The sequence below is a fragment of the Argiope bruennichi genome, chromosome X1, assembly GCF_947563725.1.
Source record: "Argiope bruennichi chromosome X1, qqArgBrue1.1, whole genome shotgun sequence".
Lineage (NCBI taxonomy): Eukaryota > Metazoa > Arthropoda > Arachnida > Araneae > Araneidae > Argiope > Argiope bruennichi.
The window spans coordinates 127,256,491-127,400,669 of record NC_079162.1 but is presented as its reverse complement, the minus strand read 5'-3'; the positions used below and the strand labels follow the sequence as shown (position 1 = coordinate 127,400,669).

Below are 144,179 nucleotides of genomic sequence, written 5' to 3'. Positions count from 1 at the left end.
GAGGATTTCTCCAAAGCCCCTTAACCTAAAGTTAAGAATTTAAATTTATTGCGAGACATATTCTAAGCTCACTACCCTTTAATCCACCCGTTTAACTCGGTGGATTTAAAAATAATTTCTGTAATCCTAAAATCTTCTATAATAAGCTTCATACTTGACTCAAAACTTATTTAATAAGGAAAATCGTTTACCAAATCTTTTAGATGAAATTCTCATTTTTACTTTAAAAAAAAATATTCTAGATGGATTAGTACGGAGAAGGCGATACAGTCTTTTCGGTTTCAATTCCATTTTGAATTTAGCTTTCTGGAAGTAATACGTGCATTAAATAATGTGCATATAACCTTCCGTTTTGCACAATACACGTTAAATTTTGCAATTTTTTGGAACTACCTTTTTATAATAGTAATGATTTTCAGTAAATATACAACTATAAAAAAAGAACATGGAAATATTAAACGTGCATTTATGAGTAAAAATACTTGTGTTTCACTAGGCAGTTTACTGTACAACGAACTTGCACTTGGGTCAATTGTTTCTTAGTTCCTGACAAACCCGTTTCGCCGCATGCATTTCTGATTTTTTTCCCCCCTCCACTTCTATGCTATGAAAGTATGGGGTTAACTTCCGTAAAACTTGACTTGTTTTCATGAATCTTAGTATCTTATTTTAAGGAGAAATTCCTTATCTTTTTAAACCGCAAGTTGAAGCTTTTGTGGGAAAGAAGTTTCGTCCACGTGGTGTAATGGTTTATGACGAGAAAGAGAGAACTTTTTAAAGGCGGGCTAATATACTTAATTAAATGTAAAAAGAACTCGATAAGATATTTTTAAAATTCTTCAATCCCATTGCGATGAATGACGCTTGATTTCATTTCTAAAAGCTATAATTTAATTTTAAAAATATAATATTCCTAATGGACGTAAAATTCCTAATACGAATTTGAAATCTGTAATGGGCTTGATAGAACATTTTAGTAGATTTTTTTTTTTTTTTTTAATCTAATGTGTAAAAATGAATTTTTGTTTTTCCATATTTTATGCGCTGCCATACCCATTCATCCGATGTCGATAAACCTTAGCCAACTTATTGTTTGAACCTAGAAATTCCATGTTTTTTACATGGTCAGTTGATGCTGACGAGTCAATAAAATATATGAAAAAAAAAAAAAAATCGAATTAATATTATTTATACTTCTCCTTTATCATTTAATTTTAATGAATGTATTCATTGTCGACAAGAAAATAAATATTCTTTCTATCATTCCTAATTCCTTCTCCTAATTAAATTCCAAAAAGAAAATAACTATTTCAATTTTCAACCGATACTTCTAAAATTATTTCTTCTGCAGCAGCAGCAACGCGCCGGGCACCTGCTAGTGGTTTATAAAAATTCAACCACTGAAAACCGAACATTCAATAACTGAAATCGGCACTGTTAAATATAATTGCAGAATTTCCGCCTTTGCGCACATCTTTCTTTTCAATCAAAATTATCCTAAAAAACGTAATTCTATTATCCAAGAGGTTAAAGAATATATATCTAATTTTTTTTTTTTTTTTTTTTTTTTTTGAACAAGTGCTCTTTAAATCCTTAAATGGTCAATATTAACTAAAAAGCTAATAACAATGGCTAGTTCAAGAAAAACATCAAACTATTAATTGAATGTAATTTATAGTGACTTATCTATGTAGCAGAGGCAATAATCGTCGTAATATGCCCGACTCGATATTGCAGTTTTGCTTTATTACTCAAACTTCAACAAAAGCCTTAATAAGTTCTACAATGCAAGGTTTTATTGATACTCCGCTTTAAAATCGGAATTTTTAAAAACATGGTTTCAATAAATTTTTTTTAACCATGGCTAAAGAGATTTTTAAAATCAAAATACCAGCATCGAAACAAAAGTGCAAGAGCGCGAGGTTCACACAAAATTAATACATGTAACATTTTTAATGAATATTAATTTATTTAATCAACTCGGGACAATTCATAAATTATTTTCGTCGTCTGAAGTCTTTACGATGTGTGTTAAATATATAATCTAACCTCTGTATTTTTTATTTCGGTATATTATAATTCTTTATTAAACGTTTATTTTCTGCTATAGTCATAATGCAATATTATAAATATTATGGTACAGTCCCATTTTTTTTTCCAAATTCACTATCAAATGGTGCCACGAGCTTAGTTAATATTTAACCCTTTGCACTCGGATGGTGACTGTCACTCATCATTCAGGATGGTGCATCATTTTGACGTTTTATGTTTTTTTTATAATTTAAATTGTTAAAAATGCCTACAAAATGGTAAGTTGTGGGAAAATAATTCGGGAAAATATAAATTAAAACAATTTATATTTATTTTTCGGATCATGAACAAGTCCTTGTCTTAAGTGAATAAACATGCATCGAATTACTTTTCCGAGTGCAAAGGGTGAGTTAAAGATCAACTCGTAAGTTCCGAAAATATTTTATCATCCGCATCACTTAACTATGCAACATTTCAAAACTCTAGTCTATCAAGAATTATGTTAAAAAATGGAGGCAAAACTTTCCTTGAAGAAATATGGAACAAGTTGAATGAGCGTGTGTCTAAAAAAAAATTTAAACCGTCATTGCCTTCTGTAATAAAATACGAGTGATATCTTGGAAAAGTCCGAGTCTATCAAGGAAAAAATCCAGCTCATGAAATACGAGAAAAGCACCATCTGTAATTCATTCATAAAATATAAGCACCATTTATTCGAATTATTCTAAGTTTCTTATTCATTAAATTTTAAGCGCTTTCAAAACGTATCTAAATTACTTTAACTCGATTCTGCTTTTGAAATGTCCCGCTAAATACATCTCGGAAAGTAGAAGATGAAAAATAAAGTGGTTTTTTTTTCCCCCTAGTCTCCTATCATTGAAAAAGACTCAAACAAAAGGCACTTTCTTTGATATATTTCTTGTTTTCGTTGTAAAAGCCGTTACGCATCAGGCACTGAATACAATCAAACTGTGTTGCCAGCATCGCCGATGCGTTTTATCTCAAACTGTTCGAGTAATCACCATAGTAGATAGAATCAAAATTGTCGTAACTTGTCATGTCACTCGGATTTTGTTATGCGGAAAAGTTGTAGGTTCTAGAAAACGTTCATTTTCTGGAATTCAAATCAATGAATGGCTTTTTTTTTTCTTGTGCTATAAAGCGCCGAAAATATATTTGAAGCTTTTATTTTAATTCATTTTGATTGTTAAATTATTTACTGATATCTATGCTTTCATTCAACCGATTTAGCTTAATATTTCAGTAAGGAATGCATTATGTAATTTAAATCTATAAACTTGGTTTGCCATCTTATTGTCGGAGAATCGTCATTTGTTCCAAGACGCAAACCGACATCATCGGTAATAACCCTGCCTTTTCTATATGCAATCTTTTGTGTATCGGATATAAATTTCTAATCGTTAGAGTTCCAGTGGAATTGGATTTCTCCATTTTAGAAATGTAAAAATTCTTATTTCATTTTCTCAAAGTGACATTTACCGACTGCTTTTGTGTAATGTAAAATAAGAAAATTGACTCTTTTAGTATGCTTTATATTCTTTACAATAGCTGTCCATGAGTCATTGCTTCCCGTGTCAATTTCTCTGTAAGAGTTCTACAGTTGGGAGAAAGATCTTGCTACTGGAACGTTGTGAAACGATTGTTTCTTAAAATATTATTCACGCTTCTTTAATACATCGGGAAGATCTCATTAACTCTAATTATCTAACTTGCATCGTAATTTTAGTTCCTTGTCTATTTTAAACATCATTATTAAATGTAAAAGCATTCTGCACTGAAATCAATATAAAGGTTTTTTTTTTTTTTTTTTTTTTTTTTTTTTTTTATGAAGAGGAAGTAGCATTTAATAAGTTAAGAATGCAGTTTGTCATATCATTGTCTATTTCTCGCGATGTGTGTACACTCTGCTAGTTTCGACACTCCTGTATCGCGTACATGATTCTTTAGAAAAAGGTTTCGTTGTATTTATAAAATTATTATTAGTTGAATAAATACAGAATATTTAGTTGAGAAGCAAAATATTTTTTGCTCTCATAAGATTGACTTGAGAGTTTAATTGATATTTTAAATAAACTCGGAACAAAATTTTCTGAGTTTTGTCTTTTTCCATAAGTAATTCATTAAATTTTTTGTAACAATCTTTTTTTTTTCTTTATAATTCATCTACGACTTTCAAATTGAATTATTTTATTTCTAGCGCATAGTATGTGTGTGTATACATATATACGCATCGCACGACGTATTGTTTTATCCACTAATCATCCTGAGTCATTTTGTGGAATTAATTTCAAAGTGGAATTTTGATTATAAAAAAAAAAAAAACAATCGAAATGAATCGCTGGGTAGTATTCTATGGGGCTAGTTGTTGAAGGATTAAACATTTTTGTCAGGAAAGACCTTCTTTAGAGGCTACAACAGGCCGTTTTCTAAAAAACATTCGAAATGTATTTTTCTTCGAACTATCCGACCCCTTCATTTAAAAGGATTGAAGTAAGGGCTGCAAAGAATCCCGTTTCGACATCCTTTTTTAAGGCTAAATTTAAAGTTTGCTGTACCTAAATTGTTATTTATGAATGTAAATGTATATAATCAATTTCGAAAATATTTTCAAATGAATTTAAAATTATGTTTCGAGTTCCATTTGCCTAGTTTGGTAGTTTCATGTAATAACTGTTCTGAATTCTTCCTCTCTTAACTTTAAAATCTTATAATCTTCGTTGAATCGCATCCTAGTAATCAAAACTTTCATAATTGACCTCTAAAACAAAATATTGACAAAACCCCAGAACGTCATCGGAATCGATCAACATGACTCGATGCAACTTTCAAGGCAACTTTGCTAAAATCTGTATTTTTATGGTGTTGATACTCTTGTGACTTGCATTGAACGTTTTCATTTCCTTATTTATGATCACGAGTTGTAATTTGAATCTATCTTGTTAAACGATGACCTTTCTGTATTAAGCGAAATTTCTTGGCGCCTAAAAGGCTCAAGGATTATTTACCGCCTTGAATATTTTCATTTGTTATTCAGAAGTCAAAGGCTGCAGCTAATTTGTATTTCAAAATTATGTAATTAGCATTGCAGTAGCATTTTCGAAGGCACGTGGAAACCTTTTTCAGAATGAGTAATCGATTACAGTGACTGAAAGTTTGACTTAAGTTTGTAAAAAGAAAAATTGGACAAACATGGAACTTGTTTTTAAAGCTCATCTATTGTCCTTCAATGGAAAAGACGTTAAACGCTATGTATTTCAAGGACGCATTCTCTCACCGATAATTCATCATTGTTCCGCACAAATAAAAGATGAATATTTTCTGGTAATTTAAATGAGTGCTTGACTATTAAATTTCTTATTAATATTGCCAATCAATTTTTCTGATTCAAGATCACATTTCTTTCCAACCGAATAAGCTTGACACGCAGACTTGCAATGTGGTAAATAATATCTATAGTGATTTAGTTTACAACAGCATTTGCAACGCAGTTGGATATTTTGTATTGACACGATTATTTTTGCGACTTAATGATCCCATAATGTAACTTTCCTCTCTGTTTTTGATAGTGAATGTGTGTACAGTGATGCATACTCGCAGATACACAGAATAAAAATTGTTTTTTGAGTTATGTTTCTTTCATGAAACATATTTCATGAAAATAATGAAAAGGGATCATGTGAATGTCTTCCCTGCAAACCGTTTTCCGAGTTTTATATCCATAACTGTGTTAGATTGAGCTACACACTTTTATTTTTTAAATTTTAAGCTATTTTCATCATGATATCCATTCTTTTGAGCTAGCATATTCTGTTAGCCATTTACCTGCTATTCCATTTGACTAAGTTGACACATATGTATTACGAACTGACATTCAGATGTGACTGTTCCACTGCCCTTGCAATGCTAGCATTTTGACAAAATTTTCGCCAAAGAAATCACTTTTTGTATAAAAAAAATTTCGGTACAAATGAATCAAAATTCAATTTTTTTTCCCCCTAATTGAAATAATTTCAAAGTACAACATAAAATTTGCTTAATAGAAAAGTCATTTATATCATATCACTTGATACCTTAATATCAAGTCATTTATATAAAAAAAAAAAAACAGTTTAGTTAAGTTATATTAACGTCCCGTTTGAAGCAAAACTAGGGCTATTTTGGGACGGACCTCGTAATTTTGAACCGCGGTCAGATGACGAGGACGACACCTGAGCTGGCACCCCCTCTCCACACCACACCAGCGGGAGGACGCTTGGTCAGGACGGATTTAATGTGCAACAGACCCCCTTACACGGCGGTTCTTCGGTGGAATCTGGCCTCGAACCTGAAACCTTCCAGTTCTGAAGCCGAGACCTTACCACTAGGCCACCGCGGCCTCGTATCAAAAAATAATCGAAAGTGCTATAATTTCTAGTCTAAAAAAAAAAAAAAACTATGCAGTCGAGGCTAACTATCTACAAGTGTAATGATACTTATAGCACTCAACCTTGCCTTGGATTGATGGATGAGATTCATGTTTTATATTCAAATGTACATACTTGAATAGTCGCGTATGTATATTCAGATTAAAAAAATATAGAAAAAAAGTATATTTACAAAATGGGTTCGTGATAAGGTCTTTTGCGGTCACACTGTTCTCACCCCCCCCCCTTCCTATGGGGGCGGCCCTTGTCGACCATCGTGTTTTACATGTGAAATCACTTGTTTGCTTACGCGTCAATAGTCGGCCTAACGTATCTCCGCTGATATCTCAATGTTGTATGTTTAACAAAAAAAAAAAGCTATATTTTGATGCAATAATTGGAGCTACTAGCGTAATGGTATTTTGTGACAACATACAATTTGAGAGCAGATACTGTTAACTTATAGAACAAAGTTTTGGCTAAATTAACTAATATTTTGATATAATAGTAACGATATAAATTCTCCAGGGTCTTTGTAATTCTTATGTGACAATATTGCTTTTGTCTGGTGCCTTGTATTTATATGAATTTTCTTTCTCAGCTGAACCCAAGGAATGCTGCAAAGATGAAAGTTGCTGTCAGGAAGGCAAAGGTCCTTGCCATACCGAAAAGGAAGGTTGCGCTGACAGCTGCCAAAAGAAGCCATGCGGTTGCAAAGCTGGCGAAGACTGCAAGTGTAAAGATGGGAAATGTGCTTGCTAGCTGATCGCCTTCACTTGTCCGCATCCTTCACTGCTCTGCTAGCATCATGTTTGTCTCCATCAGATGCGAAGCATCAAAAAATTCCACTATTCAAATATTAAATCTCGCAATTAAAGTCCAAGACGAAATATTATTGTATATCAGTATTTAAAGTCACTAGCAATGTTTTGTCTTTTGTGTGCAACACACTGAAATTTGTAGTTGGTAGTCATCGCAAGAACAAATATGTTCACAAAATAAAAATTCGGTGTTTATTCGCATGTTTTATTATTTGTATTTTTTTCTTTTTTATTTATTTTCTTTCAGCTTCCTGTTCATGTTTCTTGAAGATGGAAGTAGTTGAGCAAATCTGTTTCTTCTTTATTCTGTTAGAATTTTTCGTAACCAAAAAAAGACCTAGTAGAAGAAAGCTTCCTTGATTGTATTTCTTTAAAAAAAAAAATCGATTCCAATAAGAGTTTCCATCCTTAAATATAAAGACGTTTTTGAACAGTTGACTGTGCATTCTAGCTCCCGTTTAGCTTCGTTTTTTCCCATAGGGTAAAATCATGCTCTTCAAAATGAGCTCTTTGCACTCGGATGGTGCCTCTCACTCGCATTTAAAAAGGTGCATCATTTTGACGTTTTATTTATTTTTCAATTTCGATTGTTAAAAACACCTGCACAATGATAAAGATGTGGATTAATTTTCAAAGAAATTGCACTTCAAACAATTACGTATATTTTTCAGAGCAATAAATAAATCTTTGTATTAGGTGAATAATTATGCATCGGATTACTTTTCCGAGTGTGAAAGTTTAATTCTGAAAATGTTGAAACAAACTTAAAAAAATTCTTAGAATTACGACATTTATTGCATTTTTCCTGAATTATTAAAGCAAAGAGTATATATTGTGAATGGCATTGCGATATTTTATATTTCCGGTTTTCTTTCAGTTTTCAATAAATGTATTTATTTTAAAAGTATAAAGTAGAAGCAAAATAAATCTTTTCCTATTCTCCACTATTTTTTAAATTGTAATGTAGCTACAACACATTCTTTGTTTTACAAAAAATTCTATTGCACTAATATTTTTTTTCTTTCTACATATCTTTAAATAGGTTTCGCGGTGTCAATGGCAAACATTGATATTATTTCGCATGTAATTATGCCATGTACATTTATCTCGCAAATGAAGTTAGTTGAAATATGGAATTAATGATATTAGCAATCTAGGAGATAAGTGTGTTTCGCATGCCAGATTAGAAATTAATGTCTGAAGAAATGCATAATGATGGAAACAACTAAATTATATGATTTGATTAGTCTGTATATTTTTTTTTATGTATTTAAAGATTAGAACTGTATTGTAAAATCCGATCTAGTACAAATTCTAGCTCAAAATTGATTTGGTTACCAAGCAGATTAGACACTTGCTGTATCAAAAAATGATAAAATAAATAGATTTTTAATAAATTGAAACAAATGGTTATGGCTAAAAAAAAAAAAATTTTAATCCATAAACATTGGTACTTACGGGATGGGTTTGGTCACAGATGTAACAACGTATCCTTAGACATTACTTGGATTCCTAATTATATATACCAGAAGTATCTTCATGTCCATAGACATTCGACAGATTGAGTTATTAATTTACATACGTACATTTGAATGCATGTGCATCTTTTCTCAATTTCCAAAAATGTGAGGTGAGCTTAATATATTTATCGAGTCACACATTAGGAAGATTGTTGTTGAATTATTTAATAACAAATGTGTTTTTTTCCTTCAACTTCCAGTTTTTAGGCCATAAAGAGAAGAATTAGAATCCTTCCTTCAAAAACAAAACAAAAAAAGTGTGCTATTCATCTTCAATGTGCCGAGGATGAAGTATGTCGCAATAGATTCGGTCTCTAAGTGGGTTACAAGGTTTAAAACTTTGAGAACCCCCGATTTATACGGTATAAGACCCTTACATTTAAAAAAAAATCAAAAGTTTATTTTGCATCATTGACAATCTTTAAATTCAAAATAATTTTCACTAAAAATTTTTTTTGCGTTTAATAGTGCTGTTATAAATCAAACCTATTCTAAAATTAAAAAAAAAAAAAGATAATTCCAAAAAGAGAAGCATATGCGAAAATCTTCACTGGCCATATTCAGTTTTGCTGTCAAATAAGAACATTCATTGTATTAATAATAAAATGTGGGTATAGATGAATCTAAAATACACTGTAAATCATAAAACCTATTTTGAAACTTGTACATCTTGAACGGTACGTTTAAATTTTACTTTATTTCAGTCAAAAAAAAGCTTTTTATATTATTTTCTGTCGGTTTAAAGGAAAACAAAAAGTATAATACATTTTATTATTTAATCATAAAACATGAATATATATATATATATATATATATATATAAATATAAATATATAAATGAATGCAAGATTTAGTTTTATGTATACATGTTATAAATTCAATTCTTTCAAGGTCTAATTACTGTAACTTTCACCTTCTAAGTTAGATCTTTAGTACCGATAAGCATAGAGAGTACTTAAAAAGTATCGAATGAGCACTGTTTACAAGTCGTCGTCTTGAATGTATAAAAGCCAAAACGCTTTTTTTTTTCCTGTGAATTGATATTTTCATATATAATAGTATGTTCCATCTTCGCACATAATTTCTGTTGGTCATGGCTCGATATCATCTGAAATATCTTCCTAAAGATTTTAAAATAATCCTGAATCGATTTAAGAAATACATCAAGATCAAAATAAACAGGTTTTATCGATACTTAAAATAAAGTTCAGTCAATGAAGGCTACAGTAATTAGATTTTAAAAGACGCGGATAAAACGAATTCCTTCATGAATGTAACCAGCTGCATAATTGCAAATAACCAGCAATATACACTTTTTTCCTTACATGGAATATAATATAACTATGTAATGATGGAATTAAAAATAAAATATTCATGAACTGATTTAATGAAAAATCGAGTTACAGCTAACGTGAATTCCTATCCAACTAATGTGCTAACTGAAGTCGTCAAACATGGTCACATTTCTTTCAAAAACCATTATGGTTACTTAGATAATAAACTAAAGCAATCTCTTTTCATCAAAACATTGTCTACTAATTTATTGATTGTTCAGTTTTAAAATAGCTTTATCAGTACTGAGGTAGATTTAGGCATTTTGCAGCCCTAGGCAGTGTACATTATGAGCCCTTTTTTTTAATAAATTGGTAAATTAAACCTCAACTATCAGCACGTTTTCAGGTTAGTTTAATTACATATTAACATACCGTTTCGAAGCAACACTAGTGCTATTTTAGGCGAACCCTGCAATTTTATGACGAGGGCAACATCTGATCTGGTATCCCCTACTCAAAAGATTAAAAAGAGCACGGATAAGAGGTTGTGTCATTGAGTTAATCTGGTTTCCTCCTCTCTAAACTTCTGCGCCGTTGGCCAATTGGTCCCTACAGAGTTAACGTGCAAGACATATTTATACAGCGGATCCTAGGAAAACCAAGTTTCGATCTTAGAATACATTGATCTCGAACCCGAAACCTTACTGCCAATTCATCGCAGCCTCTAACCGAATTTTTAACTAACCAACATGCTTGATTTATCTTAGATTAATTTTTTATTTTAATATTTTAGTGTTCATGTATATGTTTTGTTTTATATTTAGTATGACTGCTGACTGCACAAAGTCCATGTTAGTGCACAATATTATTTAAGTACACGTTCGGTGTTAATAAATTCTGTAATAATTAAGTGAATGCTATGAAAAAGATAGTTATTTGCTCATTTAAACTTCACAAAATTTTAGTGTAATCCTAGTAATGTTTTATAATTCATAAAATTTGTATTTTTTTTATAATTTTTTTTATTTGGTAACCAAACTAATATAACTTTTTTAATCCACCTATTTAGCCGCTCCTCTTAACTCCAGTGGTCCTCGGCATGCCTAATCGGAAATCCACCATTATATTAACTTAATTTCCAAACAGAACTGACTTAAGCAGTATTATTTTCTTGAAAATGGGGAGATATGAGACAAGACTGCAGCTAAAATTTTCCACACAGTTCTTTTTTAAAAAAAAAAACGTGTATAAAATTTTAATATGCTGAAAAAAAATTCTGGGATTAACATATTTTGAATTATAAAAAAGAATGAAATAACACGCATCCCATTCTGATTGGCGTATATTTACCATAGAAAATTTGCTATACAAGAATGAATAATATTTATAATAATAGAAAAAGTGTTGGGACGTACTCGTAAGTAACTGGAACTTAACTCACTTACGTAAGAGAGAACAAAATAGGAAATTCCATTTACCGCAACCAAGTCATTCGCACTGTTTATGGCTGCTGAATTTAATAACACATTTATTCATCTTTTTTTCATAAAATTAATTTTTCTTTCGACATTAATATTTGCAAAAAATGCATTATAGAGTGCAAAAGCTGTTCAGCTGTATATTCATTGAAAAAACTTTGGAGAATTAAAATACCAAGCACTGCATCAAAAGAAATTTGGAGCCGATTTCTATACATGACTTACTTGTATTACATACAAAACGAAGTTAGAAAAACTGTTGTTCTGCAAAACATATTATTTGCAACAATTTACTTATTAGATTAATGAAATTCAGTACTTTCTACTAAATAACTACTGAACACAAAGACTTAAATTGTCTAGTATAATTTAATAAAACCGAAGCCTCGTCTCTTATTAAATTCTCAATTTCCTGATTTTTGTAAATGCTTGACGTCGTCTCCTAATGGAATCTCATAGGCTGCCCTAGGGCCACTCGATAGCTTCTTAATCTTTGATTATGTTTTAAAAGTATTACACTCATCAGAAAGCAGATACAAAAAAAATCGGCTTTGACATATCATTAACAAATAAATTGAGAAAGTGGCTACCACACTGAAGACCAAAAAATTTGATTCATTAAGCTCTCTAATTATAATTTCAGACATGGCGTTTTCCGGTACAACTTTCAACTGGTAGGAATCCCAAAAAGTTTTTATAATTTTTTGTTTCAAACTCATTGATATCAAGTTTAATGATTAAAACAGATTTGATTACAAGAGTTAGTTGTTCTGCCTTACTAATGTCAGGAGTGCGATTTAGAATTATAGAAAAACTTTGGATTTGTTTAAAAATCTTACCATTAATATGAGATTTCACACTTCGATGCAGCCTATCTATTATCTTGTTTTATATATTTGTCTCGAAATAGCGAAATTGAGTTTTTCTTTTTTGAGCCCTTTACGGACGTTTCCTTCCCTGATGGAATCAAATTCAGAAAACAACTCAAACTATTTTTAGGAAATTATCATTATTATATTCGAGCAAATTGCAACTTGTATCTTGAAAAGTCGGACAACTTTTACCAACAACCAACATTTTAGTGTTTGTGACAATTCATAGAAACACTTAGTATTAATGGTTTATTTTGGAAATAATAATCCCTTTAGCAGCCATACTAGAGTTTTTTTTTATTAATAATATTTTTACTTACACTTTAAAACACTTTCATTGATTTGATTCTGTTATCACTTTACAATTAAATAGTATCTATCAAACTAAACAGCTTAATTACAGATGCACTTAGGCCGCGGTGGCCTGGAGGTAAGGTCTCGGCTTCGGAACGTTTTAGGCTCGAGACCCGATTCTACCGAAAAACCGTCATGTAAGCGATCTGCTGCATGCTAAATAAGTCGGGGCTAAATGTTCTCCCGCTGTTGTAGTGTGGAAGTTTGGACAGGGGGGATGCCAGCTCTGGTGTCGTCCTCGTCATCTGACTGCGGTTCAAAATTACGAGGTCTACCTCAATATCGCCTAGTGCTTTAAAAAATGGGACGCTAATATAACTAAACAAAATTAAACTACAGATATACTTGCCTTAAAAATTAATAAAACGCACTAAACTAAAATGTTAAGAAATATACGTAATATAAACTTATACTTTCCATTACCATCGATTTATTAACAAGAATAATGTTATTTTGTAACGAGATCGCTCTTTTATAATAAGAGATATATTCGTTCTTATTCCTTTTTAATTAAGCTCAAGTAGCATCCTGCCCATATGCTATTCTATGCAGTACGTGCTTTACAGATTCTCGGTTATGTAAGAATAAATTAACTATAACATCGTAAAGAAATAGTTTACATTAAAGTAAATAAAACAGATTGATTTAATTTTGTTTATTAAAAAATCGCTTAAAGTTAAAAATTCTTCAGTTTCTAGTAATACACATATTTATCCTCAACGGTTCCCGTTTGTATACGACTCCCATAAAAGTAGCTCATTAATAGGTCACTGTAGAATATATAGAATGTCTTTTAATTAAAAAAAAAAGAATCACTCTCCAATCCTCTAAACCCTTTAGTATAGAGGATTGGAGGGTGATTCTTTTTTTTTTTTTTTAAATCATAAGATAGTCTATATATCTTTAAATATTGCGAATCACTATCACTCGAAATCGATGCTATTTTCCGTTCCCCAGTGAAATGTATATAATAAAAAGATATAGCATTTTTGGTTATATAATTAAACATCAATATTTTTCTCACAATCAAAATGCCGCCTCTGAATGTTGGCGCTCCGGGCAAATGTCCGCTCCTAGAATGAGCCCTGATCTGATAAATCCGGATGAGTTGAATTACATCACACGCTACCGTTTTTTACATTCAGTACTCAGAAATTTCCACTCAGTAAACAGGTTTGTCATAATTGCCAAGCATTCATTCAGGACGGTTAACTACTAGATAAATAAAACATAAAAAAGTAGGTAGATAATGGCTTATTTTATACTGATAAAAATCAATAAAATTTAATCAGTTTAATAAAATGAACACGTAGAATAATCAAAAAATATACAAAGCTAATACTTTTTAGCTTAGTCATACTTTGAAGCTGATTTTACTTCCTTAATTATATCATTTTCTTCTTTCACATAATTATAAAACTAGATGCAAATCATTTAAAAATTATAATAACAAATCAAAATAGCTTCGCTTGTGTTTAACAAATAACCTGCTTCCTCCATCCAATCATTGAAGTGATATTAGAGAAAATAGTTTTTTCACATTTACATTTTAGACTAGTCTGACAAATATGTACTTGTATAGTTTTATTAACCTTTTTAACTGCCGTGTTTGTGCATCATACGGCCATTGAAAAATTGTTTCTCAACATTATAAACTGGGATTAAATCATGCTAAAATGCTATAACTCGTTACAAAAATTTTGCATAACCTCTCAACACTTCAAGTGTTCTGTGAATTCTTAATCAAATCAGTAAAATAATTCATTCGGGAAACGGAAAGTGACACCTAATTAGATAATAAAAGTGCATAATAATTAAGTGATTAAACATTTCTGATCAATATATTTTCTATCTGCAAAAACGTTTTGATATTGCTCTTCTATACTCAGTTTCATAGTTCCTTCACAATTTAGATTGATACTATTTTTCTCTAAATATACAGGGTGGCCATAAAATAACTTTCCAAGTTTGCGGCATCTGCAGCTAAAATGAATGAACGAAATGAAACCACATTTCATATACAGACTGTAGAAGGCATGGGGAAATGAATTCCTCAGAAAAAAATTTGTACAAAATGTTGCTGATAGAGGAAATACTGTCGCTGTGGGAATACAGTTATGAATGAATTCATGAAAATCACAGAAAATAATCTTTTATTCATCAACATTAGGGTACCTTGGACGCCTTGTAAAACTTTCAGTATTCTGACCTTCCCTGTGTACAACCAATTGCATACGATGTATGACATTCTCCACTGCTACGCGTAAACTGTCAGTTTCGATGTTCATAACAGCCCGTCTTCTGTTCATGCAGGTTTGCTTAAAAGCAGCCACGGCATTACACTGCGTAGTGTAAAACAAATTTACCAGTAAAGTATGCCGAGGTAAAGTAGAGCCCATATTAAGTACACATCAACAGTCAATTAAGAACAACAGTCAAGAACACATCAATAGTTAAGAACGAGCTTCTAACATGTCATTTGCTCTTCCCTTTTCACAAGGAATGCATTGCGTTGCTGTCATGCACGCTCTAGGAATTTTACATAATCCATCTCGATATGCAAATTTCCTCGTTCATACGTGACAGCAGTGCCAATATTTCCTCTATCGGCAACTTTTAGTACTATTTTTTTTCTTCGGGATTCATCTTCCCATGCTACAGTTTGTATATGAAATTTGGTTTCATTTCGTTCATTTGTTTTAGCTGTAGAAGCCTCCAAACAGGGAAAGTTATTTTATGGCCACCTTGTACTTTTAGATATATTATGTTGATTGCGAAGTAATTTTGTTTTTTCCCAACAGAGGACTTAATTGCATTTTTTGCAACCAACTTTATACTTTAGTCACATAGTCCATATATACAGGCAAGGCAAATCATACGTCAAGGTTGTTCGTAAAAAAGTTTGTTTGATTCAGTGACATAGCTTTTGTTTGTAAATTTATTAAGTATGTCAAATGGAAAGCAATATTCTTGACATATTTTACATTTTTACTATCGAAAAATTAAAAATGCTGATCAAGCAAAGAAAAAAATAATTATTCGATGCGTATAGCGAAGTACTAACGAAACATCAATGCCAAAATTGGTTTCTAAGATTCTGCTCCAGCAATTTTGATGTTAAAGATACACCACATTCTGAAAGGCCAGTTGAAACTGATCAAAATAAAGGCGTTATTTGTTGTAAGCCGCCGAATGAGAACTCGTGAGATCGCTGAGAGACTAAATTTATCGAATACGGCCATGATGGTCACGTGAAACCTCTTGGTTAAATTTCAAAACTCGACACATGGGTCCCACATGTTCTTACAGAAAGAAATTTGGTTCATCGCATTGACGTCTATAATTCGCTTCTCAAATATCAAAAAAAAAAAAAAAAAAAAAAAAAAAATCACTTTTGAAGCGAATCATCACTGGAGACAAGAAATGACAAAAAGCCATGGTACTGACTTAAAACACTTTGCAAACCGATTTTTAAATATAAAAAAATAAAAAATAAACGTGATGCTATCTCTGTGGGATTTCAAAGGAATCATTTTTTTTTTCACTTTCGACCGGGCAATACCATGATAAATTCTAAAAGACACTATCATCAATTAGATAAACTGAATGCTTCATTCAAACAGAAAAGACCAGAATTAATTAATAAAAAAAGTATTGTGTCCACTAAGATAATGCGAGAACTCATACGAGTTTGATAAACCGCCAAAAGCTTTTATAGTTTGAATGGGATGTACTAATACCTCCAACATATTCTTCAGAATTGGCATCTTCGAATTATTATTTGTTCCGGTCTCTACAAATTTTTTTAGACGACAAAACCTTTACTTTAAATCAGGATGTCAAAAATGATTTGGATCATTTTTTTGCCAGGAAATATCAGAAGTTTTATGAGCGTGGAATCATGTTACTACTACTAAGGTGGCAAAAGATATTGAACCAAAATGGAAAATATATAATTCATTAAAATATTTATGCTATAAGAAAACCATCTTTCATTTTCTCCAAATAAAGCAAACGAAATTACTTTCCGAGTAACCCGATGCAAATTGGTTGATTAGAATCTCCGTCTTTCTAATATCGATTATTCTTACTTATAAGTATGCAGTAGTATGTCTATTCCTTCCCATTCAGAAATTTGACAGAGAGTCATTAAGTAGAATGCTTTTAATTTTTGGAATGATTGTGATCGTTTCTCTGTATAGTCCATAATAGTATTAAAAATATCAACAACTGTTTTTCAAAACTTTCCACTAAAGTGCTGCTTTCGGAATCAAAAAGGTCAAAGATTTTTTTGTTTATTTGTTTGTTTCTATTTCAATAATCCAACGAATTAAATGATAGATGGTATCATATTACTTTGACGCACATCAGCTTTTGAATAGTTAACTCAGCAGCCGCAAATAAATGCCAAATAAAATGCTATAGACATTTTAAATTTGTTTAAAATGCCCCTAAATGCATTATTTTAGAGGTAATACAGGAAACTTGATGTAACGAAAAAATTACTCTTAGAAATGAGCTGAAATGTTGCATGCCCCCATAAAATGATCTTGCCCTTCGATTTATGCCTAAATATAAATGTGTTGCCATTAAACAATTTTGAAATTTTAATTTTGTTATCTTTTCACATATTAAAAATTGTTTTTAACAATAAATAGGGGTTCCAAATATATATGAATATCTTATATTTTCATAGCAAGAGTTTAAATTTGTTTAAAACAATAAATATGGGTTCCAAATATGTAGCATATTTTGTATTTTCATAACAAGAGTTTAAATCAATAAATATACAATCTTTTAAGATATGAATAAATGCCAAAAATTTTCTTTTAACATTAGAAGCTCAGAATTTTGTTTGCTCTCAATTTCGAAACGAATAGATCTAGATTATTGACATTTGGTTTCCGAGAAGAATTTTTAATGTACCCGTAGTTTTGAAATGTGATGACAAAAATGAGCGTTGCCATTGGAAATTTTGAAATTTGTTTTTATTTCAATTTATATAGGCCCTTATAAAATTTTTAATTAAAAAAATCTGTAAGAGTACGCTAATTTTTTTTCAAATGATATCTTTTTATGTAATTTTACGATGAATGATGCGAAAATAAAACTGGACGGCTACATATTTTTTCGCGACTGTATAATATTAAGCTTCTCTTTTAATATATTTTGTATATTAGCTTTAATACACTAAATATATAGCTCCAAATTTCATTTTTAAATGGATCGACTTGGTAAGGATTTGTTTTCGATGAACTATTTATTCTAGTAACTTTGTGAAAAGATATACGTTTTCTATTCTATTTATTATGATTCATCAGTCTATGACATATCCATTTTTATACAATATGTTAATCAAATACTTGTAATACCGTAATAACTAAGTCGATGTAATGAGCCAATTAAGAACCCAACCTATTAAACTTGAAAAGGTGTTAATACTATCCTAATGTTTTATAATTGAAAGAGTTAAAAAATTTATTTGTTTCACAATTAGACCAATAACATTTTTTAATGAAGTAAAGATTCATTTTAGTGCTTAGAAAGCTGAAAAATACAGTTACCGATTTGTTTCATTTCTTAAAAATTAATCTGAGAATTTTTGTTACTCTATGGCTTTTATAATACTCCTCATCTAACGAAAATATGATGAATAAAAAGAAACATTCATTCATGACGAAAAGGAAAACACAGTAATTTAGCCAATAAATAAATATTTTGAACCATGACTTTACTGATAATTTTTGTGGGAGATACTAAAAAATCTAACAAAAAAAACCAGTTTTTTTTTTTTTTTTTTTTTTTAAGTTTACACTATTGCTGAATCCAAAATAATATATTTAAAAAAAAACATAGTATAGATGGCAGCACCAGTCGATTTGATATGGTTTAAAATCCTATCAATTAAGTTCCTAAACCAATGTTAGTTCAGCTATTTCACTCTGAAATGGAACTTTTGAAAAGTAGCCCAGTAGCTCCTGCCTTCAGTTCTTGAAGCTCCCAGTCAATAACTAGAAGGAACTGTCTCCTCAATACTTTCTCGCATACTCTCTTATGAAAGTAAATGTGTGCTATAGACGCGTTGTTTCCAACCGATTGAACCAAAATTTAACTAACTATGATTGCTCTCATAAAATCACATACCAAATTTAATAAATTTAAGTTATTACGTTTTTGAGGTATTGTGTTTACACACTTATGAAGATGCAGACCAACAGGTGTTCAACCCTTTGTTGTATTTGGCTCCAAATTCGATAGGTGTCCAAAATATAGATGTTAAATCTGTGTGCAAAATTGTATTCATCTAGCTCTCTTTGTTTTATAGTTATCGTTTTAATTTATATTCGAACAGTCGGACAGACAGACTTCTTCTTAATAGATTTTGCTCAAAATTTATAGAAATCTACAAATTTGGTATAAAGATTATATACAAAATTTCATCCATCGAGATCAATGTGGTTTTGAGTTATCTTTGCTACAGATAGACAAATAGACATTTTCGAAAAATGTGTTTTTCAAACTCAGGGAGGTCTAAAACGTGGAGATTCTTCAAAATCTTCAGTTCGAATATTTTGATGATCATACTTTCTCTATACTTCGTATATGAGAAAATAAAAATGCATCAGTATACTTAATTTTAAAAATAAGTATACTGATGCATATAAACATGTATATAAAACTTTTCATTTCATTTAACATTTTTTAATTAATAAAAAAATTCGTTTTTTTATTTTTTGTATAAAAAGATATTATTCGAGCAACCAAATTTTATGTGTTTATATAGTATCGTATATAAACTAATCTGACAATAATATGTCTAATATTTATATAAACATTCTATAACCTATTTAACACTTCTGCTGTTATTTATTTGGCTTATTTAAACGTGTTCATGTTAATTTAAAACTTTTATGTCATTTATTTTCGACAAATTCTCCAATATTTTTGGTTTGATTTGTATTATCTAATATGCAGTATTTTACGGATAAACTCTCGATTTGCGTAACGGATTTTTTCATGTGCCGGTAAAAGAAAAAAGTCGTTGTTACACCAGTTTCGTCACAAATACATTTTTTTTTTAAACGTAAAACTGCGTTTTTACGTTTAAAACAGTTACTTTCTGATAAACCCGTTTTAACTATTTTTAATCAAGGCAGTCCCATTGAAATTCATACAGACGCGTCAATTGATGGCTTGGGGGCAGTCCTACTACAAAAATCCAAAGATGATAACAAATTCCATCCAGTGTATTATATGTCCAAGAAAACGCCTGACAGCAAAAGAAAATACACCAGCTATAAACTGGAGGTACTCGCCATTGTAGAAGCTCTTAAAAAATTCCGAATTTACATCCTCGGATCACACTTTAAAATTATCACTGACTGTAATGCATTCGTCAAAACGTTAAATAAAAAAGAAATGAATTCCCGCATTTCGCGATGGACATTATACCTTCAGGATTTTGACTACGAAATAGAGCATCGAACCGGTTCAAAGATGACTCATGTCGACGCTCTTAGCCGAAGCCCATGATCATTCAAGACTGTGTCAATCTTCAAATTTTCAAAGCTCAACAGACAGATGAGCATATTACAGCTATAAAAGCATTACTTCAAAATGTACCTTACGAGAACTACATAGTCAAGAACAACATTTTATATAAGAACTTAGACGGAATCGATTTATTTGTCGTACCTGATGATATGCAGGCCAACATTATTAAATCCTGTCATGAACGAGGCCATTTTGCAGTAAAACGCACGCAGGAAATGTTAAACAAAGAATTCTTTATTCCGAACTTGAAAGAGAAAATTGAACGATGCATACACAACTGTGTAACATGCATTCTAAATAACAGAAAACGTGGCAAATTAGATGGCAGTTTGCATCCACTTGACAAAGACGATACTCCCTTTCATACATACCATATTGATCATTTGGGTCCTCTTCCCAGCACTTCTAAGAAATATAAGCATATTCTGGCAATCATCGATACCTTTACGAAGTTTGTGTGGCTTTACCCGACCAAGTCCACCGACACCGCTGAAGTTCTCAATAAGCTCGAATGCCAAAGATCAGTTTTCGGTAATCCTTCAAGGATTATTACGGACAGAGGTACCGCTTTCACATCTACGTCATTCAAAGAATATTGTGAACATCAGCATATCACCCATATTGCTATTACAGCTGGACTTCCTAGATCAAACGGTCAGGTAGAAAGACTTAATTCTACTATCATATCTGTACTCTCCAAGCTATCCATAGAAAACCCTGAGAAATGGTATAGCCATGTTGCTTCCGTTCAGCAAATTATTAATTCTACATTTCAACGAAGTATCAATTCTACTCCATTCGAAATTCTGTTTGGAACTAAAATGAAATCTGAGAATTATATAAAAATCCTCGAAATTGTCAACGAAGAGATCCAGTCTACATTTCTCCAACAGCGTGATGAACTCCGCAAAGATGCAAAACAACAAATCCTCAAAATCCAAGAAGAAAATCGCCGTACCTACAATCTGCGTAGGAAACATGCTCAAAAATTTCAATTGAATGATCTCGTCGCAATCAAGCGCACTCAATTTGGCTCTGGTCTGAAATTGAAACAAAAATTTCTGGGACCATATAAAGTGATCAAAATTAAAGCAAACGACACATACGATGTTGAAAAGTGTGATTTCTTCGATGGACTATCAAAAACTTCAACTTGTGCAGAATATATGAAACCATGGTCCAGCAATATAGAACATATCACTTGAATTGTGTTTCAAAAGAAAACACTGAACACTACTTAAAGAGAAAGAGAACTATTTTCCTTCTTTTTGTGTGTGTATATTTGGACGATATAGACTTTGATTTTTATTCTATTTATTTTGTGTTATTGTATTTCTATATGCTGAACACTAATATTATTTTTATTTTTAGTTAGTTATTCGATATTTCCAGTGCACACTATTGTATTGCTATATACTTATGCTGTCACGGATGGTATGACTATTTTATTTGTTTTATCTTGTGAATATTTCAATTTTACATATTATTATTTTCCGGTATTTGCTGTTTGTTTTATATATTTACTTCATTGTACTGTATACCATAAGGCGAGGTCGCCTATCCTGTCATGATGGCCGATGTGGAAAGTGCTGGCAGATTCCGTATCCTGTATGGCGCCATGTTGGCCATGTTGCGTCACGTCATTAATCGCGTAATGCTTTCCCGCCATTATTGGCAGACGAGAGTTGGGCAGTGAGACTGCAAGACGTGCAGCTCACGCTCATGTATCTTTTATGTTCTATGTAGTAATGTTTTATCTTTTCTCCTTTAATCTTAATAAATATATTTCACATATTAATGCTGGTCGTTGCCTTTTCCCACAATTAACTCTGTATTTATCACGAAAATTTTCACATAAATTTTCCGTATTTAAGAAAAATTTTAAGAACTTATAATAAGACAAAAACTACAGTTATCGCATTAGATCGTTATAGTTCTGTTCTACATATTAGTTCCGATACAATTAGTTGACAAGACAAGATCACTAATATCTATCATTGTCAGGAGATTCGGAGCCCCACGGAAAACCACAATAAAAACTCTAAAAAACAGGGTTTCCGGAAGTAGACGAAGAGAAATAAAGTAAACTGCAGCTTTGCGCACTTCGTTATATGAGGAATTCCTTCAGCCTTTTATGATACTGATATTTTATGGATATTTTGATTGCTTTATTAAATTCAAATAAAAAAAATGCACGGCTCCGGCGTTGTCATTGTGGAGACTTCTGGTAAAATACAAAGCTTGACTCCAGTTTTTGCTGCATTATTTGAATGTTGTCTTTCATTCACTAATTTAAACTCGTTACTTTTGAAAGACACCTAATTTCTTTTTTAAATCCTGTTGTCAAATATGTGATTTAAAAAAAAGCTTTATATACTCTTTTGATGTAAAAGATTATTCTTAAAAATTCAGAGCATCTTTTATTTTAATCGACCTCAAATTTAAAAACAAATTAAAAATACAGTATTTAAATTGCTAAATTCAATTTCGACACCGGAAGTCAATAGTTCTCTTTTTCAAATAAATTCACCATCCAAATGTAAAATTCGGAAATTTGCCTTTTCTAAAATATTTTTTAAACCAAATATACTGACCTCAGTTGATTTACTTACTATGACAGCAATAAATGAAAGTAAATGAAATGTAATGTTTTTTTCAAATTAATATATTTTGAATTGAAGACACGAAAACATGATTAAAAATAAAATGCCTTCAACACTTCATATTTTAAGAGCTGCACATTGCACAATATTCGTCCCTAATTAAAAATGCTAAGGATCTTCAAACATGTACAATCTTTTGAAAATATTATTATAATTATTTTATTTAGAAGAAAAAAAAGAAATTCAAAATAACAGTCAGATTCTGTAAGTAAATTCTAAACAAATTTTTTTAAAAGATTAAATTTTTGTTTTAAGATACTTTCTTTATAATTCTAATTTCAATAAAACGACAGAGTCAACCTTAAAAGAAATGAATCTACATGAGTTAAAATACACTGGCGGGAAAAAAAGAATCCTAACACCAAGAAAGATTTGTGCTAGATAAGCAAAATTTGGTAGGCATGTTTATACATTTGAAAGATGACATCGATTCAAATTTCGCACTTCCCGCATAAGTGTGGCGATAGTAGCGCCACCCAGAATTTACATATCAGGTCTGCTTTAAATGCGTGCTGTAAAGTTCGTGAGCGTTATTTATCTTTGAAATCTGACGTATTGAGTTGATGTTAGCCAAGAATGCCTTTAAGAAGACGAAGAAGCTATTATCAATAGCTTTCGATTTTGAACGAGGTCGTGTAATAGGGTTACGAGAAGGTGGATTTTCTTCCCGCGATATTGCATAAAGACTTGGCCGGAATATATCCATTGTGAATGATTGTTGGGAGCAGTGGTCAAGGGATGGTCCAGAAGACTGGGTTCCATGCGGCCACGTGGCACTACTGAGAGGGAAGACCGCCATATTCGGCGTACGGCTGTGGCGTATCGTAGTGCGTCTGCGGCAGAAGTTCGAGCTGCAGTTGGTACCACAGAGACACAACGAACTGTTAGAAATCGGTTACTTTAAGGACAGTTCCGAGCCAGTAGCTCTGTAGTGTCCCTGTAAATAGCCCTGTAGCGTGTATTCCACTAACTCCAAGCCGTTTGCGAAGTCAGTGGTGCCAAGCCAGAGCTCATTGGAGGACGGAGTGGAAATCAGAGGCGGCGGTAGCAGGGGGGCAAAGAGGGCAATTTCTCCCCTGTCGGCAGCCTCTTGCCCCCCCCCCCCCCGTCGGGAAGAAATTCAGAGTTTCGTCGGCAAAAGTGTTCACCATTTCATAATGGTTGTAGAGAGTTGAGCATTATCGAATATGATTATTTAAAATCCACCTTAAAGTTAACGATCGAAATATCCAAGCAATGGTTGAAGTGTTTCGGCTACATTTGGCAAAATCAAGGGGGGGGGGTCAATAATATGCCGTATTTTGCGGACAATTTTTGATAGACCAAACTAAGAACTGAATGCGATGGATATCGAAGACATTAAGTTCGCAGATTTTCAGACATCTGATTCAAATGTCTTTCATTAAGCTTATAATTTGTACTTTTGGCAATATAACCGACAAGGTAACAAGTGAATAAGATATTGACAAGGTGATTTTCTCATTTTGCTAGCAATTTTTGATCGGTCGATTAAATTCAATGTGGTGAGTGCCGAAGATGTTAAATCCGCAGATTTTCAGACATTTGATTGAAATGTCGTTCACTTAGCTTGTAATTTGCATTAGATTTGCCAATATATCCGACAAGCGAATAAGATACCGCATTCTGCCGATAACTTTTGGGCGGCCCACTATGAACTAAATATGATGAATGTAGAAGAATATATCCACAGATTTTCAGACATTTGATTCAAATGTCGTTTATCAAGCTTTTAATTTGCACTATTTTTTGGCAATATAACCGACAAGATGACAGGTGTATAAAACAAAGACATGTCGCATTTTGTCAAAAAGTTTGATCGGTTGACTAAGAATTCAATACGAAGGGATGTCGACGAGTCCAAATTCTCAATCATTTTATTTAAATGTCATAATGTTCATTCAGCATATAATTTTTACTATGTTTAGCTGAATAGTCAATAATCTGGCAAATGAATACGACATCACATTTTTTCCGACTAATCATTATCCTTCGGCTAAGATTTTATAATAGATTATGAAAAAAAAAATTGTTTTTATCGGGCACTTCGATTACCTGCCAGTGGAATTATTAGAGAAATTGAAGCTTTTATATTATTCATGAATAGAACGATAGAGTTGATTTCCATAATTCATAATTCAAATCCAAGTTCTAAAATTAATCATCATCTTATTCATATAATTGTTACTTCCTCGGTAACGAATTCATAAATTTATTTTATTCATTTCACTATGAGAATTGCCTGACTAAAATCTAGTTAATAATTAAACTAAATTTAAAAAAAGCAAAAACACTGTTTTCTTTTGACACTCTTGTGAGTATGCATGATAAGAAGAGTTATTTTGCTGTAACCAAATTATGTGAATTCATTATAAATCACTGGAGTAAGTAAATTGTATAATTGTAAATTAAATCCATTTAACAATAAAATATCTGTTTTCTTTTGCAATCTAATTTATCATGCTACAATTATTACACTAAAGAAATATTACCGACTGCAGTTGACGACTAAAAAAATATTTTTGGTATGGTAGCTTTTTAGCTACACTGAAAAAGGTATCCAAGTATGTACTGATTTTTTTAAAATAAATTACTACCTAAATGCTTAAGACTCTGCATTCAATATTATGACTATGTAATCGGAGAATGTATCATTTATATATACTTTCCTTTCAATTACTATTATCGGCAAAAAAAGTATATAATTTCAGATGCTTCTAAATTTTTAATAGACTTTGAATAAAGATGTCTTGATAAAGAGAGGATTAAAATAGTTATTCTTAGAATATTCATAAATAACACATTAACTCCTTGATATACGAATTTACTTAATTTCCTAATTAGATGACAGATCTTATTTGGGACAATTGTCGTTATATTAATGCCCAGAAAAATATAAGGGCATTTGTGGTAATGATGCGTTTTCAAGTGATTTTAGCTTTTTAAATTACTTAATACTTTCACTTAATTACAGATTTAAAATTAAAAATTAAATAATTCCATACGCGAGTTAGACTCGCCATTGTATATGAAGGGTTTAAAAAAAGCCCATGCATGCAACTGAGAGGATAAAACTTACGTTTTGGTAGGAATATTAGCGTGTAATAACTTCAAATTAAGAAAGTACTTAATAGTACATAGAATAGTCAGAAAGTGCATAAATAAAAATGAAGATAGGTGAATTCATGTTCAAGATCTAATTTTTTTTTCAAATAAAATGTATTGGTTTTTTTAAGCTTAAATGTATATAGAAAAATAAATACAAGGGGGATCTAGAGTTTAAGCAGTCCATTATTCATAAGAATATTTTTCATATCTTACATAAAATAGTAATTTTGTACATACATTTACAAAATATTTTCTCCTGCCCTCTTAAAAACAACATATTGTATCTTTTCTGCATTCTATGCTCGTGTCCGAACTATAGTAAATTTTTGTTGAATACGTGCACTTATTTTCCTCGGATTCGAAACACATCTTAATTCTTGCTGGTTGTTGTAATCCTCACTTAAGAAATATTTTAGGTAGGGGACTAAGCAGAAAATTCGGTTTTTGAAGAAAACAACGAATATTTTTTATTTATTATTCTGTATTTCTAAAACAGTTACTTTTATAAAACTTTTTGTTTCAACATTCATTTTATATAGCTTCTGATATAAAATAGTAAGAGTATGCATTTGTCCATTTAGCATGACACGTCATTCTAGTACAATCCGTGTTTCTATATATATACTACAATCTAGAATGGAATATGACTATATTTTTCCTAAAATTAGATGGCAGAGAAATTAAATCTCAAGAGTCTGAGAAGAAACTGAGATCTCAAGAAACTGAGAACCTGTTTTTTTACAAATACTTTTATAAAGTTTTAACAAAAAAAAAAGGAGCAGCATTTGAATAAAAAAGAATTAAATAATACTTGATTTTCTTTAATTAAATGTAAACTTAATTATTATGGGTTATTTTGAAGCCAAATTAAAGATATTGGGCTTGCCCCCCCCCGTCGGCAAATCTCTACTGCCACCTCTGGTGGAAATCTGTTGTGTTTTCTGATGAAAGCATGTTCTGTCTTGCCGACAGTGATGGCCATGTGTTGGTCAGGAGGAGGCCAGGGAAAAACTGCAATTAAACTGTCTGCAGCCTAAACACGTTGGACCTACACATGAAGTTATGGTCTGAGGATCAATTTCCTATGACAGCAGAAGCACTCCTTGAAAGGTTATCCTAAACACACTGACTGCAAATTTGTACGTCAGTCTTGTATTTCACCCTGTTGAGCTGCCATTCATGAACAGCATTCAAGGGGGAGTTTTCCAACATGATAACGCTCACCCTCATACCGATGTAATGAAACGTGCTCTGCCTGTTACCTTGGCTTCCAAGATCACCAGATCTGTCTTCAATTGAGCACGTATGGGATATCATTGGACGACAACTCCAACATCATCCATAGCCACCACTGACCGTCCCAGTATTGACAGTACACGTACAACAAGCATAGAATTCCATACCACAAAGTGACATTCAGCACCTGTATGACACAATGGCTGAACTTTCGCAGGCTTGCATTCAAAATTCTGGAGAATACACCGGTTATTAATGTAACAACATTTCACATTTGAAATGCATTTTCTTGAGCTTAAATTAACCTGTGATCTTGAAAATTTAATCACTTAAACATGTTAACTAGACAAATACATTGTCCAAATTCATTACTTTACAATAATTTTTTCTTGGTGTTGGGATTTTTTTCCCCGTCAGTGTAATTATTTTGCGAAATCTGAAAAATCTAAAAAATTTTATTCTCATGTTTTAATATTCCATCCAATTATCAAGTAGAAAAATTAATATTTGCTTTTATATTTATCTATAAAGTTACATATATTAAAAAAAATTGCATGGTCAATATTTACACACTGGCATTTATTAACTTATTTTTAAAACTTTGGAATAAAAAAGAATGAATATCTTAGGTGAAAGTTTTTTGATATCACCTTGAACCTCATGATAAAACATAAGCAATGCGTTATTATCATAAACTCTAGAAATGAGATAGAATTATCAAAAACTGCTTGCTAAGAAATTCATACTGAAATGACTGAAATTTCAAAGAAACGGATTTTAGTACCGCTGACATTTTTAGGCCGTTTATTGTGAATTTTTTTAAAAAAAATTTATAGTGTTTAAAATTTTGTATAAAATTGATTATTCTCAGGTTAATGCACCAATAAAGTTTATCGAAGAAATCAACCGATTTTCTTTTATATACATGATATCTATGTTCAATCTAAAAACCGCTATAAGTAAAATTGTTTTAGATGGAAAAATAAATTAAGTGGAAAAAAAACTATAGATTTCTATCAACACAACAGCCACTTCAAGAAGTCATGAGGTTCACCGCAGGATAAAAGGAAAACCAGGATAAAGGAAATGCTTTGCATGGATCCCCAAGGGTTCTAGGGACCCATGCTGAAGTCATAAAGAAGAAAGAAAAAAATCCGTGAATGAGTTGAAAAGAGAAGGAAGTAATTATTCTTCGAATTACAGACTCTAGTGTGATCTTTTGATACTGCAAATCACTATAATTATGTTATTCATTGGGAAGGGTGAAGTGATGTTGCAACAGATATTAGTGACGAATTTTATTTGTGGTTTTTTAAACTGTGATTTGCTATATTCATTCATAATCCAGGCTCCATCTATTGACAATCTATAGGGTTAAAAACACAAACTTGAATAAAGTATAATATAATGAAATAACCATTTTTTTTATTTCATTTTTTTTTTTTTTGGAAAATGCTTCATTTATCCTTAATAAAACTTCTTAAAAAGTGAAATTGGGATTGAAGTAATAATTATTTGAAACAAATATTTAAAAATAACAATAGCAAAAATATTTGTTGTTCAAAAAATCGTGGATCTCTATTTTGAGGAGGGGAGGCTGAAATTCTGAATCCTAATGAACTATTTGGAATCCTTGATGAAAATTTTAGACGTATAGTCTTTTAGAAAACACTGCTTCTTTTAAATAGTATCATTTTTTAAAAATAGAGTGAGTAATGCCTGAATAGCTCATGCATTTTTTTTTTCTCGTTTGATGAATAAAAACCTCTCTCTATTCCCAATATCATTCCATATTTCCTTGCTTTGAAGTGAACCACTACAGGTGATGAAATTAACCCTTGACCAATAAGAAAGCTGAATTACGTTTGAGAAAATTAATCTTTAGTACACTCATGATTGGTTTTGTTTCTTCTTCGTGCTGGCTTTTTCAGCCAATCGAAGGCATTTTTTCGACAGATAAGGGCGGAAATCTTCGATTTCCTATTACGAAACGTATAAAAAGTGTTGCTGATAATGCAATAAAACTATGAATTTTAATCATCATTTTTGTTTTAAATTAAAAACAGTCAGCATTTTTTAAAATTTTATAAGCAGCAAATAAGTTTAAGCCACGTATACTGTAATGGTTATTAGGGATTTTGAAATTGTAAATGCCTTCAAATATTTGTATTTCAGATATCATTACTTCATATTTGGCCTTTTGAACATTTGCCTGATAATATGTTAGTTTTATCTGTTCGGTGAAATCGTGAAGGAGTTGTTTTAGTAGCTTCATATCTATATCTCAGGGAATCAATGTTGTCATCTTCTAAATATTAACTAAAATGTCTGATTTTATGTATTATTTGTTACTGATATTTTGGACGGCAATATTTGGTTTGCTAATCCTTGCTTCTTTTAATTGGACGCTAGGGATAAGACGAAAATATGTGGAAATACTTTTAAAAATTTTTGAGGTATGTTTGTATCGGACTGAAAATATTGAATTTCCCAGAATACTTTCTTTTTTAAAAAAATCAGTTGCATTTTCTGCTGCTATTACCGTAATGAAATTATTGTACCAGATTTTCTTTTTGTTTTATCAGCATTGTTAGCAATTTATATTATTGAATTTAAATACTTTAATTTAAAAGTTGTAATTTTTTGTAAAATCATCATCTTACACATGGTTAAAATGAAATTATTTGTGCTTAGGTAAAAAAAATGTTTTTAAATTCTGTATACTGACTTAAATTCTGATTGAGCGAAACGTATAGTGAATGGAATTTTTAAGGAACTGGAAAAGTATCATTATATGATTTTAGAATTTATTACACCTATGCATGCTTAATAAAGTATTTTTTCTATCAAAATTTAATATTCCATAGAATTTTCTATAAAATATCATTGTAAGTTAAATTACTACATAAAAATTTGCTATATGTTGAAAGAAGGCATAAGTAATTAGAAAATATTTTTAAGTTTCTGCTGAAAATTTTCAAGTATTAATTGTTATTGTTTTTGATGAAATCATGCAGTCTCATGAAAAAGCGTACTTTATGATTATTATTAAGATATAATTAAAGTGTAGAGGAATAGGAGATTTGTCTAAAAATATATGGAATTAATAAAACTTATTCTTTATATCTCTGTCATTTCTTATTGTTCCTAAGCAGTGATTTATATATAGCTTATTTATTTTTATACATATCTTTTCAAGCTCAGTGGGGAAAAAATGGATTAGGCTGACTTAACCAATTAAAAAATTGAATTGTAGCTGATTTGATCATTTAAATTTAGTTGGACTTGCTTTTTAATGTGAAGTTTGGTGATCATCATTTAGTATCGTGTCAATTTTTATAGCTATTATTTATTTGTTAGTATAATAAAAAGGAATGTTGGGGCTAAAGCTGGAATTCAGTGGGCAGTTTGCTTGTGATTGCATTATTAAGGAATTAGAACAATAAGGGATGTTTGTAAAATAAATTACAATTGGGTACTGCATATTTTAAAAGTTTTGATTTATTGTCTAAAATAATAAAAATAATTATTTCTATGTGTAAGTATTGAAAAATAAGCTAGATCAATTTAGATTCATGTTTTCATATTAATGTATAGACCAGCATTATTTTCGCAGATTCAGTTTCATGCAATTATCATTAAAATAATTTAGAGATTGAATATGATCAATTGTATTATCTGCATTTGTTTGTAGACAGTGGTGTAACTAGGATATTGGCAAGTGTTAAAATTATCAGGAGGTATAAAATTGTAGAATAACTTAATTTATAAAAAGTATTTTTATTTTTACTTTTATTTCTCGTATCTAAAATAAAACTTCTTAAAAAACAATTTTTTTTCTTCTTTTTAATCGTATTTTCTATTAACCTGTTTGATTCCCAGATTCAAACAACTATTTAAGTTCTGTATGCAAACATTGTTTCTGATGTAGACAAGCAAATCGTGAGTAATCAAGCCAAATATATTTCCGTAATAAAAGAGAATCATGTAAATAGTATTAGTTAAAATATTGACAAGAACATGAAGTCAGATTTCACATAAATAAGTTCAGAAGGTCATATTTGCATTCATCAAACATTCTTATCAACCAGCAAAAAGTTCTGGTTTGTGTTTTGAAATGTATACTAGATTGTTTAAAAATATAAGAAACTATACTAAGTGAGAACTAGGAATAAATTTCATTTATTATAAAAGTGACTAGTATAGAAATGATTAGTAATATATATATATATATATATATATATATATATATTATATATATATATATATATATATATATATATATATATATATATATATATATATATATATATATATATATATATATATATATATATATATATATATATATATTATATATATATATATATATATATATATATCAGGAAAAGGCTCAGATAGATTAAGCAATTGGATATTTTTGCTACTTGAGACTAAGATGAATTTAATTTATTATAAATTTGAATCAGAACAACTATTACTATTTTACAAACTGATTTAATTTGAGAAGTTCTTACAGCCAATGATCATTTAATTGTTGCATAATATTAGATATTGAAAGTTAATCAAATAATTTCTCTATAGTTACATAATCAGATTAATCCCATGAAAATTAAAAATTCAAAATATTTTCATCTATTAAAGCTTAGGTGCTGAATTTTTAGTTTTATTTCTTTAAAAAGGCAATATATTAACTTATTGTCTTCATTTAATTTCAAAGTGATAGTTTTGATATTTAAGGTCAGTTAATTTTTTATAAAAAAATAATTTAATAAGTATTCTATTCTTATTTTATATATATATTTTCAGTATTTATAGCATAATTTGCTAAGTTATTTTTTAAAACTTAATTTGATGAAAAAATTCTGAATATTTGAAACTTTCTTAAAAAGACACTTCAGAAGCTCTTTTGAAAATGTAACATAGATTTTGAATTAATAATAAATTTTATATTGCTAACTGCAAGTTCCAATTTGATTTTAAAAAAAAACACTAATATTTTTAAAACTTCTCTTTTGAAATGGATTCCTATGTTCTTAAATCAATTTCGTATAAAATTATTTTTAAAATTAAAATAAATTTTAGCTTTCGACAAATATCTCTTTAAAATTTAATTTCTAACATTAAATTCATACATTTCTATTTGTAAAACTTCTAAAAAATGTGCCATGACATTAGAATTTTTTAAAGAATGTTCATTGAATAGATGAGTTGTTTATAAATTATATAATTAATCTACTTATATTGAATAAATTAATAACTATAGATAACTAAGTCACAAAATAAGGAGAATCAACATTTGCTTATGAAATACATAATTAAAAATATTTATAGCTTTAGAAGCAGTGAAAGTCACCTAAATAATTTGTTTACACATAATATGACATGAAAAATCTAAATTTGAAATAAAAGTTGCTTAATGCTTAAGATCATAGAGGGAGAGAGCAAGATAAGAGATTATTTGTAAGCTATAAATCAATTTACTAACTTCTTCATTGCTTAAAAATAAAATAGAATTCTTGAATTAAAAATTATCTAAGTTATAATAATCTTTTTCACCTGCAGAAAAAACAAACAATTTTAATGGTTCAATGAAGCAAGAGAATAGGTCCATCTTAAATTTAGCAAATGAAATTACTGTAACAAGTCATACTTGGAAATTTTTTTTGAAATTTGGTAAAACTGGAGGAAAATTACTCAGTTAATATTTCATTGAAGAGTATTTGAATTTTAAGTTGGTTTGGAAGTTTTTTAAAGTGATGTAGTGGCATTTTACATAGAAAGTGGCATTTTACATAGAAGGGTTGTTCACTGCTAGTAGAAAGAGAGAAGAATGTGTGAGATTTAAAAAATAGATGAATTTTATAAAGGAATTATTATTCCTTTATAAAATTATTACTTCTAAATATGAAGAGAAAGTCACGTCTTAGAAAAATTCACATGTAGCACTTTTTGTGTGAATATTTTGAATAAATTCATTAATTAAGGACTTTATCCAAAGAGGAAACATCACATGTATTATGAATCAATAATTTCTTCTGAAATATTTACATTAAATTAACAAAGATGAAACTGTTTTAAAAGTGGTGTTATAAAATTGTATATCTTACCTTGATGTGGACTGAAACATTAAATGAAAGTGTACTTCCTAATAAGCAAATTATTATTAATTCTTGCATTACACTTTATTTCATTTTAATCAATTTTCATAATTTGGATTAAAGTTATAATTAGATAAAATTGCCTGGTAAAGATAGCATTATATATTGCTTTATTATAGTAAATTAATATCTACTCCCTGTATGTATCATTATAATTGAAATAATCAGTATAGAATGTAATAATTATCTTATACTGAATATAATGACAACAAGATTTACAAAATTTGATCAAAATCCTGTAACAAAACCTAAAAGTGATAACTCCTTCATCAGACAAAGAAGCAACTAGAGTTTTTACTATTTATTCTGTATTAATTTTTACCTCATTCTTTGCAAATTGGATTTATTTTTCATTTGTTATCTCCTCTTTGAATTTATAGTAAATTAATATTAGTTAGTGTTGAAAAGTATTATTTGAGATATAATGATCTTTTTCAACAGATGAAAAACAAACAATTGATGGCACTATGAAATAGGTCTGGGTTAAATTTCAACAATGGAAACTGTCATAAATCATATTTAAATATTTATTAAAATTATTGAAAAATTTCACAGCAGCTGAATTTATGTAATTGAAAAGGTAATTTTAAGAATTTTAAAATAGTGCAGAAATTACTTTTGTGTTATATTTTCAGAAGTCATCATCCAAAATCATTAATATTTTGCTTAATTTTTTAATTAATTAAAATTAAATAAAATTTTTTTAAAGTTTAAAAATTTTTTGAAAAAAAAGTGCTTCAAGTGTACATTCCGACCTCCTAAGTAAATTTCTGCCAGATTTGGTAACTTTAAGTCAAACTAAAATAGATTTAAGTAATACACTAATAAATAGATAGCAGTAGATAATATTTTATTTTAATATTTGTAGAAATAATTGCACAAAGGGTATTGAATATGGATGACTCTTTGATCTGAAAGGCATCATAAAAATGCTTAAAAAAGAAGTTTTAAAAAATGGTTTTGAAAGTCTTTGATGGAATTTTTCAAAGCTTGATCTGAAAATTTGATACATTATAATTTTAACTACTTAAAATAGGCTTTTAAAAAAACTGTGTGAAAGTTCTTGTACATTAGAAAAATCTAAAACAAATATGTATTTCATTGATCTTTTACTTAAGAAATGGGAAAAATTACAACATTCTTCAATAACACAAATAAAAGAAACCTGCAAGTATAAATAATAATGGAAACCATTATATACACAACTTTTTATCCTTTGAAATTTTAAGCATTGATAACTTGGAATTAATAATCTCTCCATTTTACAAAACAAATAAAAATATTTATTTACGTGCATTTTGAAAGTATTAATAAAACTTTATTCTTGTCACAAATTTCAGATGAATTAAATATGTAATTGGTATTAATATGGAGGCTATAATATTTTATTGCCATATATGTTAACTCTGTGGAGTTAATCAATATATTATTTTCTTTTCTCCTAAATGATCTGAGGGTGTCAAGTATATGCCCTTCACTGTTGAGGCTTACAAACATTTATAGGAAAGGATCTCCATATACCACTTATCTGGAAAAGACCTTAACTAATCAGAAATGAGGAAAATGACCTTAGCTAATCAGAAATGTGGTTTTGGATTTCAGACCTGTATTAAAGATCTCTATTTATAATTTTGTTTTGAGAAACCATGCTTGCAAATTGTGAAAAGGACTGTTTGCTATTTGTTTTCCCCACTTGATTGGAATCATTTAAAATTTTAAGAATCTGAGAAATAAGAGGAGGAGAAAAATCTGTTTTTCTCTTAAATGATATTAATTGATACCACAATGTTCTATTCACAGTATTGGTAACCTGAGCCCTTCTTGCCTCACTCTAGTTATGCCACTATTCATGTTGAAAGTTATAATTTTTTTTTTTTTTTTTTTACCTGTGCAAGATGCAATTTTTAAATCACGGTGAACAAAATATGTGTATTGAAATCTCCAATCCATTCTAAATTTGATTTGAAAATACTCTAAAAAAGCTATTGTGGCTTCCTTTAGAAACTGAAACTAATGCATTATGTTAAATAGAATTAAAGCCATCAATAAATAGAGATGATACAATAAACATTAGCTGTTCATTAATATTTTTTAAGTTCTATATATTTTATGAAAAAAATTTCTGAATGAAACCAAGGGTGTCAACTTGATTTTAAAACTATTTAAAAAGTAAATTAGTTGTTTATTTTTTCCTTTAGAAATTTGATGTGGTTTAATATGTGCAAGAAAGTGAAACTGAATGAGTAAAAACTATTTTCTTATAATGAATTTTATTGCAACAATACTTTTCTTGTATTAATATTCTGTTTGGATAGGAAATATTTTAATTTTTCATAAAAACTGAGTAAGTACTTGTATGTCATGGTTTTTAATTTCCTGATTTATAACCTAAACAAATAGGATTTTCTTAATTTCTGTCTGACTTTTCATATTGCATTTGTTCATTATTTCCTTTTCTTCATGGAAGGATTTCAAGACTTGGTGCACATTGGCAGACTTTCTTATTATATCTGCATAAGAATGTCTTTTAATATTTCTGTGTTAAGTAATACTCTGTTGCTTATTGCCCTTTAAGCTTTTAAGAAACTTTGTGGTTATGTTTGAGTGAGATGATTTCATCTATGTATATAATAGCACATTTTGCCAAAAAAAAAAAAAAAAAAAAACATTTATTACTATAAAATTTTTTTTACTGTTATCCTTTAGTTGCTAATTATGCAATGCTTGCTTTTTAGATTTTTTTTATTTCATAAATTTCTGGTATTATATTAACCATTTCTGTACAAACAATGTGGATGTTGTACGTGTAAACAGTGTGGATTATACTTTCCTTAGTCAGGCTGATTGTTTTAACTCCTCTGTGTTATTCGGTCAATTAATTATTTTGCTCCCGTTTTTGTTTTTAATGAAGACTACAGACCATGCTTTTTAATTACTTGAGAAAGGATGAAAACATTTTCCTGTTTCCCCATTAAAATCCCTGCATTGATGTGTTCCTTGAAAAAAAAATTATTTTGAGTTAATTTATCTTCTCATTACTAATTTTTCTGTTAACTTGGTAACTGAGGAATGAACTTTTATTCAACCCTTTTCGTAGTGGGATATTTTGTCATACCAGGTGAACAAGTTAAGGGCTTAAAATTTTTCTCTTTTTTTGATGCTCTGAATCTTATTTTTCAAACATTTAAAAAAAACATTAATCATAATACTTAATGAAATCTTTTAATAAAATTATTCTATTGGTTGTATTTTTTTATATTGGTGAGAATTTTTACACCATTTTTTGGTATTAGTACATTTTAAGATTTTAATCTTGGCGATAATTATATTGAATTTAATAAATAATAATCAAATGTTATTTTAAAGATGTATAAAAAAATTCCTCTTTAAATATCAATTAAGATGTTTATTGAGTGTATTTCTGTGATGGATGTTTTCAATCATTTTGTTTCATAAATCTGTATTTAATAATTTATTTTTATTTTTTAATTTAGTTTGGAAGAATCAAAATTGAAAAAGCTGAAAGACGTTTAAAACTAAAAGAAGCTGAAGATGCAGTTATTGATAATCTTCATTCAGGTAATTGTTTATTTTTGTTTCAATGGTGCAAAATTTATCTTTATTGAGCTGTATTGTTCTGCAGAACCATAGTCTTTTGACTGCTTATCACATGATTTCTAGAAATAATAGTTTACTCTTACTTAAAGTTAATAATAATTAATAGTAACAGAACTTGTGAGTTCACCAAAACTTAAACTAATTTTTCTAACAAAGTTAATAGTAATGTAATTTTTTATTAATTAGGTCTATTTGAAAAAATTAAGGAATCAGCTATCTTCGATATCTGAATTCAGATATAGTTTTCGATAACCTACTTAATAACATTCTTGCATTTTTTTTATACAGGCATTAGAATTTAGTCACATTGTACCCCATTTTTTAAAATAATTTTTTGTATGTTTTATTTAAAAGCTTTTTTCATTTGCAAAAAGTCAAATGATTTCTGATTTTGAAATCAATAAAAATAATGTAGAATGAAAAAGAATCATTTATGTGATTTTTTTTCATGTATATATATCTTTTAGAACTATAAGTATTTTTTTTAATTATTTCTTTACCTCTTGATGATAACCCACTTAGCATGAAAATTTCTGTTTTATTTTAAAATAGCATTTCAAGTTTTTATCTTGACTTTATATAAATAGACTCTTGGCTGTTTATTTAATTTTTTTTCTGGATTTCATATATATTTAAGTATGTGCATAAAGATTTAGCATCAAATATTAAATTTCATGATTAAACTTTTATCAAGTGAAATATTTTAGCTCATTTTTTACAATAGGAAAGATTGTTTCTTTCCTTTCCTCAATATTTTAGCTGTAATATGATTGGTTCAGAAATCAATGTAAATTAATTACTGCTAATTTTTACTGCTTAAAAACTTTGAATATTGCATTTAAACAACACATCAAGTTGGCATGAACATTATGTACATTCAATCATTTTAATTTTGCAAGCCTCTTCTAATACATTCATATGCTTAAATCTTTAAATATATGTAATTATAAGAGGCTTGCAAAATTAAAAAGATTTGATACACAAATATCTAATTTACATTGAATGCATTTAAATTTTGTTTGTTAGTTTTTTAGAATTAAAAGATCACATTTTTATTGTAATACTGATTGAAAAAAATTGAAAGTTTTGTACTGGATTCCCAGTTACTTTTCAGAAGGCTTTTTTTGTGGTGATATTAATAATTTTGATTGAAACTTTAAATACAATATAGTACAGTATAAAATGTCATTTTTATGAAGCACTAGTCGTTATTTTTTTTCTTCTCTAGCGTATAGAAGGAAAATTCCCTTATTAAATTTTTGGAAAAGGCTAAAATATGCACCAGATTTTTCATTTTGTTTTAAATTTGATTAATCTCTATTAGGTATTTTTACTAACAATTTGATAAGAGTCTAGATTTGCAAATTAAAACCGTAATTGTGAACCATTATATTTTATCTTAGTGTCTTTAATTCATTGTTTTTATAAATGTCTTACTATTACTCAAAATCAATAAGAATCAGAAACAAACTATTTGATTTGATTTTTCTTGAATATCTTAAAATTAAATAGATATTCTGTGCTTAAACTATAATGGAACATTTTTTTCCCCTGTTTAAACTTTCTTACTATATGCTGTTTTCTATCATAAAATTTTGCCACTATTTTTCTTGATCTTGTAATAAATTATTTTAAAGACAATTCCTTTTCAAATCTATCTTTTTAGTGGACTTTCATAGAAAATAAAAACAAAATCTTCCAAAATTAATGCTTACAAATTTAAAACATTACCAAGAAATTTTAAAATGAAATATAAGAAGTTTTTAAAAAATTTGCATGTATGTCTAGTTATAACATTTAACCTATTATTTTTGGCAGTGTTATTTTCTTATTTCAACACAATAAGCTTACACATGCTTACTAAAAGTTATTAGTTATATTTCTCTAAATGAATATATCCATACTCTTTCAGCTTGTTTTATGAAGTATATATTTATTCTTTTTATCAATAAACTGCTGAAATAAATCCATAATCATATAACTTTCACAGCTTTTTATACAACAATTTACAAAATGAGCATTTTTTATTTTATTTGCTTGGTTGATCTAAATATGAAAATCCGACACTAGTTAAGCATGCTATGAGTAATTGTTTTAGCTATTTATTATCATTTCCAATTGTTTCATGTATGCATTCAGAAAAGTGATTTACAAAAGAAACATACTTTCATCTATTCTGGACAGAAGATACAAAAAATTATGATTTGTTTCAAAGATCTTGCAAATTACTTGCCTGGTAATCCAGAATTTTTATAGAATTGAACATGAGCTAGACAATTTCCCGAAATATATAGTGAAATCACTGATTATATATATATATATATATATATATATATATATATATATATATATATATATATATATATATATATATATATATATATATATATATATATATATATATATATATATAATCTTTGCTGATTGAAACAGAAGTCTATATAAGCAATTGAGTAATGAAATATATTAAAATATCTTAGCAACTTAACTCCTGAAATTTGTATTTGATTTTTTTTTAAATGTATCCACTATAAATGATTGCTGTCATTATCACGCAAGCTATTATTATTGTAAAAACTTTTATATTGAGTAAATAAAAAAAAAATGCTGTATCTTTGTAACTCAACTGCTCTCAATGAAATTCTGACCTCGGTTGAGAATCAAGTATTATTTCAAAAAGCTTTTTAAAAAGTATGCAAACTCCAATTACTACAGAAAATTACTTTTTAATATATATATATATATATATATATATATATATATATATATATATATATATATATAATATATATTATTTAACACCCATACTGACCCAGCCTATCCGATTGGGTGTTGGGCCCATAATGGGCCAATGGAGAAATCTAAGGCAAAAACGTAGCTATTCAAGATATGAAATCAAAAGGTAAACAAACTCATATGTATATCTCACTTCTTACATGAGGTTGAAACTACATTTTTTTACTGTGATTTTAAATTGTGTTTTGTATGTAAAAACTTGTAAGGAAATTTCTTTATTTCCTTTTCATAAATAAATTTATAATTAGAGTTTTATAAATATCAATGTTAATTCTGTTGTTGATTCTTCTCATTGCATTTAGATGTGACAGATTGCATTCGTGGCATTTAGATTATTGTAAAAGTAATAATTTGTCAATATTCATTTAGTTATTGATAAGAAGGTTCATGTGGGTCCTTTACCATCCCAACTGGAAGTACCAAGTATTCCTAGAAACAGATCATATAACAGTTTAAAAAGAGAATTTCACTTATGGGATGCTGCAGATTTCATTAAAAATGGAATTGAAGTAAGTAAATTTCAAATTATACTCAAGTAAAGTAAGTAAATTTCAAATTAATTATTCAGCTCAAGGTCAGCCTTAGAAGATGTTTGGCCCCATTTGGAAAAAATATTAGTAAACCGCTCTGGTTTCCAAAAAAAAAAAAAAAAAAAAAAAAAAAAAAAAACTTGCATCTAAGAGTTTTTAACCATTTTCAAAAATAGATCAAGGAGAAAAAAGCGAACTGAGACGAAAAATTTATTTGACGTTTATTATTACTATGAAAAATGAGGGCAAACTTCTTTATAGTTTAATTTCTTGTATAATCTGTTTGTATGGAATTTTAACTTTTTCTGTTAATGCTGCAAAAATAAAAATGAATCTCTGTTGAAAATTCTGTTGAGCAGGTTGTTATTTTATCATTTTGTTATTATCATTTTTTTTTCAAAATTAGTTGGAGTCATTTTTTTTTATTTATTTTCTTTAAAACTTTAACACAATGAAGGATAAAGAAGAATTGTTTTGTTTTGTATTTTAAGTTTTTAACAGTTTCAAGCCTTTTCTAATAATGTTTAATTCACATATCCTATATTCCTTACTCTATACTGAACCAAAAATAAGCAGCACTCTGACATTGGGCCCAAATGGGAACAAGCAGTCAAAAGACGATCCTTATATTATTCGGGTTTATGTAACTTCTCAAGCTATGAAATTAATTCAATAATTCTTTTAAATATATATTTTCGATTATAATTTTTTTGTTACACTAATTGGCCTTTCTCCTTATTGATTTTTTTATTGATTATATTATTATCTTTTTAGGATTTAATATGCATGTTCCATTTGATAGGGTGATATTTAAAACAAATTATGGTAACAAATACAAATGCTAATTCTTCCTGTTGTATATATATTATGTAACTATTATTTTACAAAACATTTTATATTTAATATGCATTTTTTAATTCAAATATTTTCATTTTTCAATTGTTCCTTTATTGTTCCTGTTTCTAACCTTATTCACCATTAAATTCTATTATGTTCATGAAATTACGTTATTCCATTTGAATGTGGTACATTTTTCTGAAGAGCAATTATGCAAAGAATCCCCAGACTCTTAAATCATGATTTTCTGGCAATTATATGCATATTTACCAATTATTTAAAGGAAATTCTTTATGGGATGCTTGTTGTAGGAGAAGATTCATGTATAAAACTGTATTTAATGACTTTCTATTTCATTTACTTTTAAACACTAATAATCACAGCTTTTATAGACAATAAATATTCTTTACTATAGATCTAATAACTTTTTACATTTGACAGACTGTTAAAATAGAATAAATATGATAATTTCTTTTTATATGTTGAAAATCAGTAAAGTGACTGAATTATCCATTAAGCTAATTCCTTAGATTATTGTTTTACTTTGTTTGTAATGAAATAATGTGATGCTTATTTTTAACTGTTAACCTTTGTAGGCCATCATTGAAGATGAAGTTACAAAACGATTTGCTGCTGAAGGTAAGCTTCGACACTATTTTCTATATTAGCCAAAAGTTGCTTTCTCTTGAAATCAAAACACGATGTTTTGCAGCACATGTTATTTGCCCATTTCATTTGCAACGAAATCAGAATATACCTTACTTTATATCATGATTTTTATATAGCTGTATTGAGATTTAGCTATCAAATATGATGTTTGAGGTGATCAAACATTTATATATCTAAATTATTTACGAAAATTGACATCATTCAGAGTAATTTAACTGAAGAATATTCTTGAAATTTATATCTTAGAATATTCCCTTTATTGAAGTTATTAATAGAGAGCGAATGTGAAACAAGGGTTATATATGTTCACTATATGTCAGACTATTTTTGTATTTAAATCGCCAATAATGAAGAGGAAGGTTAAAAAAAATTACTATTCTCCAACTGCTATTTATCCTTGCTATTCCACTGTTTGATAACAGAATTTGATATTAAATTGTAAATGAGGTATATTTATATAAGATGTAAAATATATCTCTGATTATTTAACTCTAAAATTTAAAAACTTACTTTTCCATAATTTATTTACAGGAGATAATTTTTTTTATATTTTCTTCTTATATTTAGAATTATTAGTGTTGATATTTATTGAGTACTAACTGATATAACCAGCATTGCTCTAGATTAAAATACTTCCATATCTAATACTTTCACTCTTTTCATTATTATATTAAGTATTTCATACAAAATGCCGACAAAAATAAAAGTTTTTAACAGTAGTGATTTTTTAATTTAATTGAATAATTTTTGGAATTTTTAAAAACTAACTAACGCTTTGACAAATGTATATTTGTATATATGTATATATGTATATTTCAAGAAGTTCAAAATCTTACTATCAATGGAATATTTATAAATTTCTTTAATTCAAAATCTTCTACATCTATTCAAATGCATGTTAATTTTCTAAAACTGAAGAAAAAATTGTCCAGAAATAAAACTGATGTAAGTGAAAAGTTAAAGTTTTAAATTTTTAATTTTTCTTGTGAGATAATTTGCTCCAAAATTATTGCGGAAAAACGGCAAAATTTCATTTCATTTCTAATTAATCGAATAATTAATTATTTTTTGCACTTTGTAAAGTTGATAGCATTCTTTTTCTTGTCTTAAAGTATAAGTGTAAGAAGTGTGGTTTGAATTTGACCCAGTTGCTTAGGAAGATATACGGAACATACATACAAAACCATTATGACTTCTATTTATCATTTTATTGCGTTTTTAGATGTCTTGGAAGTGTAGAGCTATCTGTTATTTATCTGCTTTGAGCACCCAGTTTCATTTTACAATAGCAAGCACATTGTTTTTTCAGTATCCCGCTTGTATTTTACTTGAATTATTTCTTTAAAAAAATTAAAGTTTATTTTCTTTAATTATGGTAATAATATCTATGTAAATCAAGTGGCCATGGTAACTTAATGATAAGGAGTCGAAAGGCTGCGGGTTCAAAACCCGATTCCACTAAAGATCCGTCGTGTGTGCATGTTAAATCTGATGTTGAGAATCAAACTTCCTCCCATTGGCGTGGTGTGGAAGCTTGGACTGTGAGAATCCTGTTCACGTGTCGTTCTCATAATTTTACTGCGATTCAGAATTATGAGGACCTTCCCAAAATATCCTCAGTGCTGTTTCGAAACGGGATATTAATATAACTAACCTAAGTGTAAATCCTGACAGAATTTAATTTCCGTAATCAGTCACAAATACTAGATTTTCAACTTTTCTTTTTTAGAATTACCCTCTTGGAATTTGCTGACAAGGACTAATAAAAACCACGGCTTTATTAGGTACATTTTTCTGTTTTATTTAATAAAATCAGAAATTCTATGATAATTAAAGCTTTGTATATGTTTGTGAAAAATCCTGTTATTATATAAAATATTTCAAACTTTAAAAGGGTATGCTTGCTTTTCTGAAATTGTTCTGATTGGGAACAGTGTAATGAGTAGGACTTTATCTCGTTTCTCTAAAATGCTAAATTAGCATTTCACTTATATATTATTTGTATGTCTTTCTCAGACTTCTGTTTTTTTCTTTTGCATAGGAAAGATGTTGTGACAAATATGCTGCTTGGTATAAAAAATAAAAATTTTTAAAAAATCCATTTTTTTCCCCCTGACAGTTTATGAAATATCAATTTGTTGTAATCTATAAAAATAAATGTTTGACAAATGGCATAAATATCAGAAAGTCATATATCATAGAAATAATTTACCCTAGATTCTGTATTTAAGAACGTATTATCCATTAATTTATTGATTCAATGAAACTATTTCTCACAATTTTCAATGTACATAAATTATTTTAATTACTTTGAAATCAATATGCAGAATACACTATTTATTATTAATTATCAGGTAATTCTTATAGATCTGCAGTTATTAATTTTTAAATATTCTTGTTATATTACTTCATGATAATTAAATTTCCATATGTTTAGTAGTAAATAAGAATATTTTATGACAAAGTGTTTATCAATATGAAAATTTCAACAATAACGAAAATGTCACTGTATGTAAGTTTTATTACTTTAAATTTTTGAAGTGTTGTATATAATGTCCCTAGCACCTGTTAGTATGTGTAAACCTGGAATTGTGAAGTATTTAAATTTTGATAGAATAGGTAGGCATTACGAATGAAAGTAATGTAGTCCAGCATTACGGTTTCATACAGCATAAGTCACCAGCATTTCATATTTTCCTAGTTACTGATATATATCTTTAAAAAAAGCTTAATATTATGCTGACAAGTGTGGGCAAAGAAATTTATTTCTTTTTCTGGCATTGCACCACTTCTCTAAGACATCTTGAATTATCAATTTCTCAAATTTCTCCTTCTTTTTTTATAAAATCGAAGTTACAACTGTCAACCAATTAAAGTGACCAACAGTATGCATGATAAGCTAATTCATTTCAATTTATGATGTTTAGGTGATGTACTATTAAAAAATTTTTTTAACTGGGAGATGTGCCCGTCTAGATAAGCTATTTTTTTTTTCTTTTCTTGTTAACAATATCTCGGATATAATTGTCGCAGAACGAAATTGTCTAACGAAAGCAGCAGTAGAAAGTCTCATGCATATTACCAGAGTGAGATTACGAGAGTACCAATAAGAAATCTCTAAATCTTAAGAAAATCTTTAAAAAAAAAAAAAAAAAAAAAATTAGTGTACATATTTGTAGTACACTTTAGATATAAATATACATCTGCATTAAAACTTTTGCTTCCTTGAAATAATGTTCATGAATACTTAAATGGAAACCAAACATTTATATCGGTTTAAAACAAATAGCGATTCACTAACATAAGAAAATGCAAAATAAAAGTAATGCTGCAAGAAAATGTTAACAATTAAAACCTAATAAAGGGAGAATGATTTGAATCAGCAGATCTCAGTTCATTAATCTTTCTACATTCCAGTATCAAAACAAATGTAAATAAAATGTGACGTTAGTAAACCTGTAACAAATTTTTATTCCCTTGGCTTTGTCTCGACCTCCATTTAACAATTCTCTCTCATTAACCTTTGTTTGCTTAGCAGTAGGATATTCCCTATACATAATGTTAAGGAATACTCAGATTAAAACTAATCATTAAAATCGGATTGCCTCAAATAGCGATCTATTGACAAAAAAAAAAAAAAAAAAAAAAAAAAAAACATTGCCAAATACAAAATTTGAAAGAAAGAAAAATGCGTTGCCAAATACAAAATTAAAAAAAAAAAAAAATGCTGGAAAAAATAATAGAAAAAACTTCCAACTGTCCCTTAAAATGAGAATGGAATGAATTACGTCATAGAACCGCAACTTAATAACATTCTTACCTATCGGAAATTTCTCCATCTGTCTTCCATCAAGCCTTTTAACGCACTTAATTTAATGTTCATAAACTCCTCCAGGTTTCGTTTGAGATAAAATATAAGCTTACATAATACACATTGCAGATCTCAACTCAATGATCTTTGCTACAATCTAACATAAAAAAGAATCTAAATAAAACATGAAGTTTACGATCCAATAACTAATATTTATCATGCTTAGTTTTATTCGCACACATAAAGAAACAAACTTGTTGGAGTCACTAAACGCTAAAACAGCGTAATATAGGTATTAGTCAAGTAATAATTCAAAAGAAATTTTAATTATCTAATCCTATAAAAATTAAATTTTTTAAGTAAACATGGGTTCTTCACATGCAAGCAAGGATACCGCACACAGACTGAAGAAAAACTCCGGAAATACTCTGTTTCCGGTGTCAAGTTTGCCAGAATGTTCGCTTAAGGCAGAGATCTGTCATCCCATACAGCGACGCATTACAGTTCTGGTGCTACAGTAACCAATTTCACTAGTCAGTTCTATGTACCGATGACAATTTTTCTGCACTGAATAAATTTGTATTTCTAAAATAAATATGTTCTTCTAAACTTCTGATAAGCTCTCTAAATTTGGAAATAAGCATTTCTAAATAATTTTTGTACATAAAAGCTTGAAACTCTGCGTTTACATAGATGAATTTAAGAGTAATATGTTACTAATCGACACGTTTCCACTATAAAGGGGCTTTATATATATATATATATATATTTTCTATTTTTTTTCAGCTTTTAAAAAAAACAAAATATTTTAATACAACTGCCCACTTTATTTAATGAAACTTTGTGATTTAAAGTATATGTCTAAGGGCAATATTTAGAAAAATACTTTTGGGGACTTCTTCTATACTCTAAACTGTATGCTTGTTATCTTGTTAAGATTTGCCATTGTTCAGAATATCAAAATCTTCAGAAATCTGGCATTTTCTTTTCTAAAAATGCATCAGAATTATAATAATTCATTTAGTGCTATTTTATGTCTTTATTAAAGAGAATCTAATATTGTAAAAATAGAAATACATTGAAATTATTATTATTTGTACAAGGAAGCAAATTTTTGAAGGAGAAAATGTACATCAATAAATGTTTTATATATTTCTTTTTTCAGTGGTGGAATAGTTTTTATTTTTTAGCCATAATTGCATTTTTTTATGCATGCATTAAAAGATGAATTATAGATATTTAACTTCTCCCACTGATACTGGAGAAATGATTTCTTTAGAAGATAAGCAGTTTTTGCATCCAGAATTTCTTCCTAATATTGTGTTAGACATATTGGCTGTATTTTGATTATATGTGATTCATATTTTCTTGATGTTAAGTAGTTATACTGAAATGCGTTAAGTTCGCATTGAATTTATCATCTTCTATAATTTGAAATCCTATTCTTTGGTACTTTTTTTTAAATTAAATTTTTTAGCATTAATTTTTTTGTGTTAAAGTTCCATTTTGACTCATTAAAAGGAATTTTTAGAATTTTTTGAATGAAATTAAGCCTTATATAAATTAAATTGTTTGACTTTTTATTTTTATAGTGTTAGACTTTCTATTTTATGGGGCATTGGATGGATTTTGAGATATTGGATCTTCCTTCCTATTAGGTAAATAAGTCTGAAAGTAATTTTTTTAAAAGTTATTCTGATAAATGATTGATTCTCAGTTGGCTGCATGTATGTTAAAGCAAACAAAAATCGTAGTTAAAATCAATTAAAAAAATTTAGATGAGAAGCGAAAGGTTGTACAAATCATACAATAGCATGGATAAAATTTCAGAATGATATATATAAATGTAGGTTTAAGATTTTTTAAAATTCTTTCATTTCTTTTTGTTGCATGCTTTCATTACTGTATACATTTTTTAGTAAATACTTTTTGAATATAGAAGCCATTGTATTTTTAAAAGCTGCAAAAACAGTACAGGTCTACTAGTGGAATAATTTGTTTATGTATTTTTTTTCACAATCTTAAGAGATATAACTTGATTTAAAATAATTTAGGCTATACATATACAAAATAGAGTGATGTGATTATCTATAAACGCCTGCACTAATGTGAAAATAAAGTCTCATACAGTAAGAAAAAGGATAAGCACTGAAGGAAGAGATTTTTTCTGCATTTATTTGTTACTAGTTACTATTATTTTATGGCTATTATCATCAGCACTATTCTGAATTTAAAAAAAAGAAAGTGATTATTAGCAGTTACTGTACCTGGAAAAAAAGTTATCTGCAATCACTGCGCCTAGTGAAAAAAATTATTTAAATTTTAATTAAAAAATTAGATTTCTTATTCTGTCCAGCTTCTTTGCTTTAGGGACCTATTTATTCATCTTCAAGGAATTTTAAATAATTTTCTATAGTTATTGGGAATCCAAATTCATTTATTAAATGATTGAAATTTGCTACTAATTCAAGTGACAAATAGTAAATTTTAATTGAAATATGGAATTTACTGCTATTAAAATTTTAACCTGCCAAATAGCAAAAAAAAAAAAAAAAAAAAAAAAAAAAAAAAAAAACATCTCTGTACGATCTTAGCACTATACTAAATCTATGTACTAAACTATATTTACAAATAATGACATCTTTAAAAAATATCATTAGCTTTCATCATTCAACAATTTTCTCTGAATTTATTATTATTTCTTCTTATCTGCTTCAGAACATAAGCATACTTGAAGAAAATAATACTAGTTTTTATTTTTATTTTATTATATTGATACAATTTTTATAGTCAAATATTGGATAAATTATGAAAAAAAAAAAAAACCCTGATGTATTTGTATAATTAAATTATTTCTGTTTTTAAAGTTTTATGCTTTTATTAGCTCCCCATGTTTTATGATTCAATAATATAATTAAAAAATATATTTTATGTTAATTCTTATTTAAATTTATTAAATCTCTAATTTCTGGATAAATTTTTAATTTCTTTTCATAATTTATTTTAAACTGTTTTTTTTTTTCTTCTGTTTCAAGATTATTTATCACTTGTATTGGAGTCGGCTGGCTTATAATATGTACCAGCATCATAGGTTTACTTCCTGAAGGAAGGTGAGTTTTTTTTTCTCGTTTATATTATATTATAATTTTGTTATAATAACGTTCAGAGGCATACTTGCATAAAATAACACCTAGAACAAATACCAAAATAGCACCCGCTCCCTCTTTTTTCTAAACTGCAATCCTCATATTTAATACCCCCTTCCCCCAAAACTTTATGTAGGGGTTAAAAATTAAACCTAAGTAATTACCTATAAGCCATTATAGAACTTATAGATCTAGATGCCAATCAATGAATCTTAATTATTCAACAAAATGAATCAAATTAAGTATAAAAATATAGCAATTATAAAGACAATCACACTTAATAAAAGTTTATTTAAAAACATTTGAAATTATTCTTTACAACATAATGACTGACAATTCAAATGTACGTTACATGTTATTCATTTAGAAGAGCTCCCAAGGCATCTGCGCCTTGGACCTTTATCAAACTTATTCCATTTTTGACGAGATCAAGGAAATGTGTATTTGTATATTTTTCTAATGTATCAAAACTTCAAGATAAATAACTGGTCAAATATTGACATAGGGAAACATTTCTATGCAAGTTTAGAAAATTTCGTTAAAAGCTTTCGAATTGATTTTATGTAAAACTTGTATTATGCCCTTTTCATGCATTTTAATGAAAGACCCATTTATTTTTAGTATCCATTGTGCAATGATCTCTACTAATGCTAACAGCGAAAACGAATGTTTTTATTGTTTGTCTATCCGTTTGAGCATTACAAACTAAATTGTTAGATTTAATGTTACCAAATGTAGCACAAATATATTTTGGAGGGTGGGAATGCTCGCCACACAGCGAATTTTTCGAAACTTTAATATGAATTTTAATTAATCAAAATTTCGTTCCTTGTAGTGATAATTTATGAAAATTTAATCTATGTGAAAAAGAATTTTCACCCCTTCTAAAAATTCAAAAACTCCTCTTTTCAGTGTTGTATTTCAGAGTAATTCCTCCAATTCTTTAAAATTTTAAAAAATATTTTAATGTGATTTTCAGCAGTAATTTTTATTCCTGAAATTTAAATGAAATCTGTTTCATTGTTTCATCATATATTTAAATCGTTTTTCTAATGTTGGAAAAGATAAATATGTCTCAAATAAATTTTTAAGCAAAAGTTTTACTTTTGGACAGTTAAAAAGTAATTCATGATTTTATAGTTTAAGAATATTAGACGTTTTCTTTCTCTCTCTCTCTCTCTTTCTGTGTCATCTGTATACAAGAATTTTTATTTCATGATTATATTTGGCATGTAATAATTATTAAGTGAATATAAATTATTTATGTGATTTTCATGACTTTTAAAGCTATATATATATATTTACAAGTGAGTGGAAATTCTCCTTTCTATCTGAGTTAATAAATCCATAGTTATTAATTTATGTTACTTAATGATACATTATTATTAAATATTTAATTTCTAATTATTTAATAAATGCAGTTATTCAAATAACTATTAGAATTGAATATGACTGCAACAGCTAAAAGATCATTATATATAGTATTTTTTTCCCACTGAGGAATTAAGATTTTCAAATATCACATAGCTTGTGGTTGCAGCAGTTTTTTTTTTTTTTTCCCGTCTTGTTATGAACACATGATAATTTATATTGCTAAATTATATTTAACATTTGTTAGTTTATGCAGATGAAGGGTTTAGATCACTGCCATGATTTTTTAAAAATTTTAAATACATTTAAGTTTGAATTTTGTTAGATGGTAATTTTATTTAGTTTCAGAATAAAAACACCCCAGTTATTAATGTGTTCTTTTATTCTCTGTTATAGTTTTCCGAAATATATGCTTATAATTATTATATTACATTACTAATGATGTTATTCTCGTATGCAATCATTGTCCAATTTTAATTATCAGAAAATTTACATCGATTTTGCATAGTCTTAAAACCATGCTTTTATCTTTACACAACTTGACTGTTTAGTCTAGCATACTATAGCCAACATAATGATGCTGGCATAAAAACAAACAAACAAACAAAAAAAAACAGCAATAGGAAACAACTATTTTATAATTAGCTCAGTAATGGGCAGCTATTGTAATTTCAATCGCATTCATGCTTGACTAAAATGATGAATAATTTTCATTGAATCTTATATTTTTTAGAAAGTTATTTTACATAGAGCCCTTTCAAAAGTTAAGCTGCTAAATCATTTACTTACTCTTTTGGTTCTGCATCAAAATTCAGTTCAATCAGTAATATATATATATATATATATATATATATATATATATATATATATATATATATATATATATATATATATCTTTTTTTTCAACTTTATCCAATTTATCCAAACAGAAACAGAATAAGAAAGAAGACTGGTAGGCCTAAAAAGTTAACACCTCGTGATGAAGGAAAACTTGCTCATGAGTTTAAAAAATAGTACTGGAATTGTTGCAAAAGCTCGAAATCAAGCAGGACTTATTCATGTGTCCAAGCAAACAGTATACAACTACATCCAAAGGTCCAAAATATTCGTTAAAAAAAAACGGAGGCATCATTCAAAGTGGAAACAAACACATATTAATAATCATTTCTCTTGGGCTAAGGAACACATACCACAAAATGGACTTCTATGAAATTTTCAGATGAAAAATAGTTTAACTTAGATGGTCCAGACGGTTATCAATACTACTGGCATTGTCTGAAGAATGCAGAACAATATTATTCAATTATACAAATGGAAGGTTGAAGTTTGATGGTCTGGTTAGCAGTTGGTTATGGAGGAAGAACAAGTTTCATCTTTCTCAATGGAAGGCACAAGCATACCGACTATATTAATGTTCTGAATTCTGAGCTTCTTCCTTATTTCTCCGAATTAGGAGGAGAACAGGGGATGTTTCAACAAGATGGAGCCTCAATCCACACCGCCAATGGAGTTAAAAATTGGTTCGTTGCAAATAATTTGCAAGTTTTACCATGGCCAGCTAAAAGCGCCGATCTGAATATAGTAGAAAATATCTGGGCGATGCGTGTTCGTCGAGTATACGCTGATGGGAAGCAGTTTGAATCGCACTTTGAGCTCCGAGTGGCATTAAATACTTTTGTAATAATTTTTGTCAAATAGGAATCAAGTCTTTGTATGATTCACTTCCAAACAGAATATTCGAAGTCATAAAAGCTAATGGAGAGAGCATTCTTAATTAAAACCGCTTATATTTTATTCTTCTACTTTTATTACACGGTTTTAAATGAAATAAATAATTTTTTATGCTTTATTTTTGAATATCATGGTAATGATACTAATATTTTTTCGGTGAATGATCTAAAAAATAATTGGAGTAAAATTTAAAAAATCCTTATTTTTTTTAAATCTAGTGTCCTACTTTTTTTACGCAGTGTATAATTAATTTAATTGTATATATAATTGTATGATTATATTTGAATTTATTATAATATATAGTAGCTAACAATGTCAGTGGTTTATTTCGCCTTTACTAATAATAAAGATAAATGTGTGTATGTATGTATATAAGTTGGCGGTCTACAGGCTCTAATCTGTTTGATCTACAACAGTGTTTCCCAAAGTGTGGTACGCGTAACCCCAGGGGTACAATAAGAGTTTGATGGGGGTACAGCTGAGGCAAAAGTCAACCCCCGGAAAATCACGTGACTGTCCAAAATGAAAGAAGGCCAAATTATCTGTGGTCCACTGTCCCTCCCTATAAAACTATTTTCCTGATTTAAACAAAAATATTAAATGGATAAGAGATCCGTTTAACATTAACACAACATCCATGCCAGAAGATCTGACTCATGCAGAAGAAGAGCAATTGTTGGAATTGGCTTCAGACGGATTTTCGAAATTTAAACATAGGGAGAGTACCTTAACATCATTCTGGTTACAAATGCAACATGTGTATCCCGGTCTTAACAGAAAAAGTTCTGAAATACATCTTGCCTTTTCCCTCTTCATATTTATGTGAAGTTGCTTTTTTTATCATTTGTAGAGATTAAGTCGAAAAAAAGGAACAGACTGTTGGACGTGGAACCGCATCTGAGATTAAAATTAACAAATAGGGAACCAAATTATGACGATCTGTCATCTCAGCACAAACAATTTCATCCTTCTCATTGATCCAAATAAATGTTACTTACAATATAACTTTCATTTATATTTTATTATGAATAATTTTATTTCTCTATTCTTATTATTTTGTGTATGTCACAAAAAAAGAAAAAATTAATATGATTTTGATTGTTATTAAAATATATCCTTTTCTTTTTTTGGCCAGGGGTACTCAGCGTTACGAAAATTATAGAAGGGGTACACATATGTCAAAAGTTTGAAAAACATTGATCTACAACTACCAAATTTGTGTACATATATACTTTGAAGGGTAAAAATATGCATCTCGGAACCATTTTATAAAAATTTTAATTAATAAAAAATTAAGCTGAATTTTGGCATTTTGCCTCTATAATTTCCAAAAATATTACTGCGCAAAGAATAAATTTTACACCTTTCCACAGTTTGAAATACTGTCTTTTTAAGGATACAAATTTAATAATCGTGCGAATTTTTCCTAAATTTTGGCAATTTTTAAAATATATTGATTTTTTTAATTTGCCTATTTTCCAACAACATATTACATTGTTGACCCGAGGTGACCTCCTCGAACGCCTGTGCGGAAAATCGTCACCAGAAACAAATATATGAGATGCTTCTTAAATTCAAAGGGAAGGGGGATAATAGGCACCAAGAGTAACAAAAAATGCCATAGGATATTGTACAGCAAATCGCATTTAATAGAATAAGATTTTAGAAATACTCGTACAGGGCGTGATGTCAAGCTAGAACAACAAAAAATACAGTTTCTACTAAAACATTTGAGAACTTGATTACAACATACCTCTTTGATGCCGAGTGTAAAATATACAGTATAAAAATAAGTACAACAATAAATGTAAAAACATTTATTTAACAGCATATCAACATAATCTCTAATGCAGAGTTCAGTGCCATAAAGGTTACGAAATGAAGTACAGGAATTGCGAGCATGAGCGTCATCGCAGTGACAGAGAACCGATTGTAAGATGTACCCAGACATACAGAGTGTGCCGGTTATGTCTATCGCAACGGCGATGATTCGAGTCATAAAATGCTTCAATGTCAACAAAGGCGTCTTAAGATGAGTTATAAGACTTGCAGTAATGCCGCGCAACAATTCAATCTAAATTTAAAATCTGATAAATTAATATTAAATTTGATATTGATTACTTTATCTGTAAATCTGCTTCCTATTATTTTTCACTTTATGTAATATAACTTACTTTAGGTTACGACAACTGGAATAATTTTAATTGGATTTGAATTGACAAAGGATATGTTAAAAGGGGAATGAATTTGTGTGTACTCGTAATTGTGTCATTCTACTCAAAGGATGAAGAAACGATGGGGAAGAAAATTTGCGTTTCTCTGTAGTTCTGTAACTATTGAAGATAGAACGATTTTTCAAATTAGGTGAATAATTACATCATAAGGAACAACTTTTTTACTGAAAGTTTTTTGATAGCTTCCACTCTTGAGAAATTAAAAATCGATAACTGTACTTGTAGGAAAAAAAAAAAAAAAAAAAAAAAAAAAAAACATCGCAGTATACATTAAGTTTTGTTGTTGTAAGTTCGACGAAATTACGATGGTCTCGTGATGGAGTTTCATCTTTGAGACTAGACAAATGCGTGTTTGAGACCCAACTTCATTGAAGATTCGTCTGTTTCGGTACTTCTAGTTTGCCGAAAGAAGCTTTTATTGGTAGTGATGGTGGTAGCGTCAATTTATGATGTGTTTGTATGATTATAACTTACACTAATAAGAAGTTACTCATTTTAAATTTAATAAAGACGTAGCAATTTCACAGAAATTATAAAAGTATCCAGCTCTTAAGCATTGTTGATATACTTTGTAATAAAATTCCAAAATTTTACACTGATCACTAAAATATATCATTTTGATTTCTAGGCTTAAGAAATGGACATATTGGCAAGTGAGTTTAATGTGCTTCAGAATTTTAGCTAGATCGTTTTCTGCCATTGTTACCTACCATAATAAGTAAGCTTTTCAAATTTTAGCATTTTGTCTTGAACTTTTAAAGGAATTGTAATGTAGTTATCATAGTTTTAAGTTTTCTATATTTCATTTCTTTTTATCTGTGATATACATTAAGTTGTGACATTTCTTTATGGCAATTTCATTTTTTGATTGTGAAAACAAGGATCTTTTCTACATCAACATTATTATTCACTTAGGTTTACTATATAATCTTTCAAACGAATTTACATGCCAACAAATGAATAAAATAAATTGTTATGTATTTAAATAGTTTAAATAATTATGTATTTATAGATAATTTTGCATATTATCACAATTATGGCTACTTGTATTTCATGCAATTTTACTTCATGCTCAGAAAATTATGGTTCGATCTGATTTTGATTGAAAGCTTGAATTTTGTCTAGCGTTATTGTGATCGCCAGTATCCGATAAGCTATATCCATCATCAGAAGTGTATTAAACAAATAATTTAATATAATTAATTGCAGCAAATTTTATGTAAAGCATTTTGTGTTTTATTTAATTAATTTAATTCTTTAAAACTTTTCTTCCCAAAATATTCACATATTGATCATTTTAAATTTAATATACTATACAAAATATTTTGAATAAGGTTTTACATTATGCTGTACCCATAACAATGAAATAGTCATTTGTTCACTCTGCAACCTTTCAAAGTATGCTGTTATTATTTTAAGTATTAAAGTAGATAAGCATTTGTTGTGTCATTTCAGCTTATTGATATTTTTATCTGCGGTCCTTTCCTTTCAAAAGTTTTTTTTTCATGCTTTTAAAAGTTCTTGTTGTTCAGATGGAATACTATCTTGAAAAGAAAAGTAGGGAGAAGATGTAACTTCATCTAATTAAAAAAAAATCATTTTAAAAGCTACAGGGCTAAATATTCGCTGTAATGTATGAAATAAAAAATGAAACGATTTATATAAACAAAATATGCAAATTAAAGCAATAGAAGAAATTGGATGTGTTCATGAATTGAAAATTCACTTGCAATTATGGATGTAATAATTTCATTAATACGCTTTTAAAATAAATTTCATAGGCCAGTAATATTCACAAATCTACTTTAATTGTGGAACTCGGGAATCTTTGAAAACCCCCAGTTTTTTGGGGGTAATGTAGGTGTGTTTTGGATTAGTGTAAAAAAAGTGTAAGTAAAGACGCAAACTTAAAAAGTGCAATGCCATAATTTATGGTCAGTCATTATGGTAGATTATTATGTATGGTAAATTAAATTTAAATTATTTGCTTATTAATATTTTTTCTCTAATCTATCTCTCTTTATTTAAATTTGTTTTCTTACAGAATGTGAATTAATGGAATTTATTATTTAACTGCCATACACTTAAATTCGCAGCTGCATCTATAAGACAAAATTTCAGTGAAATAGAATGCTTCTATTAAATGCTAAATTATGGGAGGGGGAGTTGAATGCGAGTGGAATGAAGATTCTGCGCTGTGTAATGGTGATTTCTGCAGAAGGAAATTAAGTCGTTTTTAATAATGCTAATGAGCTATTATTAGATTTTTAATTTGATGAGGATTGTTTTGGTAAAGAAGTTTTACTTAACAAATTAATAATTTGTAATTTATAATAATAAGGAATTTTAAAAATATATTATCACAATAATGTTACCTATTCCCCTTACTTTTGTTTATAAGGATTTAGACAATTGAGACTGAAAATTTAGAAAAAGAAAATCTTTTGAAAGTTGTCACTTGAAATAAATACATATGTATGGATTAAGTTATCGTTCATTAATATCGATAAAAAATCTTAAAATGAAGTTGACTTTTTTGGTTTTATTTCGATCGAAAAAACTAATAAATTTTTTCTTGGTATTTGTGTTATTATCAAATCACACTAAGATGCACACGAACAGACATATAGACAAAATTCCATTTGGTTGTCTTTGTTCGAAAGTTGATATCAATTCATAATTTTATTATAAGACTTGGTACTTAATCTAATTCCTCTAGATAGTTCAGTTGCTGTGTTATCTTATTTTTATACACACGGGCAAATTGTCATGTGATGGGGACTTCTCAAAATTTCGAGGTCAAGTATTGAAAATTACAATACTTTCGCCTTGTTTACTATAAATTCTAGAAAGAAAGAAAAATTATTAATTTAAAGTTTTATTTTTATCAATATAGGGTGTCCTAGCACCAAGGCTATAAACTTCCAAGAGGGCTAGTATACTCCTAGGCGACTCGAATTTACATAGCAATGCTGTGTCGGAAATAACATGAGTGTGCTGTAATATATGCAAAACACAGGAAAGGACACCACGTGCATGAATATACAATTTATTATTCAATGTACATCTTGATCAAATACATACAGGTCAACGGAGGTGCTCAAAACGTCATCCACGAAGTGTGATGCTGACCACCACATCCTTGGCATTTTGAAGCCTGAAAATTCTCTAAGATTCCTGGCTGCCTGGGAATTCTTCAGCTGCGATACGTGTAACCAAGTCCTCGGCACAGTCAATAGGAGTATCATACGTCAGTAACTCGATATGCCCTTGGAAGCAGTATTCAAGGCATACGTTCGATGAGCGAGGAGTCTGATGCCTGCATTCTGGTGGTTCTGTCCAACAATGGACCAACTACCAAGTCTGATCCACTTTTGGCCAAATGGGTTGTTGGCCAAATTGAGTCTCGAACATGAAAACCTCCGGTTCCGTGGCCGATACCTCTCCACCAGGCCACTGAAGACCTAGTATCTCTCAGGCAACAGGCAACAAGTACTTTCCGATGAGATGATCCCTCAAAATGCAAACCCAAACATTTACCCGTAAAAGGTCCTTGTGCTGCATGGCTTCGTATCACATGGGAACACCGAACACAAGAGTATTATTCTGATAGAAGATTCTGTCCCTTCAAGCGGTTCGCTTCATTTGTGAACTACACAAACTTTGGAAAATGAGAATCTGTAGTGCGCTTTTGCAGATATCATTGTGTGAAAACTGTCCAAAATGCATTATCACCTCCTTCAAAGGCCTCACTGCGCTGTATGCATATCGTTTTCACTCAGAATTCTTCAGACGCTGCAGCGGATACCCCGAAAAGTTGCGCTACATCTCGCATTCTTGAACTTCGCTTCACCTGTGCCATATATAGTACAGGCTCCTCAATGTTCGAAGACTCTACTGTTCGTTCTCGACCTTCTGAAAACAATCTCTTTCAGTTAACCACCGAGGGAAATATCCAAGGAATACTCTCAAGGTTGAGAGTATTTTTAATCTGCCATCGTTGAGCATACAATTGCTGTGCGGCTGGCCTATTGCACTCCTCCGTCCTGTACTTCAGATACATATCCACTAGTTCGGCCTTCGTATAATCAGCCATCCTATACTACCTTTACGTGGGCAAAGGAAGTTTGGGAAAGGAAGAATCTGTGCTAAAACATTCAGAAATCCCGTGCACTTGCAGCACCATCTTCCGCACCTGGAAAGCATTTCCAATTCAGAGGTCTTGTATCATTACAAAAATTCCACAAAAACTTTTAGTAAGATTCTTCGAGAAAATAGCTGAAAGTGACAACATCTCCATCAAAGAAATTCAAACTTATAACCCAACGCTTTCGAGAACGCCAAGGGACCTCACCATTTTCTTCATGTCGAAGTTTCAATCATAGCGTTACCACACCGGCTTGGCTTTGAACAGTTTTTGACGAAAAAACACTTATGCAAAATTCTGTTTTCTTTAACTTTTTTTCTAATTTCTGAAATATGTTATTTTTAGTTTTCTGTTCTATGAAAATTTTTTCACTTAACTAAACACAATCACTTACTAAGTAATTTCAACGTCATGTTAATACCCATATCATCTGTTCCGTCCGGAGGTTAATAACTTTGACTTCAAGAACTCCGTGACACATCTCTCAAATAGGCAAACAAAAAGTTTGCAACCTTAGAGCTGATATACCTTGAACGTGTGCTATGGTGTTGTTCAATATAAATGCACTTATCAATTATTTTTTAGAAGCTACATTCCTTTTAACTTCCAACATTTGATTTGGAAGCGAATGAACATTTGATTTGATCGAATAATGCAATACGTGGCTTCCAAATCGCAGTAATTTATATCCTTTAAGAAGACGTGTTTCTTAAATTTGCCCATATTTCTCTCTCTACTCTCAATGTCATGGCATCTTCTTCGAGACAGAAATAGGATCGTACGGAATAATTAGCATTGCAGGAATTTTGCAAGTATCTCTTGTCGGAAAAGCTGTCGGAAAAATCATGTAAACACACACACACGCACAAAGCCACTGAAATTTATCTATTTATCTAGCCACTGAAATTTATCTATTTATCTAGCCACTGAAATTTTTAATTATTTTTTTATCTATCTTATAATTTCTTTATTTTCCGTTATTAATTATTTTAAAATGTAATCAAGTGCAAACATTTTTCGAAATGATAAAACATTTTGAAAATTTTCTTCCTCGAAGTTGTTGTTTGGCTTGCAATGCCTTTTTTAATTAAATACTTTGTAGAGGGGGAAAAAAAAAGGAACGGTAATTGAATTGTTAATGCGCTCGCTTAATATGAAGAAATTGGGATAAAGGAAAATGTCTGTACTTGGAGAGAGATAAAGCTTCTCTGAGACAACGAAAAGGAAAAATTCTTTCGAGTTATCTTTTTCTCCCCTATTTTTCAGCTGAAAATGAATAGATAGTTGACATTTCTGGTGGATTTTTCAAAAATCAAATCCAGGGGGTTAGATAATCTGCTAGAACGCTGGCAGACAGTTGTAACTAACAAAAGATATTATATTTTGGATTAAATTTTAAATAAAAAGTGAAAAAATAATTTTGTTTTTCCTTTAGAAAAAAAAGCAACAAAACTTTTCATTATACCCAATTTTATTTTTAATATCAAACTATTTAAAGAATGTTTAATACTCCAAGACTGAGTGCAAGCGGTATTTAAAAAGTTTGATAGTATTTATATTGCTTTTTATAAAAAAAAGTTGTTTCTTCTTTTTTTTTATTAGTAAATTTGCTTAATTTTTGGTCTTTTTTAAACTTATTTACAATGACTCAGTTCTCTGATAATCAATAATTTTTGATGATCAATAATTTGTGGCATTGACAGTAGCTTTTCAGTGCTTTTTATAAATACAAAATGATCGCAATTAAAAATTGTCAATTATTAGTAGCATATGTTATTCTGAATCTCAAATGGCATTTATTACATGAAAACCATTATAACTTTTATGAAAATTTTATTACTTTTATTATTTATTATATTAACAACTTAATTTTTATGTATTTTTAGAGAGAATAAAGCTAAAGGTGGTGGAATTTGTGTTGCTAACCATACATCGCCAATTGATGTTGTCATTCTTGCCTGTGACAATTGCTATGCGTTGGTATGTTTGAAATGACATTTTTTCTTAGAAATATGCATTAAAATAAATGAATGAATTTCCATGTCTTATAATCCTTAATACCAATTAATTTTGGAATCATATTTATATAATTTCCATTTAAAGTGAACTTGGCAAATAGCATCAATAAATATGCGATGGTATTCTTTTTTTTCTCTCTATTCCTTTTAAAAAAAATCTAGAATACTTCCTTTATTATAATTTATTCATCCATTTTCATATAATAAAAATAATTTTATTTTAGTTACACTTTCATTAAATTACCTTATCTGCTCTTGCTCACAATTCAGTATATTTATGATAAATAAACCCTTTAAAGATAGAATTTTAACAGAGATTAATTAGCAGAAGTGAAGCTTTGAATTATAGCAATGTATGGCAAAGCTACAAAACTCTTAGTAGGGATGAATGAACCTTCTTTTCAAATACTACACAGTGTTATGCAATGTGATACTTTTACGTGGAATCTTGTAATTGAATACTCAGTAAATATTGGTGAAAGATGTTTTCTTTCTTTCTTTTATTTCCTTTCCTTGATTTTACTATTTATTCTAATGGATATAATAATGTCATTTTTAACTTGTTATGGTTGAAAAGTGATAGTATTTATTAGCATGATCCAAGCATTAAAACTTCTACTCAGTACAATCCTTTGCTTCTTGCATGATCATAATTTTATGTTAAATGAATTGGATTTTAGAAATTGTTGTGGATACAATTGAAATAATTTTTTGAAATTTTGTGGTATCTTTCGTGCAATGACAATCAATTCAATTTACATAACAATATACAATTATTTTCGTTAATATTAAATAACTGACTATAATATTTATGACTATATTTATTGCACTTGCTGTATGTTGATTGGTTGTAGGTTAAACTAAAGGCAATACAATTTTCAATCTCAATATTGTTAATTTTGCTTTTGTAATGTAAATGTTGTTCCATACATTTTGTGCTTACATACTTTTAAATAAAGTTTCCGTATTTTCAAATTTAATTTTTAGGTTGGCCAAACACATGGTGGCTTTCTTGGGGTGCTACAAAGAGCATTAGCTCGGGCTACATCCCATGTATGGTTTGAACGATTTGAAATGAAGGATAGGAGTTTAGTTACGAGAAGGTAAGATTTTACAAATTTATTTTCTGAAGATTATTATCCACTTTAAATTGATTATCTTCATTTTGTCTCTTGAAAAACGATACTACACTACCTCAAAGGTCTTATAAGTCGCAAATTTTCAATTTACAGATGCATGTCCATTTAAGATCTATGACTTTTTTCAAATCTAAGAGAAATTGGCCGTTAATTTTTAATACGACTCCAAATTATAATTATTTGAAAAAATAGAACTTTTTATTTGTTAGCATTTGTTAAAGAATCAATGTTTTCATTGTTATGTTTCAGTCCTATTCACATGTGAAATCCATTAACTGTAATCTGAAATTTGTCTCAATTATATTTAAATAATAATATTTTAATTATTCTTTTGAAAGGTACTATATTGAAAATCAGCTCAAATTAATTATGTTCAGAATATTGATTTAAAAATAACTTAAGTAATGTTTAGATTATTCTTTTGCAATATACTGTAAATATATTGCTGGTAGTAATACCATAAAATTTAAATTTTATTTTGTATTTGTACTTTTTAAAAAAAAGTGTGCTCTGTTATATGTGAGGCCCCCTTCATATTATTTAATAATCAGCTGATTTTTTTGCTTAAATTTTAATTTTTCTTATAATTTAGAGACAGATAGATGAAATAAATGTATAGAGCTTGTTAAAGGTTATCTGAGAGCTAAAGTTCAGGATATTAATAGCTAAAATGAATTTCTTGGTAAAATTTAAATTTAAAAATTGAAAAGCTAATTTGAAAATACGCTATTTAAAAAAAAGGTTAAAAATGTAAAAATTTCTTAAAATGATTTTTTTTATTAGAAATCTAAAGGGGGCAAATTTAGATTAGATACAGCTGGAAAATTTGAGGATTATCTAATCATGTTTGGCATTTTATATTTCCATTATTTTTATAGAAGTATTTAAATATTCAAATTTACTATCGTGCATTTATTTTTTCAACACTTTACATGAAAAAAAATTATAACAGTTTCATTTTTTATTCTCAATCTGGTTTTATTTTCTTTATTATTATTTATATCAATTGTGAATAAATCTTTCGTACTATTTGCTTACTTTTGTTGCGTAATTTAGTAAATGGAAATGTTGCTAGTACTTTATGTAGTATTTTTGTTAATAAATGTTTGCATTTGAAAAAAATTTGAATTTAACATTTTTGTAGATTAAAAGAACATTGTCATGATCCTTCAAAATTACCCATTTTAATATTTCCTGAAGGTAAGATTGCCTTAACTGTTTATAATTTTTCTGTTATTTAAATAATTAAGTAATATAGAATTTCATATATATTTGTGATAGTTAGAATTTGCGAAGATTTAAATTCTTATGATTTCATTGCAAAATACAGTTTAACATCACTTTCTCATCACATCATTTTACACAATTTAGCATCACAGTACATTAATCACAATTTAATATTACACCACAATTGGCCCAAACAAAAATAATATTAAAGCTTATATTATAAGAAGAGTGATAAAAAAGAGCAAATGCAAGTTTACTAATAGATAAATTTGGGAATTGTGATTAAATAAGTTCAATCTTATAAATAAACTTTGTGATTCATGTAAGTCCCTGCTTCATTACTGTATTTTCACGCTCATGAAATCGATTCCAAATTAGCCTATGTTAAATTATGTATATATGTTGGTGTTTACAGAATGGTTCATCTATGGTTTTGGTTTTTAAATGTTTAATGAAAACTTTCTTTCCGTTTATTAAGCTTCTTAACATTTATTGGTTTAGTCAGTGCTGGTTCTATGTTTAAGATAAATAAAATATAGCTTAGCCACACTGCACTTTCTTGGGGAAGGAGTCGCAAAAAATTGTCCAAGTAAGCAAATGCCATATATACTAAATGTGATATTGTTTGACAAAGGATTATAAAACCCTCCGCACTTTTGCGCATGCATTAGGATGGGTTTAATTTGTTAAAATAGGGATGAGAGGAAAGATGAAAGGAGGGGGTGTTTTCATTTAACAATAAAATAAACTCGGATTACTCGCAGACTGACAAAACGGACAAAAACGACATGATATTCACATACACGTGGAAAAAAAATTGAACAAAAAAGTATCTAATAGAGCGAAAATGAAGGTCACAGAACGATGAAGAATTCCGGAAATGCGTTCATCCTTACGCGTAATCGTCGAAAAGTGGTCGTCTCAGAATACTGAAACGAACGGTACTTCAGTAGGCTTAAAAAGGGGACAAGTATCTCAAATGAGGGCCTTATCAAATTTTTATCCGGTAATGGGTTTAGTGAGCAATTGGATTAGAACCCTTTATTTTCTGCATCGGGATATTTTCCAATCCAAAGGATAAAAGAAAATTTTAATGATTGATTTTTTTTTCAAAAAATACTTATGGAAAAACATTAGTCGATATATATATATATATATATATATATATATATATATATATATATATATATATATATATATATATATATATATATTGTACGGCAGTCTTTGTAACTCCATAAAAGTATTAAAGCTAAAATTTTATTGAAATATCTGTTTGAAGATATTTGGAAAATTTTGCTTCATAAATAAATGTACTGTTTTTTTTTTTTTTTTTTTTTTTTTTTTGCTAGTAGCATCAGATCCTCTATTCCAAAATTCAGGAAAGTTCTTTCCTTATTTGAGAAGGAATTGTGAATTAGAAAAATCTGAACATCATGTTTTTAAAATGTGCTAACACTTCACAATCAAACGATAAATAACATTATCTGATTTTTTAAAATATGTGTGCAGATGAAATTAAACTAATACATATTTGTGGAGCTGCAGTGATTAACATTAAGGAAACAACCATTGAAAGTTTTTTTCAAACGTATTAAAATGCCAATCATTGCTTTTTTAGGGACATGCATTAACAACACTTCAGTAATGATGTTTAAGAAAGGGAGCTTTGAAGTTGGTGGCACTATATATCCTGCTGCAATTAAGGTAAAAATCAGCATGCTATGTTTAAAGTATCTTTATTAATAGCACTGTAGAGAGAAAAAAAAAACTGTTTGTCCGTTAGTTCTCGGTGGTATGAATTTTAGAAGGTAGGGAACATACATAGAAAAACAAAGTTCTAAAAATGAACAATAAGAAGACGTAGGTAAATCAGTTCTAATATAAACATAATTCAGTCGCAATCTTGATTATTTTTATTATTAATTGTGAGAGTTATAGTAATGCTATAAATACTATCTATTGTCTAGAACATTCAATTGTCAGTTTAATGACTTAATTTAAGGTGGATTTTTGTGAGATAAAAAAATAATAAAAAAAGGCTTTTCTAGAAATTTCTTGCTTCTTCTTTAAAAAAAATTCTTTTTTTCTTCTTCTTTTTTACGTCATCTATTCCTCCACGTTCTAAAAATCATGTTACCAAAGTTTGATGTTCTTTTGACTATCGGTTCCTTTCACGGCCAGGTTTTTTAAAATTTTATATACTTTTTATATTGAAATTGCCATATCTGTTTCAAACTATTCCTTCAGGCTTTCAGTGATATCTTTGAATTTTAGTAAAAATAATTATATAAGATTGATATATAAGTATATGGAAGATTAGTTTAATAAATATATGTAATTTCAATGTATCCGCGTCCGAAAAAATTATTATTTTCTTATCATTCGAACTCAAGCCTCACTTTAGTTTTAATTTCTGATTTGCCAAACTGTCATTTTCTAATGCTGACTCTCCATGTGTTGAAGCCAAAAGTGCTTTCCCTTCAAAATTCCTTTCTTAAGTTATATAAGTTCCAAAAATTTTCACTCTATTTTTCTTTTGCTTTTTCCTTCCTAACCCGGAATTGGTACGACTCTACCAAGTAACTTCTCAAGCACATCTTAATATTGAAGCTGTTCCTTTATTATTATGAAGAAGAATAGTAATGTGATTTCCAATTAATCACGTCTGTTCTCATTTCCTAAGAAAACGATTTCATGTGGCGGCTTCCTGGCATAGGGGTAGCGTCTGTGAGATGTGTGTGTCCCCCCCCCCCTGTAAAAAGGGGTTGTGCAAGCGAATGTGATGCGTGAGTAGCTAAGATGGCCCTGGTTGGCGCTACTAAAAATAAGAGACACTCCCTTGGCTTAAAATAGCTGACTTCTTCAGCGAGCTTGTTCATGGCAAGTACCATTAAGGCAACAACAACGATTTCATGTACAGGATGAGTTTGAAATAATATGCCAAACGAAAGAGGGTGATAGAAGAGCCCTTGTGGATCATAAAACATTATAGCAACCCTGTCTCATCTCTTACTGTTTGCAAATTATGACGGATAGAATGAATACGTAACCAATCAGTAAAAAATCCTAATTAAAAAAGTTTGATACAGATATACATGTAAAATAAGCATATCTTGAAAGAGCTGGAAAAATCCTATAAGATGACACCATTTTCATCAAACACTTTGCGATGGTTTATAATTGCTAGAACGAAGAAAATTCCCTTTAATGGATCCACTCTTCTTTATAATGCAAAGGAAATCTCAAAAAATTTTCCACCATTTATGGATGGCTAGATAGGTTTCGGCTTCAAAAGTATCAAGTTGAAATCTCTATGTGGCGAAATGGTAAATGTCGAAGAAATTGTGAAAAATAGATCTTGCTAACTGTGCCTCAACAACTAACAGCTAAATAATTAGTTTCTTACTTTTCTAATTAAAAAAAATTAAAAGAAGTTACCTCAAATATCTGAAAGAACAAAATAATTCAAATTGTATCGCTTTTCAAAGAAAAAAAAATCTTCGAATGAAATACTTCTTTCCTTTAACTAAATCTCAAAATTAATTGCGCGAAAAATTATGAGCTAAAACTTATTTTAATACTTTGTCTTCTTGAAATGAAGTCCATCAAAGTGACTAATTTTGCTTCTTGTGGTCGCTGTAAAGAGGTTTCGTTGTATTTGCAAAATTTTATCAACTTTTATTTTATAGGTAGATAAGTGCGACAAGAAAAATGTAAAATGATGATATATATGACAATATTAATCTAACTCATGTTTTTTCACGCAGCTTTAGTTTGGCTTTATGAATCGTAATGTCACTGTCTGAATGGGGGAAAAAAAGGAATGCTTCGGGGTTTTTCCCCCCTAATTTTTGCTGAACTTTTGTAACCGTTCAGGACATTTGTCCAATCGGAAATGAGGAGTTTCTGATATAAAGCCAACGGCATTTCCCCAAACATAAATATATTACAGTCATAAGTATATTGCTTTCTCTGTTCCGCAGATGTATTGGAAGTCATCATCAAACTACACAATAAAAAGCAGATTTCTCTGCAAAACAGTGCTGTCATCTCCTTGGTATAGAGTTGAGTGTGGGAAATGTCACTCCTTTTTCTTAACATGTGAAGTGGCAAAGCTTCGTAAATGAATATTTCTTGCCCCCTCCCCGTTCCTGTTGTATTTTCTTATTTTATGACTATAGAGAAAATTTGTGAGGACTGTATACTTGCGATTCAGGCAGCCAATTATAATAAAAATAATAAGCAAACTCTAAAAGTTGGATCATACTGATCTTCAAGCAAATCTGGAAACATGAAAAAAAAATTAATATTTCGAAATTCAAACAATACTTAATTTTAAATTGAATACGTTTGATAAATTAATAAAAAAGTTAAATAAATTCAGTATAGTAAATTTTTATCCTCGAACGGTTCAATTAGTTCATTGAATAGACCTCTGTTAATGCTAAAATTAATATACAGCATATAAATCGTGGCATCCAAATACTAAAAAGAAGAGAATTTATAAAAAAATTACTTAAATCTAAGAAAATTGAGCTTTCAAAAAATTGATAAAAATTATTATATATATTTCTCTTTCTGAAAGCTTAATTTTTAAAGATTTTGAAAAGTTATACTACACTAATGCAGCAATATATTCTGTGCAAAATATAAAGCTAAATCACAAAGAATGCAATGAAGGGAATTCATGAAAGCTAAATAATGAATACAAACATTCCATGGGTATTTTTTGAAAGAAAAGGTAAGAAAATGCCAGATATGAAAAGAGCCACCGTAGTCTAGTGGTAAAATATTAACTTTGGGGTCGAAGCCGATTCCATTAAAATATCCGCCATCCATGTGAGCTTAGTGCGTATTATTAAACTTTTCCAGCTTAAATCTGACGCCATTGGCCAAACATCCCCCCTTTGGTGTGGTATGAAAGTTTGGAGAGCTCAGTTGTCATTCTCGTCTTCTGGACATGATTCAAAGTGGCCTTTTTGTTATCCTATAATAGCCTTTATGTTACTTCAAAAACAGGACATTTAATTTAGTTAAACTAAATTAAGTTAGAAACGAAGAGTTATTTTAGCAGAGCCGGCCTTCTCTATGAAGGGGCAGGGGTGCAAGAACCATTCGGGGCCCTAATTTTTTGTAAAAAAAAAAAAAAAAAAAACCCGAACATATATTATTAATGAATGTTTATTGAATGCATGATTCTGTTTTTGCTAATACATCATTTACTTCAGAAAAATTACAATTTTTTGCAATTTCTTTTTCGATACTTAATATAGTAAGTGCATTTAAGCATTTTGAACACATGCTTGGACGAAGATAATTCTTTATTAATTTTAATTTTCCGAAAGAGCGTTCAGCACTTGCTATAGTAACTGGGAAAGTAAAGAAAAGTTTTAACACAGTTAATACATTTAAAAATAACTCATTGTTATTTAGAATGTATTGCGTTATGTCTTGTGCGTTATTTACATCGCTTTCATTCAAAATCAAATCCCGTAGCAAACACGTTTCTTTTATTAGGTTTTCATCTCCCTCTTTATTACAAAGTTTTTGGAATATTTCTCTAATTCATAATAATTTTATAACACAGATTAATTTGAAATCAGAAAAACATTCGGTATACTTTTAAATCCATCTTCTATTTGTGCAATAACAGTATCAATTACAGTGTAAAAAAACAATTGTATTTGCTTGAAATAGTTTATTGATAACGTTAATTTTGGACAATATTGCAAATCATGTTATTAAACATAAAATAGGTGACATTTCTCGTATTGCATCCCATAAACTTTTAGCTTCGGATACCGCTGTATTATCGTTACTTACATTAATTCTACACATTCTAGGGCATTACAAGTTTGTTCAAACTGTGTATACACTGCTTTAACCGAATCTATTTTGGTTTCCAACGAGTGTTACATAATGGTTTAAGAGTAATGTTTAAATGCTTTTGTAGAATTTCCCTTCTTTTTGTAGATGCAGAAAATGTTGCATGTTGCTACTGTAGCAGTATGCTTGCCCTCTACAATCCATAATATCTAAATCAAGCTCGCTTAATCTTTCCAATAGAGTTTTTGCTAAACCTTCTCGTCACATCAGTTACTTCAATAAACCCTATAAATGACTCATTTATAGTTAACCTTTTCTCTTCAAAATTTACATATCTAAAAGTGATTGAAGTTTGTTCCTTATGGGAAATATCAGGACTACAATTCTTTTGGATACTATAGAAATAATTTGTTCTTGTGACCGATGTGCTAAATGAGGCACAATTCTATTTTTAGAATTTATTATTTTGTGTATATGATCCATTAACACAGAGTAGTATTTACTTAATAATTTGATTAAACTTAAAAATTGTTAGGCGTACCTATAATTTCATGGGTTTCTCGAAGTGGAAGATTATTACATGCTAAAAATAAAATCACATCTACAATTCTTTGAAATAGTAATGTGAATCGTACCATTTCCTTACTTATAATAACTTGATTTATTTTATCAATAGTTGAACATAAATTTAGTCGTTTCAGTAATTCTTTCCAAGCAATAAACGAATTAAAATGACAACTAGAACGCTTATGATCTTGGATTACAGTTGACAACTTTCTCCAGTTATTATAGCCAACTATAAATCGTTTAGTTTGGTCATTTCCTCTTCTTTTGGAAAACAGTATATAACAAAAACAAAATGCGGAGTCTTGCATTTTTGAATAAATTAACCAGCTGCAAAGTTGAGTTTCACCATTTGGCATTTTTTTAAAGTAGAGTGTAGTGGAAAATGATCTACCTTCAGCATTTTTAATTCCTTTGTGTTTTACAGGTTCGATTTTCACACAAAACATTCTAAATTTATCAGTTATAATAATTGGCCGTAAGCTAGGATCATTTATAACTCTTGATCATATTTGTTATTGTCATTTTCATCATTATTTTATGATTCGGTCATATTGGTATAAACACATGGTTCTTCAACAAATTCCACCGTTCAATATTTTCATTGCAAGACTGTAGTTTGCGCGGATCTTTCTTCCCCAGTTGAAGTTTGAATTGTAACTTCTGAAGTCGAAGAAATTTCTTTGCCAGAATTACTTCGTAGCCAAAAAAAAAAAAAAAAAAAAAAAAGATCTACTTGTGATTTCTTGAAGTTCAGCTTTCTTCTTTTTTCTTTTCTGATCATTTTCTTTTTTGACAACCAGAGGGATAATTCCTTGGCATGAACATGGCTATATTTAATAGTATTAAGCAGTTTATAGAATGAATATCAAATTACTATGTGCTATACTATACGCTATTATCTATTACCGCTAGTAGGTGAAGTAAGTGACTGTAAATCTACTTACCTTATATTAACAATATGTTGCACACATGCACTTGACTATAATATATATTGTAAATTTCGTATATTCTCAGATCCGTCGACTGCTCCATTTAAACATCTTCCTTAATTCTTTTCATTCAGATCGTGGCCTATAAAGAAGTAATGCAACGTGCATTGCTATGAGTTGATCGTTTAATTATTTTTGTTTGATAGCTTAATATAAACATACACAGATGCACGCATAAAAAATATTACATTCGATGTAGAAAAAAGTAAATAGCTGATGATTTACAAGTCCATTTGAACAAAACCTCTACCTCGATATCTGGCCACCGCGTGTGCCCAGAAATCACGCCGCTCTGTCTTAACATGTCTGAAAGAAATTTCCTTAATCATAAATGAACTTTTTCTCCTCTTTTATTGGTATCACGGCGATCATTGCCTAATAACGGCGTCAGTCGACGCTCAGCCAGCCACGTGAAACTAACTTGTTTACTTTTGGTACGTATAAAAGCTATTATTATTCAGAGCACTCTTTTAATTTTTAATCATGGTGCAGCCCCCCTCAGTCGCGGGGCCCCGGTGCATAGCACCCCCCCCGCACCCCCCAGATGGCCAGCCTTGGTTATTTGTATGCTTGAAAAATATTTCTTATACGAGGAAGAAAGAAATGTTTTATTTCTGTGAATTTAATTATTTTAATGTTGCTTTTCACTAGTACGACCCTCGATTTGGAGATCCGTTTTGGAATAGTAGCAAGCAAGGCTATGGGCATTATTTACTGATGATGATGTCCTCTTGGGCGATAGTATGCGATGTATGGTACTTGCCACCAATGGAACGGCAGGTAACATAATCCATTCCTATCTCTCCTTCTCTATTATGTACCGCTTATACAGAAAGTTTTTTCATAGTATATTTTTTAGGAGGGAGAGAGCTCAATCGACTTTGCAAAAAGAGTTAAAGCAGCAATTTCGAAACAAGGTGGCTTGGTTGACCTTGAATGGTAAGAAGTTTTTTCCGATGTTGATTTTATCTATTCCATTTGCTTAAACATTTGTTGTATATTGCAAAAAGGGAATTATATCACTGAGTATATCAAAGTGGTATGATTAGCAAGAATATGTTTAGTACAATAAGTGCATTAAAAAAAAAACTGTTCTCAGATATGCTTTTCTAATTTAATTTTGAAGGTTCAGCAGTCTTACTATCTATGTTTCACTATTTGTTATATTTATTACTGTTGCGCTTGTTATAGAGTCATTTATTATAGTCTGCTATCTGAAAACATATCTAGAGTCACTCGACACAGATCATTTTTGTCTCATTAGTGCTCAATCTTTTTTCTTTCTTTTTTTTTTTCTTTTTTGAGGGGGGTGACATTTCTGCTACAACATGCAGAATAGCATAATGGATATTTCTGTTACTACATAAAGGACTCAAAAGTCTTGATGACAAATGAAGATTAAATAATTTAGAATTTTCCATGGAACAAAAATGCAACTATTGCCAAATATATATATATATATTTGATAGCCGAGAATGAGTAGTTCACTGGTATTCAAAATAATTACAAACACAAGTATATTTCTTTTATGGACGATTACACGAGGTAATGGATACTCTAGAAAAAACCATTGCTCTACGCCAACGCCCCCCTTCCATTGTAGGATCTTGTATGATTGAAGATCCCACTGTAAGAAGAGTGAAATTTTTTGCCAAAAGCTTTAATCTAATAACTTTAATATCCAAGCGATTCTTAAAATATCAGATCCCTTGTTCTGGCCATGTTTAGTATTCCAAAAAATAAAATTTTATTTTGATGCTGTTTCAAAGTGCATGGAAAATTTCATTGCAATAAACAGACTATTATTTAAGATGTTTAATTTTGTAATTTGAGTTTCAGACATCAATATATTTTTAGTAAATTATTTTTTTTAAATCGTGCCAACTGGAAGAAATCAATCAATTTTGAAGTCTCTTTTCACTTGATAAAAAGACGTCTATCTACTTTACAATGCTTATCATCAGATACATAAAAAAAAAATGATACTTTTTATATTGTAGGGATGGGCAGTTGAAGAGAATGCAGGTGAAAAAGGAATGGAAAGAGCTTCAGCAACAGGAATATAGTAGGAAGATATTGGGAGATACTGAGAGTTCTTCCCACACTGATTGAATTTTATCTCATTTTGCGCTCATGCATGTATATTTAGCAACTACTTAGACATGATGGATGATTTTGTGTACTTATTGAGAAATATTTGAGTACTTGCAATTTAACAGTACAAATGCTCTTTTATATGCCAAAACTTTATCAATCGATAAAATGTATATTTTAAAAATTCCAATATTATGTGAATAAATGAATGAATAAATTATTTTATTGAAATTTCGATTATGTTTTATTTTATCAAAATAATACTTTAGAAATTAATTGCATCCAATATTACCAATTACTAAAAAGATTTTGATATTATTTTTGAATGTTACAAGTTAAAAAATAGAATGCCATACAATACAGTGGACCGAAAAAGTATAGATTAAAAAAAAAAAAAAAAAAAAGTTCTTCCCTCAAATCACACTGCAAGGTAAAAAAAATTTTATTGAGTAACAAATCACTGCTGAATTTTTTCAGAGTTCTTGCGCTTTATCTCGAGTTCTCGCGCCACGTAATCATGTCAAGATTTTACTTCTTCCAAAAAATTCCATATATATATCATCTGAACATCTTCTAATCTTATTTGTGGAAGTTATCTCTAAATACATTGCCTATTCTCTGAATTGTGTATCCAAAATTAATAATTCCATTTAATTATAAACTGTTAGTTATGTCTCAAAATAATAAGTAAACTTTCTTTATAACTATTGTATGTAAAGTGACGACAAATTTTCCAATGGGGGTGCAAGCAAAATTTCTTCAAATTAACTTCAAAACATTACACTATAGTAAATTTTATATTTAATTAAAGGTCATTAGGAATTTAATAATTATTTGCCATAAATAACTTTTGTAGAGTATAGAGGCAATAAGATTTGTCCAGTGGAATAAAGAACATTTAAAATTTAAATTCCAATTAATTGTACCAGGCTGATTGCGAAACAAAATTTCACATTGTTATTTAAATCTCATAAAATAAAATGATAGCAAAAAAAAAAGTGAAAATAAACATTATTAAATCTGAAAATTGAATGATATTTTACATAAATGGATGCTATTGGAAATGAAATCAATCAAACCTCTCTCTCTCTCTCTGTATATATATATAACGCTAACGTTAGTGGCACAAAAATCGCTCTTATTATTTATTGTTGAATGGCAACAGTCAAATCTAAACTAATCACTATTATAGTGGGTATGTTGTGATTTTCTAAGGAACTGCCCGGTTTTAAATACACTATTTTTAATTTCCACAAACACAGCTACACTACAAAATTTACACTTATTATTACAGACACACATAGAAAATTAGGTTAAAGAAAACAGTATGGCGGAGAGATTCTACGGTTTCCAGCCGAAAGCATTCGGCGTTAGCGGAAGGGTTGCGCATAGGGAAAAAGTCGACCTCAGGGTGCAGATCTGCCATTCAACTGCTTGTCTTCTGTAAAACGCCACAAGGGGGTGCTCTCTGCTCAAGGGGGAAAAGAGGTGCTGCACTTAATTCAAAGCTTCGCTAATTGATGAAGTTGAAAAAGTCTATTAGAAATGCTCTGAGTAAGGCATGCCAAAAACTATTCACTCAGAAGAAAAAAGGTGTAAAAGAAATCAAGAAATAGGCGTCAAACAATATTTTGTCTTGCGCGAAAATAGGCTGACCCATTGCTTGATGGGTAATCACTATGACTTGCCTATGGAAACTGATGATCATAACCTCCAAAACTATTATATGGTTTTTGCATCACCTTAAAACTCAAAAATTACCTTTTTAATGAAAACATTTTCATTTCTGTAAATGTTTTTTTTAAAATTTTGTTTAAGTTTTTAATGTAATACACATTTTGTATTGCATCAAATGTTATAAAGTTCAAACTTATTCGTCAAAATATTCAATAGTGTATTTTTGCCTGTGTTAAAATTAAGATTAAAAAAAATGTTTTTTCTGGACCTTAATCCCGAAGTTGGATTTTCACTTCCGCTTTTATTTCATAGTATATAACCTTTTAATTTGCATGTGTTACAATTTATTCTGAGTTATTCAATTAAATTCGTAATTTCTCGGTCTTATAAAACATCAAGGCGAAATTTAAAAAAAAAGAAAATACGTATTCCATACTAATATTTAATAGCTCAAGAAATCATGAATCTGGATGAACTAGCTAGTCGCCAACGGCGGCTCCTATTAAAGAATTTTTCAAAATCAAATTTCATTTGTTCACCAAGGTATTAAAACTCATTTGAGATAATATTTCTTTGAATAAATATCTATATTAAAAAAAATTAAATGGCAGTTTGTATTTTTTAAACCAAAACAACTATTTACATTTAAAAAAATAACCACAAACTGACCCGACGGAAGGCACACGAAAAAACTTGAATGACCGGACCGCCGCAAATGCGACACTGGCGGGAACTGTGGTTGGGTCGTAAGGGTCATCACCGGCCACGCTACAACCCTTCCCTAAGGAAGTACGTCCCATCATCGATGGGAGGAGCCCCCCCCCACATTTTCCTGTATCCACAAGGGTGGCGAGAACCAACCATCATACCGGAAACTTCTCATGTCCCTCCTCCCGTGGGACATTTTTTTAAAAAAAAAAGAAATACTTTAAAATCCATGCTAATCTGCTTAATATTCCAATTAGTTTCCATTTTCTAAAAAGGTTTTTTCCATTTATTTGGAATGCATTAAATTATATTAACGTAAGTTTGAAAATAAAATCTATTGTACTAAAACTAAATTATAAAATACAAAAGAAGTTTGAGTTAGAATTTCAAAGTATGAAATTTGAAGATTCTTAAACTTTTCTTTAACTAGGCAGGTCACTGCACTTCACCCCTTCCTTCAATACGAGTGCCAAGTAAAGATGGCAGAGTACAGATTCATTATTGAAACATTTCTTTACGTATAAATGCGACTTTCTTTGAATTTTAGATATAGCAATAAACTGAATTTCTGAAAGTTGAATGTTCTTGCTTTATATTAAAAAAAAAAAAAAGAAAAAAAGAAATCTACCATTGTGTGACTTGTGACTTTTGCATACAAATCATAAAACTATCAATCAATGGTCATTTGACAATTCGTTGCGAGACTGATAAGAACACATTCTGCAAGACGTTGCAACATTTTAACGTTATCAACAAACGGGAGATTTAGAGAGAAATTTTAAAAATCAAAAGGCGGATTGATTTGTATAATATCCATATTGTGTTTTATAAAAGAAGATTTTTGTTCAATGAACTTAGGTAAAAAAATATAAAGAGAAATCATAGGGAAGTAATATTTCTTCTGGTATAAATAATATACCTATATGTAAACAAATAAGAAAGGATTTCATAAGCTTTTTGCATATTTGTTTTTAATTCATTTGTTAAATACAATAAGTACAAATACAAAATTTCACGATTTTTTACTATGGTCACATAAAAAAATTCTTGAGCTTTTAGAACAGCTTTAATTCCTAATGGACAATTTTGAATTGCAATGAGAGAGAACCCCAAGAACTTATGTTAACAATTAATGAAATCAGTGACAGATTTTGACAATATGACGACGCAGGGGCTAAATTATTTTGATGCCTGTGTAGGAAAAATTTATTGGTGACAGGAATGCAGTTTGAATTAAACTTATTTGAATTAACTTTAGCTTTATGCTTATTTCCTTATTTTGAAGATAATTTCTACATTGTTATTTCCCCTCATTTATATAAAGAATATACTTTATTATTTATATACTTTATTTCACTTAAGTATGTGTTATATAGGAATTATGTGTATTAAGTATGTGTTATATAGGAGTTTTCTCCCCAAAACTTTCTCTCATACTCTCCAATAACAGTGTTATCTCTAACATGCCACCCGACAAATAATTGTAGACCTTGGGTAAGGTAGAAAACCTCTTACATAGCAAAGATGTACAATAGTTACTAAATATAAACCATTTGCGTGAATTTATCATTTTAACTGAATCTATCGTGTCACCTTTGGCGAGATTATTTTGGAGATTAAACCTTATCACGTGTTTAATATCCAAAAATCGAATTTGTGTTTTAGGCGCGTTTTTTCTCAACCGATTGTAACTAAAATTTGACGCAATACTACTATTGTAGTCACAAAATCTCGTAACAAATTTTATACACATAAATGATTGCGTTTTGGAGTGATCACGTATACTCCAAACAGACCGACTTATTAAATTAGATTCAAAATTTGATAGATATCTACATCTTAAATCTGTGAATTGAATTTTATCCAACTAGTTCTCTTCGTTTTGTAGTTAGTTATAAACTTATATTCGAACAGACAAACTTCATCTTATAGATTTTGCTCAAAATTTGATAAAAATCTATACATTTGGTGCATAAGCCATATACCAAATTTCATTCGGCTAGCTCAAAACGTTTTTGAGTTATCTTGGGCACAGACATATAGACATTTATTAAAAATGTATTTTCCGATCTCAGGGTGGTCTAAAACGTGAAAAATTATCAAAATCTCAAGTTTGAATTTTTTTGACGATTAAAATACTTTCTCTATACTTCGTATTCGAGATGGTAAGACTCGTTGGAAAATGTTGTCAATAAGGATTTTTGTTAATCTCTCTCTTAAAAAAATAATATTCTAAAAATCTTCTATAATTTCAAATGGTTTTAAAAGGTTAGATTTGAAGAGGAAACAAGTTACTCTTATGACAGCTGTTTCTTGAAAAACATTGGAAAGCAGAGTTCACGAATATATTGGTGCAAAGCTTGGAATATCGGAAAAGACGTTTTCATCATTTTCTTCTGAATAATGATCATACAAAAAGAATTTGAAATTATAAAACATCTGGATTAGAATATGGATTGTTTCCCTGCAGGATTTGAAGTTGGAAATTATTTGCGGCCTTTTTCAATACGACTCCCTCCCTTTACTTACCGAATTAGATGAAATTTTAGAAAAATAATGCGGATATCAATCTTAAATTTTTATCAGGAATTCCCTCCTGTTGAATGCGTATTTTAGACCTGTAGCAAAAAAATTCTCTCAAAAAAAATCTGTTGATAAAAATGTATAGCAAATTTCAAGCATTTAGTTTGAAGCTTTCCCTAGTTTTCATGGTCACGTGCGCACGGGTGGGAAAGTTGACAAACATCAGGTTGACAGATTTCGTTTAAAAATTGATAGAAATCTAGCTCTTCGCATTCATAAACATTTGTTTTTCAAATTGTAAATGTTTTAAAACGTGAAAAAAATTTTAAGGTAAACATTTTTGACAATCATTCCTTTCCATTTCCACGGTGTAGGGCTTCTTAGAAGCTTGATATAACCTATTAATCCATAGACAGTATTAACAAAGTCGTGTTAAAAGATGTTTGTTTTCTATAGCTTACGTTTTCGAAACACGACAACGGCAACGTCGTGATGTTTCGGAGTTCAGGTGGTGTGACAAAATGGTCAGAGCACCTCCACACCATAATTTGGAATAGTTATTATAATTTGTAAATTCAGGGAAAGATTAAAATTAATTAAAACTAGTTTAGGCGTACGCATAAAGCATACGTAAAGCTCCTACATCATGAAATTTGGTAGAATTGTTAGATGATATTTTTATGATATAATTATTAGTATAAAATAATATTTTGATTATTTATACGGAAAACGAATTTTAATGGAATTATGTTGCACGTGCCTTTTACTATAGGGAATGATTTAACTATTTTGATTACTTATTTTTGAAAAAATCCAGATCTTTCATGCGCGTAGCTCATTGTAGCTATCTAAGGCCGAAACAGGAATAATTTTGAAGATTGTAATCCAGCAGATTGATAACAGAGTTAGTGATTTCTCAGTCTTTTTACAGACGGAAAATTAATGTAAAAGTTGTCGATTGCAGCTCTAGATTTTTTCTTCTAAAGCTGGGCACAGCCATATCATATGCTGGCATTTGAAGTAACTCGTTACGAATCTGGGGTAATTTTTTCAAAGAACTTAATTGGTGTTCTTTCAATAAATTCCGAAATAGGTTTAATTTGGAGGTCATCATTCCTTCTGACGTACCAGGGTGTATTAACAATCTTCAGCAGATATTTATATCGGAAAACTTGCAATTTCTTAATGATTTGGGCGGAAGCGGCCCCCCAAATTTGGCAGCCGTATATCAACACTGATCTTAAAATAGCTTTGTAGAGCAGAAACTTGAGCTTTGATGAGGGTCACTTCAATATGAATATTAAAGCTTAATTTAGTGTCTAAAATTAACCCTAAGTATTTGTAGTCATTTACAAAGGGGACGGGCTGGTCGAAAATTTTAATTAGGGGCTAGATTGGGCATTACCAGTTTTTTAGTAAATAGGAACAACGCACATTTATTTGAGTTGTCTTTCATTTTCCAGCCGATGATCCAAAACTATAAAAGGGTCATGTATAACTGTAGTTGTGTAGTTACAATTTGTGAATCCTTACGCTGTGTAAGAATGGCGGCATCGTCTACAGAAATTGTTAAGTGACAATTCTTAACTCTCGGTAAATCGTTAACATAAAATAAGGACAGAACGAGCTTTGCGGTTAAAGCGCTGGTGATACTTCTTTGAAGGAGAACTCTAATGAATATTGTGCGGTAAATTGAAAAGTCATTTTTTTTTTACGGATGTTACCTGTTATTATTATTCAATTTAGACTCTAGACAATATAGTTCAACAACTATATTATTTTTTAAGATATGAATAAGAGTTCAAATTTTTATTTTAACATTAGAAAGTCAACATTTCGTTACCATAATTTCAAAACTACTATACCCAGACTGAAGAAATTCGATGAGAAAAATGAGTACTGCAATTGGAAATTTTGTTCTTATTTCAATCTATAGACGGCCCCTTATGAAATTTTTAATTTAAAAAATCTTTAGGTGTATGTTAATGCCTATTAAATGATATCTTTTGTATTATTATACGATGAATGAAGCCACAATAAAGCTCTTTTTTTCCACGGCTGTTCATGTTTCCCCTCTTTTCATGTGCTGGATTTAATTAATTATTATAATACATTTTTAACTACATGTTAGCATTTATTTTAGACGATTTTATTTTATTTTAGTAACTTCGTTGAAATGCGCGTTTGTATTTGCAATAGGTCCTGGTTTTGTGGCATTTATGCCCATGATTTTATCTAAGCGAACGCTCAGTATCTATAAATATTGTAATAATAAAGCATATGGAATGAAATAGATTGATACGTTTAATTGGTTAGATTCCAAAGTACTAATATTTTATAGTAAAATTAATATTTTTTACAAACTTATAATTACTTAGTAATTATTTGACATTTAGGCTAATAACACTTAATCAACCAACCTTGTAGCCTCTCTTCCTGTAGACCATTTGCCTTAGGTAGCTGTCTATTCGGAAATCCATCACTATTTTGTATAATTTTTCTCCGAATCTTTTGTAACCGAATAAGTGATTGTAAGGACTAATAAAAATCCCGACCCTCGATTCAGAAAGGCATCCTCCTTCTTATCTAAGTTCATTAAAAGTACAAGTTTGTTATTTCTTTCGATCATTCATAAGACGACTTTTCCGTTTCACTTTTTCGTATATGAAGTATACAGAAAGTATTGCAATCATCAAAAAATTCGAACTCGAAATTGTGACAAATCTCCACGCTTTAAACGTCTCAGTTCGAAAAACACAATTTTGGAAAATGCCTGTCTGTAACAAAAATCACTTATAAACGCCTTGAGCAAGACGGATGAAATTTGGCATATGGTCTTTAGACCAAATTTGCAGATTTCTATGATTCTTTCTTGTGATCAAAATCTATTCATAGGAAATCTGTATGTGGGGCTGTTTGAATATAAGTTAATACGAAACGAAAACAGCTTGATGGGTGAAATTTGGTATACAGATTTAACCTCTATAGTGTAGACACCATCAAATTTTGAGATAAATCTAACAAAGGTTTGACCGTCTGTCGTTGTGTACTTTCAGAAACATGTACATGCGATAACTCGAAAACGCAATGACTTATGTCAAATCTGGTATTTAATTTTGTGATTACAATTGTAGTTCTGTATCAAATTTTGATTTCATTCGGTTGAGAAAAACGAATCTACAACACAATTCGAGTTTCGGATACTATTAACCGCATACCAGGGATTAATTGACAAGGATCACACGATAGATTCAATAAAAATGCCAAATTCGCGACTAAGGTTAATATTTCAACTATTTTATGCCAATTCCATGCAAGGAGTTCTCTACCTTATCATTTTTTCGGCGGATTGGGAATAATACCTTTATTAGAAAGTATGCTAGAAAAGTTTGGGGAGACCAAACCCGATTTTCCACACACTTTCCTAATGTTTAAGTATTAAAATTTAGTTAAAATACCAATATATTTTCTCGGCAACAGTTAATATGCTTTTAGCAAACCTTGACTAATCACTCCCTAGCCCCTTTTTTTAATGAGCTACGAATGATTTATTAGAAGTTTATGGAAATATCTAGTATGGAAGAGTCCCAATACCACTCCACATAAATCGAATTGCCATGTTCCACAAATCCATCAAATCTTTCCTATTCCATGCAATGCCTGCTGCTATTTCTTGGGAGATTTCACTCTTAAAAGAGCATAATCGACACCGATGTAATTAAATATAGCGGCCATAAAAACTATAATAATAAATATAAAAGTTTTTCTGTAAATAAAATTTGAAAAGATTATTCCAGGGAATGAATAAGAACTGTTAAAATTCAACAGTAATACGGTAGTCAATCGACGGAAACTTTTGACACCTGGTGCGATTCGATAAGAGGAGTAACTTTTAATTTTTTGATCCATGCTAAAATACAAAGATCTACACTGGCCTCAAAAAGTTAAGATAATACAGCATGCTTTTCTAAACTCACCATTAAAAAAACTACAGTAACCTAAAAATTCATAATTTATATGCATGATAGTAACGAACTTTAAGAAAACTTATGCAAAAACAATAGCTATCACTTTTATTTTAAAGAAATGAATATTTTTATACAAGAGTGAGAGAAGATATGCAAAAATTTAACTTGCGTAAGTTTTGTGCATGATTGTTGGTCTTCAGTTGTTAATGGCAGTTTCGTTGACAAAATCCAGGAGAATCTAGCAACGTCTAGGAGAAGTTTAGGGTTGTCCGATTCTGTAAGGTGGCAATCGGTCAGATGGATGGAAATCAGGTTGTTACCGCTGATGCCCCTAGACATCCAAGTGTGTCTCGTAATGTGGTCAAACGACTATTGATTAGTTTCAATCCGAGGATTCTATGTTTAGAGAACATATTTCAGGTCGGCTCCAGCATCTGCGGGAGACCGTTATTTAGCTCTTTTGCCCTGAAAGAGGAGACACAACTATGCTTCAGCTCATGGCAGATCATTTTTTGGCAACAGGAACAGGTCTCCAAGGCTTAAGTGCGAAGACGCCTTTACAATGGAGTTCTATAAGAAAGACGACAGAGGGTGTGTCTACTCTTGCAACCTGGGCACACAGCTAGCTGCCCGTTTACGTTGGGCAAGAGAACACGTGTGCTGTTCCAATCGGCAAAGGGCTTCTGTATTCTTCACAGAATCCAGGTTCACATGGGAGAGTGATTCAGTTCGTCAGATGATCAGGAGAGAACAATGCATCAGATACATCCAATCCAACACTGTCGAAAGCCACAGTTACAGAGGTGGTGGAAGAATGTTTTAGGTAGGAATCTCTCTCAGAAAATCTTATTCCAAGGAGGAACTCTGAACGATGCAAGATATCCACCCATATGCCACTGCTTTTGGTAATGATTTTTCTGATGGCCTACAATGCGCGCCCGCGCAAAGCTCGGCTTATTCAAGATATCTTAAGGTGCGAATCAGATCTAAATCCTATATAGGATATTTGGGACTATGGTGGATTAGATTGCAGCTAGGGGTGGACACAATCCGTATTAAAGCACATTGTTACGTTTCAGCGACATTTTTTCACATAAAACTGTGATGCACTGTTTTTTTTCCGAAAATGAAGTTCTCAGTCAATAATGCATTTTTCGTTGTAAATCATATTATGTGTTGAATTTAAGAACAATTCTATGCTGAATTCATTAACCGCTTAACTATTTTGCCCGTATGCCATACGTGCATCGATTTGTCGAATTTTGATAGTTGTCAGCAAAAAAAAAAAAAAAATAAACCATTCATAACGATTATAATTCAATATTAAAATTACTTCGAATATATAGACAAGTCAAGCATTCAATGGATTTCTATTTGAATCAAAATAAGAAAATATTCCCATAATAGAAGGTGTCATCTTATTAGATAGTAAAGAAAATAAAACAGTTAAGTGATTATAGAACTATTTAGTGCACGAAGCAGTGTTGTGGTATCTGAAAACTGGTTGAAAAAAGTACTAAAAATAAACGGGGTTTTTTTTCAAGCTTTATTATAAGAGAAACAAGACATTTTTTCAACAATTTTAAATATAAACAATAATTTTTATACCACTGATTCCAATAACAGACATGCACAAAGTTTAAAACAAGCAATATATATTTTTCCTTATTGGAGGCATAATCGAACATTCTAACAGCAAGTTAACATGATTGATAAAAACAATTTTGAATACATTTCTTCTTAAGTTTACTCTATTGCTCAAGGAAATTATTAAACCCGCCATTTACTTAACTATTAACATTAAGTCTCCATGAAAATAGGAACAACAAATGAGAGTCCATCATATTTTAAGGCATTAATAAACTCTTTAACATTCTCAAAAGTTTTCATAACATACTTATATCTTTGAATAGTTTTTACAAATATACAATATATAAATTGCACTTATATCCAATTATAGAAAAATAAATTAATTTATGTCAACACATTAACTATATTTTTGAACAATATCAGATGATAAAGTAAAGCAGTAAAATAGTAATATACAAATTTAATGACAAACAATATATTAGAATTTGTTCTGTAAATATATTTAAAACTCAAACATCTTATACATAAACTTTTATAACATTTCCTTATTTATATATAAAAGAAATCAAAGGCTTTTTCTAAAAATTGCAAATCGATGCGCTTTGTTTCATGGAAAAAATTTCTTTCCTTCAGGCAGGAGTTTTGAATCTGCACTTTTTCTGAATTTCCATTACTTTCCAGATTCTGATATTTTCTCGAACAAATTTTGGAAGTAAAAAGACATCGACATATCAGAAGTTCAGAAAATTTTAAAGTTCAATTATCACAATAAAAATATTGCCTAGACTCATTTAAACTTTTTAATGCACAACAAAGTTACAATTATAACATCCAAAAAAGAAAAACCTACATTATATACAGGATCTATTTTATTTGTTGTGGAAAGACTTGAAAAAATTTGTGGAATTTCTTTATGAATATAGATGACTAAAAAACAAATTCAAGGAGAAAATTTTATATGTATCAAGAAAACATACAAGTATATCAATTACAATTTTAAAAAAAATGAACAAAATATTTTATAAATAACATAAATGCTTAGCTTAATAAAGTGACAAAAATAATGAGATTCAAAATTTCATTTTCTCAAGAAAAAGAAATGGCTGGGTAACAATATACCACAATATAATGCATATGTTTAAGCTTGATGTAATGATAAAAATTATTTAATTCTAAGATTTTAAACATATTTCCATTTTTGAAGAAGTAAATAAAAAATAAAATTTGAAATGAGAGCAATTATTTAAGCATAGCAAGTTTTTAGTTACATATCTATTTAACATTCATACATCATTATTACTGCTTATATAATACATTTATTTTGAAGTTTAACATGATAAAAAGTTGAATGAAAAAAATCAACATGTTTCGGATTTCTTATTTAAATATAACACTTATTTAATATGAAAATCTTTAAAGTACACAATAGAGTTTATACAAAAACTTCTTGACAAGAAATGGGCAAAAGATTTCATAAGTGCTGAATGTACTATCGCGAAAGTAAATCACCACACTTAAACAATGAAAAACATTTTTTGGCACTGATGGTAAATTAATTCCATATAAAATGCTTTAATAAAACAGAAATTGCAATGAAAAGTTTAAAGTGTTACAAAAGTTAATATTAAAACAAGTTTAAAATTTATTTATAATTATATCAGTTCATATAACTGAAAACAATTTTCTTAACTTATTATCGGAAAAAATAAAGAAAAAATGTAATTACACTTGCAGAAATAAAAACATATATTATTAAACTTACATAGGTATATAATGGAATTGAAATTTTTAATTTATGTGCTAGAATAAAAAAATAATGCATTTTGCGGAACTATAGCCTTCACAGTGAAAAACTTCTCAAATTCTTACGACACTGGGGTCTAAAATTGTAGCATCAAAACTTAAAGTTATCAAGACATCACGCCCATGTGCTTGCAAACATTAACAGTGTGTTACATTAATAGAAGCTCTATAACGTATGCTTATAATGTATTGAATACCAGTACATATAACACGGCAAAACTTGCTGTCAAATGTAGACAGAGAACAAAGAAATTTAATTTTAGCTTCAAAGTAAAAGTGAAAAAAAAAAAAAAAAAGGAATAATCTATAAGTATATATATATAAAAAAAATCTAAACATTGACATCAAAACAAACAGTACATAGCTCTTGCTGAACACTGCTGAACGCTTTTCAACACTACCATTTTCCTAAATAAATTTTATAGCAAACATGAATACATTAGGCACTTCAAAGCTTCACAACATACTTCCAAAATATAACATTTTTAGAATAGATAACAAGCATTAAAATGAGAAGATTTTTTTTTTTTTTTAAATCTCTCGTCTGAAAACATTCACAATGAAATTGAAGATCATTATTTTCACGAACGAAAAAATTCGCATTAAAATGCCCAACAAACATAAATTATATTAAGAACAACAACATGAAGCTAGTCTCACGTATAATATAGCTGTTCAGCTCTAAGTACTTACTAAAAAAGAACGTGCTATAAACTAATAAACCTTAAAATACTCAATTAAATTTATATTATTTGATTAAGTTTCCTGAACTCATGTACATAAACAGATTCAACTCAATGTCTGCAACTACAGTCAAAAATTTAAGAACATAAAAAATGTTGCGCAATAGACTCAAACATATTTTTAAATAAAACTGATCAAGTAGCAATAATCCAACATTGATATTAAAGTATATAAATCCCTTCAATTACTGAGAAAAAAAATTATAAATTAGTTAAAGTAATAAAACAAAATAAGGTCTGAAAATTACTGAAATAAGAAGACATACTTCAAATCCATATATGTGCTTCTGAAGTAAAAAAATAAAACAGAAGGTTCAAATTAAATATGCCAATTTTAAAATTTAAAACAAACTGTTATGTGGTCTCACTAAAACGGTTAGTTCAATAAAAATTACAAAATAATCTAATAAACAAAGTTAATGTATCACAAATTAATTCAATATAATGCACAACCTATGTCACATATAATAAATCATTGCACAATTTTTAAAGTAAATTTTAAACCTAGAAGAGACCTAAAAACTTTATGGACGGACAATTATTTAAGAGAGAAATAAAGCTGAAAAAGGGATTTAAATTGAATCAGACATAAAAAGTGGGATGTAAAGCAAAATATTTGAAAATAAAACAATGTTATAATGCAATTTTTTTATGTAATAGTACGACCTGTTTTTTTAATTAATACTGATACCACGGTTGCTTTCTTATCCAGCGCACTCGTATTCCAGAATCAGTGCGGATTTTAATAGAAGCTGCCTCACATGCTCGTACAGTTTCTTTTACAGACTGCATCAAGTTTTGGGCATTTCCAACCAGCATTTCTGTAGCCTCTAAATCTTCATCAGTCCCTACAAAATATTCACTTCATTAAAATCTTTGTGAAATCAGCAATGAAATTTTTGGTCTATATCCATGCAAATGTGATTTCCATCATAAGTAATAAAATGCAAATCTGAATGAATAACTACAATCATAAAAAGTATTGTTAATATATAACTCTGAACAAATCCCATATTTTTAAGGTGTTAAATAGATGAAAAAACTATTCAGCAAGAGCACACGGTGAAAATCTAGTCTACTATATTTAGAAGATAACTTTGAGGAATGCCATGACATTCAGACAGAGCATATCTATATCTAGACAATAAAGCGAAAAATAAAGAATTATGTTTGTAAAAACTCATTAAAATATCATGCTAGATGTTGAAAATTCATTAGTAAAATAATAAGCTTCTCTAATTATTTCCAAGGAAAAATTTATGCCATTTAAGAAAGTTTCATTATGCCATTTTAACAATTAGCTTTCAATACATGCCATATACAGCAAAAATTAAAGTAGTTTTTTTTGTGTAATCAGTTGAAAAACTACAAATTTACATATTTTTTATATTGCCTTTATCTTTTACAGAATTATGATACATACAGCAATATAGCCGTTCAAAGGTTATCTTCTGGGCGAATTAGTAGAACATACAATTTAAAAATATAAATTTATACCTTTAATCATAGAAAGAAAGAAACTAAGAGATAAAACAGTGAAAGCAGATTATATCAAATTCTTCCAATAATATTGCGCCTAAATGTTGTTCCTGAAGTTATACAGTTCTGGAACTCAGAAAATCACAACAGATTCTTAAATATAAATGAATGCTTTTAAAAAATCCATATACAAACCAAAATGTTAATCACACAAAAACTGTAATACTCACTACCTTGTCCTGCTAACATAGTTGCTTTGACAGTGGATAAAATTCGAAGCTGAGTACCAATGGTTGGAATACGTTCACATACTTGTAGAATATTCTGGAAAAGTTTTTGCAAGAGAAATAAGTCAGAAAATTATTAATATCGAAAGATATTAATGCATAAACTTTATATTCAATACACACTTAATATATAAAGCTTGTGTATTAAATATAAAATTATCTAATATAAATAATCCAAAACATTTCAATACTTTTTAGATAACGTGAATCAAGGTAATTGTGTTGGGCTCTTAATATCTCCAGAATAACATTTATTGCAGAGCTCCAGTGCAGGAAAGATAAAAATTTGCACTCGTAAATAATACAAGTAACAAACTTCAGGCAACCAATTACCGACCTGCTGTGCTTTCACTAGATATGCATAGTTATGTGAGGTTAAGATTATCAAATTTTATCTTACCGTTATCATTTTTCCTCTATGAAGGTATAGCATTTGAAGTGTGGAATAGTGAAAGTGTAACCAAATTCTCATGTGGGTGAAAGGTATTATATTATACCTCAGTGCTATTTACCAATGCTGCACCATTGGCTACTAGTGAACATATTTAGCTGGAATAATAATAATATTTACATAATATTTCTATACCAATTAGGTTCGAAATACATCGGAAGGCGCACAGGTATAAATATGAGTTCCAAAGCTAAAATTCTGGTCCTAAAACAGAAAATACTATGAGGCCAGCTGCCTCCCTAAACACAGAAAAGAGGGAAAATTAATTTTTAGGAATTCTTTTGTTAAATTGTATCCCCCCCCCCTATATAACTATACAAACTTCGATACACTTCATTACATTCGAAGTTTCTCTTCTCTTAATTCTATTCATTTGTATTTCATGTTGTTCAGTACGTATTGTTTGCTTAAAATTTAATATTTTTCTAATTTCTTTAACTTTCACACAAAAAAAAGTATTTATCTTTTATATACATAACACATATAGCAAATTTCGATTTCAACGTTTCATTTTTAGAATTTAATATGTTTGTCTTAATCCTTGATTTTTTGCCCGAAAGGTGTTCAGTAATGAATGAAAATTCTGTAGTTAGGAGAATTTTCGTACGATTCTAAAATTTACTGAAAATAGTAATTTTCGAATGTTTTAAATTACATGCTCTTGTTATGATATTTGGATTTAATGACAGCTGAAATAAAAGGTCATATCTGTACTTATGTCAATTCTGTTGGGCATATGCACCACTAGAATAATATTTTTAACTTAGAGACGGGGGGGGGGGCAGAAAAATTCTTCCAAGTTAATTTCCAAAAGAGTAACGAACTTAGAATTATGAAACTTAAAAAGTAGTCATATCGGCAAATATCAACCAATAAAACCAAAAATTACCTTATTATGTAAATTTATATGCTTTTTAAAAATTTCAACACACAATTTTCTCCAAATTTATTTAGAACTACGAACTTCAGCTTAAAAATGCAAAGCCAACAAAAAAAAAAAATTACTTCATATTAATTTTCTAATAAAATTTAAAAGATGTGGCATTTGTTTTGAATTCTGGTACATATTATGACAAAATAAGAAAAATCCTTATAAAAATACTGATTCGATCAACTTTATAAACCTACATCTAACTTTAATATGTAGCTTGCTATTACATTCCATAATATTTTATTATACTTATCACTGCTAAAGACTGTATTGCATGAAGTCGACACACAAGACTTTTCTCTGAACATTAACAATGAGTAATGATTGCGTAATTATTATCTATTAACTTCTTTAAACTCATTATATAACGCAGTCTGTGCAACACACATTAATGTATACCTTAGAATAGTCAACAAATGCTCATGACCTTAATGAATTTGCAATACATGAAATCTCAAATTGAAAAATCTAAAAATATTATTTATTACGAATTTCACAAGGAATTTTCAAAAGATAAATGATTTTTAAATTTTATAAATTAGAAAAAACAAAAGTGATCAAACAGAAAAATTTCCAAGAACATTATAGAGTTAATACATACGGTTCTCATTCTTTTATCTGTGCACATTCTAGCTAACTCTTTAGCCAGACGAGTAACTTCCTTAGAAGCCTCTGCAATGTCTTTTGCACAGGCAATTAAATCTCTTTTAGAACCACCATCACCTCTGCATAAAAGGAAACAGCATTTAATGTAAGCCATGAAAATTAACCTCTCTCGCTTTATCACATATAAAATTTATCATATTTTGAAAATCAGAAAAAATATTTTTAGGTTATTCAATTGGAAACTAAAAGCGTTTTTCAAAATCGATACACATAAATTACCTGAAACATGAATATTCAAATACAAATGTATCAATCGTATTTCTTTTTATCCTTCGTAATCAATTTATCCTTTATTTTCATAATCATCAATGAAGTTATACCTAGGTATTTTAAATGGACACCATTTCTCAGCTTACAGAAAAATATGACTAAATCTAAGCTTATTATATTAAGGTAGAAAACCTTCAATAGTACACATTTTTCTCAAATTCTTCAACACTGGAAAGCAAAGAGAATTTTAATAAACAATCTCCATTCATGTTTCATTAAAATTAAAGCATAAGGATATTCAATTATACTTTGTATATTGTTACTTCTGCAAATTTTTGAAAATGCTGCAGTAAACAATCAGATTTGGGTTATAGAAAAGAATTCTGCAAGCCTCGACTGTTTGGTTGTTACAAATTATTTCACTTGCATATCTTTCCAAATTTTGATGAAATTACCACATCCCCCACTCTTTAAAACCCTGAACAACATAGAAAATTTACTGTATTGAGTACAGAAATGATTTAAGAACATTATTACTGATTTTGAATATATAGATTTATAAATGCAGTATCTTTATAGGGTTTCTAAATAATGCTTTAAAGCTTTTTCTGTTTCCTTTTTGCTAGTGCAAATCTCAGTTTCAGATATAGAACGCATTCCAGTTGATTCCTAAAATAATATCAGGCAGTTACAAAATAATTTATAAAGAATACAAATTCTATGAGTTTTGAAGTATTAAAATAATATTAACATAAGTATAACTGATAAGGTTCCTATGCATTTCATTCTTTATACTGGCTTTATTATAACAGCATCTATGAACACTGAGCTATTGTGCACAAATGTGGATGATTGCAATCGTGAATCATAATAAAAACATTTTTATAAAGTTTACTATAGTAAAATAACAACCTAAAATAAATCAATAACATGTTGAAAAAGTTAAACATGTGTTGAAATGTGAAATTAAATTGATCAGGCTATTAAGAAAGAAGGGCTGATAATATGCATTGTCTGTGGTTGCAAAATATCTATATCCACCACTTATTGTAAATATTATTTGTAAAGTTAAAAGTTTTTCTGAAAAAAGTCAAGTTTCTTGTTCAAACAAACTACTTTTCACTTTTATAAAATACAAATTCTTCAAGAATGAAGATTATTCAAGATCATTCAGGTAGTCTAAATATATTTTAAGCAGTAAATTAAAGGTTTTATATTTTTTAAAAAATATATAGGGTTAAATCAGTTAAAAGAACAAAACAATGGGATTCACAGCCATTTTCACGTCAGAAAACCACACTAAAAAATATTCACATCTTCATTAAATAAAAAATTCAACCATTCACACACTCAGCACATCTTAAAATATATTAATCTATTACGTCAGAAATAGTCTATTTGCAATAAATTCACAATTTTATTTAATTTTAATACAATGTTTTTATATAAAAAAATGAAAGCTAAAGTAGCAGCCAAAAATATTAGCTTAAAACAAGCAGTAACATTTTCTATATACCTTTCAATTAAAAACACAGAACTTTTCATAATAGTAAAAACAAAAGAGTACTTAGGCCAAAACTGTAAAGATGTTATATTGATAAAAACTCCTAAAATTTACAAAAAAATTTAAATTCCAAATTTTAGCAATAAAATCTACATTGATGTTCATGAATTAAGGATAATACCAGTTCCGGCAAATAAAGGTTCAGAAACACAACAAATGTGACTTATTCATTAAGCCCATTTATTAAACAAAAGATAAAGAACAAATGTATGGTAGTGTATGATAACATTCATTAAAACTAAGATTTTTGCTCCCGGGTGCAATAACAAAAAATATCACCCTCGTAAAAACTTAACTTTATATGGTTGCTATGATGGTTAATACATTGTATGTTTCCCAGATGATGAAATACAGTCCGCACGATGCCTAGGTATGCTGAGTACCAAACTATCGAGCTGATCCAGAAGACTACTCCACTCAAAAAGCAATGCTCGCTGAAGTTCCGTTATGCATGTAGGTGGCGGTTGACGGGTTGCAACTTGCCGACCAAGCATGTCCCATACATGCTCTATCGGATTCAAGTCAGGTGAGAATGTTGGTTATTCTATACGAATGATATCTTCAGACTGAAGAATACGATATGAATATGAAAGATTCGTTTATGATGTTTGCACGGTGAGGATGGGCGTTGTCATCCATAAACACAAATTCTGCGCTCATGGTACCCCTAAACAAATGTACAAGTTGTTCCAGAATAATGTCTCGATAAAGTTGGACTGTCATGGTTCCGACTTGAACAAGCAGGTCTGTTCGGGAGCCCAGTATAATTCCAAACCAAACAAGAAATTCTGCACCACCATAATGGTGTCGTTCAATGATGTTCTCTTGATGGTAACGAGTACCTGACGTTCTCCATATGAAAGTCCGACGTGAATCAGATTGCAAGCTAACATGGAATCGTCGGAAAACAATACACAAGTTCACTATAACGATGCTCACATTGCATGGTCTCTACTGCAGGTTAACAGCTGGCGACAGTGAGTTGACGTCAGAGGAACACATCTGACAAGCCTGCGAGCATATAGACCAATGTGTACCAAACGGTTTGCCTTGAAACTGCCGCACCCGTGGCTGAAGATAGCTAATGAGACATGTCTGATACTGCGCTCCATCTGAAGCTTTTGGCAGTTACTGCCAAATACCGGTAGTCATTCAGCGCTGTAACTCGGGGGCGACCTGTAATATGACGTCTACTGACATTTTTATAATCGTGGAATCGTTGCCAAAGCCTAGAGATGACACTTTGGACGGTTCCAAGTTCCTCGGATACTTCCATCAGAGTACACCCACATTCCAGGGTAATTCTACCACGTAAAAAAATCATCCACATGCGTCCTCTGTGTCATAGCTATTCGGTTATGGCATTGAGCGGCTTACAGAAGGCTTGAGAACAATTTTACTTTGCCACCATTCCTTATTTACCCCTGTCTTACTCTCTCGTCACTGCGACGTACTAGCGGCGTCATCTGGGAGGATTCTGTAATTTGCATATTTTTCTTGAAGAATTGCGTAATAATTCAACAGGTGAAATGTTTACTTTAGAGTTCGATTTCCGTGAATTACCCTTAATTTATGGACATGTGTGCATTATAGCTGGATATAAGTTAACAAATATCAGCAAAACTTTCTTTCTCATAAAAATATTTTGAAAAATGTATAAAAATTAACAGTAACAGCACACATACACTGGGCTCTTTCATTGTATTCAACATCTTACAGCAATAAATATTAATTAATATAAAGGAATAATTTAATTAATTTTTTTAAACATCAGAATATTTTGGGAGATTTTAATATCCAAATCAATTTTTTGCAACACACAAATAAAACTGGCAAATAATTAAACATAATAAGAATTATCTATACGATGATTATAAATTATAATGAGTACAACATGCAACATTTTGAAAGGCGAAAGATCCATAATAGGGAAAATAACTGAAGAAACCAAATAAAATATATTTCATACCTAACAAGTTGACTCAACTTGGCCATCAATAATGCCATCTTTTTAGCAGCAGCAATAATTTCGTTATCCTTACTGGACCATTGCCTAACTTCTTGATGAAGGCCATGAGCAGCAACCTTATTTGAACATGACAAGTACGTGAAATTCATCAAATTTTAAACTAAGCATTTAAAACTAAAAATTTATACCAGCCAACCAAATAAAAGAATTTCATTGTAACAGCCAATTGAAAGGCAAGCATTAAGAAATTACATTTAAATAAAAATCAAATATTACCATATTAATTAAAAACAATTAACTCATTAAACATGCACAAATGTAAATTATAGGTACAACTCTTATTTATATTTAATCTATTATGATCAATTTATAGATATCCCACTACTAGGGAAGATATCAATTTTCTATTGGTAATTAGAATAAATAGTAAAGTTCGTAAATGGAACTTCATTACACAAATAGCAAAAATGGTAATGCAGTTTCCAATGTCTAATTCAATACTTATATTTAATACGGAAACCAACAAACTGAAAAATTATGATTAAAAAATTAGGAAAAACTTTAGAATTAATAATTCGAAAACTAATAAATTCTGTTGGTAAGAGTGGAGGGAAAAGAAAGGCTAGCTTCTCATGTAAATTTTATTGCCAATAAATATATTTTCCACTAAGAGATGCTTTTGCAGTTTTTTTTAGCCTGCATTATAGAACTAATTAATTTACCAGTTGTGTGCAGTTAACTTTTGAATTTGAGCATCCCCAAAGCCATTAGACTAATTGTCAGATAAGGAAGGAGACATGTTGAATTATGTAGTGATAGTCCGTCAACCATAAAGGTGGTTGCATGCAATGCTTGTTGCACCTGCATCTCTGAAATAATGCTGCCTGCAAATACTGCTGAGCATCTACTAAAACCAATTATTTTTTTTATTTAAATCCCTTAAACTATCTTGAGAAGTGAAGGAATGATTAAAAAATCAGAGGTGAAACTATGCCAAAGTAACTTCTGGATTGTTCAGCAAACCCACGAGTGCTTATTGCATTCCACACATGATATGTGCGATTACAAGAAAGAATAAAACCTGTCCTAAACACAGATGAAAGACAATCGGAATGCTACTTCACTTTACTCAATAGACTATTTACAATATTATTGTGAGAGATGATGCAATTAGGTTTCGATTCTTGGGTATGTAGCAACCTGTATGGATAGTTACCTTATAGTTTTCAGGAACCAAACTAAGGAAAGTTTCTCTAAATGTGCTCAATCAATAAGAAAAACCTTTTAACGGCTTTTGTTGATAATAAACTATTCGATTTCAACCGCCTAAGGTGTTAATGGCTCATACGTCCCCTCTGTAGTAGTAGTCTTTTGTATTTTTTTGCCTAGTCTGAAACCTAGAAGTGGCTTCGTATCAGTTCCCCCCCCCCCAACCTAAAACAGTAATTCACTTATTCTGGAGTAGGGAATATTAAATACTATGACCATGAATAAATTTCCAGAAGAGTTTCTGCTGTATAAATATTTGGCACATTAAATAAACCCCCTCCACTTTCATAATCATCTATATAGAAGTCATAAATAAAACGCTCCGCTATGACTATTTTGGAATGCGAGCTATCTGAAATTTAATAAATTTCTCAAGAACTGCTAAAATCATGGATTTAGTTTTACAGCTGGAACATTATAATGTAAACATTTTATGTTTGTACTTCTAACTAATCAGTAGATAAACAAGTTAGCGATTTAAGTATAATGTTTTAAGATTCTAGATGCCTGTATTTTCTTTTATAAAATGCTCTTTCTTAGTGTGTCTCATGGATTACATTCTTTTACTCCGTAGACTAAAAGCATAACTGAATGCTTTAAAATTATTATACTGCATACAAAAATCAAATATTTTTATGCTTAACATAGTTCAAATTTTTTGTAATAAATAATTGATGGTGTTTCCCCTATTTTGGTAATGCTTAGAATGCATATTAAAAACTGATATTTTTTTTTTTTTTTTTTTTTTTTTTTTTTTTGCTGAGAATACTAGTTTTTTTTTTAATGTTCGCGTCGCAATTTTGAGAAATACGCTCAGATTTTTGTATGTAATTGGCGAATGAATTGCAATAAACAATTATTTTTCTTCACAAAAATCTACTAAAGATAAACCACTGGCATAAAAAATAATTCAATCAAAATAAAACTGGGTATGGTTCATTTAGAATATGATATACATATGTTAATAATCACTTATGCATTAATTTATGCTTATAAGTCAGCATAATTGGTAATGAATTTATTTATAGCTACTACTTTGTAGTATTTTACAAATGCGATATTACGATGAAAAAAGGTTTGCTTTCTTTCTAAAAGGTTCTCCACTTTTCTTTGCAAGTATCATCATACAACTTTTCTTTGAATGAAATTTTCGATACATGTCAGAATTCACTATTAGACATTAATATAATTGATACAGGAATACTGATAATATAAAATTAAGGAAAAGGGGAAAAAAGCAAAAAGTTGAGTACAACTGATGAGCTTATTCATTTCATACGTCCTAAGAATGGTTCTTTTGAAGGGGGGGGGGTCACCAAAACAAAACCTCATAAAATTCAACAGCGTCAATATTAATTAATAACTGCTGAGCGAAATATCCTGATAGTATAGATTATGACATAACAGAAAAAGGATTTTATGGAGCAATTAGTGTACAGATGGAAAGCTTAGATGTAGGAATGAAATTCAACTCATTAGTGGTACATCACTTGTACTGTCCATAAACTAATGGTTAAAAGGTAATTAGTAGTGTTCCCATATACTGCCATTCCAAATGTAAATCTGTTTGGAAGATTCTCATGGACTATATTCTGTGCTTACAGAATTGTCAGCCCTGATTGGACTGCCTGATTAACATTATTAGATGCCGAGGGTCAGCCAATTCATGGATGCAAAACCGAAGTATTTCAAATCAAATATTTGAATTAATTTGATCAATGTAGAACAGATCATTGGTTCATTACCATCTAGCATACCATACAAGAAGTAATATGTCTGCAATGCTGCAGTGGCACTTTCTTCGATCTCATAAAAATGTATAGCAAAGAGGATCTTCTTTATTAATCATAACATACCTATGTAAAGTTTTATCGGCTAGCATATTCTGCAGAACTGCTTTTTTCAACAGATTATTTATGCAATCTGATACTTGACCTAACACCACTATTTGCTAGTAAAATTTATACAAATTTATACCAGAACTGACAAAACCTTCGTCCATTTCCATCTGTCCTTTGCAAAAATTATCTTTTTTATCTTTATTTTAGAATGATTGATTAAATTTTTTTTCATAATTTAACCGGCAAATATTATTACTAATATACTGAGTAGAAAAGCAAGAAAATTTCATTAAAATAGATATGAAAAAAAAATTACCATAATGGGTTGATTAGGCTGTATTATAGGGAAATGAGCTTCAAATTCATCATCAGTCTCTGGTGGAGGAGGACGAGGAGGAGGGTTATCTTCTGAATTGGGCAAAGGTGGGCGTGGAGGAGCTTCATCTAGATATCCATCACAAGGAGAAAGAAAATTGTAAGTTATGCAAAAGCATGGGAATTTTGAAATTCTTAAGTAACAACTTTTAAATAGCCATCTCATATTTCTGAAATATGCTATTTAAAAGAGCAAGACCCAATAAAGTTTTTTTTTTCTTTTTTCAAAATGGCAATTTAATCACTTTAAATAAGCTAAAAGGTAAGACAGATTTATAAAAATTACAGAATTATATCACTGAATGATTAATTTCAAATCAAAATTAGACTTATCTACACATAAATGTAACTGAATGGAAAAAAGAATCAAATATGCCTGTGAATATTTTTGGAAGTTAAAATTTGAGTAAATCAAATACATTACCTTCATTTCCCAATGAGGAAATGTCCTCTTCGATCCAAATAGACTATCAGTTGAAATATTTATACAAGCATTTAATATTTTCATCAGACATAAGTCACAATTATAAGCAAAGAGTAAAAATTATTAAATTTCTTTTTTTATAAATAATTTTGAGGAGGGTACAGTAAAATTTTTAATAATATAAATTCAGTCATTTAGCACAAATATTTTCCATTCTAAAACTATTTATTACTCCAATTCAGAGGGGGGGGGGGGAGTAAAAGAATTTTAACACAGCAAATATTAATATGAATAAATGCCAAAATTCATGCAATCAACAGACAATATACACTGAACAAAAAATAAAACACAATGAAAAAAATACTCCCAATAAATTTACTGACGAAAATTTTTATGTTATTTGAATTAAGAAATAAATATGCTTGAAACATTTTATATTCATTCATATTAATTATAATAGGAATTTATTGTTAATACAAGGTTATGCTAAATTCTATATCCAATATCATATTACAGGCAAATTCAAATCCAATATAATTCAAAATCCAAATATAAGTTATGTTAAAGCACAACAGTTAAATAAGAAAACTGTACTGCATTTTTCTAAATTCTCATGCAATGTGCAAACTTAATATCTAAAAGATCATCTGAAAGAAAAGTTTGATTTTCACCCAGACCGATAAAGATTAAAGAATTCTGCTAATTTATTAAAGATAAATTCAAAATATAAAATGTCACTCAGTTTTACAGTGATACACATAATCACATTTTCAAATAAAAACCTGGAGTTGACATAAGATCGTCATTAATTTTAACACCATTGGTAATGGTCTTCTTAATACTGAATCATAGCAAATGATGAGAACAACATTGGTATTTGTATCAAATTTTCTTTAAAATACCAAAATCAAACTAATGTGAAAACATCTGTATTCTAACATCCAATGTAATGCATATCATTACTACATACACAGAAGAAAATAGGTATCTATTTTTATAAGAATTGTCTACAGATGTTCGTAATACTCTGCTGCTATCTGGTTTATGTGTGTGTGTGTGCATGATGAATGCGAGTACGCCCAAAAGTATTATGAGCGTGCATATGGATAGCACTGAGTTATTCTTTCTTTGGTACTGTTCAGTTATTCTACCATTCGTTTCAAACCGAGTTTAATAATGTCTTAATTTGAGTGTTCCTGAACATTATGTAATTATGGAAGCGCAAAATTCACATTTTATTTACATTTTTTTAATGCTTAACTGTAGCAAAGGTTAATGGGCTGAGGTTTGCTAATATTTTCTTTCAGCATTACTTTTATATTATATTTGGCCTTTGATTTTGGTTTAACATTTAAGATAAAATATTTCTTTGATTTAATAATTCTACAACATTTTCTGTATCCCAAGCACTTTTTGTATAATTTTTTTCATCTTACTATTAATTTAATCATATTTTAGTTCTCGGTGTTTGAAAGTATTCATTATTTTATGAAGAATGACCCCTTTTTTTTTCATGTCTGATTTTTGGATGTTAGTGGATCACTATTTGTTTCAAATCAATTTTATTAATTATTTTTTAATTGCGTGTTTGTGAACATTTAGGATAAAGAAGATCCCACAGTATGGAAACAATACTTTTAATGTTACAATATATTTACATCTAAAGAATAACAATTTTACATATAACAATAATTTTTATTTCTTTAGCACCCTAAAACTGCGCATGAGACTGTGCATTTCTTTGATTCTTTCTTTCTCTTCTTTCATTAGTTAATTTGAGACAATCATAACTGAGACATTATTAACGGGAGAACAACCTGTTTAGATAGTTTTTGTAAAAAACAAAATAAAGGAAATTTAGTTTAAAATTGATAATATATTTTTTGCAGATTCATTCCTTCAATTTTTGTCACTCCAGACGAAGCAAACAAAATTTCAAAAAACATTTAAAGAAGGTCTTTCTTATTTAAATATACGACGAACTACGTAGAAATGGCACTGATGTCCCAGCTTCGAAACCCTGAAACACGCTTCAAATCAACTAATAATTTAAAACAAGCTAACAAAGTGTATCTGTGATTCCTCTGATACTGGAAGAGTTTATTATTTCTGAAGAGCATTAGAAGCAGCACAAACACTTTGCGGAAAATTATAATTTTGAAAGAAAAGGCTATTCTTGTAAAGTTATTTTTATCAAAATAATAGCAACGCAGCTGCAGCTCTTCAAGAATTCCAGAAACAGAAAATTTTTAGATGTGGACAAAAGTTGGATCGTGGCGTTCATAAATGAATAAAAAAATTGTGGCAACCTTCCTGGCAGAGAACAAAACCATGCGGATATATCTAGCGTTGAAAGATCATGCCATTACTACCGTAGATTTAGCAAATCATTCGTCATATGCTAATGCAAGCATGCCAGCTACTGAAAATGAAGTCAACACGTCGATTTCCACAATGAGAAAAGTGTTAAGTCAAATTTTGTGCTACTATCCATACAAGATTCAGAGAGCACAACAGATAATAGCTTTTTTTTCTTCTGTTTATTAAACGGACAAGTGAAGACACACAACTGTCGGATTTGATCGAAAGAGAATCCAAGCCCTATAAGCACAAGATATTATACGATATCTCCTCGATGTTCTGTGACATTCTGAATCCTGCCCAACATCACGTAGATATAGTAACAATGTTTTTTTGAGCATTTTGTGCTAATAGGCAGAAGTTCCACTGCAAGCAGCCAAAGCGACAGTGTAGTGCGGTTTTACAGCTACGTTTATCATAGGGCCATATTTTTTGAGGAATCAACAGCCATAAGAACACATTACATGTTCCGTAAATGGGAAAAGATCGCGGTATGTTCGATCTACGTACGATCTCAGTAATCACAAAACTTGAATCTTGAGTTGCAACAGTGAGGCTGCTGATGAGTCAAAATACTGTTTTAAGAAAGATGGTGTACCACTTGACATTACATTGGTTCGTATTTTCTCTTAACACAGTATCATGTAGGACCTTATGATAAGTCGATATTTTCAAACAATCTGGCCATCACGATTGCTTGATCACACATCATTCGATTTTTTGTGTGTTTGTTTTGGGGATTTTTGAAAGACTGTCTAAAGAAAAATGTTAGATGATCTCTGATCTGAAGATATTATGCTTCACATTAGCTCAATCTCACAGGATACATTGCACTTTGCAGCAGTAAATACACTCTGAGAATAGAATGCGTGATTGGAGATAATAGAGTATTCATTCAGCATGCGTAATACTGTGTTTCTTTATTTCGTCGCTGCTGAGTGGCATGTTTTATTTTTGTTGAGCACACTGCAACAAATAAAATTATCTCTCGCTCTTTTCCTGTGTTGTTTGGAGCCATAGAACCCGTACTGTTTTCGACAAAAAATCGCAGAAATAACCTTAAAAATTGGCTAACGTCATTTTTTTTTTTTTTTTTTTTTTTTACAGAGTGCTACACTTGTACTACATACTAGTGAAATTTTGTTTCATTTGAAGTCATAGAACCGGTTCTAGTGCCTTTTGAGTAAGCGAACTTTAATCATAAACAACCTTGTATATTCCATTAAATGTATTCGAGGTTTGTATCTCCACCCAGATTACACAAGTAGAATAATTTTAGTTGAAATGAACAACTGATATTTCACTGCAAACCAATCACTTGTTCCATACATAACCATTTTCTGTTCTACACTATCTGCCAATAAGTATTTGGACACCTATGCAATTGAAAATATCTGAGATCCTGATCTACGCCATGCCTACTGTACTTAAATATCGTATAGGAAACAGCATTGGCATTAGTCGCATGCAAGATGCCACGGAATTTAGAGTTGTCTGACTTCGAGAAAGGCATAATTGTCGGATTTCATAGAAATGGCCGATCCTTAAGGGACATATCTAGTTAGTTAAACATTCCAAAATCGACAGTGGCTTTTGTGATTAAGAAGTAGAAGGCGAGTGGTGATTGTCGGAATGTGCTTCGGCCCGACAAACCCACGAAACCGAGAGATGGAGACCAACGAGTGCTGTACAAAGAAATTCGGAAACACTGCACCAAACCGATGGCTCACATCTCCAGGAGTTTCAACCAGCATCCGGGATTGTTGTTTCGATAAATACCATTCGCACGGAAACACATTTGCTTAGTTTCCATGGTCGTGCTGCCGACCATAAGCCTATGGTTACAAAATCCAACCGTCCTGCTCGGTTGAGGTGGTGCAAAGCATGTCGAAATTGGACCGGAGATGAGAGGAAACAAATTGTTTGGAGAGATGAATCAAGGTTCAATCTCTATCAGTCGGCTGCTAGAGTCTGGGTTTGGCATATGCATGGAGAACGCCTTTTGTCAGAATGCACTGTGTTTTCAGTAAAGTTTTGCGGAGGCGGAATTATGGTCTAGGGATATTTCTCCTGGTATGGACTAGATCTCCTGATCCCAAATCCTGGTAAGCTTAACGCCAAATCCTACTTCACTATTCTAGACAACAATGTGGACAACAACACAACCTAAGTTGTGGGAGTTTTACGAGTTGGATCATTGCTATTTCCAGGATGACAATGCCACTTGTCACCATGGTTGGTATGATGACCATGAGGTGAACTGGTCTGCCTAGAGTCCAGAGTTGAATCTTATAGAAAACCTCTGGGACAAGTTGAATAGCCGAATTAAGGGGTGCAGCAACTGTCCAAAATCAGTGAAAGCATTAACACGTTTCCTCCAAGCCGAATGGAAGAAAATACCACTGTCCATCATCCAAAAACTTGTGGAAAGCATGCGCCAGAAGGTTAAGTTGCAATTGCCTCAAGTGGAGACTTCACCAGCTATTGAAGATGAATAAATTGTGTTTATCCCTTTTATCACAAGTGTCCAATTACTTATTGGTAGATAGAGCGGTTACATACCGATTTGTTTCCAGAACTATTTCAGAAGCCTTTACAAATAAGCTGACAAATATAAATGTAGGTTTTAAATAATTATAATAGTAAACAAAACAAACGGAAAATATACCTCCTATATATGCTAATGCTCCATACTTTGAAATCATACAATGAAATTTTATGTACGATTTAAAACTATTATGCATGATTCACGCTAATTTCAATAACAAATATATTTTTTCTGATATTACAAAACAAAGAAATATTGTAGGAAAAGAGGGAGGAACGGAGAGGCAAGACACTGTTGAAAAATAACATTCAATGGCAAATTTAATATTTTTTTCTATTACTTGAAAAGGGAAATAAGTAAGGGTTATGTTGCATTTACTTCACACTGATTAGTTGGCAATATAGAAATTCAAGACAGAAGCCATGGCAGCAAACACAATGCTAAACATTAACATTCGCACATCATTTTTAAAATGTACCTTTCTTGTAAGATAAAGGTGGTGGGCCACTTGTTGAAAAATTAGCCTCAACTTTAAATATTTGCCCAAAATCAGGAACATTCACTTCTTTCGAAAGATGCTTTTCTAGTAATAAAAACAACATTGTACAAAATTTTAATAAAATTTATAACTTCAATGAAATACATAAATCCTAAGCACCTATTCAAAAGGAGGTACTATGATATTTCTTTTAGTCATACAAATTGTACAGTAACGCATTGCAATAAAATGGGTATATGCATTTATAAAGTATTTTCTTTTTGGGAGGATTTCAGAATAAAAAACCCTAGAAAAAAAATGATATAATAATAAATAAATCACTCACATTATTACTGATACAGCACTTATTAACTTACCATTAAGGTTTAACATGCTCATATCTGGTGGAGGTGGAATATCTGGAGGAACCTCGGGAGTAACCATTACAGCATAGAGTACTTGGCCAACAGCAGTAGTCAGCTAAATAATTAACCGAAATTGAAATAAGTGTGGATTTTATATCTTAAAGCACTGTGAGAATAATAAAGGGAAATCTCTACAGTGTGTAGCTGTATTGTAAGGTTGTATTATTTATATAATGGTTGTTGATTGAAATATAAACGGTTTATAGGAAGCTTATAATACTTACACGAACTAATTCATTGATTTCTGACACAGTGAATTTTAAGATTTTTCTCAAAGGAAAAAAAGTATTTTTATCGAAAACCTCTAACGTTTGTTTTTACTTCTCGCACACGTATTATAGAGGAAGTATAGTAATCGTAGAATTCGAACTCGAGATTTCGACGAATTTCCAAGTTTTCGACCTCCTTGAGTTCAAAACACACATTTTTGAAAAATGTCCATCTGTCTGTCTGTGACAAATATAACCAAAAACTTTTCCAGCTACACCGTTGAAATTTGGTATACAGTCTTTACACCAAATTTGCAGATTTCTATCAAATTTTGATTAAAATCTGTTCAAAGGAAGGTCGTCTGACCGGCTTTCGAATATAAGTTAACATGATAACTACAAAACGAAGAGAGCTAGATAGGTAAAATTCGATACTCAGATTTAAGATCTATACTGTAAACACCTGTCAAATTGAGAAAAATACAACTAAGGGCTGACAGTCTGTCAGTATGTAGTTTCAGAAACAAGTAAATGCGATGATTCAAAAATGCTATGACTTAATGTATCAAATTTGATATTGATTTTGTGACTTCAAATGCAATTATGTGTCAAATCTTTGTTCGAATTTGATAAAAAAAATGTATTTAAAGCACAAATTCTATTTTTGGAGCAACGTTATGCCAGGGAATAATTGTCAAAAAGCTCACTAAGGATGACACGAAAATACACCTATAAAACAAATTAATTTTTAATGTTATACTTACAGCTTTATTACTGGTTCTCCAACAAGAAACTGCTTTAGGATCATTTATATTAAGAGCAACCATTTTGGCATCTTGCACCATAGGAGTTATAGCTGCAAGAACAGACATTTAAATCTTAAAAAATTATGTTATTTGTCATCATTCAATTCATTTTCTTGCTAATGCATCTGCATGTACGAATGCAACTCCCTCCTAAATTATTAATTAAAAATAAAATTTAAAAAAAACCCTTCAACATTTAAAAGTTTTGCTTCAAAACAAGACAGAAAGGCATAAGAGAATTTTTCAATAATAATATAATCTGCTTTTCAGAAAACTCTTTTAAAAGGATAAATACAATTACTCACTTAAAATACGATTTGTAAATAAATAAAGGAGTTTATAATTCAAAGAGGAAAAAAATATTAAAGAAACTGATAGAAATAAAAACTACAAGAAAGAGATAAAAAGATCAAAGTTTAAAACTTACTTGATTGCAGCAAGTCGGCAGACTGATTGACTCTCTCAACAAAAAAAGGATCTTCAGAATTATCCGATTCTTGCTTAGCAACCATCAGTACTCTATTGGCCAATCGAGCAATTGTTGAAGTATTTTCAACCATTTTATCAGGAGCATGAATGGCGATTGCATCTTCGCAAGCCTTGGTGTGCATTAAAATATTATCCTCTAAACACAGAAGTTTAACAAATAAATTGGAAACCATCACAATCAATACCATTTGTACAGATGAGATAATAAAAATGTAAAAATATTACAGGCATGACACAAACTTGTTACAAAAAGAAGGAAAAAAAATGTTGATTTTTATAAAATAATGAATTGTGTCAAACAAATACTGAGAAGTAAAATATGATCAACTAAACAATAAAATAAAGTTATACAAAGTGCTGGGGATATTAAAAATACTACGAAAATATTACAAATTAGAAAACTAATCGATCTCAAGAATAATTAGATTCGATTACTGAAATCTGAGGAAATATGTAATATCTTTGAGAAGATTGGGATTTTGTCATCAAGTTTTATTCAAAACTTTGTTAGCTCCGAATGAAAGATCATTCAGATTCAAACAAACGTTACTGTATACTGTTCCCACAGTATACAGTACTAAATTTGTTAAACCCAATGAAAAAATAAAGCACAAATAAGAATCTAAAGAGAAATTAACATTATTTCCAATTAATTAATCTCTTAAGTAGAACTCATTTGACAATCATATCAGAAAATTATTGGAAATACACACACATCTGAAGCCTAATTTTTTTTTTATTCTTGCACGAACTTAATACAAATGTAATAATGAGTTCAAATTTATATTTATAATTTCAAAAGTACATAAAATAAAAGTTTAAAAAACTGACACAAACAGTTTATTCTTCATTTTATTTAACACTTTGTACAGAAAACGTACAGCACAACAGAGGTGAAATGGAGTACTTTACAAAAATACATTTCTTATTAGTCAGATAGTTCCAAAGGAAATTAGATACTGCAGTTATTTTATGTATTTCTGAACAAGAACTTTACCATTTTACAGATCATTAATTTAAATTAAACATAGTTTGTATTTCATAAAAAGTAATTAAACATCAAATTGATATAATGCTATGTCTTGTGTTCCATATTAAGGAAACTAAATTTTCATGCACATCTTATTTAAAACAGAAAATTTCGTATTAAACATCTTTGCAACTTTTTTTTGTACATAACAATATTTTTTTCACAAAATTCATTGTTATTCAATGATTTTTAAAAACGTATATTGATAATGATTCCATACCAGACATTTTTATGAAGCTGACAGTGTCTGTTGCTTCATCTGCAAGAGCTCGCATCTTCTGCACACTATCGGCGTACTGCTCTCGGAGATTTTCAAAATGCTCATCAGCAGCCTAATTAAGAAATTTTTATAAAATTTTTCCCCAAAAAAGTTACATTTTTACAAATATATTAAAACATGTAAAAGTAGAACAAAGAAATGCAAGCAATATACTTAGTTAAATAATATTTTCTATCAGTAGTTACAATTAAAGAAAAATAAATGGTTACCTTCCCAAAGTGTTTTATCAAGAACTTCAATGTGATTTTAATTATTTCCAATAGGAGAATCTTTTTAAACATTGAGAATTTTCTATAAGATATTTATTTACAAGATTGAAAATAACAAGTTTCACAAAATGTATCCATTACTTTTGAAATGCAGAACTTACTATAATTCATAGAACTAATAATAATAATAATTTTCATAGAAATAATTCTTGGAAAGAAAGAGAGAGAGAGAGATATCCCAAAAAATAATAATCTTAATTAGTGAAACTTTATTTCTAATATATACTGGTATATTGCATATATTCTGAGTAAGATAACAGATAATTTAATGTAATGAGTAATTTTTAGTTTTTCCTCTTAGAGTTGAAACATATTTTAAAACATTACTACACTGATTATTTTATACCTCCAAATACTCATTCTGTCTTGAAAATAGTATAGATGTTGAATAGGTACATTATTAAAATACGCATGAACAAGATTATCTTCATGGAACTTAAAATATAAATAAAATTATTAAGAGAAAAATGATCGATAAACGAATCATTTAATTTTTCAATCATTTTGTTAAAATCGCTGGAAATAAAAATATTTAACAAGGAAAGCTCAAAATTCGAGGCTTCCCCTTTCCAAAATGAACGGTTCTCAAAAATATTTAAAATAGTGAAATCGTATTTTGTTAAAAAGATGGAGGGTAGTTATTTAGAAAGAATTTAAACTGAAAATTATTATTACAAAATATCTGGTATGCCATACAACCTTTAGGATACTCTGTAAAGTTTAGAAAGATTGTTTATTTCCTTAGTACATACAAAATAATATTTAAAATTTTAAGAAAATCTGGGTATACTTAGCAAAAAATATTTACTGAAGACAGGAAGAGTAAAAGTTTTGTATTTTAAGATCCGATTTTCCTTAATCATACCGTATTATCTGTTTATTGCCAACTAAGAAAATTTAATTGCTAAACAAAGAGTATTCAATAAATATCAAACCTTATTGTCAGGGTAGGACATTCTTATTCGACCAGCATTGATTAGATGAGGTGTTAAACTTTCAACCTATAATGAGGAGAAAGATTAATATTGTACCAGAGGAAAAAATAACACAAAATAGTAGCTACAATTTATACCTGATTAGCAGAATTAAGCAACATTTCCGCAAGTTTTTTGTTTGCAGAACCACCAGTAGCCACACTTCGAGCTGTACGAGCAACCCTTTGAGAAAAATTGCTCAGTGCTTGAGCTTTTTCATTGAAATTAATTTCACGATTTGGTGTCCCTGTAGAATAAATATTTAAGAAATCTGTGATTATAAGTCAATAAATGCAGGTAAAAACAAATAAGAAGATTCTGAATTAATAAGAGTCAAGAAAGAATACCTGCAATAAAGAAAGCAGAAGGCATTGTAAAACAAATCAAATAAATTTTTCTATAAATAATTTGGGAAAAATATTCCATTTAATATTTGCAAATACTATGCTATTTCTTACCCTCTGAAGATAGCACAGCATCTGTGAATTGCTTGAGTGGAGTTGTAATATCAATGAAGTCCTTAACAACCTAATTAACAAAGATAAACTTAATTTCAATATTTTAATTTATTAGGATATAAAATCATAAAAATTATATTTTTGTATTAAAAACTTCAAAATTTGCATTCATTAAGCATATTAATATCCAGATCTGTGATCACAATTGAGGAAAAAAAAAAGTCAAAACAATATTACAGTGTATGAATTAATATGGATAAGAGCAGTAAGTGTGGTTTTTCATAAAATACATACTCTGTTCATTTAATTAAATTATTATACAAAAAATTTTATGTGCTGTCTTACTGATTCAATTAAGAATCTACAGAGTACTTGAGTAGTTTGAAGATAATGTGCCATTTTGAATAAAATTATAGTGCCTTTGAACGATTTCATTTCAATAAAGGAGAGAAACGATGCTTATATAACGACCGGGAAAGGCGATTACTCTTCTAGGGGCATGCATACGTGAAATACAAGAGAAGAATTGCATTTTTTATCTCTTTACAATATGGCGCTATAAAAAAATGACTTTGACTATTCTTGTAGCTCCCGTAAAAGAACTTTTAGTCAACTTTTGGAATTCGAGGCATAAACAGAACTCTGCTATTTGGTATATCAGAGATACATACGTGTGACAGTTGAGATAGTTTTTTTGCTGTATCTTTTAAAAATATTGTATTACAATCGATAGCTACATAATTCATTTAGCAAACAAAGAAAAGCTACTTATACGGAAATATCTACGTCAGTTGACAAACAATCTCATGAAAGAATACATTGAATGAAGAGCTCCTACCTCTTTATAAAGCAAGTAAAAATTAAAAATGTTGGGAAAAAAAACCAGAATTAGGTTTTGAAGAAGTGAATAGTATGTGATTAAGTAAAAGAAAGAAATAAGTTTAAAAGAATGAAAAACCCTAAAATCGCAGAGTTAGCTCTGAGAGTTTTATGAAATTTATATGTTTGAAGCATTCTAAGCATTTTTGCTCGGATTACAATGATACAATGAAGTGAATATGAAGCTGATTCTTCGCTTTTTATATCTAAATTTTATTTTTTTAAATAACCAAATGGTTACCACGGTTTTGTATAACAAATATAAACATCTCAATTGGAATAACGAGAATTTCATTTATTTTCACATCCTTCGTATAACACTTTGGTCATTTTATATCTTTTTTACGATACAACGTATATATTGTTTTGGTGTTTCATAATTACGGTATTAAAATAAAATAAAAATGTTTAAGATGATTGTACTTATTAACCTTTAACCAATTACAATCTAATTTTAATAGTTAGGCTCTTAAAAATTTATCTTTTTTAACAGCGTATCTTTAAATATGCACGACCTTTCATGTTGGTATAGCATGCACATCTGTTGGAAGGTTCAAAAATAGAACAAAATATCTATCAGCAATTTAATAAAGTATATAACAGCAAAATTCTGTAAATATATTCGCCTCAGAAGAGCAAATATTTCTTTCTTTAAGGTTCATTTTCATGAGAAAAACAGCTTTGCATTATGAATAAGCAAAAAATAAATGTTCTACACAAGTGAACAATGACACTCATAGACAATATTTGAATTCCCTTCTTTTTGTGTAAGACAATGGTATCTAGAAATATTCCCCGTTAAAGAGCCACAGAATATTTAGAATAATATAAGCAGAACTCTCATCAACCTTGAATTTTTTAGAGTAAACAGCTGCAAGCATGATTACTGAGCTTGTAATGCCTTTTCTAACAGAATCCTCAGTTAAAAAATACTATAAAAACAATCTCAAATATTATACACAAGTAAATATTAAAAATAGATCCCTTTAAACAACATACTATGATTTTTGCTTAAATTTTCTAGGATTATTACAAAGCAAGTCTTAATCAACTAATAAAACTGAATTGTAGTAACAAAAAGATGTTTACATAATTAGGAATACTAAATTAAGGATAAAATGGGAACAAATACTTAGGATTAAAAATTGATGCAAATCTTGCACGTTACTTATAACAAAAATTATATACTTAATCTTACTTGTAACTTAAAATATTAAAGATTAATCGTAATAAAAAAAATTATACACTAACCTTGCCCACAATTGTCTCTTGAATCTTATTTTTCAGTTCTTGCAATTTTCCTGATATAGCCTGAGCTATTGTTATAGCTTGATAACTATTGCCCTGAAAAAATGTATAAATATTGAAAACTGCAGAAAATTCTTAATGCATTCAGTAAATGAAACTAAAGGAAAAGAGGTTATGCAATCCAATCATGATAATAAGACTATGCAGAAATCTAAATAGTTTTTTAAAAAAGAGTTAATGAAATAAAGAAATAATTCAGTTTATTTGGGTTACAATCACCCAATCCGATTTCATGGGTATTATTATGAATGGTCCAAGATTATAGCAATACAACAATCCATTTTCCTAAACCTGCACTTACAAGATACACAAAAAACTTGCAATAAATAAACAGAAATGAAGAAATATAAAATAACACCATAAATAATTTGAAGACTTACTTGACCATGACGGCACAATTCTGCAAGTTGACGAGACAAATTTTCTGTTTCTGAACATAATTTTTGTACTGTCATTTGCTCAGAGGGAGGGCAACTATTGACAATCTTTCTTCCATCCTCAACAATAAGTTGTATAGCTTGATGACCTTGAAGGAAGATCAAAACATGAGAAAAAATTTAGTTTAGACAAATTTCATTTAAAAAAGTAAATTTTGAAAGTTCACACTGAAAATCTATATATACACAGGTAAATAATCAAATTCAAATTTTAAGGAGTATTTTTGTACATTCAAAACCAGGATCTATTATTTTTACTCTAATCAAAAGAAAGTAATGGTAAATAATAATATTTTTTTATATTTATTTATTTATTCTCCCGAATATCCATTTGGATTAATTTTGGTAGCATTTCAGCTTAAAAGGCTGAAACAGAGGAAAAATTTTTAAAAATTCTGTTTAAATAATCCCTGCACAGATATTTTAGGATAAAAACTGAAACAAAAAACTGATACTATGTTTTAAGGTTTTTAATTAAAAGTAAAATATATTTGGTAGGTAAAAGCAAAATGCCTACAAGGTTTGTTGAAGTTTGCCAGTAAGAGCAAAGCAAATAAGATGTGGATTTTAAAGAAATGGCTTAAATAATAAAAGCTACTTAATTATTGCTTTGCTTACTAAAGTGCTACATGATAGAATAATGTCTTATTTCATTGTATTTACTATTATATTCAGAGTCCAAGTCCTGAGTTACAGTTTCAGACTTAATATGAAACTTTTATTTTTTTTTCAAATATTGCTTGCATCTATTTAAATTACCCTGAGATTTGTAAAAACACTTTTCAAATCAAAATACAAACAAAGCTATCAGAAGACTGATGCATGAACATAAAAGTACAAAGTAGAAATTCTTTTACATAAAAATGAACATAAAAGTTCAAAGTAGAACTTTCCTATATTATATTGTACATATTAGGAGGTATCTTTTACATATAATATGTAATTTGCAAAAACATTTTTGAATCAAACAAATCAACTTTAAAAAAAAACTATAGATGAATTTTAGCAATACTAAGAATTTTACAGAAGAAACAAATTTATATCACCAACACTAAAAACAGCATGAAGATTATGAGCCATTATTAACATATTTTTGACCAGTATAAATAATTAATGAATCAACATATACAAAAACAGCATAAATTAGATATTTATTAAGATGGGGGAGGGGAAATAAATATATTTTTAATATTTGTCTTACCTAAACCATTATCATTAAATGATGGATTTGTTAACCAAGCTCGAGCTTGCTCCATTCGCCCTCGAAGAGTATGAGCAGGCTGTTGAACACTACTTCTTTCAACATTAGATATTCCTTGACTAACTAATCCTATTAATTCTCTCAGCTTTTGACTAATTCCTCTAGATAAAGCTTCTGCTTGAGGTGTTGTACCCTTAAATGAAAAATAATGCTTGGAATTTATTAAACGTAGAAATTAATTAATACTTTTGTAATTCAGATAACTGTTAAAAGCTTAGTGTTTCAAAGTTAAAAAAGAGAATGCAATTATGTTTTTAAAGTTTAGGGACCCAAATGTACACAATTAATAAGAGATATCAAAAATATTTTACTAAAAGTACAGTAAATGCTGATGCAAAATTTACATAGATCATATTTTATATTTAACAGTCAAAAACACAAAGAGCAATTTAAATACTCTTATAACAAAAAGTTTGAGAAAAAATTTTATAGAAATTATTGTCTACCCTACTATACAGTATATTGGGGAATTAATGATTTCAAAGTAATGTCACATAATTAATGCGTATTAATTTACATGAAATTCCGAATGATAAACAATGGATTTTAATGTGAAAAAGCGAAAACAATTAAAGGGTTGCCACTCATAAAAAAATGGGAAAAAAATCCCTCTACATATAAAATATAATTCAAAATTTAAGAATTCAGAATTAACTATTTTACATCTCCCAGAATTGTGGGGATTAAACCATTTTAATATAAACAGTTCTGATGATGGAATAACAACCTAATTAAATATTTATTAGTGAACATATTATTAGCCAGTAATTATAACTTATAAGAGAATAAGTTATCAGCCAGCCATAATCTGAATATATTTATTGCAGTGCGTGTGTGAAGAAAAAGCACAATTCAGCCAATGAGAACTTCTATTTGCAGTTTTGAATTTAGTGTTAATGAATAATGTTTATTCTTAAATTTTATAAGTAAATAAGATAAAGTAAGATTTAAATCTTTTTATTAGTACAAGTAAAAAATGCATAATGTTTATTCTCTTAATAATAAAAAAAATGCAAGATATATAATCGAATGTGATGAATTATGCAATCCAGTTTTGTGCTTTTTAAAAAATGAACAGTGCCAATACATTTTGTGATGAAGAGCTTTCATATTTTTCAATTACTCGAAATTAATTGAAATGCTTTATTTTATGACAGAAGGGAAAAACAAATTTTAAAACTACACAATCTTTTAAAATTCTAAAAAATTTCAATTCGCAGTGTCATAAATAATTAATAGAATATAACCAATATTATTGTAATTTTATTTAAAGAAGAGGAACAAACACTTAAATCCAAATTAAACTATTACTCTTATTTCAAATTTTTATTTTAAATATTGATTTATATATCATGAGTTATTCAACTGATACTAAATTTTATGAATAATTTGAGCTTTTAACTTAACAATTATAAAAACATTCTATATAAAGTAGAAATTTCTAATCACACAGAAAAAAAATTACCTTTCCTTCCTCTCTGAGTTCACAGAGGGCATTTGTCATAGATGTTATATCGCCACACATTTTCTTAATTGCTGCATTATCAGGAGGTAGGCATCTTTCAGCAACTCGCATTGCATAATCCAATATATATCGTAATGATTTTTCACCAACACCTCCAACAACAGTTGTTGGGTCTTCCAACCAGTCATGAGCAGCAGCTAATTTCCCATCAATAGCATTCTAAAATATGGATATCCAAAATGTTAGATAGCAACTATAATAATAAACAAAAACATCTCAAACAATATAGTATCCTCCCAAACACATCAAGTTTTTTTTTCTTTTTATTTACACATTATCAAATTTTTTTGTTGACTTGCTACTTATAATATCAATTAATAACAACAGAATGGGCAAAACTGGTACTGTGCTATCAGTCATCATCAAATAAAATAGCCCAAAGCCTGATGTTTATGATTATTAAATAGTACTTTATTTCCACACACAGGAAGAAAGGTTTTTTAATCTCCTATCAATATAATCTCAGTTAAAATGCTTATTCATAATAAGCAAGAATCACCAAAATACAAAATTTTTAGCAACTGATAAATTTTTCAACATACCTGGGCTTTTTTCATAACAGTCAAGGTATCAGCATCCCATTCATCCTCATCGTAGTTGGTAAGTTGCAATACTCTAATTATTTCATTTATCTCGTCAGTCATTCTTTGAGCAAGATAATTTCTATTTGCAGCAGCTTCATCAACTCCTTTACCATCTAGGCACATATAAATAGAGTTAAAAATAAATATTTCAAGCTAAAGAAATTCCTAAATTTGAATACACAATGAAAAAGTGTACTTAAGATAAATACAGCAGAAAAAAACTAAAATTACAGAGCTTCAATAATATTCAATAATCACGTTGATACTTACTTTGATTCAAGATCTGTACAAATATTTTCATACTACAAATTAAGATAGGAGCTAAAGATTTCACAGATTCAAGGCATCGAATAAGAATATCTCTGTGTGCTTGATGAATAAGCTCTTTCTCTCTTGCATCAACTTCACGAGAAACTTTTGTTAAGCACGGACTAAGGTCCTAAATGCAGAAATATGTATATATATATATATATATAAATTGAATATGAATGAAAGTATGCAATGTTTGGTGTAATTTTATACCTTTTAAGGAAAGTGAAAATTATTTACTTTTAATTCTACAGACTATTTACACATTTTTAAATATTTCAAAATGTAAATAAGTTAACAGATATAAGCTTAATTGAACTCACTTTCACAAACTGCACTAAGTCTTCCATACTTTCAATGACTTCAGCAACAGCTAAATAATCTAAGACTTTCTTACATTCTCTTATAATTTTTCTCACTTCTGACTCATCAAAGGATAACAATAAAGCATATGTATCTTGCAAAATACCTATGTAAAGAAAAATAATATACAAAAATCAGTTTCCTGTTATACCCACTGTTACACCCACATCACTAGCAAATTCATTGTCTACCTTTTAAAATGTTCATATTTTAAGTTCCATAGCCATAAAAACATGAAATAATTAAGAAATTTAGCAGTTAAAACAAAGATATTTCTGAAATCTTAATGGATATGTCCTTATACATCCTATTTGCAAATGCAGCAAAATAATAAGACAAACAATTTTAGAAAAAATAAAGTTGATACAAAATATGACACAAGATGAAAGCAGCAGAAAAATGATATTTTAACCAACAAAAATAGGATGCTGAAAATAGATAAGAAATGACAGGATGGAATAAGATGAAATAGATAAGAATTTATAGCTATAAAAAAATTTGTATTCCGTGTTTTTAAGCAGTGCAATACTGTATTAAGTATATTAAGAATATAAGATTTGTACTTTCTAACATCTTTTTACTGTTAGTAAAATTGAAATGTATATGTATTAATTAAAATCAAAAGAATGCAAGCTAAAAATGAAAAAAAAACAAAAAAAACTATATTAATAGCATTTGTTTCTTATAAAAAATTATTTTCTGAACACATTATGCACACATGTGTTACAATATTCCGAATATTTTCTAGTTTGAATAACATAAGGTGTTTTTATTACACTGATCAAAAGAGTCATATTATGTTTTTTCAACCTAAATCAAACTTCTAATAAATTACAAATATAATTTGCAATCTTGCGAGACCTATAAAATAACTATCTTAAAAACAATAACATCAAATTATTTATCCAATCAAATACAATACAATTCTGAAAATTTTCTAGAAGTTATGTTGCTTAAGGATGAGAATAAAATGTTTCACAGCTGAGAGCAAGAAACTGTTATATATTATTCATGCTCCCAGACAGTAAAAGTTTTAAAATTACCTTTGGCACCCTCAATAAGTTTTTTTCTAGCTGGTTGTGAATAAGGATCACGTCCAAGCATCAGTGAGGCTTCTTCAAGAAGTTTTGAAGCTTTTTCCACTCTGTGTAATGCAGTGGGCATGTCTTGTCGAAATATTGGATCATCACTGCTGTTCACTGTTTCTCGACCAACCTGTTAAGTATTAAAAGCAGTAAAAATGAATATTGGAAATTTATGAGCATTTCAAAGAAAAATTTATTTTGAGAGCTTTGAATGATATTTTCAAAATAAAAAAAATAGATTATTAGAATTTTAAATATCAAAAACAACTAGATATGTAACAAATTTAACACCTGCTCTAGTATCATATCTAACAAACAAATTACATTTAAAATGTTTATGTTTCACTTAAAAATTCAGAAAAAACATTGCTTTATTACTGTAAGTAGTTATTTTAATTTTAATGCATATGAAGGCTTTTATATTTATTCCAACAAAAAATAGCGGTTCAGACTAATGCATAACTTAAACCATATTGCATACCATAATTAGAAAATTTTAATACATTTAAAACCAAATTAAATAATTTGGTTAAAATTTTTTCTTATCCTAAACAATCTATTTTTTTTAAATTTTTGTTTGACTTCTAAAAAAAAGTTAACTTCTTATTTAAAGATTAAATTATATTCATATAAGTCGTATTAAAAGAATGAATTTATACAGTTGATCCTTTCATGCATTCCAAAAACACAACTAATTTCAATGTGTTTGAGGGTAACAGAATAACCAGTTAAATAAGTGGTTATCAAAAATGACTTATCACATATTAGAAATATACTTTTTAACTGAAAAAAAAAAGAAAGAAATCTAACCTTCACTAAGTTGGCAACAGCTTTGCTGACAGCTTGAACTGGTCGAGATAAATCTGGCATAGCATTTCCATCTTCAGCTTCTTCATGAAGAATAACTAATCGGCTTACCTAAAATTGACAGTAAGCAATAACTTTCTTCCAGCAAGCATTACTATAGACAAATGGTTGACAAAGAATTTGAAGAGCAAATGTCAGAAATTAGATAAATTCTATTATATATAAACAAGAGAATATAAAACATATTTTCTAATAGACAATTTTAATTACTCTGTATTTTATGCTAGAGAATATTTAATAAACTATAAGGATATTTTAGAAATGGAACATAACATCTATGTAGATAACAATTCATAATTTTAACAACTTAAAAGCTTTTTCACTCACATTATAACTATATCAATTATGCTTTACTTATGACATGCTGTTTAAATAAATAAAAAAAAAGTGCCATAATTTTTAACAGTGAAACTAAAAGTAATCAGCAAGTATACATCATGACAAAGATTTAAATAACATAATAAAGAATTCACCTAATAAAGATTTAAAAATACTATTATAAATGTGAAATTAAAAAAGATGCTGCCCAAAATGAAAAACTAAAATTTAATATTTTCAAAAATGGCAAAATTCACTCAAGATTTTACATTAAAAATACTTAAAACAGAAAGAAAAGATTTGATAAAGACAACCAAACCTAAAATAAAAAAATAGTAAGTTTTGTACGAATAAGAAAATAAAGTTAAACATTTGCTGATAATGGATATCATTTTATTATGACCAAATAAATATAGATTAAATTATCAAGTACAGATATCAAAACAGGAAATTTAACCTATTTTACAATTCATTTCTACATGAAATATTTTTAGTTAACTGTTGGGTATGATTGATAAAAGAAAAATATATTCAATTTCATGAAATTAACATATAAGCAGCACCTTTTATTCAGATTTTAAAAATAACATTACAGATAATTACTCATATACTGTAAAACTAAAAACTTTCACTGCTAAATTGTAAGGAATTTTACAGTGAGAATAAGAGTGTGACAAGAACCTTTAAAGATTAAAACTTTTTTAAAGATATGTACATGCATGGACAAATATATTTATTACAATATTGTATTTTACATTTAAACCACTCAAAATATTTACAGTGATTAATATCTATAGTAAATTTGTATTGGTTTCACCATTATCTTAGCTATTAGTTATATTAAAGAAACAGTAATAAACAGTGACAGTAATAAAAAGAACAAATTAGTTAAAATATAAATATTAAAACTGTTTGTTAAGTTCATCAAAATTTTTTAAAAAGGCGTCTTTCAAAAAATAGTATTAGAATAAATAAACCTCCACAGAATATTTTTAGTTTATCATAAAGGAATTTAGATAAAATCGAAAAATATTGTATGCATCTCATTTCAATAATTTCAGTCGGCCGAACTTCAATGAATTTATTTATTTATATGACAGATAAACAAGTTAGAAACAGGAGACTTGTTATTAAGGATTGAAAAGATTAGTAATGATAGCATATTTTGCCATTTCTTTTTAGATTACTTAATATCAAATTATTCAAAGTAATATCTTTATAATGCCTCTATTTTTTTTTTTAATGCAGAACTTACAATACAAACAAAACTGTTTTTCTAATACTAAAATAATAATTAAAAAAATTCAGTCAAATTACGAAAAGTTACTCTTGTTCATTCGCATTAAATAAAGTTAAAAAGAAAAAAAAAAAGTCATCATACTTGTTGGGCCACTGGTTCAAGAATGTTCTCTATTGTCTTAGTGTGAAAAACCGACATGATTCTTGAAAAATATTGAACTACACAATTATAACATAAGTATTAAAACCATACAATTCCAACTGAAAGCATGAAATCAAATTGAAAAGAAACAGAAATTGAACCACAGAAACAGGTGTGGCACACTATCAACCCATCCGTCTGCTATACCGTAACGTCAAACCATAAATGGAAACAACACCTCGTGTTCCCAGGAACCACAACAAGTGATCTCATTGGACGGTTGTATGAGACCTACGCATCTAGAACATCCAAATAAATATTTATTTTAAGAAAGCAAAGATGACATTAAGAAATGTTCGATTTTTTCTGACTATAATATCTATTAAAAATTTAAAGTGATAAATTAGATTTTCTTGAGAGAGATTTGCTTCGAATTATTTTTGAATAACAAAATAGGGATAGCTTTCCTATCTTTAAGCACAGTTTTGAATACAAATGTTACACATTTAACAAACATTCTATCAAATTACCATCTCATTAATAATAAAGAATTTTGAAAGTTAAGTTCTAAAAATTATACAATGAAAAATTATCGTTGAAATTGCATGGATTTATATAATAAAAGCAATGTTGCATAATTTTAATTCCGTCGAGACCTCAAACGGAAGTAATAATAATAATAAATAAAATGTTTACTTGAAGAATTTTTTTATATATATATTATAGCACATATTCTATTCTTTCAATGCGTCCATAGCTTAAAATATGTCAGAATTATTTGGGTACATAAAAATCCCGTCCCCTCAGAACATGTATTTTTCTTTTTTTAATACTTAACATTTAATAAGACTTTACTTTTCTAATACATAATAAGACTTTTTTTAAAATTCTTAATAAGACCTTTTCCAAAGCTTTTTTTTTAAAGGAAATTTGAACTAATATGTAAATTGTGATGGAATTATAAGCAACTAGCCCAATTATAATAAGATATTTATATGATATCTCCACGATATTGTTCGGTATTCTGAATACTGGACAATATCGTGAAGATATTATAACAGTATTGTTGGGTATTTTGCCCTAATAAAGAGGCATCACTCGAAAAAGTGTACAGATTTTCATATCTGAAGTTTTCGAAATTTAAACAGCTTATTAAGTAAAAGAATAAAATTATATACAGTGTCTCACAAAAGTGATGGGACACTTGTGCTTTACAAAAGGAAACTGTAATAAAATAAAGAAATAAACATATACAAAAAAATTTTGGGTGTGTTTCATACTTAAAGTTAGTAACAATTAATACAGAACATACATTTTGTCAAAATATTAAAATATTAATTTAATAAAAATATAATTGTTTAGAACGGAACAAAAAATGGCTCACATAAGTGATGGGACACTTACTTTTCCATCAAATATTTATCCAAAAATTTTACTTTTTAAAAGGTTCTAATATTTTGTTGGATTTTCTGTTACTTTTAAAACATGATTTAATTTTCTTGGGATGGATTCGACTAATTTTTTTGTGATTTCTGGAGTGATTTTACCCCATTCTTCTTGAAGCACCGATTTTACTTGTAGTTTTGAAGAAATGGTGTGTTTGCGAATTCTTGATTCCAATTCTTGCCAAATATTCTCTATGGGATTTAAGTCTGGAGATTGTGGTGGTGTTTTTATTATTTCAGGACAGTTATACAGCAGCCAGAGTCTAACGTTCAAAGCAGTGTGCTTGGGGTCATTGTCCTGGTAGAATTTAAAATCGTTATGAAGGTTCAATTTTCGTGCTGAAGATTTCAAATTTTGCTTTAAAATGTCAATATACTTGTACTGATCCATTATACTGTCAATAAAGACAAGATTACCAACTCCAGCGGACGACATACACCCCCATACCATAACTCCTCCTCCACCATGTTTTACTGTTGGCACCAAGTTCTGTTTGCGAAATTCTTCCCTGGGTTTTCTCCACACCAAGATTCTATCGTCAGAACCAAATATATTAAATTTACTCTCATCGGCAAATATAACTTTATTCCAGTAATCAGAATTCTTATTTATGTTGGATTTTCCGAAAGCTAGTCTGAGTTTTCTGTTCTTTTCACTTACGAAGAATTTTTTCCTGGCTACTCTACCGTGATATCCAGCAGATCGAATTATCCTTCTAATAGTCTCAGGATTAACAATTATTCCATATAATGCCTGTAAATCAGCAGCAACTTTAGGAGCACTCTTTCTTGGATTTTTTTTTTAATATTTCGAACGATAATTCGCTTTATTCCATTGGATAGCTTTGATGGTCGGCCAGGTCTTCTTTTATCCTGAATAATATGATTCTTTTTATATCGTTTAATGATATTGAAAACTGTTGAATGACTCAAGTTAATTGTTTCAGCAGTTTTTCTAATAGATTCTACTCTACCGTGATATCCAGCAGATCGAATTATCCTTCTAATAGTCTCAGGATTAACAATTATTCCATATAATGCCTGTAAATCAGCAGCAACTTTAGGAGCACTCTTTCTTGGATTTTTTTTTTTTTAATATTTCGAACGATAATTCGCTTTATTCCATTGGATAGCTTTGATGGTCGGCCAGGTCTTCTTTTATCCTGAATAATATGATTCTTTTTATATCGTTTAATGATATTGAAAACTGTTGAATGACTCAAGTTAATTGTTTCAGCAGTTTTTCTAATAGATTTTCCACTTTCAATATGCAAATTAATAACTAATTTTCGAATTACAGGCGGAGTTTCTTTTTGTTTAGCATTCATGGCTGCACAGAGCTAAAAAACCCCAAAATTCCAAAACAAACTGGAGAGAAATACTGCAGACGATTTTATAAATTATTGCCAATTGCTTTTGAGTAAAAATAAAACCACCAAAAATATTTTTATTGCTTATTTCAGATGTTTTTTGTTGCATATCTAATGGTGTCCCATCACTTATGTGAGTTATTTTTTGCACCGTTCTGAACAATTATATTTTTATTAAATTAATATTTTAATATTTTGACAAAATGTATGTTATGTAATAATTGTTACTAAATTTAAGTATGAAACACACCCACAAAAAATTTGTACATGTTTTTTTAATTTATTTTATTACAGTTTCCTTTTGTAAAGCACAAGTGTCCCATCACTTTTGTGAGACACTGTATATATATATATATATATATATATATATATATATATATATATATATATATAATGATATTTTAATTCTAATTTCAATTTAATTAATTTCCAGGATTTTATCTTAATTTAGCCCAGAGCAACTTCATTCTAAAATATTCTCTTATTTCGTGATCCAATTCCACTTTCGGTTTAATTAATTCTTCTGTAAAACTAATGCTCCATCAGTACTACGTCTCAAATGAAAGTGATCCCTTCGGTGCCCTTGAAAAGGTGTCAAAGGTCACCACGTGTATTGAATTGGCGCGTGGCCAGAAATCCTATGTTATATAAGACTAGGGATCATTTGTTTCGCGCTTCTTTGTTACTTCTGCTTTTGTGTCGCACTGAGTCTGCTTGTAAATAAATTGCTTTCCCGAGAGGGATATTAAAGAGAATTAAAAATACAACGTCCCGTCTATGTCTTCAAACCTGCACTCTGCTTCAACCAAAATAATATTTTACACACACACACACACACACACACACACACACACACACACACACACACACACACACACACACACACACACTTATATATTTTACAACTTAGACAAGACTGTGGTAATCACTTTTTAATATTACTACAGCAAACTGCGAAAATAAGTTAGAGCTATTTTAAAGCAAAGGATAAATTTAAACAGGGAAATGTTGAAAGAACACGATTTAAGAAAAATAAAAGTATATATTCTTATGCATTTACAAGATTTCATAATACTATATATAATGATTTCACCTTTCAACACGTTTTAATGCGCATTCCTTTCATACATTTTAATTGGTGTTTAATTCTTATTTGATCGAATACAATTTATTATTTCAATTCTACCATAAAATAGAAAGTGAAAAACACATGGTTTTCGTTTTGATGAAAGTATGAAAATTCCCTCTTCCCCCCAAAAAAATTGTCACAAACTTATTCAATAATTGTTTAATAAAGTGAACAGTGGAAATAAAAATTCACTCATGCATTTGCTTTAAAAATATTTTTCAAATGGAATTAGTCTTGCCAGTCTGAAATAAATTTCTCGTAATATTATCATTTGACATAAGCAAATGTTCTTTTTCAAATCGAAAAAGAACTAAATATGAGAGAAAGCATTTCATATCTTTTGCTATATTTTATTTTTCTTTCCTCTCCCATCCTTCTTTTTCCACCCATTTCTTTTATTTCCTCCTTCTCTCTCTCTTTTTCTTCTCCTCTCTTCTTTCTCTTAAAAAAAAACTTTCAATTTATTGCTTGTCGTTTAGATAAAAACGCTTTAGTAAATAAGTTATAGAATTTAAAAGTATAATCTATCAAAGAATAGAATTATTTTGAACTAAAGCACAAAAGAAATCGAATATGTTTTAATCCTTTAAAAGAAGCAGGGCATCCTCAAATATATACTTCACGCATTCTTTTTAGCTTGCGAAAAAATTTTCTTTCCCTAGTTTCACAAGATATTGTGAAATGTTTTGGGCGTGAATTTCGAAGAATACCGATTGCTATATTGTACACTAATTAACAATATTCAAGAAGAAATTGAAATTTTAAAATTTCAAAAGTATTGTTCACGTACAATTTGCTATCAAAATATTATTTTTAGCTTAAAATTTCATTTTATTTGAGATTTTGTATCAAACTATTCACTGGAATTTCACTAAGAAAGTCAAATATTGTGTAATATTGTAAAATAATATGTAAAGATATGGCAAAATTTCACATTCAACAGCGTTGCGCACCATCGTAAAAACGATATTATAAGTTTTACTTAAAATAGTATTGTGATAACTAGATTGTAAATGGGTTTAATATGCATGACGTAAAGGTCGTTCGATTTTTCATGTTTTCATTCATGTTTTCTAAAGTTTCATCTGGTTTCGAGGTGGGATCTTTCTGTCTTTAACGTATTCCGCAGAGTATTTTGCTTCGTACGTGATTAATCCACATTTCAAAATATGCATGTTTCCTGGGAACAACTATCCTTCTTTCGAATCAATAATTCCTTATTTGAATAGCCTTTTCCATGATTATGCTCTTTTCTTTGAAATCCGTTTCCCAAATTTTTTTTCTTAATCTGAGATATTTTCCCACACATAATTGATTGATCTAGGATTGGATATCACAGAAAGATCCAGTATTCTCAAGAAATGTTTTATATAATCGGTGATTTTGTTTCTGTAATGCGTATTCACTTAATACTGAAAGTGCGGCATTTTTTTTAGTTTCAAACGGTTTCAGGATCAATTTCTTAACTGTTTCATCAAAAATACACTGCCAATAAGAGTTCAGATTCTGCATGTTTTTTTTTTTTTTTTGCCTCGAAGTACTTTCTCTGAAACACAGCAGTTTGATAAACTGACTTTCAACTTCTCTTCTAAATTAGAGGTCTTAACTTTCGTTTTGTTTCAGGAATGAGCAAATCAGGAACACATCAAAGTCCAATGACTCTTATTACAAAGAAAAGCACTGTACATTTGATTTGCAAACTTTTGACTGATGGCCAGACTTTAAGCAGGAAACAGAATTTCTTTTTTAAAACTGCTTGTTTAAAAAGAAATAAAACTAAGAAGTTTTCTTTTAAAGTTTCTTGCTTTTCCTCAAAATCATTTTTTTGGCATAGTAACATTCTTCGTTTTCTTGAAATTTCTTACAAAAATGTGACTAGAAGCATTTTCTGTACTTCTGAAAACACAAGAAAAATATCTTGCCCAAGCGTCGCGAAGCGAGGCCATCCGCTGTCGACTATACTTGAAATACAGATCGAAGTGGTTTGATCTTGAGTCGACATTCTGAAAACAAATCCGCATCAGTGGCCAGAGAACCATAAACATATATATATTCTTCTTATTATACCTTTTGAGTGTAGACCTTGCTTTAGCCAAACTAATTCTTTCTTCTCCGTCTCTTTCTGTTTACAGGAAGATACTTTTTTGTCAGTATAAGCGTTGTTTGAATTACCATTTAAAATTACAATAGGACTGTGCAACCATACTCTAAAAATATCTTCTACATACAATGATTCAATGAAAGTGAAAAGCATTGTTGAATATCTGTCAGATGTTAAGTCAATTGATTCTAAAGCTCTTGAATATGTTTACAGTTGATTTTAAATTTTAAGGGTGCTTATTTTTTTCATCTTCTGTAGCTCTGATTATAATTAAATTTAGTGGTTGAAGATGATAATTTTCAATTAGCAACTCATCTTTACCAAAACACGATTTTAAACCTTCGGATGCTTTAGAATAATTTTCTTTTGTTAGTGGATAATTGTCTATAATTTCAAATGCAATTGTTTCTGCACTTATATTAAACATTAAAACTTATTTTAGTTATTTTAGAATTTATCATCATTATAAATATGTTTAAATTGATTCTAGAAAGTCAGCTAATTTTTAATTTTGCCTCTAAATTTAGCGAGTTCTGCTCTTGGTAGTTGAAATTTTCGTTTAACTTGCAAAGAAAATGAATAACGTTTTCCCTTAACGAGTCAGAAAATTTATTCTAATATATATCCTCAGGAATGATTTTTGTGTTGTACTCTGTGATTGCTAAGTATTCTGCTTCATACCTTTCAATATTCGAATTTTGAAGCAGAAAATTATAAATTTCATTTTCTAATTCTGCTAAATTTAAATTAATTCTTCCCAAATTGGCGAAAAATGATGTTACTTCTTTTTCCCAGAGACTCACCAGTATTTAATTTTTTAATCAGATCATTATATGATATCATGAAGTTAGCTCTAATACGATTTTGCTTCTTAGCAAACAGATCTATTTTCTTTTCGTTTTCAAAAAAAAAAAAAAAAAAAAAAAAAAAGCACGTACTTTATAATTAAAGACCAAGCGATTACTTCCGTTATCATCACAATACTGAAATTCTACTTGAATTTCATTCAATACAGTCGTTTTTTCACTTAAAAAAAATTTTAGGATGAGGTTTCTGAACACAAAATAACAAAGAAATTTATCTGACTCCATTTATATTGTTTAAAAAAAAAAGCAAAATTTACAATTCTATTTGCAAAAATGCTACTATCGCAAAAAAAGAAAAAGAAAAAAAAGTTTTATTTTGTGAAAGCGAAGAAGCTAATTTTACTCCTCTCCAGTGGTACTTGAGATAGTATGAATGCAATAGTATAATTTACTGCAGCTTTTTCTATATCAAAAAACAAAATAATTGTAACAGATACTCCGAATTGCGCAGAAACGTCAAAATTTCGGTTGGACCCATCATTTGACAATTGTCATGTGAGTGTAAATTGACCTCATTCCATGTTTAACAACGTTGATGAATGTTGTGTAAAAAAAAAAAAAAAAAAAAAAAATGAATTTTGCATTCAATAGTATGATGCAACATTTTATTATTCATTTTTTATGTTTTATCTGAAATGAATCGCACAACCTGGATCTGTTTGTATATACATTGACATTAATTTTTTATGTCGTTTTTAAAACGCCAGGCTACCAATAAATCTTTCTAAAAAGTTCTTTATATATTTATTTAAAATAAAATAAATTAATGTTGATTTATAAGAAAACTATCTAGGTATAAATAAAAAAGGGATTGCTTTTGTAAACCTCTCAACTATTTTACTATGTTTAACAAAACATCAAGAGTTTTGTTATGTCATCCATGATTTACAGATAATTAAAATTTTTTTTTCGTAATATTTAAATTTATATATTCATAATTTAAACCAAAGCATGATTTCAGAATTATCTAAATTTCTTATAATTTTAAAGGCAATTACTTTTAAACCTAACTTTCATAATTTATTCCAATAGCATATCTTAGTTGTGAGCAAAAATTGCTCCTTATTTGATTTAAAATTGCTTTCTTAACTTGAAATTGTAAAACAAAAAAGTTGTTTAGTTAAAAAAAAACCCTGTTAAAAGTAGATATAAAAGTGCGCTATGCTTTATTCTGAATCGAACATTCCTTTGGCACAACTCAGGTACACCGTTCAAGGCCACGTTAATCCTGTGGGTGAGATTACTACTCAAAATTAATTAAAAGATCTCGCGTACAAATGTTATAGAAAATTGGAAAGTGATAAATCTTACAAATTAGGAAATATTGGTTAAATGGTAAGGAAGAGATACTGAACAAAATTTTACTTATTTATTTCCATACTTTAAGTAGTTAGATTTAATTTTTGGAATATTTATAATATTGTGAACTATGTTGTTCAATATTCAGATTAATATAATAAATGATTTATATTTTAAATCGCTTCAATTTTGTAAAACAATATATACAACGTAGTGTGCTAGTTGGGCAATGCAAAAAAAAAAAAAAAAAAAAAAAAGGAGGGGGAGGGGAGGATTTTTATGGAATTTTATTAAGTACCATGCATTCAGCCAAAGTAAATGAAGCAGAGTTCCATTAAGTAGTTTGTTTTTTCGGATGCAGTCTAGTTATGCCTTCCAATTTCTTTCCTTTCGAATATGTTCAAAGGAAGCATGATTTCGTGTTGTTATTCGTTATGACTCTCCCCTTCCCCTTTAACTGAGTGGATGGACAATGATTGGGTCGATTGTAAAAAAATTCGTATTTAGTTTCGTGTTTCATTTTACCAAACTGTCATCTTGCTATTGGTTTCGTTCATTTCAAAATCATTAATATTCTTTTACTTTACACTGTTCGCACATGAATTTTTGGAGCTGCGGGTAGTATGTGAAAAACAATTTTTTAATGGTTGATTATACAATTACAATCTCAATTATGTAAAATTTTGAATGATATTGTGTTGTTTACATTCGACTCCTTCAGCAGATTTTAGAATTACAGCCCATATTTAAGAAAAACATTAATTCATAATAAATACAATTCAAAATATATTTTATTTACTTATGCTATTAAACAATCGATGATTATAATTTTAAGAAATAATCTCCTTATTTGCAAAAAAATGTCAATTATTGCATTTGTATTAGCCCAAAAATGAAAATTTCAGTGTGTCGTTATTTGTCTTTACATAAAAAGGTGATCTTATTTGAAAAATCGAAATGTAGAACATCATCTAAATTTTGAAGAGAGTTCAGTAAGGAAAAAAATCTCTTTGCAGAAATGAGAAATAATAGTTTCAAAATGAAAAAACAGAGCTGAATTCAGATACAAATGAATGTTGCTCTTTTTTTTCCAATTCGAAGTAAAAAAAAATCATAAAAACAATTTTTGTAAGTAATCTCATCTTGCAAAATCGTATCACTTGACAAATAGACAAATTCTTCTTTACTTCTACTGACTGTGGACTAGCGCTTTCTATTTCAATCGTAAGAAATTTTTGGATTTAGTTAAGGTTCTCAAAATCTCAATTCAAACTGAAATATTTACGATACTGCATCCTGCAAATAATTAAAAGTATTGACTACAAATCCCTTAATCGAAATTTCAAATCGGATAATTTAAAAGCCAACTCACTAAGTTTATGGTTACCGAACAGTGAAGAATGTATTTTGAAACTGAAATGTTTATTATGACAGCAAATTAACAATTCATTCATTTAAGATTTAGCACTCTTCATTTAAAACAAAACTGAACTTATTTTAAACTAGCCGCCTTTGGCGACCAGCCGTTTCGCCAATCTTAATGTTCGTTAAAATTTTAATAATTAAATATTTTATGCAATTTCTACTTTAATAGTTTTTTCATCAAAATATTTTAAAACTTCAAATTTTGATTGTCATATTATTCACTCATAATATTATAAACGCCTTCAGTCATAATGTAATATGTATCTCTCTAATTTTCTGTTAGCTGACGTAGAATTTATGCTTTAAATTAAAGTGGAAAGAATTAATCTGCAATTAATATAATAATATTTTTTACTGAAACAAAGTAATTTTTTGTAATATGATTACTGAAAACAGTCACTGAGCGTTTAAACTTTATGGGCACTAAAGAATATTTTTCTTAATTTATGTAATATTTCAAGAATTTGTCAAAAAACTTTTCTCAGATTCATCATGACCAAATCGATTAATTAACAATGTTTAATTTTAAATGCATCAAACACTAAGAAAATAAAACGAATCGTTTAAAATAATCGGTTGAAAACAGGTTAAAAAAACTACTTCAAAAACGATGGACTTAAAACTATAAGCATATACAAAATATATGTAACTAACATAAATACACTTTAATTACAAAAGCATGCAGCTAATCTAAAAATAATTTAAATCATCCGTTGATAATGGTTGTCATGTCAACAATCAGAACACAATGCCCATGCGCGAATTTTCAACGCCAGTTATGGTAACGCAAATGCGTGAGTTTTTCTACGCCAGTTGGGGTAACGCTATGCAGATTAGAAATATTTAATTTCCTTTATTCTGTTTTATTTTAATTCAAAAGTACTTCAGAATGAATCTGAAAGATCGATTCATTAACAATGTTTAATTTTAAATGCATCAAACATTAAGAAAATAAACAGAAGTTTGAAATAATCACCCGGAAAATTTTCACCCTAACCTCATTACTGTTGGGAAAAAAAACAAAAAAAAAAACTGAACCCTTACTCATTTGGCGGCGGGGAAAATGAAAAGATTTTTTTGGTGGGAAAGTTAGTTTTTAGTTAATAATTAAAATTGTAGTTAAAAATTCAAAAAAAGGGACCCCAGGTGCACATTCCCGACCTCCAAGGTATACATGTACCAAATTTGGTAGCTGTAGGTCAAATGGTCTTTTCTGTAGAGCGCCAACACACAAACACACACACACACACATTGAGCTTTATATATAAGTATAGAAGACTCACTACATCTTAGAAGAAGAAATTTTACGAAGAAAACAGATATATCACGAAATAATATAAAATCGTAATTAATATAAAAAGATAGTACCAGAGAAACCGAGCTTCACTTAATAGTTTTTTTTTTTTGTAAAATTGTGTTTTTCCGGAGAAAATGTTTAGATACGAATCACATACTGATTACATATGAATATTTTTCAATCTTACCTATTTATGAAATTCATTTAAATAAAAAAAAAATCATGAATACACTTATTTTACATGTTATTCGAATTTTTTAACACAATAATTGCATTGTTGCTATTGCATGTGAGCCGAACGTATTCTTATTCGGATAATGGCATATAACGCCGTCTGACAAATTTTTGAGGTATCAATAGGTTATCATCCTATGGCAATAATGAAAGTATCACAAAAATTTATTAGATGGCGCTATTTGATATTGTCAACATGAGAGTAGATAGAAAAAGGGTTTAATAGCTCGTTATGATTTTTTTTGTGTGTGTGTGTGTGTGTTTGTGTATGTTAATTCGAGTTTATTCAGGAAAGATAACTATATAGATAAACTTAGAAAGCAAAATCTTATCTAAATATAAAATTTGATCCAAATCGTTAGAGCCGTTTCTGAGATACACGAAATAAATTTATATATATATATATATATATATATATATATATATATATATATATATATATATATATATATATATATATATATATATATATATATATATATATATACAAGAATTGCTCGTTTAAAGTTATAAGATATTTGACTCTTTCATACCAATTTTAAATTCATCCTTTTAAGGATTTGTCGTAAAAAAAATCTAAATATAATATTTCTAAACTGAATAAATATCGGGGTCAGAGTCATTGTAATAATTATCTGGTGATAAAAAGAAACTACTTCGAAATTCATTAAATTCTACTTCGAATTAAATTAAACTCAATTTTCTTTCTTTATTAAATTCAGACTTTAAAACGGGAAAGCTAGAGACATGTGGAGGAAGACGAAATTGTAGAGCTGATGACTCACTTGCCGGTGCCATAAAAAACGTTATTACTAATGGTAAAGGTGGAGAAGTCTTTGATCAAATGGTGACTATTTTAGATGAATCGTTTGATTTAGGCAAAAGTCTTTCAAAGCAGTTTTCTTTGAAAGTTTTCGTTTCTTTGAATAGCTTATTTACATGGCTACATATATTTATAAATCTATTGTTTAAAGGCTAACCAAGAACGAGCATTAATACGTCAAAGAGGCAAGGTAATTTCTTTCTGTTATTATTGTTGGTCATATTGGATTGTTAATCTATCTTACCTTTACTCTTGCTAAGCCGTACTTTTTTTTTTGAAGATTAACTGAGATAGTTCAGACATATGAAATAAGTTCTAGGATTGTTGGATCCTAATATTGAAGAAAGTTCTAATTCTCCTCAGCTAAGTTTAAGGAAATTGAATTGGGAACTACACAGATAGTCATTACCGTGACTATTTATACTCACTGTCAACCGAGCTCCGGATTCAGCTCTAGAAAAGAGCTTTGTTTTTCTTACAAATGACTCAATACTTTATACAGTACACTCCCGAGTATCAGGCCTAATGTGGTGGAAAGGCAGGACGGATAACAAAAAAGCCGAATAGGCCGGAGTTCTATGAACTCATTACTTTGCCCACCAATACGACAAAGTTTTTATACCAAAACTCAGTGATATAATACGTATTTTCTCCTTCTCATTGAGTACTAAGTCCTGCCTTTATCTTAATCCAAGTAGAATGTGAACGCGGACGTGGCACGGTGGATCAAAGAAGCAGTTGCTGATAGCGTGTCAAGTTAAAATAGAAAGCTCTGTACTGGTAATTTATATTTATTTATATGCTACACTGCACGTTTCAAGAATTTATTAGAGAAAAAATAAGTTAAAGGATATAAACTGTACATATTTAAACATAAGTTTTGTAATACCTAACTTAAATGCATGAAACATAAACAATATTGCCAATGCAACGCCTTGTCCTTCTCATTTAATTATGATAAAAGAAAACTAGGCCGGATTGTACGGGAGCCGGATAGTCACGAACCGGATACTCGGAAGCATACTGTATATGCATTTGATTGAAATTAATGTTGATGACTTTTCTGCAATTATTGGTTTTTTAAATTTGCTTGCTATTTTCTTCCTTCGTTATTGTTTACTAATTAACGGAATAAATGAACGTTTCTGATGAAATTCAACAAAAAGAATTTTTGATTAATTTACTGAACATTTTATAATGCAGTTTAATAAAAAAAATTATCTTTTATTTCATCTGACCGGTCTTAACTTTACTCTCAAGGTGCCTAACAATTCAAATGTTGTTTTGAAACTGTCGCCCATATTTACACTATCTCCCTCAAGAAGCATATAGATAAAGCAGAATATTTAAAACAAACTGATTTTCATTGCGAAAACATGTATTTTCACTTATGGCAGTTACCTATAGTAATATTCTAAATGTTACTTTATAAAGGAATTAGTTTCAGCTTTCAAAAGCTTTGCTTCCTCGTAATTTCTCGGCGTGGTTTATCCTACAAAAGGATCTTGTGCCAGAATAGTACTCACATCCTCCTCTTGATTTCATTCACAACTTAACGGTGACAGCTGTTTTACGAATGAATTTCAAGCGTAAACTTTTCTCATGCCCACGCTTTTTCTCCCAGGCATTTAGAACTTGCCTTCCTGTAAATAAAAATGACGCTACTAACAGCTGTCTACCCACTGTTTAATACAGGGTTCTCAATCTTTGAGGTGTGTTCTTTTAGATGATTCAAAATAAAGTGAGGTAGTGTGTATAAAAAACATGAAAAATCTTCCAGCTGTAATCAAAACAAGAAAAATGGATTCTTGAAAGGCAAAAATAAAACATTCTTAAAAATTGATAAATACACTTAACTGATACAAAAGGTAATTAGTTATAAATTAATCAAAATTCCAAAATTTTTAGAAGTCGAGCAAAATTCAATACAAATCATTGAAGGGGACGCGACTAAATGAATATTAATAACTTCAATTCATAATATCCAGTTAAAAGTGAAGAAAGTATTTATTCCTTCGACTAATTATATTCTAAAGAAGCAAATGAATGAATTCTGTCAAATGAATAAAGCAAAATATATCTAAATATTAGTAATATGCGAGAAAAGTTAACGTTAAGTCTATTGGAATGGTTTTGACTCCGCAGCGATTGCTTTCGAAAATTTATTCTTTTGAAGGGATGTTACTTTGTATGTTATTTAAATAACCGGGTTGTTTAAACAACGATTAAGTATTTAGTTGCTCGTCGTAACGCAACTAAATGTATCTTCCTCAACAGAGTGAAAAAATGAAATTTATAACTCAGTATTAGGCAACATGAGGGCTTTTTTGGGATGGACCTCGTAATTTTGAGCAGCGATTGAATGACGACGATGATATTAGAGCTAATAATTCTATCCTTTCTACAGTTACGCACCACAACAAAGGAAGAGCGATTGATTCAGATTTGACGTGCACGAGATTAACATCCATGATAGGTCTTTAGTAAAATCGTGTTTCGAACCTGGAGCCTCCCGACCCCGAAGTTCTACTATGAGGCTACCGCTGCCCGAAGCAATTCAAGAGAAAGCTGCTTACTAGTTTCATGACTTTTTTTCTTAAAACATGTATCTAATTAATTTTGGGGAAAATAATATGCCGTTTAGAAAATTTTCATTTGATGAGTTTGCTGCGCCCTTCAGTTTAAAAATTCTTAATTTATGAAATGTTAAAATTCGTATGTAAGTAGTCTTTGAATCTTTGAAAGTTTCCAACAAGTAATCATAATTAATCTCTATTCAACTCAGGAATCGCTATTCATTATAGCTCTAAGCTTATTTGATTTCCATAGAATTCATCTCATTGGCAGTTGTAATTAATAAATTTGAAGTCTGAGTTATTTTACATTGTTATTAATTAAATGATTGTTTGTGATTTCTGTGGTAAAGAACAGTTTTTACCATCAATCTCTCTTTCAATTATTTTCAAGATGGTCAGTTTTATGATCAATAATACTTACTTATCAACTTAAGCAATCAAAATCCTACGGAAGAGAAAGGTCAGGTCATGATGTCTTTATAATGTGTTTTTTGGAAAAGAATCAAGTCATATTCTGAGAATAAAAATATCTTTAAATACACTTCTTTCAGATTATATAATTTTTGAATCCAATAGAATTCACAACTGTACTGAATCCAGAATGGAAATCAGGTTTAAAAGGCTGTATCATAAAGGCTATATCATAAAAGCTGATGAGTTTCATACAATTATTTATTGAATTCTGTCACTGAAGAGGCTGAAGCGATGAAAACTAAATATATTGTGTAAAAGTAAAATAATGAATAATAATTTAAAGTGAAATTTCACTGGCTTGAAAACTTTTGCTATTAATGATGTCTTCTCGAAATTGCTAAATGGATTTCAAAATACAGATTGTGCGCGAATTTTCTTTTGAAATAATATTATCTTGTCATTTACTCCGATATAAAATTAATTCGATAAAAAAAATCAGGGAGAAATGATTAAACGTTTAAAAAAGGTTTCAAAGGAATGCTTTGAACACTTATTTACCTTTCATAATAATTAATATTTTTTTATCTGAATTGAATAGAATTTTTTGCTCAGGTACAAGAATATTAAGCATATTATATTTCAGAATAAAAGTACTAACATAATACTTGGCAATGATAGAACAGCAAAAATCCATTAGACTAAATACATAGCTATTTACTTTTCTGAAATAAAGCTCATTCATTTTTATCCAATATCTTCAAATTCTTTAGTTCCTGGGCATTTCCCCCGCGCTTTGACCTTCTTCTTTCCATTTGCTTCTGAAACAAGGTCAAAATAACTAGCCTTCATTTTTTTTTTACTACGATCGTGGAAAAAATTTATGCGTAGGCGATTTTTCTGTGGGATGGATGCAGTTATTATTATGACAAGAATCCGGATAAATTCTGCCTAAATATTTTCCAGCAGATGTAAATAAAAATTTGATTTTTAAAAATGAAGGTATCAGTATACATTATTTTAAAATACTACTAAATAAAACAGAAAAGAATTATCCATTGTGCCTTCTAAAATTCATTCTAATATTTTTCTTAGCAAAATACCATTCAAATAAAGCCAGAATGGTTAGTAAACAATTTTATAAGAAAGGAGGGATTAAAATAACAAGAGAATTTGGATATTATAAAGTTTTCAGAAGCTAGCTTGAAAGATTTGAAGTTTCGTTTAGTTATATTAACGTCCCATTTTAAAGAAACACTAAGGCTATTTTGGGACGGACCTCGTAAGTTTGAATCGCGGATGAGAACGACACCTGAGCTGGCACTCACCTCTCCGAACTTCCACACCACACCAGCGGGAGGATGTTTGGCCCCGACGGATTTAACGTATACCCGATCTCCTTAAACGGCAGTTTTTCGGTGGAATCGGGTCTTGACTCCGATCTTAAGTCGAGGCTTTACCAACAAGACACAAAGGCTCATTTGATTATAAATGACAGGAATCTGTTTGCGATACTTGCTATGAGAGCGAACGAATTATCGTTGTTCCTTGTAATTGTTTCTATTGTTTTACAATGAAGGCAAAGAAGTTTAGTTTGGTTTTATTAAAGTTCCGTTTTAAAGCAACACTAGGACTATTTTGGGACGGATCTCACAATTTTGAACCGCGGTCAGATGACGAGGACGGCACTTGAGCTGGCACCCCCTCTCCAAACTTCCACGTCCCACAAGCGGGAGGGCGTTTGACCCCAACGGATTTAAGGTGCACCAGACTCGCTTATACGACGGTTCTTCGCCGATTGATAGCTATGTATACAATACGAAATTTGCAAAAATGTAAATAAATTATTTTAAACTTAGCACAAGCTCAGAATTTTCAAAAGATTCTAGATATAAAAGAATATAGTAATCATAGACAGCTACTCAGACCCCACTAAGGCACACGAACAAATTTGATTGACGGGCCGCTGCGACAGCATTGGTGGGAACTAAGAGTGAGTTCTTAAAAGCCATTACCGGCCACGGTACAAATCTTCCCTTGAGAAGAACGTCCCCAATGTACATAGCATGTAGAAGCAATATACATAATTATAATATGGATTTTTTTTTTTTTTTACTTACTTACTTCCTAGATAGTGGTAATACAAAATTATGTGCAACAGCATGTAAAAGAAGAAATGATTAAGGAATTTTCTTTATTTCTAGACTGTAAAACTTGATGGAATGGTTTGCTTGCTATATTAGACTAAGATTCAAAACATTGTCAGAAAAAGTTACCAGTTAAAAAATTAGATTTCAGTTTTATTGATAACGATCTTCATTTATTGTTTGATGCACTTTAAATACAACTAAAGCTGCTGATGAATTACTCTTTTCTGAAAATGTTGATTTGTATATTGGCGAGGTTACACTAAATTTTTTGCTGGATGAAGTAATTTAATAATGAATTTAAGGAGGTCTTGATCTATTTCATGAGAAAATGACTATTTTTAAATCAGATATTTAGCAATATCTTTTCGATACTGACCTCAATAAGTTGGAAAATAGCGTTTTTTTAAAAAATAAGTAAAATTGCAATTACACGATGCAGATACTAAGAATAACTATGGATAATGGTTAAAATTAAGGATAATGTGCTTCCGAAAATTCACTAGAAATAATTCCTTCAATAACACCAATTCCTTTATCTGTGAAAGAAAAAAATGAACTTATTAATGAGAGAGAGAGAGAGAAAAGAAATGTAACAGCATAATCAGCCTGTGGCATGAAAAATATGTTAATTCGAACTGGAGTATTTTCAATAGAAAATATTGTAGGTGAATGTATTCAGATAGTGTCGATTCTTTAATTACTTGTAAATCGACAAGTGTGGAATCAGATAGAACGTTTTGACGTTGAGACAATTTTGAACAAAAATAGGATTACAACTAGGAGATCAAAGTTTCCTTTGGTTATGTTTATTACACTCAAATATTTTTAAACGCAGTCGACGCATTTAGTTAGCATTTTATAAATTTATTTCAAATAGATAGATTACTCATGTATAAGAATTGCTTATAATATATTTCAAAATAATGTAATTCAATTTATATTATTTATTTTCCTACACTTTTATTGCAATATGCAAGAATCAAAGGAAATGTCATATTTTTATGTCTTTTTTAATACTTGATATTCTGAGTTTAAAGAATTCCCCATATTTTGCTGGCATACCGATTTTACGTGAAAATTTAACCGAACTGCGTACATTAGAAAAAGTATATAAATTGGCAATCACTAGTTCCAAAATATTAGATATTCAGATAATGTTATATTTTTGCAATCTTTTGTAATATGTTTGATAAAAAATGATGACTGGCCAATTGCTGCAGGAAAATTATTCTATAATCTATTATTTCATTATAATGTATTCTATCTTAAGTTCATGGGATCACAAGTTGTATTTGATAGCATAGATAATCGCTCTAAGAACCGCTGATCAAATATCAAAATTTAACATTCTGAATCAAAATTTGATTTTCTTAGTTAAAAGAATTCTCGATATTTTACTGACATATCAGTTTTATGTGAAAATTTAACCAAATTGCGTACAACTTAAAAAGTCGATAAATTTGCAATCACTAGTTGCAAAATATTAGATATTCAAATAATATATTTTTGCAGATTTTTGTAAAATGTCTGATAAAAAATGATGACTGGCCAATTGTTAGAGGGATATTATTCTATAATCTATTATTTCATTATAATGTATTCTATCTTAAACTCATAGGATCACTGGTTGTATTTGAAAGCATAGATAATTGCTCCAAGAACCGCTGATCAAATATCAGTGTCAATCAATGTATCAAAGAATGTCTGATAAAAATGATAACTGACCAATTGTTACAGGAAAATTATTCTATAATCTATTATTTCATTATAATGTATTCTATATTAAGCTCCTAGGATCATTGGTTGTGTTTGAAAGCATTGATAATCGCTCCAAGAACCGCTGATCAAATATCAAAATTTAATCCCATTACTTTTTATAATTGCTACAAAATGCCCATTTGGAACCAGTCCTTGATAATTGTCAACGAGTCGCCTTTTTCTAACCACCCGACTTAGCAACCTACTACGTGATCCGAAAATGGTTTTCGTACGATAGTTGCTTGCATCCCCTCCTTTTCATTGTGAATGCAACCGCCATTCGAATTTCTCAATCCCACCTACGTTGAACCGCCTTCTAGTAGCTCAGTTCATTCAAGAGCTATGCAATCCAAAGGCGTGGCCCTAAACAGCGTTCTTCTGAAAGTCATATAAGAGATTCCTTATTACCATTTCCGGACTGAAGTTTTTGCTTCTTTGTAATGACGGCATATTTCTTTGGCAAGAAAACTGCAATCCATTTCGAAATTTCGCTAATAGTCGCTTTCATAAAGATCCAAAAAGAATAAAAATGAAAAAAGTTGGTAACAAACAGAGAAAGAAGCCAAATTCTTTTTAACTTTAATAATTGAACATTTTATTTTAAATTTACTAAAATATGTTATACATACATTAATTATAAAAAATATTATTTTGAAAGAAATTAACAAATATATTTTTATTTAAAGGGAAGTATCTTTAAATATTGTAAAGATGCAAACAATGTTAATGAATTGTTAAAAGTTGTTCATTTATCAGGCAATGGAAATCTTTCTTATTTATCGTTTTTCGATGTTTCGACTTAAGCTGAGACAATTTTTTCTCCTCTTTTTTACTAGAGCTGGAACTGTTTGCAACATTTGAGAGCCCTGCCGAATTTTTGTTGAATCAGATTTGCATAAAAAGTTTCAAAAAGTTAACCGGAGGTTCTCAGTTTTTTTACAAACTTAATTTATTTTGAAATTTTATAGCTTAAAATATTGTGAGAATATCTTTGTACCTTTCAAGAGGATCAAGTATATTTTCGAATTTAATTTCTCTCTCTTTTTTTCTTTTGATCTTGTTCAGATGTATGGAGAAAATAGATTTCTTCGATGACACTCAAATGCTATTTTATTCAGAATGACTTTTAAAAAGTTTAGAAAACAACAGCAATTAGAATTAATTTCGGTCATTTTCAAGAGCATAAGAAACATCAACTTAAAATGATGACTGTTTGAGTTTCTTACCTAGAGATTGTTTGGGTTTCTTAAAATTATAAATGATGTAGAACAGTTTATTGTTTTGTTACTTCTGTTGCATATTGTTCTTTTATTTTGTAGATTCTGTTGCATATTCCTCAGATCTTCACTGCATTGTTTCAAAACAAAACAAAACAAAAAAAATTCTTGAATCAGTTTTAAATTTGAGATGAATTGTCAGACAAAATCCATTTGTAGTTTGTGTTATTGAAATATCATTAATTCAAAAACTTTTCAAAGCTTTCCTAAACTAAAGGCCATTAACAGATTTAAAATATCTGGCATTAATAAAGGTTTATTTAGGTTTCTAGTAGATGATAGCCCTCATTTTTTTAAAAAATATTTTTAGAAAGTAGCAACAATGAAAAATTTCCTTAATCGAATGCTTTTACTTTATTTCGCATGTTTCATGTTCCTAAGGTGGAATTTTAAAATAAATTTTTTACTCACTGTCTCATGTATTATTCTAAAATTTTTATTGTTTCCCATTCGACAATAAGATTTTAATAATTTCAGAGCTTTTAATTATCAATTTATACATTAATTTAGCTAAAAGTTGATTTTATACGGTGGCGCCATGAAATTAAATTGAAAAATATTAATTTTTAAATTCCAAAATATTTATAACGATGAATTGTGAAATATACTAAAGACTTAAAAGTGGGAAATAATTAAAAAGAAAAGGTTTTAAACATCGTTTTATTTGTATAATAATAAGAAGAAAATAATATTTTTTCCATTGAAATTCAAATAATAGTATAATGAAATTTAGAGAGAGTGTAACCATATGAAAGAAATTATTAGATATTCATTGAAAGTTAAAATATCTTATAAATGCGATTTAAATTCCTACTAACTAAGAGTATTTTTTGATTGGAATCTCGCGCTTTTTTATTTTGACATCCAAATTTTTGACAAAAATGAATTAAGAAATGAAGAATATTATATAAAGTTGAGAATGAAAAAAATCATTCTTAGAAAAGGATCGTTACTGATGTGAATAAGAGCATTTATTGCATTTGTAGAATATTAAACATGTAGATTATGAGCAAATTAGAATATTTATTTTTGAATATCTAAAATATTAAAAACAGGCAATTTCCTTGACAATTCAATTTTATATGACTGCTTAGAATTTAAGCTACCTCGTAGGGAGATAAGGTTACGGTGGTAGTTTGGTTGAACGTTTTGGTTAATGTGGAACTGTGCTAGCTGCTGTGCGTTCGATTCCTGGATAAGGTTTCGGATTATTATTATTATTATTTTTTTTTTGAAGAGGGGTTGAATATTATGAGAACAAAGACTAAATACTAGAAGATAATAAATAGGAAAAAATTTCTGAAGGATACATTTATTGGTGCATTAAAAGGGAAAAATCACTTTAATCAAGTCTGGAAGTCAAAACGAAGTTCGTAAAGACATGAAGCGCAAGCAGTTATAACATATCATAAGAAGCAAATATCCTACACATTTATTATATGAAATTAAAATGCATTACGATTACGATTCTAATTTAATTAAAGTTTTTCTATTTGTAATTTACGCTTATGTAGTTTTCGATAAAAACTATTTTTTCTTTTCAGCTCATTGATAAAATAGTTTTTAAAAAAGTTTTTTATTATATGAATAATTTCCATCCTGCACTCAAAGTATTTCTCAGATACTTCTTGTAAATTCCCCAGATCGCTCGAAAAATTCTATGTACATGTAGATAATTTCAGGCGATGTATCATAAGCAACATATACAAATTCTTACTGCGATCACATTGGGTTTTTGAAAATGTAATAAACATTGTTAATTTCACACTAGCTAAAAATTATATCATTTCCTCACAAATCTAAGCAGAAATTTCGACGGAATAAGTTTCATTCTTAATAGCAGTATTCATTTTACTATTTATGCAAGGTGTTATTGTGAGATTTTTTTTCCATAATTATCTAAATATAAGCAAACACGCTTTGCCTTTTCTCTAGTTAACTTTCAAATCTAGTAAAGATCAATTCATATTACAAAAAATCGTGGTATTTATATAGACGAGAAGAGTTGATATAAAACTTTAAAATCTTCATTATTTCTCAAAAATTAATGATAATAATTATGAAAGTTTTATATTTTTGAAACATTGTGTTAGACAATAAAGGTTAATTAAAAAATTCTACATTTAAGAAAATAACTGCTGCAAATTTCAAAAGTGCGTTAAATTTTCCAATTAAAACCGGTATGTAGTCTTGCCACCTAAAGAGTATCAAATTTTGGATCAAAGTTAAATATCTATTCGATTGTCTTCATTATAATATAACATACTAAGTATGCAAGGAGAGAACCCGCCCTTCCATCAAGAGTCTATTGATAAGTGCTTGTTATCAGAAATTCCTAAGAACAGACTGAGTAGGAACTCACTCATCAACTCACTCAACTCGTATCGAAAGAGAGTGATAAATTGAAATATTCATTAATTATTTCAAGTAGCTCCTCAGATCAAGATGAGAACCGTTAAGAATTGTTCTGAAAGTTCATTTTACGTTCCGAAGATCGCACTCAATGGAAATCATTCTTTAAAAATAATTCATATTATGTTTATCCACCGGTATAAAAACAGTGCTTTTATATTCTGGATATAAAAGGTATCCAGTTAAGAAATAAGACATTTGCTATAGGCGATAAATAGCGCATATATGAAACTAGATCATTCAATTACTACTAACTTTGTAGATGTGGTGTCGATTCATTAGTTGAACTGTATCTCCAAAGAAATTTATTTGTTTAGGTATACTATTTTAGAAAGGCGCGATGGTTTTTGAATCCAGGTCAGATGACTATGTTTTATTTTTTTCCTGTCAAAGCTATATTTTACCATATTGTGCCACATGCATATTTCAGAGTCGAAAACAACTGAGGAAGATTGAAAATCCGGGAAATCATTCCACTAACAAATAAATGCAAAAGAAAAAGATTTGACCTGTGCGAATCAAAAATCATAGAATACACGAAAAAAAATTAAATATACCGAAAAAGTTTGCAAAAACATCCAGTGGGAGTGGTCTTCCGAAAACTTTCTCGCTTACTTACTTATAAAGGTATGATTCCAGAGAGCGCCATGCATGGCATTGGCGTAAAATAGTTACAAAATATTAACCTTTGGAGGGAATTTAGCATTTTTACTGAATCCATCTTGTGATCCTTTGCGAGTTTTTTGGCGATTAATCCCTTGCATGCGATAAGTAATATTCGAAAATCGGATTTTTGTTTTATACATGGTTTCCCCAACCGATTGAAATAAAAACTTGACACAGAGCTCCATTTGTAGTCATAAAATTGCGTACCAAATTTGACATAATTAAGTCACCGAGTTTTTGTGTTATCGCATTTACATTTTTTTTGAAATCACAGATAGATAGACGGTCAACTTTTGTAGTATTTGGTTCGAAATTTGGCAGATGTCTATACTATAGATGATAAATTTGTGTACTGAACTTTTCCCATCTAACTCTCTTTGTTTTGTAGTTATCGTGTTAATTTCAACAGAAGGACAGATTTTTCTCAAAATTTGATAGAAATCTACAGATTTAGTGTAAAGATAGTGTACCGAATTTCCTTCATCTAGCTCAAAGTTTTTTTGAGTTATCTTTACCACAGACAGACAGACATTTTTAAAAATGTGTTTTTAAAACTCAGGGAGTTCTAAATCTCGTGGAAATTCATCCAAATCTCGAGTTACAATATTTTCTCTATACTTCATATGCAAGAAAGTAAAGAGATCATATGACTAGGAAATCACCTTGACCGGTGGCATATTTCAAAAAAATTTAACTCGTGAATGTTTGACTCTCGGTAGATCCGTGCATACAGTTGATCTGATGTAGAAGCGAGTCTCAAACCTTCGTTCCTCTGGTTATTACCAAGCTGACATCAGTTTGGATAGTTCTTCTTATTACAGTTGAAAATTATAAAATACCTCCTTAACAGTTCTCGTTCAACTTGCGTTTTGTTTTTAGATTTTTGATTAATGATTGATTTTTTTTAATATTACCTTCTATACATATCAGATACAGATATTAGTATTTTATGAGAAACAATTTCAGCGTAGTTTTTCATACATTTATGCGATATCTTCCTAATTCATGTTTTCTGGAAATGGTAAGCTGTAAGTAAATAACTATCCAGAATAATTTCGTATTTTTCTATGAGAAACTTCTGTAGGTGAATCGTATACTTATTTCTCATTTAATATTTTTGTTTCGCATTGCAAGGTACAATAGTTAGAAAAGGGTTTCTTCATGTGCATGATAGTTATTTTTACGAAGCATTCTTCGTTAAACATTCCTTTCTATCTTTTTATAAAAAACTGCCTTCACATTTTTATGAAATGTAATTATATTTGGAAATAGATAAGATTGATAGACTTTATCATAATTGTGCTTCTACTCTTTAACCCTTTTTTGCATAATTTTTTTCTTTTTTGTGAAATAAATCAGGGTGATATAATTCACACACTAGATTAAAGGAAAAATGTTTAAAAAATCCTAGTAAAAATATATAATATAAAATAATTAAAAAACGGTACGATGGAAATATCCATCATGTAAATTTACATGTTACTCTCAGTACAAAATCTTCAGTGTCCCTCTTTTCTAAATTTCTGCACTCATTATCGCTTTTATTAGCAAAACAAATCTCAGATTAGTTAAAGAAAAATATTCAAGAAGTCGTACGTTTCTTCCAACCACAACAAACAGCGGAATGACAAGTTCAAACTCGCTATAATAATTGTGACATTTTTTTTTTTTTTTTTTTACAGCTACATTTCTTGTGACGCAATAGTCGTGAAAAAAGTTGCCAGCAACAACCACTTTACAGTACACCTGTTTTGAGTACAATTTTTTGTTCACTAAATGTTACGATGGAAATTTCCAACATCATGCAAAGAAGGGTTAATTTATTTAACAAAAATACTTCACAGGAGTTTACAGATTACCTCAATAGCTAAGCAATTTTTAAAAGATCGAATGACCAATGTGCAAAAGATTTATTGCGGCGCATACAACAGGATGCTATGCAATTAAAATGCCTCAAGTGTGAAAATAAATGAAGTACTCGTCTTTGACTTATCCTAGATCAAAGCTTCGCCCCTCATCATGTCTGAACACAGGCGGATCGATAAAAGCTCCCAAATGTCTCTTAATGGGTGCACATTTGCTGCTCCGAAACTATTCTTGAAGGAAAGAAGGTAGAGCTTTTCCGTGATTTCACTTTCTTTCATATAACGGAAGATATTTCAGAAAACTAGGGCAATAGGGAGGACAGATAGCGTTGAATTCTTCATTTTAGGCATCTATTTCAATAAGAAATTCCCTTTTAAAACAACATCCTTAGAAGAAAGTAAACTTTTTTTGTTTTCCTATAATGCATTTAAAATATTCACGATGTATGTGAAAAAAGGTATTCACATAAGAAATTCCCTTTTAAAACAACATCCTTAGAAGAAAGTAAACTTTTTTTGTTTTCCTATAATGCATTTAAAATATTCACGATGTATGTGAAAAAAGGTTGTTTTACAATGAAAAATAATTTTATATTATTCTCTCTACCTGCTTCAATTATCATAAACTGCAGAAAAACTTCTGAGCTCATTGAACTTTATAAATGACGTGCCTCGACTCTGCATACGGGTCTCGAAAGAAGGGATTTCTGTCAAATTCCTCTTTATTAAGGTATACAATTAGATTGTAAAGATACTTTTTCCAGAAAAATTCAAATTTTTTTAATTATTTGAAAACAAAGTCAAAGCTTCTTAGATTCTAAAACAGACTTTGTTTTTAATATATGTAAGATAGAATTATAGATTCAATAATACAAAAACGCCAAATCATTTAATGGGAAAAAATGGCATTAAAATTTTACAAGTAAACATATTTACTTTAATTCATTATTAATAAATATTTCGTTTCCCCGTTTTATTTTCCATTTACTCAACATTTACACATTGAAGTCATTAGACTTTAAAATTAAGAATTGTGGTAGAAGAATTATAAAAAGCCTTTAAATGTATTCAAAAACTCCCATCATTCATCATTTGACGACTTATTTTACTATCCATTTTTCAACTTAATTTTTACACCACTCGTTAAGTTTAGCTGCAGAATATACCCGGGAAAGACATAAAAACTTTTTAATTAACTAAAATAATTAATTAATAATGAAATGTTTTTAATTTCTGCCTTTAGCTAATATCTACTGCTTGCTGTCTGGGCTAAATTCTTCGGGTTCTTTGAATATTGTCAGAAAAAATAGTCTTATTAAGAAGATATCAGTCTGATTTAAGAGAGATTTTTAAGTATTATCGGTAAATGAAGGGTTAAACGCTTTAATCAAGATACATTTATTTTATTCGCTATAATACTAATTTTTTCGATAAAAGCAAATATTTGCCTATCGCAAAAGTTTAGACACGAAGTTTCTGCGAATTTCCTTTATTGCTATTTTATTGTCATTATTTTCATTGCATCAATTATTTTAGCGAGGGCAATATGATATTTCTTCGTATTTAAGAATATATATATATATATATATATATATATATATATATATAAAAGAAGAGAAATACCATTGTTAACATTACCCAATCAAAGTTTATAACTCGGATGCCTGTTTTCATACATCTTATTTCT

The 144,179-nt window shown here is 29.4% G+C and overlaps 2 protein-coding genes and 1 long non-coding RNA gene across 5 annotated transcripts in view; 2 read left to right on the top strand and 1 right to left on the bottom strand.

The window, feature by feature from the left end:
- The window catches only part of LOC129958465 (uncharacterized), an 8,557-nt gene extending 1,086 nt beyond the window's left edge, over positions 1 to 7,471 (top strand). The window contains exon 2 of the long non-coding RNA XR_008783224.1: positions 7,057 to 7,471. This is a non-coding gene — a long non-coding RNA (uncharacterized LOC129958465). The remainder of the gene's footprint in view (positions 1 to 7,056) is intronic.
- A 21,864-nt stretch (positions 7,472 to 29,335) lies between these two features.
- On the top strand, positions 29,336 to 72,497 carry LOC129958552 (glycerol-3-phosphate acyltransferase 3-like). The gene is made up of 15 exons (XM_056071095.1): positions 29,336 to 29,808; positions 37,008 to 37,092; positions 40,297 to 40,436; positions 41,891 to 41,933; positions 43,693 to 43,747; positions 47,367 to 47,432; positions 48,810 to 48,884; positions 54,885 to 54,974; positions 60,290 to 60,383; positions 61,409 to 61,524; positions 62,705 to 62,760; positions 64,409 to 64,494; positions 70,824 to 70,952; positions 71,032 to 71,111; positions 72,173 to 72,497. The coding sequence occupies exons 1-15, from the start codon at positions 29,677 to 29,679 to the stop codon at positions 72,282 to 72,284; spliced, it is 1,359 nt and encodes a 452-aa protein (XP_055927070.1). The 5' UTR covers positions 29,336 to 29,676; the 3' UTR covers positions 72,285 to 72,497.
- Positions 72,498 to 82,663: 10,166 nt separating this feature from the next.
- Positions 82,664 to 117,636, bottom strand: LOC129959455 (vinculin-like). 3 transcript variants are annotated; one of them, XM_056072289.1, is made up of 23 exons: positions 117,389 to 117,636; positions 115,633 to 115,740; positions 114,781 to 114,952; positions 113,698 to 113,843; positions 113,336 to 113,504; positions 113,024 to 113,178; positions 112,422 to 112,640; positions 110,897 to 111,089; positions 109,639 to 109,784; positions 109,202 to 109,294; positions 107,072 to 107,141; positions 106,712 to 106,860; positions 106,575 to 106,640; positions 105,311 to 105,422; positions 103,999 to 104,196; positions 103,530 to 103,621; positions 102,509 to 102,611; positions 102,132 to 102,236; positions 96,262 to 96,389; positions 92,836 to 92,951; positions 89,028 to 89,151; positions 86,988 to 87,081; positions 82,664 to 86,126 (listed from the first exon to the last, which is right to left on the bottom strand). In XM_056072289.1, the coding sequence occupies exons 1-23, from the start codon at positions 117,443 to 117,445 to the stop codon at positions 85,957 to 85,959; spliced, it is 2,985 nt and encodes a 994-aa protein (XP_055928264.1). In that variant the 5' UTR covers positions 117,446 to 117,636; the 3' UTR covers positions 82,664 to 85,956. The 3 variants fall into 3 exon arrangements, with proteins under 3 accessions (XP_055928264.1, XP_055928265.1, XP_055928266.1); XM_056072290.1 differs by having other exon boundaries at positions 86,991 to 87,081; XM_056072291.1 differs by lacking the exon at positions 102,132 to 102,236 and having other exon boundaries at positions 117,389 to 117,635.
- Positions 117,637 to 144,179: the final 26,543 nt, after the last annotated feature.

Coding starts and splice junctions, on each gene's coding strand:
- LOC129958552 (XM_056071095.1), top strand. CDS start 29,677: ATGTCTGATTTTATGTATTATTTGTTACTGATATTTTGGACGGCAATA. Junction 37,093..40,296: donor TATTGATAATCTTCATTCAG/GTAATTGTTTAT, acceptor ATATTCATTTAG/TTATTGATAAGAAGGTTCAT. Junction 71,112..72,172: donor GGCTTGGTTGACCTTGAATG/GTAAGAAGTTTT, acceptor TTTATATTGTAG/GGATGGGCAGTTGAAGAGAA.
- LOC129959455 (XM_056072289.1), bottom strand. CDS start 117,445: ATGTCGGTTTTTCACACTAAGACAATAGAGAACATTCTTGAACCAGTG. Junction 109,785..110,896: donor ATTTAATGATAATGGTTTAG/GTAAGACAAATA, acceptor TCTTCCTTCAAG/GTCATCAAGCTATACAACTT. Junction 105,423..106,574: donor TGTCCTACCCTGACAATAAG/GTTTGATATTTA, acceptor TTTCTTAATTAG/GCTGCTGATGAGCATTTTGA.